The sequence below is a fragment of the Panicum virgatum genome, chromosome 7N (assembly GCF_016808335.1).
Source record: "Panicum virgatum strain AP13 chromosome 7N, P.virgatum_v5, whole genome shotgun sequence".
Lineage (NCBI taxonomy): Eukaryota > Viridiplantae > Streptophyta > Magnoliopsida > Poales > Poaceae > Panicum > Panicum virgatum.
The window spans coordinates 48,665,168-48,768,765 of NC_053151.1; the positions used below are offsets into that span (position 1 = coordinate 48,665,168).

A 103,598-nucleotide genomic window follows, 5' to 3' on the forward strand; every position below is an offset into this window, starting at 1 on the left:
CGGAGTATTTAGATGGGTACAGTGGTTACGAATCTTTCCCCGATACGCTCCCACGCCCTGCTAGCGCTACAGTGGTCTTCTCTTGTCCCGTCACCAAGGTGTCCGTTGGGGGAGCGTAGCTTGCGGCGTAGCCTGTAGAGGCTATTATGTAGGCGTCATAATGGGTGAAGCCGAGCCGTCGTGTCCATCTGTTATGGCAGACTGGCAGGCGCGGTGTGGGCGGCGCCAGCAGCTCCACTATCTTGGTAATACGCGATCAATAGTGTCCCCTGGTCAAAGTATCGCCTCGGCTTCTGCTACATCAATGCGGACGTTCCCCTGTTGTAATGAATGCAGTGGTGGGTGAGGCTTAGTATGGAGACCAAGCGGCCTTGTACATGTGTCCGTGCTTGTAGACACGTGTCGGCTCCGGACCACCCCGAGGCATGGCGTCGACTTCTTCTCTTAGCGAGGGGTCCGGTTACCATACTGGGGGTCCGGGACCCATGAGGGGTTCGGGACTTCTGCGGAGTCCGGACCCCTCGGGAGGTCCGGAGCCCCGGCTGTTCGCCTCTTCCGGGACACGCGTCGTTCCCGGATCTTTCCCAGCGTGAGGCAGGTCCGGAACCGTTGCCGAGAGACCAGGACTCCGGACCACAGGGGTCCGGCTGTTTGGTCGTAGTCATGGATAACTACAAGGCCCTTGCCTAGATACAGCAAGAAGGGGTACCCCAGTCCTGGGGTACCGACAGTGGCCCCCGGGCCCACCTCGGGAGAGGTACGAACCCGCGGGTGGGGCCACTATCGTGATGTGTTTTTACGTAACTTGATTACGTTGGTGTGCTCATACAAAGAGCGGGTGCTCTAGACCCATGAGGCCGGTACACCGGTTGCCAGGTTCAAGCTCTAGAGTGCTCTCCACAGGGCGACGAAGGTGTAGGCTTAGGGTGCGGAACCAAGCTAAGCGGCTACACAGACCTCGGATCGCTCAGGGAGCAAGCACCACTTCCTGGACCTGGCTCTAGGCGACCGTGGCGAGCGGTCTCCGCCGGAGCGGGCCACCGGAGTGGACTTGAGTCGACCGTGGCGGGCGGTCTCCGCCGGAGCGGGCCACCGGAGCGGACTTGAGTCGACCGTGGCGGGCGGTCTCCGCCGGAGCGGGCCACCGGAGCGGACTTGAGGCGACCGTGGCGGGCGGTCTCCGCCGGAGCGGGCCACCGGAGTGGACTTGAGGCATTGCTGACGATCCGATGAAATATACCACCGGATCTGAGTAGTAAGGTGCAAGAAACCAAGCCTTATACTAGAAGGAAGCTCGGGACCTTTAAAGACAGCAGTTCTCGGATACTAGAGTACTTGTAACAGGGTAGTGAAATACGTAAACTTAGGGTACATTACCAGACTAAGCTACGCGGAGCTTCTCTACCCCAGGATACGGGTACTACTTCTCCGGACCAGGTCCTTAGGGGTCCGAGCTGCCTTCCAGCCTGAAGGGGTGTCCCCACCTGGCCACAAGCCAGCAACTTATCTTGAATTGTTAGCAATAATAGGAAGATTCCTTTTCAGTGGAAAGAATAGCTAAACCAAGGCGAATAAATGTAATCAATGGTGGTGCCTAGATAAAACTGAGAAAGAAAATCTCCTTTATTATTGTGGTTGTCACGGTATACATCAGAGGTCGGGATTACGAGGTCGGACCTCTACCGCTCCGGACCGTAGCTTGCCTGTTTGTGCGATAGGGCCAGAGGTCGGGTTTACAAGGTCGGACCTTGAGCACTCTGGACTCACACATAGGCGCCACTCTATTACAAGGGAGGAATTTTCTTCCCCTTAGGAGCAACCTACGGCTGCATGCTACACAGCGTGTTCTTCTCCGGTTGGAAGTGGCACGGCCACTCCTAAATTCTTCATAGTCGTCGGAGGCGAAGGCCTTCTAGATGTGCCTGAACTGCATCATCCAGCATCACCTCGGGAGCCCGGGGGGCCACTCCTTGCCTAAGAGCTGTCACATGCTTAGGTAGCATGAAACAGATTCTTTGGCTTTGAATGGGAGAGGCCCCCCAGCCGCCGCCGTCATCTGCCGATGGAAGCCAGACGCCCTTGCGCAGCAGAAGGACCGGTGCGAAGCACGGAGAGGTGCGGTCGTTCGCCGGCTTGTCCTTGGTGCTAGCGCCAGGGGCCCCCGCGCCTGGCGGCGGGGCCTTGTCTGCAGCAGCACCGAGCTACGCTGAGGCGGATCTCCGGTGCTGGCGACGGCAGGACGACACGGCCAACTTCCTCCGGGATGGCCGTCGGCTCTAGGCTCCATGTTGAGAGAAAGCCTTGAGCCGACGTCATGCCGCCGAAGAGGAAGCATGACCGTTGCTTGAGAGAAAACCTTGAGCCGACACTGGGATGGCGCGGGGCGGCACGCAACAGGCGTCGCCCCCTCGCACCACCGTGCCGGCTCTGAGGCGTCGCAGTGGCGACGCACAGCAGGCGCCGCTGCCGTGCACCGTCGCACCGAGGGCGCTGGTGCCACAGCGTAGTAACATGCGGCGTAGGTGCCACCATGCCTCTCTTCATCTTCTCGTTCATCGTTGCAGAGGATGAACACGGCCCCAGAAGCCTGAAGATCCAGCCAGCGCCTGATCCTCCCCACGGACGGCGCCAAAATGTCGTGGGTTTTCTAGGGTACCCACAGCCGGGTGGCGGAACGCACCCGCCTATTCCCAGAGAGGGAGTGCTCGGGGAGGTACTAGGCGATTGGGCTGATCTATCTCTGAGATAAGGACACAAGAACACACGATCTAGAGTGGTTCGGGCCGCCGGAGCGTAATACCCTACGTCTACTGGGAGAAGTTTTGATCTCTGTTGTGTATGAGTCTATCCTCTGCCGGGCCTTGGCTCTCACCCAGCCTAAGTTTCCTTCTAGCGGGCGCCCCCTTTTATAGACCAAGGGGGCGGATACATAGGACGTTGGGGCCCCGACAAGTGGGCCCAACGTGACTGCGTAGCATACTACGCGGAGTATTTAGATGGGTACAGTGGTTACGAATCTTTCCCCGATACGCTCCCACGCCCTGCTAGCGCTACAGTGGTCTTCTCTTGTCCCGTCACCAAGGTGTCCGTTGGGGGAGCGTAGCTTGCGGCGTAGCCTGTAGAGGCTATTATGTAGGCGTCATAATGGGCGAAGCCGAGCCGTCGTGTCCATCTGTTATGGCAGACTGGCAGGCGCGGCGTGGGCGGCTCTAGCAGCTCCACTATCTTGGTAATACGCGATCAATAGTGTCCCCTGGTCAAAGTATCGCCTCGGCTTCTGCTACATCAATGCGGACGTTCCCCTGTTGTAATGAATGCAGTGGTGGGTGAGGCTTAGAATGGAGACCAAGCGGCCTTGTACATGTGTCCGTGCTTGTAGACATGTGGCGGCTCCGGACCACCCCGAGGCATGGTGTCGACTTCTTCTCTTAGCGAGGGGTCCGGTTACCATACTGGGGGTCCGGGACCCATGAGGGGTCCGGGACTTCTGCGGGGTCCGGACCCCTCGGGAGGTCCGGAGCCCCGGCTGTTCGCCTCTTCCGGGACACGCGTCGTTCCCGGATCTTTCCCAGCGTGAGGCAGGTCCGGAACCGTTGCCGAGAGACCAGGACTCCGGACCACAGGGGTCCGGCTGTTTGGTCGTAGTCATGGATAACTACAAGGCCCTTGCCTAGATACAGCAAGAAGGGGTACCCCAGTCCTGGAGTACCGACAAAATTCAATTAAGGAAAAATCTTGTTGGAGAAGTTCATTTAAGTATGAAAGTCGAAAATGTAATGGAGAAGCCCATAGTTTAGATAAGGGTGTGTGTTCTTTTGCCCCTGGGAGGTATATTTGGTTCATCCGTCCACCAGAGTTCCTCCATGTACCTATGAACATCTGTTCAAATGAATGAATGTTTCATGTTTTCTTCCTAAAAAAAAACTGCTCATGCTGCATGATTGGTGAACTTCCAATTCGAATCTTCTTTTGCTGATATTACACAGCACAATTTTATGCAACAAATACTCATGTCATTGCACCTGATGACTCTCAAAACACATCCTTGCTCATCCGATTCGCTCGCCAAAAAATAGGGGGCATTTGGAACAGAGTTTCTGCTTGCTAAGGTGTAATGGAATTATTCATGCTGATCCCATCCATATACGGAAGAAACGCCACACCTCAGAAGAAATAACAATTGTCAGTGGCTTTCTCTAGCATCTCGTTCCCACATCATCATCCGTCGAGCGCGGCTCACGCTCGCGGTCGCAGCGCGGAGAGCAGGAGGCCCGCCAGGCCGTCGAGACGCCGATCCTAACCAACCCCCTCGAGGTCCGCCGGAATCGGACACTCCGCGTCGGCGAGCCACCAGAGCTCAGCCTCAGTGCAGCGCTTCGTCGCCGCCGGGGAACGGCGGTCCGTCGAGCGCAGTCGGGCAACCGCTCCACCCTGGACTGCAAAGCTCGCTGCCGAAGCCTCCGCGAACGTCAAAGGCGCTCGCGTTCGCGTGCACTAAAGAAGGGTCTCGACGTCCAGCAAGGGAAGCCGCTGCACTGGACGTCGTCGTGCATGAAGATGAAGATCGCGGCAGCCACGGGCGCCTAGCATTCAGCGCCGCCACGGGCCACCGGAGCTCAGCTGCAGCGCAGCGCTTCGTCGCCACCGGGGAACGGCAGAGTCCATCGAGTGCTCAAGGAAGGAGAAGGACCTCGTGGCCTGGCAATTACCCAAGTCGATCCTGGCCGTGCAAGCCCGATCCAACGGCAACGAGAGACCTAGGGGGGACGGTATTTCATTTGCCCCCATCCATCCCGGACCGCATTTCAAATACCGTCCACCCCTTGCCCCCTCGTTGCCTCGCGCCGCCGTCCAGCTGACCGCCATCGTCCACAGCAACCGCTCCGCTCTAGACTCCAAAGCGTGCTCCCGAAGCCTCGGCGAACGTCAAAGGCGCTCGCGCGTACTCATCAGCCAAAGGACGCCGGCCGGCGGCCGGCTGTTCCCTCTGTCGTCGCAGACGCCGAGACACATCGACTCGATCGCCCCCCAGTTCACGGCTGTGCTCCGGGCACCTGTCCAGGCGCCGAAATCCAGCCGTCGTACCCGCGGCATAGGCCACCGTGTCCGCCGCCCGCCGGTCGGAGCCCGTCGTCCACGACTACTAGTCTAGTACAGGCCCAGGCGTCCGCCGAGCTGCACGCGCCGCCGCGACGGCGTCGGCGTCAACCGCGCGCGTCGGTTCGTTGGAGGTGGTTGATGGCACCTTCTTCCTGGTAAGCTGGAACACGTTACGGGCTATTCTGGAGCTGGTAGGTTGGGCGGTGGAGACCTCGACAGGGCGGCGTGCCGGGCAACACGCCAACAGCGTCGGCCGGGTCGGACCCCAGGGGTGGACGGTAACTCGTCTACCGTCCGGGGGTGGACGGTAAATGAAATACCGTCCACCCCTAGGCCTCTCCCGAGCGTTGGATCGGGCATGAGCGGCCGAGATTGGCGTCGAACCGCAGCACCCGGCTTCCGCGATGAGAGGCGGCAACCAGCAGCACGCCGGCACCGGAACCTGCGCAGCGCCGCCGGTGACTTCGTTCGCTTCCATGCCGTGCGCAGGTTGCTGGCGCCAGTCGCGGCCGTCCCCTCAGGCGCGCGCCGAGCGGCCGAGCAGAAGCTTCCTCCCCGTGCCTCGCCGTGAACGTCCGCCTCCATGCCCGCTCGGATGCCGTCGTGGAAGCACACTACCGTGGTGATCAGGCGGTTGCGCTGATCTTTGATTTCGTGCCATCGATGAACCCATCGACCTGGGTGATTAGCTCGACCAGCAGGCGCTCACGGACAATTGCTCGGCCGCGGCTTTTACGGAGTGCGATCGAGAGCAGGTTAAGCTCCGCGCCGGCGAGACGTTCTGGCTGCGCCGCCAACGTCCGCGGCGGCGACCTCCTCCGTGGATGGAGAGGAAGCACCGAGCTTGCTCCTCGGCAGACAGCACTCCGTGCTCTGGTTTCGCCACAGATCTCTGGAGTTCAATGTCACGGAGGTAACCGTAGGCTGCGCGTTCATGCTAGCATACTGCATACTACGGCGTCCGTCGTCCTCGCGACGTGAGGTACCCCTTCTCGAAGCCCTCGCGTGCGGGTCAGAAAGCCGGACGCATGCCTCGCGCCTCGAAGCACGGCCGCGACGCGGTGTTCTACATGGCGCTTGCTGCCGTGCCGTGCCGCCGCCCTCTCAAGATCCACCGCACGCCACTGTGCCGCGCGCCGCCGCGACGGTGTCCACGGCATCGATACGAGGAAGGCACCTCGTCCCTGGCAAGCTGGAACTCGTCGCGAACTATTCTAGAGCCGGGAAACCGGACGGCGGAGACCTGGACGGCGGGGCATGGCGGCCATATTGCCAGCGGCACTGATCCGGAGGTGGACGGTACTTCATCTACCGTCCGGGGCTGGACGGTAAATGAAATACCGTCCACCCCTAGGCCTCTTCGTTGGATCGGACATGGGCGGTCGTGATTGACTCGGATCGGGGACCCGAGTGAGACCCTCTCCACTTTCCGCGCGCACGCACGCTCGCAATCCGCGCCGACCTGCTGCCTGCCGTCGTCCCCTTCGACGAAGCGCTGCTAGAGTGCCAGCGACATCGGCAAGCATCACGCCGGCACCGGCAGCTGCGCGGCGCCGCCAGTGACTTCGTTCGCTTCAACGCCGTGCGCAGGCCGGTGGCACCAGGCGCGGCCGCCCCCCTCGCGCGTGCCGCCGAGCAGTACCTTCCTCCCATGCCTCGTCCTGAACGCGCCTTCCACTGGGTGCTCGAATGATGTCGAGGAAGCGCGCCGTGGTAATCCAGCGGCGGACGATTGGCCGATTGGTGAGCAAAAGGGCACACACGGAACTGTTGGGCCGGCTCGAGCAGCGCGCGCGCGGCCAGGCACGCGAAGCGGCGAGGGAGCTCGTTCTTGCACGAACGACGAGAGCGCAGCCGCGGCCGCCCGTCGTGTTGGGTGATCACGCGCGGGGCGAGTGCCAACAATCGCACGGAGCAGGAGAGGGCCGCAAGGGTCGGAGGCTCGGAGCCACGGCCACCCCGCCTGGTGCTCTCCGGCCTCCCAGGCACCTGCACGAGTGCTCGACGAATTCTCCCATGCATGCAAGTGAACCCAGAGCTGTGCCATCGGCCATTCGGCGGACGACAAGCCAGGGATCCGAGCGTGGACGGAGCCCGGAGGAGCCGCCGGCCAAACGCCAGGGAATTAAAGCGGCAGCGCGTGGCCACGCGGCTCCCGGCAGGAGTGGAGGGCGCCCGGCGTCGCTGTCGGACCGGCCATGGGCGAGCCTGTGGCCACAAAGGTCGCCCAGCAAGGAAGGAGCCCCATCTGGTAGGGGCAGCGGGAGCGGAGTATTAACGTGTACCAACCACCACGTGAACGGTGAACCTGACGCTTCGTAGATTCGGGAGCGGACGCAGCAAGATCTATCCACCTCTGCTCTGCCGACATATTTCGGCCGGGCATACGTCGCGGAGCAACCTCGCTCTTTCGGCAGCCATCGACGCACGCGCGCGGCGAGAAACTTGCAGCACTACGGCAGCGAGGCAGCGACACGCCGCGGAACCACTTCGTGGCGCCGGTGGGCTCCGGGGAGGACGACGGCGGTGTCATAGTTCTGAATCGCGAGGCCAAACCTAACTTTATTATTGCTTTTAACATTGGAATAGGATAGCTCACAAAGAAAAAACGGGAGGATTACCCAAAAAAAAACGGGAGGAGGAGGTGATGGGGGGAGAAAGGAACAGGGCGGTTTGGGAAGGTCATTCATACCTAGCATCTGTCTTGTAGCCCGTTTAGTTTCCAAATTTTTTCACTCACTACAGTAACTTATAATGTTTGACCACTAATTTGGAGTATTAAATGTGAATAATTCGCAAAACCCATTGCACAACCCACGGGCAAAATCGTAAGACGAATCTAATGAACATAATTATACAATGATTAGACAAGGTTGTGCTACAGTAATCAATCTCTAATGACAGATTAATTAAGCTTAATAGATTCGTCTCGCGATTTCCCGTCCATCCATGTAATTAGTTTTATAATTAAATCACGTTTAGTCCTCCTAATCTTTGATTGAAAAAAGTGCTACAGTAACTTTCCCAAAAAAATTGGGAACTAAACGCGCCTAATTTCATGAACCTTTCCTTATTGTTTCATACTAGCACACGCACCATTATATAAACATGAACCACGCACACGCACCAATATATAATCGTAGATAAATAGGTCGGTCAATTGACTTAGGCAAGAATCTCGTCGAGAGACCCGGGCTTGGGCACGGCGAACTCCTTGTTGGCGCTCTGCTGCTGCTGCTGCTGCTGTTTGTCGGCCTTGGCCTGCTTCTTGAGCTTGGCGAGCTCGATGTCGCGCGCCATCTTGCGCCGGTACATCTCGGCGAAGGTGATGGGCTCGTCCAGGATGGGCGCCTCCCCCTCCCGCACGGCCAGCGGGTACACCGTCGCGTCCAGCGCCGGGTTCTGGAACGTCGCGATCGACAGCCGGCTGCACTCCGAGTTCACCACCGCCTGGTGGTCGGCGTTCTTGAACCTGCCGTTGCTCAGGAACTGCACGGGCACACGCACGCGTTCGTCGTAAGCACTAAATCGATGGGTCCGTACGTGCTGCAGCTGCAAGTTTACCAAGGAGCAAGGATTCACGTACGTGGCCGTGGTCGCCGAGGTTGACGACGAAGGCGCCCTCGACGGGCTGCACGGTGATCCAGGTCCGGCCGCCGTCGCGGGTGGCCTGGAGTCCCCCGACGAGGTCCTGCAGCAGCAGCGTGATGGTGCCGGGGTCGGTGTGGCGCTTGAGGCCCAGCGTGAGGTCCGGCTGCGGGCACTTGGGGTAGAAGTTGACCACCACCTTCTGGTCCATGTCCACGCAGGCCTTGGCCAGCGCGTCCGTCTCCAGGCCCATCGCCTCGGACAGCACGCCCAGGAGCTTGCAGGCCAGGCCCATGAGCTGCTCGCTGTACTGCTCCACCACCGCGCGCCACGCCGCCGGCTTGTCGGGCCACCGCGAGTCGTCGCGGGCCTTCACCGGGTACGCGAAGTAGGTCACGATCTCACGCCAGTCTTGCACTGCCTCCCCCTGCACTTGTCAATTTTCTTGTTTAGCAGTTTGTTCTCTGGTTTGCGTGTTCGTCTCTTTTAAGTGGGCACACGCATCTGCTGGCCACGCTTAATGCGTGAAGGCGGTGTATCACGCCTGCACGTACTTGACACGTTTTGTTAGTTTTTGCGCAATCTAGCTAACAACGAGCCCGCCATATGGAAATGATGGCTGGTCCGATCAAGCTAGGTACCTGGAGGTGGCTGGAGACGATGAAGCCGCCCTTCTTGCCGCCGGACATGTCGAAGCGGAGCTTCTCCTGGGGCGGCAGCGCGAAGAATTCGCGCGCCAGCCGCGTCATCTCGGCCACCAGCGCGGCGTCCACGCCGTGGTCCACCACCTGGAAGATGCCCCAGCCCTCGCACGCCGCGGCCACCTGCGCGCGGATCTCGCCCCGCCGCTCGCCGCCGCCGTCGATGCCCTCGAGGGATATCACCGGCACCTCGTCGCTGAAGCTGTTGTGCGGCACCTTGGGCCGCTCGTCCTCCTCGCGCACGAACGACGGGCGCAGCGTCGCCTCCAACGACGCCGTCGGCAGGAACGGCGCCGCCGCGCTGCTCACCCGGGCCATCTGCGGCGTCGCCGTCTTCGTACGACGCGCCGCCCCTCTCGCTTGCTACTCTGAACCGTACGTGCTCGGCTGCGCTGCTGCTGCTGGGTGGTGCTTGGGCACAGCCGCGTTATATAGCAGCATAGCGTGTGGAAGGTACAGTGTACAGGCACACGTAAGCTACTACTCCTAGCTAACATCCACCGCCGCTCACAGACATGTGCTGTAGTAGCATTACTATATTTAATTTGTAGTATGGCCACCGGTGAATAATGAACCGGCCGGGCCAAACTGATCTCATGCTCAACTGCCGACTCGTGACGGGCGGTGCAACTACCATTCGTCGACTCGTCGTCCAATCCACATCGCATCCACGACCGCGCCGAGGGCGACCGACACACCGCGGAGCTCCCGTCCGCACGTCGCGTGCAAATTGTCCGGTTAGGTTAGCGCGCGGGTGTTTGGACTTTGGAGGGTAGCTGCAATGGAAGGCTGGAGCTTGCCTGCGTGTCCCCGTCCGTGTCTTCGAAGACGTGGAGCAACCAGGCCGGATTAGTTTAAAGTATCTCCAATCTAACAGATTGCTCATCCCTCTCTCTCATACTAAACAAATTAATATTTTGATGATGAAGGTGACCAGCAGATTACCAATTCAATCTCCATTACCTATAAATTTTTTGTAATTACCAAACATACATCCCTCTCCTTATGTAGGGATTCTTGCTCTACTCTATTTTTGATAATTGCATTTTGGCAGTCTGTTGCAGCAACTATTACCTAAAACACAAAAGTAGTTATTGGTAATTGAAACGAGTAATTTGTTGAAGATGTTCTTAGAGCAAAGAAGGAAAAAATAATTGCGATGTGTGTGGGATATGTGTGATTAGGGTTGCAAATTAGTAATCCTTATGTGCATCTCTATCTTCTTTAATTCAAAATTTTGTACTTTCTAAAATGAGATATAATTTCGGAATAGTACAACACCCCTATGCTACGCGTGGTACAGAGTTCGCGAGGGCCGCCGCCCGTCAGGTACAGTGCGCGCACTGCTCTGGTAGTGACTCTGACTCTGGTAGTAGCTTTGGCCGGCTCCCAAAGCTCGTGGAGCTGGACCTTCAGATCCAGAATCAAGTTCAACACTACAAGGAACACTGGAAAGACCTCGCCAAAAACAACACAGCAAACATATGAGAAGTCAAACGTCCACGGACATATACCCGAGCAAATATTACCTTGCTCAACAAACACAGCAGCCAAATCAACTTGCAACAGAAGGTGGAATGATCTCAACAGGATTGTAAGAACGTATGGACAACCTGTCAGCCATCGGAAGGCAAATTCAACACTACAACAAGAGCTTGAACAATCTTCCACCAAAATTTCATGAACAAATGGTAAGTTTGAAAATAATCTAAACAAATCTGAGTAACTACATATCTTTCTTGGCACAGTCGTAACTATTACTATTTATTTAAAGTGCCGTACAAGTAACATGGTACAACATGAGAGAGAACCAAACCCCCTTTGGTGCTTTCTTCTGATACCCTCGGTACAATCAATCTTCCGGGCAACAATTTGCACCCATCAAGCAACGGACATTTTCTATGGTAAATTGGTAATGACACCAGACTCGTAGATTGGCAAGCATTGCCATCATTAGGTAGTGACTCCCAACCATATATATTTTTCTTCGCTAGGTCATACGACTCAAACCGCAGGACCAGCTGTATCTAAAACATTCTGTAAGAAGTGTGCCTTGGCAGAAGGGTCGGTCAAGAACTGGCCCAACACTGCAATTGTTGCAGTGTTGCTCCTTATTTTCTCTACCCCTCTTGAGATCATGCAAATGTGGTTGGCCTCAACAACCACCATGACCCCATTGTGTGAAATGGAATAAACTGCTTCAGCTATCTGCCTTGTCATCCTTTCCTGAACCTGAAGCTTGCACCCATAGAAATGAACCAATGCCTGAAAATGTGACCGATCAATGCCTTCTCCGCTTCCATTGTCAAAGTACCCAATGTGCACTACTCCATAGAAAGGCAGAAGATGGTGCTCACATTGAGCACAAAATGGAAAATGCAGCTCAGACCGGATCGCTCCATGATCTACCATGCCTCCACCTGGCCTCTCATATATGCTGACATTACCAAGTGTAAAGCCATTCAGCTTCACATCCAGATTACATGCTCTGAATTTCATCAGCCACTGCACATAGCGCTGAGGAGTGCCTAAAAGTTCTTTCCTGAGGGGGTCCTCTCCAAGTGATAAGATCATCGAGGTAACTGCTGAAACCATGCCATTAGTTGAGCTTTTCTTGCAGTGCCCGTTAGAGAGTGGGACCTCATGAGACCTTAAGGGGCACCAAGGAATATAGGCAGAATGGTTATCCACCTCCATGTCTATGCCCCTAAGCTTAAGAAGAGCCAAGAAGTCACTCCAGAAAGTGCTGTTTTCACCTTCAAAAACTCCGGAGCGAGATGAATGTGAAGTTCTAATCCAACCTTGCAAAGTCTTGCATTCCAAGTTTTCTGGCAAAGGGATGTGCCAGCACTGCAGAGCAACAGCCACACCAGCAGGTTGAATGCTAGCATGCAGTGCGCCACAGACTTCGTTAGCTAATCTTTGAGGGTTTTGCAATCTCTTGGCAAAGACATCTGATACTCTAGAAAGCTTGCTTAACCCAACAACCCTTCCACCTGAGGGCACATACCCAACATGGCATTGTATGCTGAATGGAAGCAAGCATGACTCACAGTATGAGAAAAGCTCAATATCTCGAACAACAACTTGCCCTCCAGTTCCACCAGCAGACCCGGTCCTTTTGTCAACACCAACCTCTGGAAACAGAGCACCCTGCACAATGTCCTTTACTTTTAGCCTGTAACCTGCAGTTTTAGATATAGGTCAAATACAAACCAGGAAGAAGCTACATTACAGATAAAAAAAGGAAATACGAAAGAGTCCTCAAATATTTTAATTGAAACAAGAGATCATGCAAAATAAAGGAACACACACCCCCACATAGTCTCTAGTCGCTCTCTTTCCTTTAAGAAGAATACCATGACAACCTCTTCTACAAATGACTTGCATGAGGAGATTATACATATTTCACATGACTTATTTTTTAGTAGAATAAACATAACGTGGGTCATGCAGTCATGTTGTGGAATTTAATATAAGATAACCTTCATTTTCAGATTGAATTAGCATAATAGAAAACTGACATGTCAATTGCTCCCATGTGAAGAATGGTAAAACACAAAATAAAGATTTATTGCCCCAACAAAGGCAGGATCTATCAGCTCCATAGTAAGATTTGGGCATTGCTAGTCAATCAGATTGTTCAAATCCATTCAATCTAATGTTTTAGAGCACCAGAGAGATACTGCGTCCTAGCAGCTAAAACCTATAGCAAAAATGTAAATTAAAGAACTTGAATATGTTGCATTTCCATCTGTGTACAGCTTTGGAGAAGAGGCAGCGGCTCACTAGTCCTAACCTTGACTTGTTTGTTCAGTGTCACAAACTCATAATTTGTTACTGGGGAATGAGATCAGCCTTTTTTTAGGTCCATATTTTTATAATTGAATACAGAAGGCAGTGCTTCTTACTAAAGAAACAAACAGTAGTCAAAATAACAAAGCCAAATGTTACATAGATGGCAATGGTCAAATGCTCAGTAGAGAATATAGGACTAGAAAAGAACACCAGGAGTTCCCTTTGCAAGTTTCATGTTTCATATGACTACAAAATAATAGATTAAAAAAAGGTTTCACCATGGTCTAAGGGAAGATGTCATAGAACAAAAATTAAAAATGATTTTTCTTTCAAATACTTCTAGAGGTAACTCTTGCTCTTTCAATTGTAGCAAAAATGAAACTCCGAGGAACAACACAGAAGATCATTCTTAAATAGGCTAGACCTATATCTAGATTAAAGACCATTCAATGACTGAATTTATCAATCTTCTAGCTGATTCTCAGGTAATCATCAATTACAAAATCTTTCAGGGTTAAGGAAATATATAATACCATAAACAACTATATATCTAGGCTCATTTTAAATATAGAAATACTATTAAAAATAGTAGCAAAAATAGTATAAGGGGTGGTTGATAAACAATATGCCTGAAGAAAAGGTAGTGGCCTTAAATAAAATACTATGCAAACTAGGAAATAATTTAATTGACAAAAATCTCTAATAATCAGTAGCTGGTTAAGGTAGTGCACCCAACGAGCAAGCGAGGGATAATATCAAGTCATGGTAAAACTTAACATTGCAGAAATGAATAAATGCATGTACGCGTACAATTCAATCACAATAGTAATGTGTCAGATGAGCTGCTGTTCTGAAGAAAAATGGACATGAAAGTGGACGATTTAGAGGCTGATGTTGAGATTTAGCATATATGGAGAAGCCTGAGAAGAACCAATAAATAGTCAACGACCATTTAGTGGCAACTGAAGTCCCACACATCACTATCCTAAATCTTAATTACAAAAGTTCTCCCACAAATAGGCCAAAGAGGCAAAGACATAGTAACAGTTAGCTACAAAAATTTCCTAGTGTTGTAGCCTGAGACAAAGTGGACTGGAAGCCAGAATAAGATCACTTTATGGGCCCATTTTAGATTTGCAATAAGATTGACAGTCCCTCAGACTGCCAAGTACAAGCATGCTCATTGTATTGTACTAGTAATAGTGCAACAGCCACCAACTCAAGTCCTCAATGTACTAACGTCAGAAGGGTGTTTGGTGGTCGATAGCTAAATGTTCAAAACGTGGCCTGTCAATTGTCAAAATACCAGAACTGAATGCGCAAGCAATCTAGCAGCCGACTAGTAAAGTCTTACCAGCACGACGATTACGACGGATGCGAACGACCACTCGCACCAAACTGCCCTCAGTTTAGGTGTGGACTCTGCTACCTCCCGCGATGGAATTTCCCAGGGAATAATCCCAGGTCCATCGCAAGGCTTATGAGATCCAAACCAAACCATAAGTATTCAAATGCGAGACGGCGTTGTTCTTCCCTACAACATGGCTCTCGGCTCTAGCATGGGAGCTGCTGAATCGTCCGCGACGGCGAGCATAACAACAAGCGTTAAACTAGACCGGACAGGACGCCATTTTTTACACAATACACAGGCACGGTTGCGAACGGATCCACGGAGACGGAGCCAGGGGAGCGGGCGAACTCGAGAGGAAGGGGGAGGCGGCCGTACCTCGGGTGCCGTCGCGGAAGGCCTTGGCGACGCGCTTGGGCGTCCGGCGCAGCCCCTCGCGGCGCTCGTCCTCACCGAGCCCCGCCAGCAGCGCGCGGACCGCCGGCTCCATGGCGTCGGCCGCGGCCGCCGCGGGCGACGCCTCCCCGCCAAGCAGCTCGAGGTCATCGTCCTCCTCCTCGCACGCGCACGCGGCGGCCACGGCGGCGGCGAGGTGTGCCTCCTCGAGCGCTCCCATGGCGGTGGTATCCACTGCCCGCGGCGACTATTATTAGGAGGCGGCCGCGAAATATGGCGACGAGAAACAAAAAAAAAAGTATGCAAAGCGAAAAAAGAAAAGTGGGGGCTGCGGCTGCGGGTGAGGAGGAAGGGAATCGATAGGTGGACCGAACTGCGTAGCGACGAAGCGATGGGGTGTGGAGCGGGTGGAGGACGTCGGCCACCTTCCGGGCCTCGAGATGGGTGGAGTGCGGCGGGTCGGGTGGATCGCCTCGCCGCGCCTCCTCCTTGTTGACCTTTTGGACTTTCGGCCTCCACCGGATCGTGGAATGGGCCGAACCGAAGATTTTCTGCCCAATCCGGGGGAGCGCGGCGCATTATATAACGGGATGTTGGTGGGCCCTCCAGGTGAGGAAAATGGGCCCGTCGTGGAGCGCGGGGCCCAGAGGCAGTGCGAGATTGCCGCCGGTTGGGGAAGAGTGCGGCAATTGGCGTAGCTGTCACGGATCACGTGGCGACTCGTGGCCGAAAGTGGGCCCGCTCGGGGGACGTGGGGCCCAGAGGCAGTGAGAGACCGCCGCCGGTTGTCCAAGACTGCGGCAAAGCGGTCGCTGCGGCATCGTAGCTGTCTCGCGGATCACGTGGCGACTGGCGACTCATGGCCGGGTTTTGCTCTCCGGCGACGCGCCGCGGGTTCGGCATGGCGCTCGTAATCGGGGTGATCGCGACGGCGGGCCGGCGGCGGTTGGTGGCTCGCTCCGTCGCTCGGAGATTGATCGATCACCGCGCGAGACGCATGCCTGTTTAGCGAAAAGGAATACTGTGAAAATGATAGCTTAGATGTACAGATCCTGCAAAATGTGTTTTCATTTGAGAGAATTCTACAGTTTTGCGTGATTCGCTCACCTGAAATCTTGGGAGCCCTGTAGGTGTTAGGTGTCAGCAAGGCCAAGGCGGCTCAAACTTGTCATCGTCCTTTAGAAGATCACAATATAAAATGCTGGCAACTCGATCAATAACTACATGCAGATGCAGAAGAAAGTTCAATTATTTTAGAGGTGCTCTATTCGATATGCAGAAGAAAATTGGCAACTGGATCAATAATATATACATGCAAATATATAGTTCTACCTAATGAACGTGGGCGATACTCGATTGGGCATGGGAGTGGGTAGGTAAGAACCATCTTTGCTTGTTTCTTTCATGGAGCAAAGAAATAGAGAATATGTAGGCCTTTTGAAAAATCAAAATATTTTTTCCTTTAGTAGTAAAAGTGGAATTCCTATTTTTTTTCAATTCATGATAATTAATAGCTGTGTGCACACAGCACACGTCATTCTCGGAACCAGAGGATGTAAAACAGAAAGGACAAAGAGCATGTTAATTTGGATGGCACCTAACCTTGCAGCAAGCCAGCAACTAGTAAAGTTAAAGAAAGCATAGCGGGCATAAAAAAGAACACAGTGTCAAATCGGCTTCCAAACATGTTATGTGAACTCATAGCACGCCTAAAAAAAATCACGGGATGACCTGTTTAAAAAAAATCACGGCATGATTAAGTTGTGACGCGGCAAAGTTTGACAACAACCAAACATGCATAGCTACTGCAGGCCCGTGCCCAGGGGGCGTGCGGCTGCACAGGGCCCTATTTTTTTAGCCCCAGAATTTATAGCAGCCCATTAACTCTTTGCATCATTTCTACTTAGTCGGCCCTAATGCAAATGGTGAAACGGACGCATGCCATGCTCTTGCCCTGCACAAAACAAAAAGACCCGCAACACTGAGGAGTCCTGACGCCTGCCGCCCGCCAGCTTAGTTGCAGTGCCATCTTCCTCTAATCATGTGCCATCTTCAGTTCTTATTTTTCACGAGTCACGACACCAAGGGCCGAGCTGTCGAGGCAGATGCCAGACGGAAGGGCAGGCAACACCGTGTCACCGCCGAGGCCATGATCGCGAGTTTGCGACGGCGACGCGGTGCAGCAGCCGGCCGGCGGCCCCAGGGCAGGCGGAGAATTCAGCAACGACAGGTCGGCAATTTCAACTCTTCACGCAATTGACTGGCTTAAGGAGAAGGTAAATAGATATTTCTTTTAATTTCCCAACTGTATTGATATACATGTATCCTTTGAGTTTTTAATGGATTAATTATAATTTTGTTCTTTCATCTTTTATGTTAGAAAACGATCGATTGAAGCCATATTTTTTGCAAATTGATATAGAAAATATAATTCTGACAGCCAAAAACATAAAGATAATTAGTCTAGTAGGCATCACTTCAGAATTTCGCACAGAGCCCCGATTTATGCCGGCACGGCCCTGAGCTACTGCCTTGACTAATAAAGCGGAACTTGCAATGAAGACTGAGCATGCCAGTATGGCCATGTTATTGCCACTGGCACAAGCATATGCACGCACGCACGCATCGATCGTCCGATCTGCTGCCTGGACATGTCACCTGTGTGAACCTAACGCCGCACGTGATAGCACAGTAGTTGTTTGCCATCCTCGTAATCGCAGCAAAGTTACACCGAACGATGGAACGAGCAAAGTTAAACCGCTGCCTTGCTTAGGGTAAGCATGCATGGCTGTCACTGAAAATTTGAGACTGAGGGGAAGCATCCTGTTGTCAAGTGGATGGAATTAAAAAAAAAAACACCAGAGTAGCTGCACACTGCTGCTGTCTCCCTTGCCTGTACCTGCGAGCACACATTTATTATTAGGAGGAAGGTACGAGCCAGCAAATTAATCAATTCCAATTATTCACCCAATAGGAAGCAGGATTGAACAACCGGCCTATAACTAACAGAAGAACAAATAGGAGCATAGCCATGTCCGCAACTTTAGCTACAAATTGAGCACATTGACAAAGAACCGTATCTGGCGATTATAGCATACCAACCAGCAGGACTAATGTAGGAGGAAATTAGCTAAACAACGAGTTAATTACTGCATTACACAGTCACTAAGTTCGCAGTGTGCTAATATTAATATGATAGTATCCTTATCCATACATCCCGAGGAGGATATAAATAGAAGGTATGATATTTTTGCAGCGGAATATGACACAGAGAGAAGGTTCCATCGCTATCTTGCATCACCATATGGAGTCCTCGGCACTGATAAACCTGAAATCCCACATGTCAGATATTGCGAAATAATTCCATGCCAGTCTTTTAATATAAATAAATTACAACCATCAAAATCCCAACAACATAGAACATGGATGCACATAGTGCACCTCAGGAGCCTTGGCCTCACTTTGCCCCAGCATGCTTCTAGCCATGCAATACCAAGAACAGTATCAAGCATAAAGCTATACTATTTGCTTATGACACGACTAAGTGATTGAGGACAAAATGTGCACAAGAAAATGATAGAAAAAAGTTCAGAAAGCACTTACAGTATGTTGGTTTCGTATTTTTCTCATTCTGAAGCATCACATATTTCAACGGGCAAGGTGATGCTTCTTGTACCACGTTCGAGGAGATCATAAACTTCAAGCTACAAGAACCAAAGGAACACAAATTAATACTTCTTCTTAGTTTCCATTAATATGAACAGTCAACATTTTTACACTGCATATTTTCAAACATACCTTGAGATGAGATCTACGGTGGAACTTGAATCAGTGCTTCCCTGCAAGAAATCCCAACCAAGAGAGAGAAGATAATCTTCCAACTACGGACAAAATTTGAACATATTAGCCACAGTTATATCTTCTAGATGCAAAGGGTCCACAAATATTAGATGCAATTTTCACCTGAGGTAGAGTTTGAACACACAGCCCATCAAGAGAAACAATCACATCTCCATTTCTAATGCCAAGCTTCTCAGCAGTAGAACCAATTGATACCTAAATAGGTTAAAAAGAATTATAGTGTTAACCTGTATATATAAAGTCTAAATAGAGCTCCATACACACTGAACAGAAGAGTCATACCTCATCTACAATGTAGCCATTGTTGATGTTGTGATCAAGAGATATCACCTCCTGGAGCGACGCCTCCAGCAGCTCCACTGTCCTTAAACTCAAACCATGTACGGGGCGAGCAATACGACTGAAATAAGTTGGACTCGATCAATCAGCTCCAAAAATTAACCACAAAGAAGCCAAAGGCAGCAGTTCCATAAGACCATGTCATTGTCACTTAAACGATATATTAGCTCAAGAATCATTCGGTCTGTCTGAAAATACTACTGTTTTCAAGTGATATTTCCCCTACTAAATTAAGGGCACACCACTAATTCTAGTTCAATATCATACAGGGCAACAATGTTGTGCATAAAAAATGATTATTTAGTATAATACTTCAGCCTCATGATTCTAAAAACATATTTTCTTTCTCCCATGGCTTACACTAACCAAGTTTTAACCAGGCACCATTCAAAACAAGGTAGATCGTCCATATGAACCAATTGAAAGTGATTTTCTCCCCAGATAGTCCCCTACTTATGTTGACTAAATATGAGTGGCCCATTTTTAAGCAACGTGATACCCATTCGAGCTCCTCATGTAAGATTTGACTTCAGAAGGCATTAGCTCTTTAGACTTAAGACAAATTCAGTAAGCTCCAGGAACCAGACCACATTTGTTGAAGTGAATCCAGCTAATAGCAGGTTTGCACTTAACACCAGGTAATGCAGATAAAATTGGTACTTGTTCAAAGTCTGAGCATATGGCATTATACTTGATGATTCTGATAGATGGATTTTAACAGATCCAATCTAGTACATGTATTACGGCAATGCCACTAGCCAATTTCCGTGTCTACCTAGCATGCTAGCAGCAATGTGTCATGCAGCCTTTTCAACCTTTGGTAGTATGCAAGCTCCCACTTTCAGATTTATTAAACATGACAGCATATATTTCTACATGGGGCAAGGGGCAAGTTGCACAGCTAAGTGAAGTAAATCATTAAACATGATAACATATATTTATACATGGAGCAAGGTTCAAGTTGCTCAGATAAGTGAGTAAAGTGTTAAAATGCAACCTCTATAAACATCAAACAAATTGCTGCATCACTGCTTATAACTCAAAAAAGTATGTTGAATTTTAAAACCAACTAGATGTTATAGATAGTAGCCAAGTTATAACATCAGTGCAAAAATGAAAAAAAGGTTAGCAAACCTGAACTTCATCCACATTTCAATGCATGTGAGGATGGTGGAGATGGCAAGAATATTAGCATGCTCACCACTATTATCCAATGTCATCCCAACGACACTGCCCTCATGATCAATCACTGGTCCTCCAGTGATATACTGCATAGAAAAAAAAATACTACTAAGTAAGCTGCGTGATGAAACAAGAATACAATGCTGGGAAATAATAATACACAATTATTACCTCAGGAGGTCCACAGCTAAGAAGCATGAGGTGGTTGTGATTTAAATATTCTGGATCTTCAGACCACAAGATCCTACCATGCCTGGCCATCAGATTAGACTCTTCGCCCCTAGCCAAAATGAAAACATCCTGACCATAGTTTGGGTTACATCCAAAAGTGGGGAGTTGCAAAGGTAAGTCTGAATCTGACGAGATCTCCAATAAAGCAATGTCATAATGCTTATTGAAGAACAAAAGTTGCCCCTCGAAGATGCTCCTATTTGGCAAGCAAATGTGTAGCTGAAAGGGTAAAAAGAGCTTTGATTAGAATACAGTGCTACAGCTCAAGAAAATGGCCAATCAGATAAGCACCATGCAAAAAATAATTATAAAAATAAAAAAAACACATAGCTTTAATATACGCGCAATAAGCAGATGATTCCATAATGTGGGGCACATGAAGTGTGTTGAATCCAGTAGTAGTGTGTCCATGTAATGGAAAGAGAGCACGAAAGGACAATAGGAGGTAAGCATAATGAAAACTGTGGTGTAAACTGTACCTAACATGTCAGAAGAATGAAAAAGTAAACAAGACATAGGCATGCAAGTATATTTACATGGACATCATAGCATCTGAACCGCAATACATCAGAAAACAAAAATTAGAATGAACAAGTAGGATTGAGATATAAAACGAAAATGAACAGATGCTACAATTGTGGGCGTCTTTACTGTATTCAAACACCAGGAAAACATGAACATAATCGGTACTTCAAGCCATCAAGGCGGGACACATACAGGCGAGGTGCTAAATTAGTTTACAGCACAAAACTTCTGAATTGTACAAGGCAAGCTGAGGCTTGTGATGGGGATGTACATCTTAAACACAAGAGAATTGAGCATTGGTTGGATTACACTAGTATGTATTTTGCAAGAGATGTTAAAGATTGGAGAAAGAACATGACAGATGTGATAACTCAGTATAAATATATTATGTGCATTGTGCCACAACCAGTTAAAGACGACACTAATCTGTAAAGTTTAAGGCAAGCTCCACAAATTGAACATAGAAAGCTTTGCCAGTACCTTATTATTGGGATTAAGTCCATGTACAATTTCAGAACTAGTCAATACTCTAGCGCACTTCTTGGTCTCCTTCCAACCAATGAAGATGCCAGTCCCTCCGTAAGTGACCTTCCCATCTGCAAACAGATGCGGACGTTATCATAAAGTTATGAGGTAATCAGGTACATGTTCAGCACCTAATTTTACCGAGCGCAATGGAGGAGATGCTGACAGTTGAGCGTGCCACATTCCGAACCAGCGCCTTGTCTCGAGTTGGAGACACTCTCAGCAGTATCCGGGTCCTTGGGGTTCACCAGAGTAGGAAGGTTTCCACGAGGATCTAGGTGCAACAAAAGATGCAGCAAGAGTTAGTTGTGCAGTAGGAACGCTTCCAGGTTTTGAGTTGAGAAGAAGTGACCTTTTACAGGACGCTGGAACATCCTCCGTTTGCCAGACATGTGGATTGTCTGGCAGCGAGGAGGAAGAGACGTGGTGTTGGTAATGGGTGCAGCACGTAAGGCACTGGAGCCGTCTGCTGCTGCCGCTGCCGCCACCGTCCTCCCCTGCTGCTTCGCCTCGGAGCCAGTAGTGGTGCTACCGCCCACCAACTCCGCCGCCGCCGCCTCAATCTTCGTCCTCTTATTAGGAACCGGCCCTTGGTCTCCCGATTCTTTTGTTTCTAATGCGTCCGCCAGCGAGCCCGGACTACCTCTCCTCGCCGCCATTAGCGGCGGTCAGCCTCGACGGCCTCCCCCTCTCCTCACCGCTCGAGCCGCCGTGGGTTGGATCAGAACAGGTGTTTCGGTAGCGGGCTCTCCTTTACTTTTCCGTCTGTAGATGGAAGCGAGAGCCGAGAAGCATACCTGGTTGAAGTATGCGGATAGCTAGAGCACAAACCGGACCTGAATCCGACACCGACACGAAATCCCATGGAAAGCGCCTCGGCCGGCGGGAAGGCGGCGAAAGCCCCGGGGGAGGGTGGGGGGGGGAGGGGGCGATGCCTGCGCTCTGTGATCTGTGCTCTGCCCCGTCCGCTCGATGGCTCACCCACGCGGCCACGCTCTTCCGCCGACCGGCTGCTGCGAGGTCGGGTCGCCCCGAGCTTCCCCTCCTGACATTTGGGAACATCGCGGGCACGCTCGAGCTCCTCTCGAGCGGCCGGGGGCGGTAATCCGCGGCCGAAGTGCCAGGCTGCGCGGTGGAAGCCCACAGCAGCACAGGGCAGCCGCACGGGCGGCCGTGCCGGCTAGGATGGCGAGCGGCGCTAGATCGCGCCCATCGGCCTCGCCTCGTCCGCATCCACCGTGGGGCCGTTCAGTTCTCGCCAGCCCGAGCGACAGCTTATTCTCTTTCCTCAAGCTTGTACCACGATTTTCACCTTCATTTCATCGACGAAGGAGCACCACTCCCTCGGTCCTAAAATTTTAATCATTTTAACTTTTAAAATATATAATTTTTTGCTATATATCTATATTTTATATAAATGTATATAAAATTATGAATCTAGAAAAATTAAAATAACAGATAACTTTATATGAAAGGAGTACTATTTTCTTTTCTTCTTTAGCATTGCTCGTTTCTCCTCTTTCCGTCATCTATGACTCCACGACCCCAATGCTAATTTTGCAGTTGGCCGCGACTTCCTATCCTTCCGGTCAATTTCCACCGTGTTTTTACTCTCAACAGCACATGGGCAGGGCCAGCATCTCCTATCTATCAATCTACGTCAGCGGGGGGATCTGATGGGAACACCCCCAGACGCAGCAGCAAGCAGCCCCCGACGGCGCGGGGTTCTCTTCGGTGGTCCGGCAAGAAAGTTTTCTTTCTCTTTTTTCTTTTTTTAGATTTCTAGGAAAAACTTGTAGAAACCTATCAATGCAAAATTTTTCTTCAAACGTTTCTTTAACATTTTTTTTTGCAGAATTTTTTTCTAAAGTTTTTTCCTAAGTTTTCTTAAAAACTTGTGTTCGAATTTTTGTTTTCAATATTTTTTGCAAAAATTTGAAAACCTTTGCTCTGCAGATCTTCGATGTTCTAATAAATTTTTATTCCTATTTTTTTGCTTTAAAAAATTTCCCTGAATTTGTTTGGATTTTGGTTGAAAAATTGTTTGCGAATGTCAAAACTCTGTATCTAATTTAAGTTTCCTGATTCATTTTCTTTAAAAAATTTTGTTCCTGAATGTTGTTTTTTCCTTGTTTGTTCCTGTGTGATTTTTCGGTTTGTTTGGATTGGGACCCTCGTACACGGGCACGTGGTGGACTAGGTATGCGATAGAAATCAGAAAGTGAGGATTTCTACTATGGTCGGAAATCAACTGTGAGAAAGCTCCCGTACGGACGATGTAAATCAGCGTGCCCGCTTCACGACCCTCATCTCTCACACGCTTGCTACATCTAAGATTATCCTCTCGCCATTGGACTTGGCGAGGACTTGTATTGTGTCTTCTAATCGCCGCTACGTTAACGTATCGTCTCTCGCATTCCTTTATCAGCATCATCCATTACCAATCATCCATTCATCTTGTCTTTATGCCGACTACCATAGTTAGAAATGGATACACTTTTATCCGAAAGAGGTGCATATAAACCCGAAAAACTCTTGAACCTTCAATTTTAACTTATTGCCAATTTCGTTTTCATTGTCCATGGAATGAACAAAATGCTACTACCTCTATTCCGCATGTCATAGTTTGTAAAAGTCCTTCGAGTTATGCTTTGATCAAATTTGTCTTATAATATATCGGTAATTTCTCCAAGATCAATGTGAATTAAAATGTAGTTTGAAATGTGAATATGTTCACATAATTTTTATAGACTAAGCAATGCATATAATTGATGATAGAAAAAATTATGGTATTTGACTTTCTAGAGCCCTAAGATAAGATGCTTACTAAAAACGAACGAAGCAAATATCTGAAAGAATTATGCTCCTCTTGTGTTCGTACAGGGGAAACAATCTGGGATAAACCCCGAGAAAGGAAAAAGGAAAAAAAAAAGTTCAACCATAGCCATGTGAAAGAATCAACCATAGATGCAGGAGAACAGAACCAAATCGGTGACAAGTGGGCCACCAACTAGTATTGGCCCACAAGTCATGCTCGCCGATGGCATCGTTGAAATATCTCCAGGTCTTCTTTAATTAGCCGGCTCCACTGGCCAAACCGAGTGTACTATATATCCACACTGCACCCACCTGCTCGAAGAAAGTTTCAATCTGAGTGTCGCTTGTTTCAAATCCATCCCTTGCTTCCCCTCCCCGCTTCCTCGTACCAAATCTAGGGTTTCCGATCGAAATCTTCCGCCTCCGCCGCCACCGCCGGTGATAATGTCGGCCAGCGCCGAGCTCGAGAAGGACGCCGCGGCCGCGGCCGCCGACGGCGACGAGGACGCGGAGGTGAAGGGCAGCGCCTCCGGCTGGGAGCTGCTGTACTGCGGCGGGACGAGCTTCGACAATATGGGCCGGAAGGTGGTGGGCGGGGGGCAGGGCAACCTGGTGTCCCCGACGCGATTGCGGCCGCTGATGGGCGTCGACATCCGCTTCGTCGGCTCTGGCTGCAGTGAGTTCCCGGCGTCCTAGCCCGCGTTTGAGATGATGTGTGCGCTAGTTTTTTTTTTCTTGGCGGGATGGGAGGAGCTAGAAGCAGTTGATGCTTAGAAATGTTTAGATTAGTTTGTGATCATAAATGCAATCAAACGTAGGCAGGTCGAGTTGGTCTGTGGCCCTTGTTTGGAGTTGGTGGTTGCTTTCAGTGGTTGGATCGTTGGATGAGTTCACGCTGAAAAGTTAGCCTTCTGGTTTTAGCAAGTCTGTATAGGAAATGGCGGCAAAAATACGATACTGCCAGTGGCGGAGCTGGTGAAACCGCACGCCTAGGGCCACTCGTTATAGCATTGATCCTATACAGCCACTACAAGTTTAGTTCTAATATAATTTTCTTTGCTCTTGAAGTCTAATCTGATATGGTTGTCTATGAAATTTGATACTTCGATCAGTTTTGAGCTCTAATCTGAGGTTCGGTTGATAGATTTGCACGAAATAATTTTGCACAGTTGTTCTTTCCCCTTGGCAAACATTAGTTTTTAGGGGAGGCAACCACTGACCTGCTGCAGCTGCATAGATACAAAGAGCCAAACTCTGTAGTATAGCACTACTGGCTGCTCTCCAACACAGCTGTATTGCCTTAACTGCAGGAAGCAGTGTGCAATTGTGCAAACGCAGCAACGCTAGGCGTCTGGGCACAAGGCATGGGGCATGATATCACGCACGCAAGGGCAGGACGCACGAACACCGCATGTGGCTGGTCCCTGAATGAAGCAGTGCGATTCAATTGAGATGGGCAGATGATGAGAGTTGCGCTCGCTGGCTCGAGCAGATGCACACGGCGTACGTAAGTACGTGCAAGGCGAGACGGAAGATGCAGTTGGGCTGCGAACGTGGACCTCTGCTGATGAAGTGACGGGCCATTGGTAGGGCCACTCCATAGGAATAACAGCTGGGCCATGAAATTTCAAGAGGGGTATAAGGGGGGGATTTGGTCCACGCCTAGGGCTGTGGCCCTAGGCCCAAATCCGCCCCTGGATACTGTGGTCCCATGATAGGTGATAGGTCGAACTTTTCAGTACAGCCTTAGTGGCACCAACGTCGCAGTGTAAGAAAACTTGTTAGTTGGTGTTTTGTAATTTAGGTCTTTAGGCACGTATTGAATCGAATAATGCAGTGAACATAGATACAACCCCTTGATGAATTTCGATCATCAATTCTTGCTAACCCGGTGGTATGCGGAAAATGTTGGAAAATTCTAGTCAGTTACTTCATACTTGAACAATCGGGTGATATGCACAACTGCTTGGAATTAGAAAAATAATATGCCAATAGAGTATTGCCTTCTTAGGGAATAATTATGAACAGTTGAGAAGATTAGTTTAGGGAACAAGTGCAAATGCAAAAGGAATAAGGAGCTGAAGCCTTTAACATTGTAATTTCATCAAAAGCTGTAATTGAGATAGCGCCAAATTAGTTTGATTATGACCAAGGATTTGAGAACTAACCCGGAAGTGACTTGTGCTTGTATTTCCCATGATGAGCCGGCGTGCACACTGACTTTTTTTGGGGGGGGGTGCGCAAATACATTTGGGTTGGTCTACTTGGACCAATAACAGCAGCTGAACTGATGGAAAGCCTAAAAGCTGTGCACCCAGAAAAACAAGGCGCACACGGGTTGAGGAGGTGAACGGATACATATGGGTCGGTCTACTTGGATCAGAAACAAGAGGTGAAGTGATGGAAGCCCAAACAGTCAGGGCCCTGTGCCCCAGTTCTTTCCCAACACCTTTTTGCCTCTACAGCCAACCTGCCATTCTTCTCCCCTATCCCTCTGTGCACTTGGAGGGATGAACCAGAGGTGGCATGGAGGCCAGTTGGCCAGGAGTGCTTGTTGGTGGCGCAAGAGGTCTTGACACTACTTGCGGCATGGGATATGAGGGGTTGGGGTGTAGTTATAACAGCGCAGTGTGGAAATTTTCTTAAGATGGAAAACCCCAATTTACTGTTCCTTTCTAAAAGTAACCTCATGCACGATTTGATTGTTGAATTATTAAGGCACTGTGAATTGTGACATTATATTTCTTCTTCAACATTCTGTGTATTTTGCTTAGCAACTTGATAGACTTTTCAGTCTTTGCTAACAACTTGTTTTAACATTTTCCCAGCTGCTTGCCACTGTGTTGCTTTGGATGCTGAAGGCAGATGTTATACATGGGGTCGCAATGAGGTATAAATCTGAATAGTTAGCTGCACTTGTGCCACGTATTACTTAACACTATTGCTTTCTAGCAGAAGGGACAGCTAGGGCATGGGGATACTCTTCTGCATAACCTTCCTACTGTTGTTTCACAACTATCAAAGTAAGATAATTGAGTACAACAGCGAACTCTGTACCTGCAGTTTTCTTGCTAACAGCTGTGTATAGTACTGGTAGACTCATGGCCTGATTAGGAAATAGATTGATATGAGTGGCTTGAAGCTGTGAAACATAGTCTTTATGTGTTCCAAGACGTTAACATACACTTGTGGTACCTGCAGATACAAAATCATCAAAGCAAGCGTTGGAAGAAATCATACAGTGGTTGTAACTGATGATGGGAAATCATTCTCTTTTGGCCACAATAAGCATGGGCAGTTAGGGACAGGCTCCTTGCGGAATGGTTGGTACCCTTCACTTCTTACTGTCTCTGATTAGTCACAGAAGTGCCTGTACATATCTTTTCTCGAACATTGCAGGAGAACTGCGGGTCATTTCATTTAAGATAGGGAAAAGGAAAGAGTACAGGGATTAGACCACCCCTGTACTCATTACAACTCACACCACTTTTGTCCCTGTACATATCATTTTGGTGCTGAAGGATTGTATGTGTTTTAAGTTTAAGCTATCATGGATATAAATACTCTGCTCACATGTAAATATATTAGTCAAAATTCGTTTTTCCTATTCTGTTTGATGAGCTGCTAGTAATTTGATGTAGCGTCTCATGTGAACTCAAATTTATCTTGGAACATGTTTGGAATAACATTTCATACATTCCTTTTACCCCTAATTATTAGCAGTTAATTTTTTTAATAACCTGTTTGTGGGACAATTGATAAACTTAACTTTGTCAGATCCTTCAGCATAATGGTATTATCATTGTCCAAGGCCATTAATTAGTCTTTAGAATCTTGTGAACATTTCTTTCTCTGGAATTGATTTGACATATTGCTGTTTTTCTGCGGGGTCCTACAATCGCTGCAGAAATTGAGTCATCGCCAGTGCCCTGTATCGTTGCCGAAGCAACCAATGCTGTATGTGGAGCTGATTTTACAGTCTGGTTGTCATCAGTGGAAGGCTCTTCTATACTGTATGTCTTACTGGAAATCCAGAACCAGAAATATTGAACCTCATTTGATTTATATCTGCTTTGGCTGTAGTTAGTGGGTGTTGTTCGTCAGTTTTTTTGAGGCATTATTTTATTCTTCTATGCTATATTGCTATTCAGTACAGCAGGCCTTCCCCAATATGGTCAACTCGGGCATGGAACTGATAATGAGGTTAGCTGTTACTCCCTTTTTTTGCACTGGTTGGCTATTCTTTGAATTTATTATTTACACTACGATTTGATTTATGTTATTTCAGTACAATGCTAAAGATTCGTCTGTCAAGCTGACGTATGATCCTCAGCCCCGGCCGCGAGCAATAGCTACATTTTCTGGGAAAACTGTAGTCAAAGTTGCATGCGGAACTAATCATACAGGTTTTCCTCTTCTTTCTTTCTTTCGAGTCATCATGATTAACACTGATATCAACCCTATTTCTTTACTTCTATGTTGCAGTTGCAGTTGATTCCAGTGGCTTTGTTTACACGTATGTGTTTTATTCACCATTTATTTACACATTTTCAAAACTGAAGTAGTTAATAAGCATGAGTTCCTCTATATATGCTGTAGTCCACATATGTGCAGGACATATCAATTTTTCCAGTTCTAAGGTTTTCTATTTTCTCTTACTGTGTTTTTTTTGGGTGTTTTGGCAGCTGGGGTTTTGGTGGATATGGAAGGTATGATATTATGGGCATGCATCCTACTGTAGCATTGTCCAAGCCCAACTGGTTCATATAACATCTTGCCTTTTTATTTAGGTTGGGCCACAGAGAACAGAAGGATGAATGGCAACCTCGTCTTGTAGAAATCTTCCAGAAGCACAATGTTCTGCCTCCTAATGCTATTGTCTCAGCTGGTTCCTCAAGTTCTGCATGCACAGCTGGTATGGCACAGCTAGCTCTGATGCACAAACTGTTCTTGTCATTTTAGTATATGCTATTTGAACCGTTGGGATAATAGGTTTATGCGGCTCCTTGGTTGTTTGCATGGTGAACTATCATAAATGATAAGTGCTGGTAATATTGGCATTTTTCATGTACCATCTTTTGGTATTTTCTGTGTGTCTATAACTTTCCATGCGGGTGCCTTTAAACCTGAGTTTTTCGACGAACATACATGTAAGTGCTCATCTCATGGAAATCTGTAGAACAGTTGTCCTCAGTACTTGGTTACTTCATGAATATTGACACTATCTCGCACATTACAAATTTACACATTAGTTCAGTTAGGGCTAGTTTGGATAAATCATTTCCGTTGTCGATTGGAGGGGATTGAGGGGGGAAATGAACTATAAGGGTTTATACGAACAAGCCTACCATTCAATGTCTTCTCGTACAGTTACTTTGATGGTTCACACTTAATTTTGTAGACGATGAGAATCTAGATGTGGTCGAAGAGTTAGGCTCTGTTTGGCATTGTGATGGATCCTGCTGATCCCATGTGGTGGAACTGCTTTTGTTTGGTCCTCTGCTTCTAAACTGTGTTGCAACTAGATATTGTTGTTTTCTTAAAAAAAAAGATATTGTTGCTAGACAGAAACAAAGAAAAAGGCTCTAGCTAGATATCCCCGTACCTGAAGTCCTGAACCATGAACAGTCTTTGGATCCACAATACATAGTTTTTCCCCTTTTGGTGGTGGTTCATGTTATTGTGTTTCAGGGACTAAAAAGGTTTTGAAGGGCGGGTCTGGTGCAGCGGTAGAGCCTACCGTCTGTAACCGGAAGGTCCCGGGTTCGAGCCCCAGCCTCTGCACATTTGTGTGGGTAAGGCTTGGGGCTTAAAAAACAACCCTTCCCCAGACCCCGCACAGTGCGGGAAGCCTACGGCACTGGGTACGCCCTTTTTATTAAATATTAAAATTCAATTGCGATAAAATAGGGAAATAAAAATCTTGTTAATTACATCAGCTGCAAACTATACAACCGATTGTTCCATTTATTTAGGAGTGCAAATAAAATGCTTATCAGGTTGCTTGCCATCAAGCTATTTATTGCAAGCTTATTGAATCTGGTGACACTATGTGACTTGTGAGCCTTGGGTCAACTGTCTTGTTTGTAGTCTAATGAATTTTATGCTATATCATGTCATATGGTGAATATTTTTTGAACTATGCAGGGATATGTATATGTTTTTCTTATTCAGTCATAATGTTTCTACCTGTGCTTGGTTCTAGTGTCAATTGCACCATGAAGCATCTGACATTACCCTTGAAGTAATCTGGTCTATACTTAACTTAAACCATGTTGGATTTTAATATTTTATGTTTGTCTGATGAAAAAAAATATTTCACATGCGGTTGCTATTCATTGCTTGTGAAAAGCATTATCTGTATAGTTTGAACTCTGCTTTGTTATTAATTTCTGGTTATTTGGTTTGATTGCTAGGTGGTGGACAATTGTACATGTGGGGAAAGATGAAGAATACAGGCGATGATTGGATGTATCCAAAGCCTGTAATGGATTTAAGGTTCCTTACACACTTGTCACCATAATGCAGAATTCCAAAACCTACTACTTTATGTTATTGCTTGTCCTTTTTTTAGAGGCTGTTTGGTTATTTATTTATCACAGTTAGCTGCCTGATGTAACATTGTTATCCTGAGTTATCTGCTCAATTGATGATTTGTTTGCTTCAGTGGTTGGAATATTCGCTGCATGGCTTCTGGTAACATGCACCATGTTGTTGGTGCTGATGATTCATGCATAAGCTGGGGTGTTGCCCAGAATGGAGAGCTTGGTTATGGGCCTAATGGGCAGAAGTATGTCTATATAAAATTATTAGAATATGTTGATTGTACAAAACCATCACTTATTACACTGGTCTAATTGGCCATTCTTGACATATATTTGTGCTGCAGGTCCTCTGCTAATCCCAAAAAGGTTGACATTCTTGAGGGAATGCATGTTACAAGGTAATTACACTAAATGAATGTGTCAGTTTTCATTCCCTGTTGACATTGCAGTCTATATTAATTTGAGACTACTTTCTCCAGTGTTGGTTGTGGATACGGACTGTCTCTAATTGTTGTGGACAGGGCAAATATTGGTGATCGACTTGATAAGGTAACTTAATAACACTTTGTTTCATGTACTTTTCAGTTGCTTAATGTTAGGTTAAACATTCAATAGAATGGATCATGAGGTCACAGCAAGAAATGGGTCTGATTAATCACCAGCTGTCCTTTCCATAGTGATATACCCAGATGATCGATCAAATGACAATTTAGACATATAGCTTGTAGATCACAATTAAATGAATGGGTCTTGCAAATATTGTCTATTTAGCATGGTTATTTCCTAATGAGAAATTTGTAGTCATATATTTCCTAATGACCTATATCCTTTAGCAATGGATGAAGCATACGGGATGAGATTGCAAGTTTATACCTGGATTTATAGTAACATGTTTCAACATTGAGCACTCTTTTATTACTTGCAATGTAGATGTCATGTTAGCCTTTTGCATCCTTCAGTGCTTGGTGTATGTGGTTTTAATTTGTTATATTTTAATATATATTTTAATACCATCTTTTTTTATGCTCAGCTGGAGATTTATGATGGTGATACAACTGAAGGTTTGTATTCCCTCGTTTGTTTTGAAATAACACAGTTAGGTGTAACTCTGCAAGCTTGAAACATTATATTGCTGGTTAAAATACATTGTAGAAGGGTATTGCTGTAAACATTGTAAATCATTAATGTTTTTTCTGCATGTAAGTGAATTTAATTTTGAATTTAGTTGCCCTGAACCTAAACATTATCCCGTGGGGCATCTATGTAAAGGGCACACTGGGTTCAGGCCAACCTGTTTACCATGAAGACCTACCCCACTACAATAGATCACAATTGTACTGATACCATGTAAGTGAGGATAATAGATTGATTGATTAGAGGAGAGATATACAAGCTCATATCTACCTATTGGGCTATTTTTGGGTCCAAATAGTCACTTGGACCTGAGTTATCATTAGTCGAAAACAATTAAATGAAAGATACCAAGTTTACGATTGTTTCATGTTTCTTTCATGTCTAGGATGATGGAATACTAGTAACCGTATGTTCTCAAGAGCAAATTATACAATACTCCCCCCATTTTAGTAGGCGCATTATAGAATTTTAAAAAGCCAAACTTCATCAATTTGACCATGACTATTCAAATTATATGCATGTTTAGCGTGTAAATGTTATATGAATATATTCTTATTTCCAATATCTTTAAATACAACTTTAATTTTCTTGTAAGAGAAATTGGTGGTCAAAGTATACCTCATAATAAAATTTCAGATTCTAATATGCCTACTAAAAATGAACGGAGGGAGTACCATACACCTATTTACCTACTCAAAACTTGGTTACCCCTGGTATCATTTGTTGTTTTCCTTATCTTGCTTATGGATGGTTTTGAATTCACCACTGCAGTAGAGGAGAAGGTGGAGGTGCAAGCAACCAAGAAGGCGTCTGCCAGCTCCAATTCACGTGCCAACAAGCGCAAGAAAACCAAGGATGATTCTGAATCAGAAGAGGAAGATGATGAGGATGAAAGTGGAGATGATGAGAACGGAGAAATAGAAGAGGCCAAGGGTAGGCGTGGCCGCAAACCCTCTAATAGGGGGAGAGGCAGGGGAGCCAAAAAGGCAGCTCCTGAGGCAAAGCCATCTGGAAGAGGCAGAGGCCGCCCTAAGAAAACTGAGAGCCCTGCTCAGAAAGCTGGAAGATCGGGTGGCCGTGGTGGAAAGAGAGGAAGACCCCGGAAGTGATCATAAGGTGGTGTTGAAGTCAGATCAAGTGATCTCTAACACCTGATGTGATCCAACCATTGAAGATTTAATTTTTGGTAGCAAAGCCTCCGGCCGTACCTCAATTTCGCCAATTGCAGCTATTCAAAAACTCCATCTCTTTTTTGCCCCCCTTTTCCAAATTGAGCCTTCCATCTGATTGCAAGTCTAGAAATGTTCTAACCTGTACATCTGTGTTCTTTGTTGATGTTAATCTCACATTTGGTTTTAGGCTATTATGGATCCATCATTAGAGTGATTTATCCTGTTCAATCATACTGTCCGTCCCTTCAGTTAACCATCAGTACCTTGTGTCCTTGTGGCTGTGGTCTTGTGGAGGAGTTGATCGCAGGCCATTGTGGCAGCGAAGCATGAAGAATCCCAGCAAGAGTCCAAGGATTGAATTTACTTGATGCTGCTGGGTATGTCATCCCGTCCCCGTCACATGATCCTGCTCTATTTGGTCATTGTGTGGATTTGACAGTAGGTTCTAGTGTCTGCTTGATCTGAAGAGGGTTTGCTTTTAGTTACCCTAGCTTTTGTAGTGCCCCAATCTGGGCTTAGATGAGCCTGTTGACGAAGTTGGCTTGCCCCTCACCTGCTTTATTATTCTCTAACGACCAAATCATTTGTTCTTTCGTAGGACGGGTACTAGGCCTCTAATTTGGTTAGCCGGCTGTACTTACGCACTCTGCTGAATCGCTGTTTATTTCCTAGTATTCATTTCTCTGCGCTACTACTGGACGATTTGAGTGCACTAGAACGCATAGCCCTGTTCAAATAAATAGCCCTATTCATTTCTTTAAATCTACTACTCATGGTGTACGTAGATCCACGAGTATTTTTTTGGCGCCGAATTCGATCAACAACGCGATGCTCTACCAGCCGAGCTACGCTATGCTCAAGTAGGTGCAGGTCTGTAGGCGAGGTAGCTCGTGTCCATGAACAGCCTCCTCTTCTCCGCGAGCATTCATCCATCCGCGAATCGATCAGTACTGTTGTGGTGTCAACACGCTGACTTGCGGGCTGCCCGATACCAATCCAACCGCAGCCCTTCACCGACTCCCCTAGTTTAGTAGTAATTGAGAGTACGTAGCTGCTAGGACCAGCAGGGCAGCAGGCAGCAGCTGCTGCTGGACGGACACCTCCCCTCCCCTGCCATACGACACGGGGAACATGCGGCCCTTGGGCATGCCCACGACGATAAATTCAACTCCTACATGACATGGCATGCGAGGACGGCGACGAGACGGTATGGACGAGGAGAGGACGACAGCTGAAAGTGATCGGGTGCTCAGCCTAAGGGGGGGCTAAATTAGGCACTCTAAAAACTTAGACCTATGGCTCCAACTAATTTGCACAAAACTTAAACTAAAACAAACTATCTAGATGTGCAACTATGGTTGTTCTAGTGTGAAACCCCTATTCCAAAAGAGTTTAGCAACCTATAGTCTTTACTATTCAAGAAACTACTCTATGAAAGTAAAGGCATACAAATTGCTAGTATGAAATGCGGAAGCTTAATTGAGCGGGATAGGAGATATCAAACTCTTGACGCGGGTGTTTATCCCGTGGTTCGGTTAGTCATAAAGCACACCTACATCCACGTTGTTGTAGCACTCACTAAGAGTATTGCTACTCGGCCACCAAGTCTCTTCCGTGAACACAATCACGGTCACCTTGGCCCCGGGTTCCACTAAGGAGCTTCTCCACAAAGGATGAGGGTCTCCACGTCCCCCGCACAAAGATGTCGTCGCCGCTCCACACCAAGTCGGAGGATCGATGACGTTATCGGCGAGCTTCAAAGCTCCAAGGTGCCGGCGCACCAAACTCTTGTTTTGGTTCACTAGAGAACCACAGCACAAAGGCTCAAGGCCTTGCAATCACACTCACTAAGAGCTAACCTTTACACAACACTCTCAAAGTGTGCTAAGGCCTAAGGATATGATCACTATGCTCTTGTATGGCTTGGAGGTGTTCTTGAGTATGTGTGGGAAGTCTAGCAACTCCAGCAATCTTCAAATGGCCGGGGTGAGGCGTATATATAGGCCACCAAGTCTTGTAGCTGTTGTTCCAACGGTCAGCAGAAAATCTGCGTATCATCGGATGAACCGATGCCTCTGTCTGGGGTAGCGTCGGTTCATCCGGTCACTCTAATACCCGAAGTAGCTGTTGAACTCCTGACGGCTGACACAGTGACCACCGGTTGAACCGATGCTTTCCCGTCGGTTAAACCGGTCACTCATAGTATTCTCCTCTTCTGCTGACGTCATTACACCGATGGTAAGCACCGATGCTTCACCGGTTCAACCGGTGCTGAAGACTTGGATCTTGCGCGACTTGCATCGTCTCTGGAACACAGTACACCCAATGCACCGATGGCCCTTTTTTAACCATCGGTTCATCCAGTGCCTATAAGCTGACTTGACTTCGATTTCCTTCTGCACCAAAATACCATGGCGTCGGTTCTTCCGACAACCATCGGATGCACCGATGCTCATGCGTCGGTGCTTCCGGTGCTACTGACCGAAAAACTTTCATGGTGCTGCCCTGAGACCCGCGAGGGGCGGCACCCCCTCGACCCCCGTTCGCCAACCGGGTAGCGGAACCCCCGTAGGGGCGGCCCTTCGATCCTTGCTACGCCTATCTTCTTTTTTTCTTTGTCATCATTTAAACCTAAAAACCTGAGAATGGTCATCTTAACAATCATATTAGTTCAAGTGTTGTATTGTCATTCGATCACCAAAATCACTCAAAATATCATAAATGGTATCATGTTCGTTTAACACCCCGGCTCCCCGGCGGCGACGTCGCATGTGCTTGCCCCCCAGTCCACGATGCAGCACCAGCAGCCAGCAGATGTCCCGGGACATGATGCAGTGTGGCGTGTGGGCCGGATACCCGGATGAGCCTGCTGACTGACACGGGCAGCTGCTGCGTACGATGAGTCCATTCCGAAATCCGAACTGAACGCCCATGCATGCGTCAGTGGGATCTAGATCTAGTCGCGGCTTTTATTTCAGGAGCAGATTTCTCATTCCTTCAGTGGTGAGTGGTGATCGGCGTACAAAACAGTCTCACGCACCTGTCTCTTCTTGATAGCACACTTCCTTGTAGATCGATCCAATCCATAGGCTCTCCTCCAGTGGCCTTTGGGTAGCCAAGAGCATCGATCATACATGCCAGGACAAAAGATGCAAGGCGTTATCGTCCTTCGATCCCGGCATTCTAACCTGCACGAGCAGCTTCTGAGGGGGCAGTTAATCTGACATGACTCCGTTGTCAAAGAGATTAGGTGGCGCACGGATATGGGAAGCACTGCATGATGGCGCTCTTTTAGCTAACCCAAAAAAGAAAACAAGAAAAAAAAAGAGGAAAGGATCATACCATCAGGAGTACTACACAAACTGGAATTTCATCTAGACGTATACCATTAGGTGAGCTCTCCTTGTCCTGGTGCCCAGCCCAGTTTATCAAGCCAAAAGCTGGGATTAGAGCCACTCAGCTAACCCCTATCGTTTTCAGCATCCCCCTCTCTTGAAGGTTTCGAGCTGCTGCTAATGAGGTGCCCTGTCCTTGTTCGGCTTCCTCTTCCGAGCCCATGATTCCCCTTTCCCTTGCCGTATGACGATGGAGCGAAAAAGAGATTGGTGTTAGTTGAGGTAGATCTGCATGCGGTATCTTTGTCCTTTCATGAAGTCAGTGAAAGATGTACCGCCAGATTTGCATGGAACGGAAAATTCAGATAACATGCATCACCGGAAATGTTCCATTTCTTCAGTAAAATATCATAGCGAATGATTTGTCTCGTGTTTTCATTGTCCTCCCTCCCAGCTGCATAAGATTCTCTGGTATTTCCCAAACCAATTAGTCAGCATTCATAGACAACCATATTCTTTCCCCACTCTTTCCTCAACTAGAAGATTCAACATCCCACCTAAAGCTGTTGGTACTAGTAGCAGGTTTTGCTGTCAAACACGCAAATCTGATTTGAAATTGAAGTCCCACCTCTTCTAACTATTTTAAAGCCTTGATTTCTAATTTCTGTTATCGTTTCACTTCACTTCATTTCAGGAAAAAAAGGTTCTGCTTGGAAATTTTGAAAAGCTTTTTTTTTTGTATAAAAGCTGTTAAGACTGATGAAAATTTGATGGCACAACTTGATATAACATGTATGATTCCCTCATAGCATGATATAACAAGTTGACATGCTGCCCCAACTGCAGGGAAAGGCTTTGGTAGGTAGATAGATGCCCCCAATATGCATGCCTGTCTAACAAATGACAAGGCATCAGCCCACATCTATCATTGCAATTGCCTATGCATAGGATAACACAGCTATCCCATCATTGCCAACAAGGATCCAGGTTAATGCATTGGTATTACGTACAGATCGACTGATTAGGACGGGGATTAGCCCCGCCCCCATAACGAATCAGAAAACCTTTCGGGCACGAGCATTGTTGATTACAGTCGTAATCGCAATTATTTTGGTATGGAAATGTTGTGCCTGTTCATGTCATTGCAGTTCCAGCTTCAGAGCTGTTCTAATAACCTACTGATGATTCTTAAGCAAGACAAATTAGCACTGTCTTTATGACGTCTCTCCACTTGTTAAGCATATAACTGCAAATCAGGAGATGCTAGATTGTTAGAATCATTCCAGCATTTCAATGTATTTTATGGAAGAATTGAAAATCAGAAAAAAAAATTAAGTGAAAAGAAATTTAGAAGATTGGAGGAACATATGTACGACTTCTTCAGAAAAAAAATTAAATGCATCTAGTCCTTGAATTAGTCATGAACAATTAATTCGTTCTCCGCAACAACTATTTTTGAAGAGCGTTGAAAAGAGTTATGAGAGGCTGCAGTGCTGCTCTATAGCAATAATTCAGTATATGTTATCTATAATGAATGGGTGGAAGCAACCCACTAGATCTCATTCTCAGATGCCAGTTTCCAGTCCCCTGTCTGATGGCCTGTGGCCTCAGACCTGCTCTGCCCTTTTTCCTCCACAAGCAACATGGAGTAGCCTGTCACTGCCTTCCAACTCTCAGACAGTGACCTCTCATTTTGGCACTAGTTAATCACACTGAAGCTAAAATAACCGGAGGATCCCAACAAACCCTAACCTAATACTCTCCATTCTGAAGTTATTTGAGCTAGCTGGCATTCATGGCATGCTGTCTCTGTGACTCCAATCAGTGTTTTTTTTTGAAAGCACCCAGGAGCGTGTAAGATTTCGAGCGCCCACGTTGACCGGACTCAACGCAGACGAGACTGCCCGAGTAGTCTCGGAACGCGCCATACTGCAGCACTCACACCACCACATACGCGCACACACACCCACGCACGCTACAGTACCGGTGGAAAATCCTGAGTCGAGCGACGCTCGAACTCAGGACCGGTGGCCTCCACACCTGGAGTGCCCACCGCCCGAGCTAACGCTCGGTTCCAGACTCCGATCACTGTTGTCCGCTCCTTTTGTTTTGGGGGTGAGAGATTACTGTTATGTGCTTCTGAAACAAGCAACCCATTGCAGTGAGCAAAGGGAAAAAAAAAGACGAGGGAAGAACAAAAAGTGGTGTGGTGTGGTGTGCCCCTTTGCAGGCCATGACTTTTGTTATCCACTGAAGATATGCTTGGTGCTTTCCTTGCTTTCTTGTGCTTAAGAAATGTTAAAAGATATCACAGAATCATGACCATTTATTCGCTAATTTCCTGCATTAGCTGACCAAAACCAACCTTTCAGATCTCAATCAACTTCAACACCTGACAAAAATTTACACCAAGTCAGTAGATATCTACGGATTGTTCCTGACAGACACTCTGCAGTACAGCATTGTTACTTGACCCAAAAACGGTTATGGTCATTTTTGGGCAATGCTAGTGGGGTAGCTGCTTTCTGATGGAGAATTGTTAGCAGCATGGTCAAGACCAAATGTTGACCCTGTAGGATCAGGTAACATTAGGGGCCAAATAATCATGGACCCTTTTGGCCTCTGCCGTGTTCATTATCCTGGCTCTCTGCCGCTGGTCATTCTTTTCCTGGATCCAGGATTCCAGGCCTTTAGGCGGAGCATCATTGCTGCCCTGCCGAAAGAGCAGCTTCGTGCTTGGACGCATGCTCTGCGATTCCAAGCATCCCAGGAGCATTTTCACATACGCCTGCCTGGTTACTGCCAGGTCCAGACGCTTTGACCGCTGTTAGCGAGGTGATTAGAAGAGGATGATGATGACAATAATAACAAACTCTTCTTCTAGGAGCACGATGCTTAGTAGTTTATCACATAGTAATCAGGGTTTGGGAAGAGAGGTCGGTAGTAGTAGCAGTACAGCTACAGCCGGCGTGGAGAGGCGAGGATAGTGTTGACGGCTTTGAGTGAGGGTACCACTGCACGTGGCGGTAACGTGCGTCGCCGCGGCGAGCAGGTGGTGGTGGCCAGCGACGTGTCCATGTGCGAAAGGCTGGCGCGTGCCTGGTGGCGTCTCGGGCCCACCCGCAGCCCCTCGTCGCGTACGTGGCCCACTTTGTCTCGCACGGGGTACGTGCTCATATCGTATGCGTACTCCACCTCAAAGCCGTTGGTGTGGTGACACTCACATGTACATGTACCCTACTCATCTCTGCTGGCACTGGCAGTAGTAACCCAGCATCTCCTCCGCGGCTCTGCCTCTACGGCTGCACACACACTGTCCAAGTCCGAAGAAAACATTCTCTAGGGTACAGTTCACGCTTGGAGTCTTGAAGCCACGTTGAGTGAAAAAGGAGCACAGTCAAAAGATGGGAGTAAGTTTTTTGCATCCGAGGGTGTGTTTAGTTCGCGAATTTTTTTAAATTTGGGTATTGTAGCACTTTCGTTGTTATTTGACAATTAATATTCAATTATGAGCTAATTAGATTTAAAATATTCGTCTCGTCATTTACAGTTGAACTGTGTAATTAGTTATTTCTTTCAACTATATTTAATGTTTCATGCATGTGTCCGAAGATTCGATGGGACGGTTACTGTAAGAAAAATATTGAGAACTAAACAGGGCAGGAGCGGAGCTGTCTTGGTCCGTCGGGGTTCGTCGACCCCGACGAAATTTGCAAAATACAGTGTAAAATACTGTTTGCCTTGTATTTGACCCCGTCGAGCTAGTACAGCCGACCCCGGTGGCTCGATCGTCTAGCTTCGCCCCTGAAACAGGGCCCGAAAGTCTGAAGCTTCATCGTGACGCTTTCACCCTGCTCCATTTCCGTAGAAAGATCCAACCAACCAACTAACCAAACAGAAGAGGAAACAGACCGTGGCAGCGTTCAGCGAGTGCCGCGCGTGCTTTGCTCGCGGCGTCGCCCCCGCAGCGTGAGGGGGCGCCGGCCAGGGCCAGCACCCGGCATGGCATGGTGCCCGCGACGGCGGGGGCTGCGGGTTCCTCTCTTTTCCGGGCGTTTTCCCCGGCGGATCAGCGGCAGGTCACGTGAACTCGCCAACCAACCCCAAGCCTACCGCCTACCGCCCCGGCGCATGCGCTCCGGGAGGGCATCTCACCCCCTTCCGAGGCCGTCGGCGGCGACGCTTTCTCGTGCTCCTCGACCGGCCGAGCCGGCCCCTGTGCTGTTGCTCCCACCGCTCGTGGCTCGTGCTACTATTTTGCTCGTGACGGGCACAGGAGCCTCTCGCGCACTGTTCGAGGGCTCGAGCCGTCAAGCGTCCTGGGCCGGCCGTACACCGATCTCCATGGTTTTGAAGAAGGGAGAACCCGGCCCGGCCGTTGAGCAGCGAGGACCGACCAGTGGCGACCTCTGCGAGTGACGAGCAAGGGAGCAAGTCTCGAGCCAGCAGTTCGTCGCCAAGTACAGTCGCCATGCTAGTGACGGCCGCGGTCATTAATGCCTCTGTTTATTGGCGTCTTGAAGCCGAGCAACCGTAACCTTCAAATCACAACAAACGGGGAACCAGAATTGCATTGCAGCAGCGGGACGCTACCGTGCCGTGAAGACAAGAGCTATGCTATGATGCATTTGGATAAGGACGCTCCTAGAGCATAACTCTATTAAACTCTAAAATTTCATTTCCACGATAAATCGAACCAAGGATGTGAGGTGCTATCAAGACTTTTGTAATTATTAGACTACATATTCAATCACGCTTCTGTACTTGGTTAATGGCATCAAAGTGTCTTCTATGAACAATGTAAAGCAAACAATTTAAATTCTAAATTTACACAAAATAATTTATTTACGAAAAATCACATGATTTTTTATAAGAAAAAAACACAGGGAAGTAAAAGTGGTACAGTACACTAGATAGACAGCGGAGGGCCCGAGGAGGCGTCCAAAATAAAAACGCCGTGCAGTGCAGAGGTGCTCAGGTGCCCAGCCGCAACCGCAAGCAAACAAGCAGAGCCGCACCCAAACGCGCAGCGTAGAAGGAGCAGAGCGGCCATCCACTGCCGTCCTGTCCCGCTCCAGACTCCAGAAACGCACGCGCGCCGCAGAGCTGAGCACTCGACTGACCGACTGAGGCCGCGGTCGCCGCCGCGCGGCAGGAGCGAGCGATCCGGCCCCCTATGGCGCGGTCCAAGAACGGCTGCCTCAAGATCCTCGTCTGCGCAGGCTCCGGATCCGACCCCTCCGCCGGCTCCGACGCCGACGCCGACGACCACCCCGACGAGGTACCGTGTTGCGTGCCCCCCCCCCCCCCCAAGTCCTGAGCTTCCGTGCCGCCGAATGCGGCGTCTTTCTCTCTGCGCGGCGTGTCGTGCCTTGTCGAAAGTTGTTTCCTTTTCGAGCTTGTGTGCTTGTTTCGGTAGATCTCTGCGGAATGCGTGGGGTTCAGGGGGCAGGGTTTGCGACATTCTTGCTAGATCTGGGTTTAATTCGAATCCGGAAGCTGGAATCAAGCGGCGAATTGGGAGATTCCTCAGTGATTCTCCAGCTCCGCTCTCTTACTTCGTGGGCATAAATTTTTATTTCGAAATTTTTATGCAAAGCTGGTAGGTGGACAATTGCTCATCATTTCATGAGCACTATATGTTGCCTGGCGGCATGGACATGGCTCTTCACCTGAAAATTTCGTTTGGTTCATTCTGAATGAAACTAAACAACAACAAAAAAAAATGTTCCTTTTCTCTTTTTTTTTTTGCTGCATGGCCCTAGCTGCAAGCAGTGCCATGTCAGGTCTGGCTAAGGGTGCTGTTTTGCGTCGTTATGATCCCATGCAGCACAGCAAGAAGGGATCTGATTCTGCAGTCTTTGTTTGCTCCATGTTGTGCTATGCAAGTGCTTTCACTGTGTCTCCATCGGCTTGTTGCGTCTGTCTTTCTCCTCTGCAGGGTTGATTGCTTCCAGCTTTGTTCCCTCTTAATTTGACAATTTTGTTTTAACGATGGGCTACTCGTGACTTTATTCCCTACTAAGACTTCAATACAGGGATGTGTTACCTGAAGTCTTCTTGCACAGATAACGTAAAGATCTGGGGGTAAAACCACCATTTAGATTGGTGAATTGTTGTATACGAAACATGTGTTAGTATAGGGTCTTGATTTTTTTGGCAGGTCAGCCTGAAGAGCTGTATGCTGTACCTGTTGAATTAGGAGAGCTAGTAGCTCATTTAAATTTATAAAAGTACACAAAGTTTATTACACGTTAATGGAACATCAGTAGCAATAATAAATCATGGATATTTGCTTGAGGTTTAGTCTTCACCTACTGTCAGTACATGCACACTTTTAAGTGGTGCACTTTGTCGTCAAGTATTACATAAACCAGATCAATCCACTTTCCTCACATAGCAATGCACCATTGTTTTTGGAAATAAATTGACTCAGATACCTCCACTGCGTAACTTTGGATGGATTTTTTAAGGAACAATACATGAATTAATAAAAGAAAACATAATCGTCCAATGTGTGTGTTCAACTTATTGATGGTGAATGGCAATTTATGAAGAATGTCTATTTGAAATTTAAATTTATATCCATATGTTTGCAGAGGCTGAATGAGAGCAGTATTTTATGTTGCGGGTATGCTTGGATAGACATTACTACCTTTCACTTTTATAGTCTATTCTCTTGTTTTCGTATCTATGACAAAGTAACAAGATTTCTTACTTTCTGTTCCTTGCACTGGAACATCATTCTAATGGGTACATGTCGGCTGTTTTAAGAACAAGGCCATATCAGATAAAAGCAGGTGGAGCTTTCGTAGGAGGTCTACAAGGCATCGAGTTTTGAAGAACTCTGATATCTCAGAACCTGAAACTCTTAGTTCGAGCAAAGCAAAGGCTGACATTACACCAAGCAACAATGTTTATACTTCAACATATTCTTATGCCTCGGAGAAGCCTCTCCAGCAAGACAAGCCAGATGAGAAGATCCTACATGAAGAGAAGCCAGAGGAGAAGCCTCTGCATCAAGAGATGTCTGATGAAAAGCTGATGGAGAAGCCAGAGGACAAGCCTCTGCATCAAGAGATGTCTGATGAAAAGCTGATGGAGAAGCCAATTGAAGAGCCTACTGACAAACTTATGGAAGAACCAGTTGACCAGATAATTGAAAAGTCGATTGAACAGCCAGCTGAGAAGACAACTGAAACAGCAACTGAAGAGCCAGCCCCAAAAATTACTGATGCACCAACTGAAGTGCCAGCTGAAAAAACAAGTGAGGCAGCATCTGAAGATCCAACTGAACGGATAATGGAAAATCCAATTGAAGAGATAATTGAGAGGGAAGTTGAGGAACTGATTGAAAAGCCAACTGAAAATATTTCTGTCTCATCAACTGGGCCAGAGCAGGAGGAAACAGCCTCACTTGTTGAAGGAAGCATTGCAGACTGTGAGGAGGATCACTTGGAGTCTGCAGCTACTGATCTTCAGCCTGACAGTGGGACATCCATTGTATGTTGCAATTCTTTGCCTTGTAGTGTTATACTTAGTTGTTTATCTTTCAGTTTTTTTAATTATTAAGAGATTATCAGCTACAAAAATTAAGATGTTATCTGTTTGCATGACTCCAGGCAAGGCAAGAACTACTGAATCAGAAGGATCTGGTGAAACTGCAAGCTATTGTACGGGGACGTCTAGTTAGAAAGCAGGCTTCAGAATCTTTGCATTTCTTGCTTGCAATAGTTAAAATTCAAGGATTAATCAGGGCTCGTCAAGCACAGCAATCAGGAGAGAAGGTTCAGGTGAGTGAAGGCTTTCTGTTTAAGGCACAATCGCGTATAAAAAAATTTGGCATCAACTTCATTAAATGTGGATTGTAACAAGTACACAATGTGATCAGTGTTAGCGAATAGAATGACAAAACATAGTCCAATCAGACCATATACCATTTCTCCCTATGACTTATATCTTGCGATGAGTTCAGATGGTGCAAAACTGATTTGCTGAGTCAGCTGAGTGGGGCTTAGCAGCGTCATCATTTACTAAGATGTTATGTGCCGGTCGTGTGCAGTTTTCTGAGATTGTTATAGCTAGCATCCTGAAAGCTGTCACTCTATTACTGGTTTTAGGAATTTTTGTTTCCATCCAATTTCTAATGGTTGCTATTTCTGTTTCTTGTTTGTTATCTTGTTGGCTTTTGTGAACTTCAATACCATTACATAAGCAATCCTTTTCTTCTGCACAAAATGTGTGGAAGGATCACGAATTGTTCATGTTAACAGTGCCGAGTGTAATCCCTCTGAGCATTCTTGAGAGTCACAGCAAGTTCTGTTTCTTAATTCTGTGTATTAACATTAACATGTTGTACCCAAGGTTAACCTAACCGGTCAAACCGGTCCGGTCCGGTTCCGGTTTCGGCCGGTACCCAACCGGCCAAAATTCAAATTTTAAATTTGAATTCAAAAAATGAAAAATTCCCAAAAAATTCCTAAAAATACTTCAAGGTGTGATGAATCTAATGGTGTCAAATTTTCTCAAAAATTCATTCATTTAGTATAGTTTGTGGGAATTTAAAGTTAAATCAAAAAAGAAAAAGAAAAAAATGGGCCGGCCCATGAAGGCCCACCGATCAAACCGGTCAAACCGGTCGGTAAACCGGTCAAACCGGCCGGTAAACCGGTTGCACGGGAGCTTTTGAATTTCAAACCGGTCAAACCGACCGGTAAACCGGTAAAACCGGCCGGTAAACCGGTCAAACCGGCCGGTAAACCGGTCAAACCGGCCGGTAAACCGGTCGGAACCGGTTGCATGGGAGTTTTTGAATTTATTTGAATTTGGATTTGAATTCAACCGGTTTCCACCGGTTACCGGCCTAACCGGTCCGGTAAACCGGTACCGGAGGGCGGCGGTTAGGCCGGTCCGGTCGGATTTTAAAACCCTGGTTGTACCCCCTTCTGCAGGAGACTATTGTGCATTCTTCAGGTGAGAAATTGCTTCGCAATGGATTTGCTCTCAAGGTAGGACATGTTATCCATATACTAAAATGTTCCATTTTCTCTCTATTTAAGGTTTCTCATATTCATGCTGCACATCTTATTTCAGCTCATGGACAGCATGCCAACTCCAAGATCCATTCACATAAAATGTGATCCTTCAGAATCTGATATCACATGGAAATGGATGGAGAGGTGGACATCCTTAATTCCACCAATCACTGGGGAGCAGTTGCCAGAGCACAGAGAAAATGGCAAGTTGATGGGTGAAAATGTGAAAGAAGATGGTCAGCATGATGATGAGATTGTTCCTCTGGGCTCAGATCTATCTTCCCCCAAGTTGGTACCTGAAGATGTGAAAGAGTCACTAGGGACATCTGATTCTGTTGCCTTGGAGGCTCCTGCAAGTATCCCAGATGAAACCCCTGAGGTGGAAATCAGACGTGACCCTGAATCAGAGTTGATTGAAAATATTGATATATATGCTGAGCATGTGACTGACCAAAAGACTGAAAATGCTGTGGACGAGTTTTTGATGTCCTCAGATCAACAATCTACCCAAGCTGATGCATTAAGTGAACCCAGCCCTCTTCCTGAAAAACATGAATCATCCATTGAGGACAGTGGTGATGCATATAGTTCTGAGCAGACACTGGAGATGGAAGGTAAAAGGTCTGTGGTGAGAAAGTCATGCAATCCAGTGTTTGCTGCTGCACAGTTGAAATTTGAAGAGCTGAGTACAAATTCGACAGTCAGCAGGTCCAGCAGCTTGTCTTATCTGGATGGGGCAAGCAAGTCAAGGGCGCATACTCCTCGTTCACAAGAAGATTACTTGTCAAAGCAAGATAATGACACGGGCCTACCAGAAAGCTCGATTGGTCATGATGCTAAAATGGTAATTGCTGCTTCAGAATGTGGGACTGAGATTTCAATTTCCTCTACCCTGGACTCACCAGATAGATCAGAAGGTGATGGTGGAGAGATTGTATTGGAGATTGGAGCTCTGGAAAATAGAAACTATGTTTCCCACAAAGCTAATAAGGACGCCAGTATTGTGCATTCTGAAGTGAAAAATGCTCCTGAAGTAGAAGCCAAGCTGCAAAAGGAGGAACAACAGAATGGTCATGTTGCTGACCCTGAAGTAGAAGCTCAGCCACAAGAGGAGCTTGTTCAGGAACATGTTGAACCAGAAAAATCAGATTTGCATAACCATGCTGAAAAACCTGTAGAATCTTATGCCACACCTGAAGGAACTCCAATGAGCCGAGCCACCGTTCCAGAATCTCATGGAACACCATCAAGTGAGGTCTCTGTTGATACCAAAAAAAGCAGGAGCAAAAAACCCAAGTCCCATGCAAGCAAGAGGTCACTGGCTAGTCCCAACAGTGATTCAGTGGGACGGAGCAGCACCGAAAATTTCTCAAAGGAATCCAGGCGTGCAAAGAGAGAGAACTCAAGCAAGACTGCTAAATCCGACCACACCGACCAAGAACCTCGTATAAGCAACAGCAACCCGGTGCCAAGCTACATGCAGTTTACAGAATCTGCAAGGGCAAAGGCGTCTGCTAGCTCATCCCCAAAGATGAGCCCAGATGTGCAGGACAGCAACCCTAGGAAAAGGCATTCGTTGCCCATGACAAATGGCAAGCACGATTCATCTCCCCGGATGCAACGGTCATCGTCCCAGGCTCAGCAAAACGTGAAAAGCAACGGTGCTGTTCCTCACAACTCGTCTGGTAAGTGCTTTGTTGTCTGATACACTTTTGCGTGTTATCTGGTCGCATTAGTTGCCGATCCTTATATCTGCTATCCAGTTGCGTTTTGAAGGTTGTTTCATCATACTTAATTTATGTTTACGTGCAGACAAGAGGTGGCATATCTGATGAGTTTTCCGAGCAGCATTCCCGTGCGCTGCCATCGAATATCCAGATGGGTTTCTCGTGATGACTCTTGCCTTCTCCGCGTGTTCCATCTAATTCGTTAGTTCTTTTTCTTTTTCTTGATTCCTTGTTGGAATACAGAGTATGGTTGGAAGGGCAGCAGCTGCCGCTTGATATGTGTACATTTGTTGGTTGTTATTGGTTGTGTTATTTGACTGATGATAGTGGTTTCTGTGTGTAATATATATCCTTGACATGTAACGCAACAGCAGCCTGAAGAGTGTGGATTGGTCTGTTACATTTGGTAATATTGAACTTTCTGTTGGTGTTGATAGAGTGCTGTTCTGATTTATCTTCAAATCAGTATACTCCGGTTGGTGGCGTGCCACGATGCGATATCTAAATGCAAATTTTTGTACTGGTCAAACGCACTCGGAAATTAAATTTGTGATGAAAACGGTGCAGAGGCAAGTGTTAGTTGCAGAGGCAAATGTTAGGAGTTACACGTATGACGCACCAAGTGTTAGGTGCAGAGGCAAATGTTAGGAGTTACACGTATGACTGATAGTAAATCATCACTCAAGGTGGAATAATTTTTTTGTTTCGATTTTTTTTGTTACTGGAATAATTAAAAAATTATTTTGAATAAAAAATATTGTTTCAGCAACAAATTTGTTGGATCAGTTTTAGATTGAAAACATGAAATTCTGAAGAGTGGGCTGCTTATAACAGGTCCAGATCACGCGCGTGATCCCAAGCAGCACCCCCCACGCTGCATGAAGTTCGCTGTCGCAGCACAAAACTTTTGTCTCGGCTGAATGGGCCGTCAGTCGTGGCGTGTCTCGGCCCTCACGTGTGGCAAGGAGGGCCGTGCAGATAGATAACGTGGGCCTGTGCATGCTCGTGTGGCAAGGAGGAACCGTGGGCCTGGGAGGGGAAGATGGTGAAAGAGCACGGCTGGAGTGTATGCCTAGATTTTGACAGAATGATTGATGATTATATAAAAAGCAGAACAAATGATTATATACTAATACTTAAAATTCGAAATTATGAATCAAAAATAGTGAAATATGCTGCTCAGATCTGAAGGTTTCAGATATGAAGTTTGTTCCTTTTTTCTTTTTTTGTCACTAATCAGTTTTTCATTCTTTCGATTCGTGTGTATATTTTCAATCGTTTTTTTGTTTAGTGGCTTGGGAAAATCTGGTTGATTCTTCTTTGTTTTCATTCGGATTTTTGTGATGCTTATTTGATTAAAAATTCTGCAATGATTCAATAAGATTTGTAATTAGGAAACATATCAGGTGCAAACAACCTCTCCACGTAATCTGTATGCATGTAAGTGTACGACTCGTATTTCCCGTGTATGCCACTCCGGTGGCTGAGAACAACGTTCATACCTTGATAACGCATGCCTCCTTTGAAATATCTGAAACCAATCAGGACTTTTGAGAACTAATTGTATGCCACTCCTGTTTCGATGGCACCAATCAGGACTTTGAGGAGTTGAGAAATTCAAAGCATGACTCCTTTGAAAGAAAAATATATTTTTTTTCAACTCAGTCGACTATTCCCCTTCTGTTTCGCATTTTATTTTGGACGCGTTGCTCAGATTGGAAAAAAAAAGAATGTAAAACGACGCGCACAATGAACCTAGCACAAATTCGCCATAAATCACAATGACACAGTTGACACCGATTAACAAATTTTTTTCCACTGATTCAGTAGTGGCTGAGCTCCAATGATTCATGGAATATTTTTCTTTCATTTAAAAGATTCCTTTTCGTCAACAAAGGACACTGTAATGAGAAAGAAACAAGGAGCTGAGGCGCAATATTTACCTAACCATTCGAAAAAAGGATATTAAACCAACGAACAATAAAATAATCAAACAGCAGCAACTGCGGCTCAATACCGCCCTGTTATTCTGCTATCTAGCTTTATCCTTTTCGATCCCTTTGGCTGCTCTTTCCTTGCGGCCGACACATCATGCAGAAACGTACAGTTGGCACCATTGCGACACCCCCGGGCACTGTTGAAGTAAGCACAGGGCTTCGTAGGCCTTTGCTTAGTCTCCCTACCCGGCATAGTACCATTGCTAACAACATCAATGGTGCTAGTCTGCGAAGGAACAGAATGGTGATGCATTCCAAACTGCATCCCATGCTGCTGAAGCGGTTCCTGCCTCTCCCCTCCATGCTGATGGATCAGAGTCTTGTAGTAGTCGATACCCCTACCTGGAACATTTGGAAAGTTAACTGATTGTGAACTTGCTGGAGGATTCATGGCAACTGAAGGAACAGCTGGAGGCAGCCGATTCATCACAGGTGGTGGAGGCGGCAGCGCAGGGTTTATGTTGTGAAATGTTGTCACATGATCTGGGAAAGATACTGGAGCACTAGCTGTCATTTGAGGTGGCGGGCCCGGCAGCATCTGGGCAGGAGCAGAACTGTTGATTGGTTGTTCATGTTTAAGTGTGCCATATTCTTTCATTAGTCTCTCAAGTTGGGCAGGGTCACTTAGTATTTTGATGAGTAGATCTTGGTCAATCATATTTCCCATTTGATTGCTTTGCATTATTGCAGTGTATGCAGCAGATGCAGCAGCCACCGCATCAGGTTCGCTGGAGATACCAGCAGCACTTGCTGTGTTGATGGAACCATTGGGCTGCTGCTGTGCAGTGGTAAATGGAGCATCTGAGGCTTGCGGGACCCTGACTGTTGCAGAGTCATACTTATGTGACTGATGGTAACTGTTTGGTGGACCAACAGATTGTTCTTCCAACTGATCAGAAGCATCGTCCTCTTCAACAGGGATCAATGGAACCGATTGGGTCCGGGAATCATCAAAATAGGAGTCTTTCACATCAGGAGAAACAAATGGGCTGGATCGGCACAAGGAGTTCACATATAAGAATTGGCGCAGGAAGAGTCAAATCTGACAAATTGTAAATTGAAATATAGCTTGCTTACTTTGGAGGAATATTTGATGGCCGTGGATATATAGCTTCAAGTGCTCCAAACATTCTCTCATTTTGTAAGCCAACCTCCACACTTTCTTCTCCAGCAACAAGAAGCCAATCAGGATTATACAATATCTGCACCCAGCACAAGGTTTGAGAATGATCTTAAAGTTATATTGGCATTAGTAGAGTGCAGAGTTCAAACTCATGAATCCTAATTACCTGTGGTGGGCATCTCCACCTAACAAGAGGGATTTGAGATATGTCAATTTTGTGATTGTTGGTTGGCTGCAACGATTCAAAGCCTGGAGGCAGGGAATCATCTGAGCTTGGGCCAGCTGCATGCATTAACCATGAGCCTTTTGCTTGCAGATTGTCCTGCGGTCTTAAGCCAGCTTGAGAAGGGGAATCCTCTGAGAGAAAAAGCCTTACCTGACAGATTCACAAGATCATGATGGATTAGCATTTAGTTATTCACATGTTATATTTTTTAGTGATTAGGAAACCGCGAATCTACATTAGAAACAAACATCAGCAAGAATGCATAAGCAATAAGTTAATTGCAACTTTGATTTTTTTTTTGAAAGATTGCAGGAATCTATGATTCTTTGAATGTAAATATCAGAAGTAGTTTGATTCAGGAAGGACACATAAGAATGCCACATGATACAGGATGAAAAGGTCAGCCGATGAGCTCAGTTACTAGACTATTCTATTGGAGAATAGGCCAGCCAGTCCAGTGTACATACAACTAAAAAAATCCAGAAAACTGCCATAGTTTGAATAAAAATCACAAATCATTACGTAGCTGTCATGAAGAGCAACTCCGGCAAATTTCAGTTTGAGACATATTAACACAGACAACAGTTTGTAATCTAACTCTAAAAAATATATGTCCAACCTTTTTTCCAAAAAAAAGAAAATTCTATGTCCATTAGCAGAGTTGATCATTAATTGAATTACCAATAGAAATATCAACATAGTTGATTATTTAAACAATAGTGTTCTAAAGGCGACCCCAAGGCGAGCTGGGTACGCTTGGATGCCTAGGCGACGGCGTGACTGTTGCCCAAGGCGAGTCAGGTCCGCTCAGACACCTAGACGATGTCTTTAATACACTGTTAAACAATCAAATAATGGTAGCTCTAAAGAAATATAGACCATCATCCATAAAGCCATAAGTAAAAATGATTGTATTGGACATGAGAGAACACGGATGCACCAACAACCATTCTTTCTTCATCACTGATGGATATACTGGAAGGATATAAAAAAACAAGAGGCACTGGAATCCATGAAAAACTTATCATCAATGAAACACTGCACAAACATTTAGAGAGAGATGCTTCAAAGCATAAAAATGAAGTACTAGTGCATACAGATCTTGGGATAAAAAAGCATGAATGCCATATGATATAGATGCGCAACTGTATCACAAGAATTCAAGCACATTCATAGTAACCAATATATTGCTTATACTTGGGTTCAGCAAACCCCTGTTCGGCTGGCCAACCAGCGGCTGGCAGGTTGCTGCTGCTGGTGGCTCACATTTCACTGTAGATTCAGCCAACCAGCGGCTGCCCTGGCATCCAGCTCAACAGGGGGTAAGCTGATGAGGCCTTTGGCCTTTCATCATGAATTCATGATGCTTTAAAACCTCTTTCAGAATGACAAAATAAATGCAGTTCGTCTAAAGTGCCTAAAAATGGTATACAAAGGCTCTGCTCAGCCATATTACAAAAACGATTTTGGAACGCATAAATTGCCAAAAAAATTAATAATAAGAAAATCGTAGAAACAAACAGGTGAAATGATTTAAGAAAAAAAAAGAAAATTCAACCTTGTCCTTTAAGAAAATCACGAGATTCTCTAATGGACTTAATGAAGCCATGTAGACTTTACTGCACTCATTAATGACAGGAAGTATGCTATAGTGACATGTCCTTCCAGATTTTTTGTGTTGCAATCTACTCGTTCACTACGTGTAGATATGACCATTTAAAAACATGCAGTTCAGACTGAATATACTTGAGGTTAACAGTTAACTATCTGGAAATCATAAGTTTGTTAGCTTAATTTGTTTCAGATTGCACAGGTCTGCATCCATTAACCTATGATATTTTGTGTATATACCAGACATGTAGACAGTGTCAGTTATAAGATATCAGATAGCTAACATGCATGAGACGAAGCATGCAATATAATTGTTGTCATGGACCAATGGAAGTAAAAAGGAGTTCCGTTCAATGCCAAACTTTAGCACGAGTTTGACCTTTTTAAATGTTCAATTCGTTCACTGTCGTGCCTTACCACTTCATGACCCATACACACTCTGTTTCAAAAGGCGGTGCCTAGGCACTAGGTGGAGAAGCACTATCTTGCCTAACACCTAGGCGTTTTTTCACCTATTTGAAGTTTAGGACTTGATTTGAAAATAAAATTGGGGCAAATTAGGGGTGGAGATTGATGAACTATAGTCACAGAAATCATGGACGCATGAAAATGTCAAAATTTGATGATATGCCACAATTCCTCTATTTAACATGCCATTACTCTACCTCCCTGCAAAAGTACACACACCTAGGCGCTAGCCGGTAGGTGGAGCCTCACCACCTGCCTAGTGCTTCATGCGTTTTGAAACATTGCGTAAACCCAAACTATCAAAGTTTGTAAGGCTAAAACACACTGTTTGGGAACAAAACTGTGGTAGCATGGTGAGCAAGAAAACAATTCCAAAGGATACTGTAGTAATGACCCAGCACGGCTTTGTCTCTTGTGCAGACTAACTCTGCTGCCCTATACATAATAATTCTATTTCACAATCTATGTCCAGTCCAATACTTAGGAGGCATAGTATTTTGTTAAGATTAAAAGGATTTTTTGTCAAACCTGTAATCATTGGGTAGATCAATAGTTCAACTGTTCATTTTTTCTCTCTCGAACATGCAGGAGAGCTGCGTATCAATATATTAAGAAGAAATAGTTCATCTATTCATCTATCCAATAAGATTGAAAATATCAATTTTATGAATATTTCCTTAGCCAATATACAAATCTACAAGACATTATGATCAGAGACTAGATGGTCTCTCAACTTAGCATTCCCATTTGATAGTGATTCCTTCATGCCATGATGATAGTAAGTCAAATCTGGATATGGATGGCAAAGTGCCTACATAAGAAGAGGATATTCTGTACATGAAATACCAAGACTTCATTAAGAAGACTTGTTTATTTTAAAATAATAAGCATGACAATAGGATTATTCTAAGTTGCATTGGCCAATTACTTCACTGAAATCAATGAATAGGAATAGGACATTACATGATGAGCTCACCAATTAAGAACACAAGACAGAAGGTGACATTTGGCACAATGCACCTCAACTGCACACACTATGTGAAATGTCTATCGCTACATTTAAAATGAATAAATAACGTTATGCTTTTGCAGAGTTTTTCTATATATTTGTCCTGGCGTTTAATATGAAGATGCTTCTGGAAAAAATGTTTTCTCCAAGTATTTCACATTCAAGGTATGCATATTTTTCTTAATCCTTTCTCATCATTGTGTCATGGATACTTTGCTAATCTTTTCAAGAAAAAAGGTAAAAAACTATTTTTCACATGAAACAATATATAACAGAATGTATAATGTGTATACAATTTAAAAAAACAATCATGATCACCCTCATTATATTCTTTTCTCTATCTCTATTAATAAAATGAACAGTGAGTTTTTAAATCAAAAGTTAGTCGCGCACATACAAATGTTGTGGAAATAGTTATCTTTATTGACATTTAGCGGCTACAGATTTTCTGTCTTAAGTAGGCCTTGTAGCAAAATTCAGCATGCAACAGGGGAAAAATGTAGGGACGAATTGGAACATGAACACAACATCATAAAATCAGATCAATCCCGTTTAATTAAATTTCCACCAAATTTAAATTTATACTCGCAACCTGCAGTCCTGCACTGCATATCCTTCTCTGGAGAATGCATAAAACTATTTGATGTATAATTTCCCATAGGACATCATGCAGTAGTTATCAATTAGTATCATGGAATCTTAGAAAGTAATTTGTCATTGCTTGTTTTATTAAGCTGTCAGGCATCATTTTATTCACTATTTTCTCCCCAAATCCATGTTTGCTTGGTTATTTCATAGATTCCAGTCACTTGCATCTGCATGTTGTTTAACTGGTATATGAGAAGATCGTTCATTCATTTCTGCAATTGTTTGGGTGTAAGAAACACCAGCAATCATGTTTCATTTGCAGAAGTCAGGATCGAACCATCTCAGTCGCTTCTTTTGCCCATAGAAGCTTTTTAAAAACTTTTTCCAAAAAAAAAGGCGTTGGAAACTTAAAGTTGCAATGTTTGTTTTAGACAAGTCGAACACATTGCGCAATCAAAACATAACAAATAGATCGTGCCTCCTCGTTGCATCGCGGAGTTGGGCAGCAACGGATTAAATCAGCACGACCAACACGAGAAGCAAAACAAATAAATCTTCAAACCGCCGCGAAGGATTGGATTGGGAAGGGGGGAAACGCGAATCGTTCTCCTCGCCGTGGCGGCGGACGAACTTCACCATCATTACGGCGAGGATTTTATCACAATACCTTGCAGAGATTGGCCCCGGTGGCCCATGAAACGCGCCTGGACTGCCTCGACCCCATCATTACTTGGCACTCCCCCAAACCGATCTATAGGCGCGGCAACCCTACGCGGCGAGGCGAGGTTGCGATCCAAGGCGCAATCCGGAGGCTCTCTGTTCCCGAACCCGGGATCGGGTCATCTAGGGTTTCCGCTTCGCTCCCGCGCCTCCTCCCCGTCCTCGTCGGACCGCGAGGGGGGTTGGTGACCTCACGGAAGGATGGCGATAGCGGCGGCGGCGGCGGAAGGGTGTGGATTTGGAAGGGACGATACGGGAGATGGTGGTGGGGAGCAGGAGGATGTGCTGGCGTCGGCCGCCCGCGCCCCCTTTTGTATTGTTGCTCTCTCTCTTCGTCGCGTCGATTTTATTTAATTTTTATTATTGAGTTGGGTTAACAAAATTTCAGCGGTTTCGGCGGCTTTTCTCACAGAGAAAATAGATCAGGGCTTGCTTCTTTTCTGATCATGGTTTCCGTGTAATTTTTTAAGCTGCTAGACTAGATTAGCGTCTCCTTCGAGGAGACGTATCGGATGCCAACTCTTCTTTACTTCTCTTAACAGATTTTCATTCCGTTCGCTGGGATGGAGCTGGTGACTGGAGTGATGTGAGAGAAAAATATTATTGATTGGCTGGAGCTGATGGCTAGAGTGGTGTGAGAGGAAAATACTGTTGGGCTGGAGCTGGCTGCTGAACGGAGTGTTTGGTGATTTTCCGCTTGGATTTTTGTATTTGTATCGCTGCTATCTGTTCAATCTGACTCACGTAGATGTGCGCAGGATGACACATTGACAGGCACTCAAACGCACAGACCATCATCACAATGACCAGGCAACTACCGTGCAGTTGAACTAACCCCAAGCACATCTGATGGCTCAAGGATTACCTCTTGAGTGGCAGTGACAATGGCATGACATGCCGTGCGATTATCACGCAATGCGACAATATCCACATCGCTTCAAATTGCACGAGGAAGAAATAAAAAAGGGCAAAGTAGACATTTCTTCCAGAGTGACATGCCGTGCGACAATACCCACATTGCTTCAAATTGCATGAGGAAGAAATAAAAAAAGGGCAAAACAAACATTCCTTCCAGAGTTCCAGTGACGTGATAGACTTTTCTTGGACAAATTCTGGCCCCGCATACAAAAGCTATCGTGTTTCCAGCTGATTTTCAGGAAAGCAAATCATGCACACTCAGCTACAATTCATATACCAATAACCAATATAGTAGGAGTATTCCTCTTCAGACGATGCACATAAACAGGTCGTTAGAGCACCCCAAACGGTCATGCGAGAATTTCAATTTTCAAGTCTATCCATGGATGTAACCATCAAGCACAAGTTGCATACTATGCATTAAGCAGTCTTTGTAGTCTTAACCATACAGTTGAACTAGTTATTACAAAGCATATCAGGGGTGTATACTAACATCAATATCAAATAATAATATGGATACAACGCTGCTGCCTCAGCAGCCTACTCTCAGTATCAGTGCGACAGAACACATGGGGCCAATAGAACCCAGCAACTCCCTCCTCTCAATCATCTCTTCTTAAACCCATATTTCTTCCGCTCGTAGAAGAGATCAGTCTTGGCGCTACCAAGATTGACAATCTTGGGACAACCATCCCTGTCCTTCTCCTGCTGGGTACACTCCTTGCAGTAGTAGGCGTCTGAGATGCCGACTCCTCCGCAGATCACACACCTTCCCTGAAATGAGCCGTAGTTGCACTCATCGCAGACCCGAACAAGCGTGCATGGGCGCACGTATGAGTCGCAGATGACGCACTTGCCATCACATTTCTCACACAGGCGACCGATCGCAATGCCGGGCTGCTTCCGGCACATGATGAGATCAGGATGATGCTTCGCCATTGCTGTCGGATGCTAATCTGCAAAACCATAGTAGAACAGAATACAGGTGAGAAACATGCAATGCCATAGTTTGTCAGCAGCAGGTCGAACATGCACAGGAGTAAACTCTCGGTGAAATAATAGCAATTCATCAATTCAATCAATTATTCATATAGCTGTCCATGACACTAGGAGCTTTGATGCAGCATATCCTAGAGGAGCAAACTTCAGCCAACTTTAGTGTGGCAACCTCAAGAGAAGAAAACAACAGCTCAAATAATCATCACTAAGACAACTAACACTAAAGCTGTTTTAGAACTACATCAAGCAACCACAATGTTTGTCAATTTAAATAACCGACTTACAAAAGATGAAGACTACTGAATACAGGTAACTTATAGGGCAAATTGATATAAATATAGCAAGTCCAAATCCAAATCCCACTGAAAATTATTATGCAATCTCACTGTGTCTGATGTTCTTGCGATACCGTAAAAATAACATTGGACATGGCATATAGGTCAATAGGTGTGTGTACTCCCTGACACAGCACAATCTCACTGCACAGAACTACTGAGTGCCACTGCAAGATACAGTTTGAATACTACAGTTCATTCCTACGGTAATTCCAAAGTTGGAGGCCGCCTGCAGGCTACAGGCTTAGCATTTCAAATTGACCTGATAACCTAGTTAAGCAATCAGCTGTTGCTGGAATCACATCAAAACACCCAAACAATAAAACAACACTCCAATGAATATATCCTTTATGCTTGCCACCGTTGTTGTGCAACATCAAACATTGATGCTAATGATTAAACCCCACCATCGTCAAGCATCACAATCAGAAGCTAAAGGAACTCCACATATCAGTATACCACGTTTCCCCCCTTCCATCGCTCCCCATCTGCCAAGGCTCACCGGCAAGAGGCCACACCACCAAGTTGGAGCCAACTGCAGAGCAGAACAGCCGAGAGAGGAACGAGTTCAACTACGGGGAGTGGAATAGCGTAAGCCCCAAATCCCTCAGCCGCCGGAGGCAAGGTCAGGCGGCCCTGCTCCAGTCGTCGGCTAATCCACGAAGTGCCCACTCAAGCCACCTCCATTCTAGTCCATAGCTCACGTACCTCCTAGGGGTAGGGGATGTGCCCTGTGCGATGGCGCTCTTCGTTCCTCGAACGCAACGCGCCGAAGTTCCGAGAAGACGGCGACGAAGAAGGCGGCGGACGGCGGCTAGGGCTTTTGGGCCGCGGCGAGATATATTTGGGCCGTCCGCGGCGGCGGCCGATGCTGCGAGAAGCTTATAGATGCCACCACAGGGATCTCCGTTCAAACCGCTCCTCTTTCCAATCGGACGGCTGAGCGCTACCGCGCGTTTTTGGACCTGGCACGGGACCCACATGTCGGCCTCACGGATCTCAGCATACGCCGCCGTTTTGCCCCTTCTAGCTCCGGCCGAGCTCGCCGTCGCGGCCGTAGTGGGGGCGAATCCAGCCGCGGAGCTCCGCTGTAGCGCCCGAGGAAATCGTTCCCTGCGGCTGCTGGGGCTATGGATTCGGGCTCTGGGAAGCCCGAGGAGGTGGCCGCCTACCAGAGCAGCGAGGCCAAGCAGGCGAGGCTGCAATCCATGCGCGCCGCGCTCCTCGATGACCCCATACTCGCGGACGTCCCCAGGAAGCCCGCCCTCGCCGACGTCGACACGCTGATAAACCTCGAACTCGGCAGCGCCATGAGGGTGACCGTTGTCAAATTGGACAACACCTCCTTCGGTACACCTGATCCCCTTCAGGCTTCAGACCTCACATTCTGCACCTTCTCTCATCATTCAGCAGATCCTGTAGTCTTTATATCCTGCCTTTTTAGTTGAACTCGAGTACTTATCTGCTTAATTTACCCCCTGTGTGAAAGATGTTGCGGTGTCGAATGCTGCCACGGTCAAGGATTTGAAGCTGGCTATCAGGAAGAAGATCAATGAGATAGAACAACAGAAGATGGGGCATCGTCATATCTCATGGTAAGGAAAATCTTTCCTGTGGACCATTGCGTGCTTCTATGTGGTTTATGATGTGCATTGCTCCTAATTTCTGATTGTTCTTGAAATGCTACCAATGGATCTTTACTATGTGCAGTACCTCATACAATGGACATTTGAGCAATTAGGTACTACTCCAACTGGAATTACTTGACATTTTGGCTATATCTGGCTGTCAGAAATGTCAAGTGATTCTGGCTGGAGGGAGGACTATGCTTCATAGTGTATATACTACATTAAGAGACAAAACCTGAAGTTTATTTTGATTTTCAGTTTGATTTGCACTGAGGTTCACCTGGTTAGTTCTTTTTCTTAATTTAACAGGGGAGGCATGGTCTTCTTTTGTATATTACCCGTTCTGTAAGTACATACTCTTTTTGTACATGTGACTGCAAAAAGGCTGTATACGGCTTTTTTCAGTTTGAACTTAGGAAAACACTCTTTAGAAGGGAAATACTCTTGCAGGAGCGCGTGCAGTATGGAAATGGAGAACACCTGTATGGGCTTGAATAGTTGAATGCATTTACATATAGCTAGTAAGCCCAAGATTGTCTTGTTCCTTTGAGCTAAGTCTGCTGTGTGCATAAAGAAGTTGCTGACCAAAGTTTTGGCTCTTAATTATTCAGAAGCACACAAGCCAGTATTTTCTACTAGATAAACACGTGAAATCCTTAGTTCCAAGACTCCTGAAGCCTTCCTTCAAGAATTTTCAGGGGCCTTCCAAAGTTGCAAAATATGACCCATTTCCAATTTTTCATGGTTTTCCAATTTTTCATGGTTTCCATGAACCTTTGTATCTGATAACATTTTTACCTAACAATTTGGGCAGCAGTTATCACTTGAAGGAGGTCCTGAAATTAGTATTTACTGCTGCTAAATTAACGGAAAGTGTGGTCCCTGGTTGTTGGGCTATGAGGATTGCATTGCTTTTATGGAAACTATAGTTTCTGATCGGGGGGTTTCTCGACCTGCGTGACAAGGAGGTCTTCTTCTTAGCAAAATGCCTGGGTGCTGTTTTACCTCCCGCAGGTTGATTTTTTTTTTTGTATATATTTCTGGATGGGACAAGTATTTTGTTTATGTACAAATTCAGGGAGGAGTAATGATCCCATACTTTGTGCTTTCGTGACTTAGCCCATGTATATGTTCTGTTAAAAGGAATACATAGATGTTGAGTTTTATTCTATGCTTTTGATAATAATTATGCTCAGCGTTCGTGACAATGATAGCAGCAGCTGTTAATGTAGCATAATGATATTGTGGTCTGTTTGATCCAGGAAGCATGTATGGGATAACTACTGCTTGACACATCATAATGAGAAGCTGATAGATGACAGTTCTGCACTTTCTTCCCATGGCGTCCGTACTAACTCTAAGGTAGCTCTTTTGTTTAAGAAATACAAGTTTTTTCTGGTGATATTTTATGGGAACTATCCATATTCATTTCTGGAATACTAAATAAGATAGCTTCTCTCAGGTAGTAACCATGCATCAACTGAGAACTATTGCTGTTTTGAATTTGACATGATCTCCTGTTTTTTGTTCCCCTTTTTTGGTGGGCATCTGTTTCTGTAATGTTTTATCCTTAGCTCTATGAGTTTGTCTGGGCCATTGTGGTCATTTAGCGTCCCACTTGCAACATTTTCAGTATACCTTTGGTAATTATATAATCTTTTTGTCCTTCCAAAAGAAAAATTGACCATATCTGCCCTATGTGTAGGTCTGCTTCTCACCACATATCATGTCCAGAGTGCACCAGAAACACTCTAGAAGAAGAAAACACCGGTTCTTCCATGGTCTTAGCAAGAAACTGTGATCACACCTCGTGAATTTAAAGCTGGAGAAGCAAGCTGGTGCCAAGGCATGATGAGCATCATCGTTTTCTCATAGAATGTAGTGTGGTCACTTCAGAACGGATAGTGTTGGAAAAGTTCTAATTGTGTCAGTAAACAGGAAGCATTTTTTTTTAGTGCCTCTCATCTGGGTACAGTTGTAGTATTTGTTCATACACACGCACGCCTACTCCACACACACCACACGTGTACAAACAGCCCTACAACTACACACAAATCAAACACCGCGTCCTTCTTGAGATCACAAGAATCCTCCGATTCTGTAGGCGATGGACGCATCGCATTCTCTTTGTGGCTCCACGCGCAAGAGGCAGATACCTGAAATTATTACACAGGAAACATATTTGATGGAACGTTTGGGATGCAAGACGTGCACATGTACTTGTGTAGTTGTGTTTCGGAGCTGATAAACCTAAAGCAAGTAATATTACAGCCTTTATGCCGATCTAGCTAAAGTATGACATTCTGAACTGGAAGTGCGGTCACTTCAGAACTGATTGTGTTTGAAAAGGTTCTAGGTATGTTTGCGACGCACGTCATGCACGTATTCTTGTTTAAGAGCTGTTCTGGTCGTGTAAGTCTATCTATATATACTATAAAGAGCGAGAGAATTGAAACAATTCTCATCCAGATTAGACCCACCGTACCCCTTGTTGAGGATCCACCTATCAGAATTGGGGGTGTGAACAAAACCCCTCTTGACCCAAAAACGATAGAAGGAAAATGATTCTCCCAAAATCATGTTGTTGATTGATTACTACTTCCCTTGTGTACTTGTGTATATATATGGACAGGGCTGGTGTTTTTTTTTCATCCGCCGCTAGGTTTTCTACAGGCGTCCCCGTCGCCCTCGCAGGACCTCCGTTCACCCTTGGTAAACACTGATCCTTTGTTGCCACTCCATTCGTTTCGTTTCAACCTCCATTCTTATCTCTGCATTTCCTGTGATGACGACGACCGCTCGGCGCGCGGCGATGGCGGCGGCCAGTGCATGGTGGCAAGCATGTGGGAGGTTGCACGATGTTGCCTGCGCGTTCTCGCTGTCACAACTCACAACGCAAGATTGATCCAGCAGGGGCACGACGACTACGGCCAGGAGCAGCGCATGCATTTGGTGCAGTCGGAGCCATCCTTCTCCGTGCATGCATTGGATCGTTGTACCTTTGCACGGGGCGGCGTACGGTGAACCACACTCTCCTTCTCGGTCTCCTCTTCTTGGTCCACGCTGCAGCCATCGGCCCATCGTTTCCTGCCTCACCACCACCACCAATATAGTCCATCACCTCCGGGCCTGGTGTTCCAGCTTCCACTCGACTTCTCCATCTCCCGTCCTGTCCACACAAGCGTCATTGCGTCGTATTTACATGTGAAGGGATTCATTGCTAATGTACATCACATTTGGCATCGTCAAACATAGGTAACCTCCAGCTGCTATCCTCGGTATGATTTAGAGAACACAGGCAATGCAGATGTGGGTCTGCATATGCAGATGGATTTTGTTTTACTTTGGTCTTTTCACAGGAATTTATTATATTTTTTATTGCATGAAATATCTACAAAGGTCCATCTATATAAAGTCTTCCTCTATATCTTTTTTTCAACATGTGCCTTCATGTTTATGTTTTGCTTTCTTGCCTGTTACCACCGTAATGGAGTTCAGTAATTTGATATCTCTTTTCATCGATGCAGCATGCTTCACATCTCAACTGCAATCCTCAGCTAGCCTTCCTGACGGTCACCTGTTAGCCAGGGTACATCCCTACATGGCCTCCATTGTATTCGACGGAGCTAGAGAATTTTTTTGAAAGGAAGACGGTGAAAGAGAATTAGAAGGGCAAAATCCTGTGGTGGCCTCTCCGAATTATAGTCATGTACTCATAATTGCATTTCTTCTCCTTTCATTTTCATGTTTCTTCTGATTTAACTATCGGCTCAATTGAATTGTTTATATGAGCACCTTCAAACAAATAATACTAATATAAAATTATACTTCGGAATGTGGCATCTCAAAGAAGACTACCGATTATAAACTCTCCTTCCAGTAGTCATCAATAGCTGAAGTAGTATATGGATTGGTACTACATTTTATTTTGAGATTATTGTTGGTATTATTTTTAGAGGCCATCTCTGACCTGATATTGCCTTTGCTGATATATTTTTTTTTACTTTGATGGTTCAGTTTTAATCCGTTCACTTTTAACATATCATTTGCTGCTATCACGTTGGGGGCAGCGAGCGTTTTCGCGTCATTCATAGACAACACTTATTGTTTCCGCGTGAGGAATCAGTGAGCGTCTATATTTGGAAGTAAATAATTAGGTATGCTAATTGTTTACTTCCAAATATAGACAACACTTATTTTCCTACCATGTATAAATGGCCGCAGAATTAGATCTTGTACCTTATTTTGCTCACTTATTGATGGATGATACAATTTTTTTTGCGATTGTGTCTGAGCACGTTTTTCATTTAGAAGAAAACAGTTACAAATACAAACTTGTTGCGGCCAAATATGACTTGGCCAACACAAAAACATAAAGGACTAAGGATAAAAAAAATACTAAAGTACAGACAAACACACAAACGGTCGTAGCCACTAACATAACAGATACGTTGTGGCATGATTATATTGTCCGAAACACATGGAAACTTATTTTATTATCAATTATAAACTTTATAATGGGTTTTATATATATATATATATATATATATATATATATATATATATATATATATATATATATATATATATATATATATATATATATATATATATGCGAGCCCGATCGATGCTAGCTCAATCATACGCATCCGGTTTTTTTAGTGCCGAAGCATCGAAAGTTGTGCCGTTCCTTCATTGCCGCTCTCACGCGAGAATCCTTGATGGTGAGAGGCGCTGCGTGCGTCAACTCAATTGTTCAGTTTAGTTTTTATATGTTTTTAAATTATACATATATATTATAGAGGTAGAAGCTTTTTTTCGTGGACCTGTGATTTTTATATTATTTAACATATTATTTCAGTTGTTGTTTTCCCGTTGCTCTGGATGCCTTATCTTCTCAATAGATTACATGTTATTTGGAATTTCTATAATATATAATAAACATTTATTATTACATGGTTTTGTATGCAATCCTTTTTATATCACGGGCGCGCCGCACATGCACTTCCACTAGTTGTTGGAAAGTGCTCTAGTAATTTCCACTTTGGCCCTGTTTGGATACCAGGGTTAGAGCTAAAGTATCCAAACAGTAGGGTTAGATGCATCTAACCCACCCAAAAAACTATCCCCTCCAAGAGGTGATTATTGGGGTTAGATTGGGATGTGCCCCACCTTCCCTCCCCCTCTCTCCCCTTCCAAATGATTGGAAAAAGTGTCTTTATTGTCCACTCACCCTTCCATCCAAATATCTCTTTGGTTAGAGTTAGTTTATGGTTAGTCATGAGTTGGATACTAACTCTAACTTCTAACTTAGTTAGAGTATCCAAACAGGGTCTTTAATTGTCTAGGCTAGGAGATTGTTTGTCCCATATTTGTCCTAGAGACGTCAGTGAAACACCACTAAAAAAGTCAGTGAAACACATAATCACTGGGTATGACATCCTGCAATACTTACCTGGGTACAAACACAAGCTTTGAGAGACAAAAACAAAGAAACCAAATCAAACATATGAACCTACATATAACTAAGAGCATTCAAAATATACCATGAGCAAATGTCTTCACTGGAACTAGGACACAACTTTTTTTTTTATGCAACACTAGCCAACAAGTTCAACAAAAGTGGTCCCAGGCTTCATCCCTGAAAAACTGAACTGATAAAGAGACTAGAGAGACATCACTCCTGGAACTACAAGACACAAACAAGGCTGAGAGACTGAGAGAGTCTCTAGCCTCAACAGACAACAGGTGAGGACTGAGCAAGAAACAAGGAAAGCAGAGACAGGCAGGACCTCATTCCTTTTTCTGGAAGTCACAAAAGGAAGGGACAAGCTTGACACAAGTGTCCCCAAACACATTGCAACCACCACCAGTCCACTACAACTCACTGCACCACACCACACTGTTGTACTGGAGCACTGCATGGTGCATGCAGATGCAGTTGCATTCCTTTTTTCCTTCAGACATGCTTCTATATATTAAAATATTCAGACAGCTAGCTACTACCTTAGGACAAGGACAGAGTACTAGCATGGCTTCTACTTTCACCATAATTCAGAGACATAAAACTCTCACCGCCACAGGCAGAAGGCACATTGCTCCCAGAGAGCAGCAATGGCAGCTGAAGCTCTCACATGGTCCCTGCAGTGTAAGGGGAGCACCAGGAGCTGAGGCTGAGCTCCAGGGATGCAGTAGCCGCTGATACATCCTGGCTGGGCGGCTGGTTGGTGGTGGTGTAAAAGCTGTACTGCTCCTGCAGCTGCTGCAGCTGGTGGTGTTGCTGCTGGATCGTAACGGAAGTGGTAGTGGTGGCAGTGGCAGCCGTGGCAGCGGCACCCCAGAACGGCAGGGTGGGCAGGTAGCCGCTGCTGCCGCCTCCGCGGATGGCGTCGCCTGCTGGTGCTGGGGCTCCGTGCCGCGGCCGCGGAGGGTGGCTGCTGTCGCCGGTCGGGAAGAGAGGGAGCGTCTCGGGCGCCCGCGTCGTCGTCGGTGCCGCCGCCGCCCACGAGTCCGACGACGAGAGGCATGCCCACGGCGAGACCGCGGCGCCGGCGCTGCTGCCGTGGTGGCCGCCCGTGCTCCTCATCACGCCCATGTAGTCCTGCGCGCGCACCAGACCCAAGAATTAACAATGCAGCGACGACACGGATTGGGAGAAAACGTGCCGATCTAAGTGTCGAAAGCGTGTACAAGTGCAATTACTTACCTGCAGGACGCATGTCTCGATGGCCATGGCGGTGGTGCTGCGCCAATCGGAGCTCGTGTCCAGCTGCAACGCGGAGCCGCCGCCATTGCCGGGGTACAAGCCCAAGGGGGAGGAGGGAGGCGCCGCGCCTGATGATGATTTGATGCCGACATGCAACCAAGAACGCGCGCGACCATCACACGTTTCGATCGAGCACACCAAATTGAAGGTTAAGAACGAACGATCAAGCGCAGACATACCTGAAGGCGACGAGAGCGAGAGGGCGCCGAGGTGGCTGGCGTCGGCCGCGGCGGCGGGGACGTTGACGTCGAGGTTGGTGAGGCGCCGCTTCTGCCGCTCGCGGGCCTTGTGGTTCTGGAACCAGTAGAAGACGTTCTTGCCCTCGATCTTGCCGTGCTGGCGCAGCATGGCGGTGATGCGCTGGATCTGCTCCGAGTTGGGCGACCGGATGCCGCAGCCGTAGTAGAGCTCCTTGAGTATCCTGATCTGCTCCGGCGTCGGCGTCCACCGCGAGCCGCTGGCGCGGCACGGCGCCACGGCACCGCCGGTGCCTCCCGCTCCAGCACCACCGCCAACGCTCCTGCCGCCCACATTGGCCGCCATGCCCTCGATCTCCTCCCCCACCTGCTGCTGCACTGGTCTTGTGCTTGCCTCGGTTGCTGTGGTGATCTCTATGGCAAGGAGGAGGAAAGGGTTTGCCTTGGCCTTGAAGGAGTGGAGGCATGAGAAGAGGGTTTATAAGGAGGAGGAGCAGAGACCAGAGAGCTAAGCGGGGTCTAGCTAGGAGCTAGCATGCAGTGCTAGTGTGGTTGCTAGGTGCATGGCGATGATATAGGCTGGGGCTGGGAGCCTGGGAGGATCGTGGGGATTCGATATCTTTTGGAGAGGGACAAGTGAAGATGACACACGAGGGGGAGGGGTCTTCGCTTGAGCTCACCCGGCCGCTTCAGTTCAGTTGGAAGAGAGAGGGGAGACAGACAGAGAGGGGAGGGAGGAGCATGTGGGGAGATGCAGAGCGCGTAGAAGGCCAGACTCCTCTTGTGGCAACTGCTTCTTCCTCAGCCTAGCATGGGTAGACAGAGGCCTCTCTTGCAGCAGCTGCTGGTGCAAAGGCTACCCATGCAATGCCATAGCTCTGCTGCTGCATACTAGCTAGTGCATCATTGTTCTTGCTGTTCCATTGCTCTCTCTCTCTCTCTCTCTCTCTCTCTCTCTCTCTCTCTCTCTCCTGCCTGTGATAGAAAAGGAACAAGCCGAGACGTGTTCATACATGGATCGAGCTGGGTTTGGGGCAACCATGTGTGAGTGATGTGGCAGGGTCTTGTTGAATTGTCTGCTTCCTCTGAACAGTATATCCTCAGATTGACCGGATGGATTTTTTTTCTCTCCCTTCTGCCATGGAAATTCTCAAGGACATTCATCCTAATCTTCCTTTCCTTAATCTAAAAAATGGAAACTCTCAGGCACCACACCATTATTTGAAATTCTTGTGTTTTGCTTTTGCAGCACTGAAATAGACTACGCAAAGAACTGGATATTACCTCTTGCTTGCTTCAGCTTTTCGTTTCAAAGAAGATCAGTGAGTCACGTATTTGCGCGGCTAGTATTAATATTCTAAAAATATCTTACAGTTTTATCTAACTATTATTCATAAACTTAAATTTTTCTCATCACATGCTACTTGATTTAGTAATCAATAATGTTTCTCTGCATCTAGTGCAGTGGTGCCTCCTTTTGCTTAGATCTTTCTTTGTCAGTGATGTGGCCGCATAGCAAGCGCATAGTCCTAATCCTATCACAACTGCCTATCTCCTCGATCTTAGCTACTACCATTCGCTAGTGGTAGTAGTAACATATTTTTTATCTGCCAGATCTTGCAGTAATGCTGCCAACTGCTCAGTTCAACTGACTCAGTTGTTCTTTTGCTAGCTTCCCTACTACTAGGCGGACCGCGCGCTACGCCGCGCCAGCTAGGATTGAGGACGAAGAGCTCCGCCCCGCGAGTCCGAGGAGACCAGGGGCGCCTCCGCCCCGTAGGCCTGCCCCGCGTCTGCCGCGCCTCCACCCGCCGGCCCGCCGCACGTTCGCCGCGGCCAGCTCCGCGCGTTCGTCTCCGCCCCGCCACGCGGCCGTGGCGGGAGGTGGCGGCGCCGCCGCCGCCGCCGCCGTGGTCGACAGTCTCCTCGCCCATGGGGATGACGCCTTGAGCCGCAAAGAGGAGAGGTGTGCGGGGGCGAAGCTAGGCGCGGCCGAGCTCCGCTCACGGAAGCCACGGCCGAGCTCCGCCTGCCGCGCTGGAGGAGGAGGCGCGCCGGAGGAGGGAGGAGCTCGCGACGTCCCCGCTCCGGCCCGCCATGGCCATGCCGCCGCTCCGGTTGAGGCCTCCTGCGCAGGTGGCCGGGGCAGGGTGGGAACGGGCGGCCTCCCGTGGAGACTGGGCGGCGGGACCCAGGCGCAGGCGAGGCGCTGTGGCAGCGACGGGCCAGGGGAGGCGGTGTGGCAGACCTGCGCGGTCCACTCGCAGCGAGAGCGGCGCGGGGAAAGGACTAAACCGCCAATCCATGGCTCGTGTCGGATGTCCTTTCTCCGCTATGTGTCGCTACGAGAGGCTCCGGGCGCCCTCAGCTCTCCCTCCCCTTGGTGGATAGTAGTAAGAGTATATGATCCTCTTGATCGTTTGTTGCTATTATGTTTACTTTTGTTATCCGTTGCATAGTGTCATGCCTCCATGATCTAGTTTCTATTGCGAAACAATCAATCCAAGTTTCTTGCTTTTGAAAGCCAACAAATCTCCATAGTGCAGAGTACGAGATTCCATTCAGAATTTCAGCAACCTATATTCATGTTCAAGCCTAATGAGTTTACTATATCAATCATTGCATGATCGATATTGTCCTGGTTCCTGATCTGTTTGTGCTGTTAAATTTTTTTTGAGCTTGAGGTGTTAATTGTGAGGTGAGATAGTGTTTTGTAGCAATGTCAGCAACAAACATTTGGAGTAATGTTAAGGACCCTCCCTAGATAAGGACAGGGATGTAAGAGAATTGCGAAAAAGGGTTAGGTTGGACGTGCAGTGACCTTGTACTTGCATTGGGCCTACGGACATGCACGTTCAGACTTCACCAGTACGCAGAAAAGGGTTAGGTTGGACGTGCAGTGACCTTGTACTTGCATTGGGCCTACGGACATGCACGTTCAGACTTCACTAGTACGCAGTAGGTGATGGACACTCTGCAAACTCCACGGAGGATGAAGAAGCTTCCGGCGCGGCGCTTACCCTTGCTATTAGCCTCCAACTCTGTGATCCTCATTGCTGGCCCAACTTTGCCCAACCTCTCATCATGATCACTGCAGGCCAGGTGGTAATCTAATATACTGCAAAGTCTAGAATTATCTTATTTATTTTAATTAACAATAATATAATCGTGAAGGTGCATTTGGAATTTTGGTAATATAATAAGATATAAGTGTGGTAAAACATGTTAATTATTTGTGTAGCTAGTATCCTATAGGTGTGCACGATATGTAGCTTGATATACAAAATGATGGGATATTTATATTTATAAATAGAAATATATTTTAATAGCACTGGCGGGTAATTTATAAACATGTATATGGGCATTTTAGGCTAATTTTTTTGTAATGGCAGTGGTGAGTAATTTTAATTTTTCTTTTTTTCCTCCGATTAATGTGGGAATTTCTAAGTCTTGAGAGTGAACGTGAAATAATAATATAATCATAAGGTGCATTTGGAATTTTGATAATATAATAAGATATACGTACGCGTGGTAAAACATGTCAATTGTTTGTGTAGCTAATATCCTATAGGTATACACGATATGTAGCTTGATATGCAAAACGATAGATATATTTATATTTATAAATAAAAATATATTTTAATGGTACTAGATGGTAATTTATAAATATGTATATGGGTATTTTAGGCTAATTTTTTGTAATGGCTGTGATGGGTAATTTTAATTTTTTTCTCCGATTAACGTGAGAATTTCTAGATTTCGAGAGCGAACGTGGAAGCTATGTTTGTTGGCCAAATAATAAGATAATAGATTTTCTTCAGCAATCTACTAGTATCTTGGTTGATGAACAAAATTCAATTCCTTGGGCCTGCAATTATCTAAACTTTCAAAATGCATGCATGTCTTTTGGAGGTCGGATGAGATCAGGGAGCTTTTCTCACATGTTTTTCTTCATCTCTAGGAGTAGTCTACTGGCTACACCTTGTTTAGTTGCCTTCAAAATTCCAAAATTTTACAAGATTCTTCGTCACATCAAATCTTTGGATGCATGTATGAAGTATTAAATATAGTTAAATAAAATAACTAATTACACAGTTTGTCTATAATTTGCGAGACGAATCTTTTGAGCCTAGTTAATCCATGATCGAATAATAATTATCGAATACAACAAAAATACTACAGTAGTTTACACCAAAAAATTTATGCATCTACACAAGGGTCTAGTATCCCTTGGAACACGAGGATATTCTGTCATGATTGCACCATGGACTGATGAAGTCGTAGGTGCGCGCAGTAGCCTGCATCCAGCATAATATTCCGGGCGCATTGAACTAAACGCACACTTTTTTCAGTACCAATGCGTGCGTACGGTGGTGAACTATATGGCAAACGATCAAGAGTTTCTGTGCAAACCGTGGGGAAATTTATGCATATGGATGATCGATCGCTTCGTGCAATTTGTTCTTCAGCCGTTTAATTATTGCATGATCATTCTTATGCAATGGATTATATTTCTCAACAACAATCAGAGCAAAGCTAATAATATAGCCGGCTCCTGGCTGCAAAGATTTTTTAGGGCACCTTTTAGCCCACTCGTATAATAGTTAAGTCTTTGTAATTAATATATGGCCCATTTGTTCCTCTCATAAAAATTTTTAGTTCTTATATCGAAGCCGACTGTAAGTTTACAAGCCTCTCTCTCCTCACCTCTCTCCACCTCAGCATTCAGTCAGCTTACAGTCTCTTATAATACTTGCTCTCAGTTGGTTAAGAGCTTAAGGTTGTGGATGTACAATTGTACACTCATAAATATAATTCTAGTCCTCTTTGAGAATGTTTAGTGCTCCAGTATCCAAAGGATGAGAGGAATGTCTTGCATCGTCACTTCCCTTTTCTTCATAATTAATCATCGTCTATATGTTTCAAAAGAAAAATTTTATCCACCCTTTCTTTTGTTTGGGACAAGATTTCCCAGCATCCAAATGAACTTGGACGAGTTTTAACTTTTACTCCCTCCTTCCCCGTTTATAAGGCATGGTGGAACATGACACGGTCTTCTAAACAACACTTTGACCATTTATTTATCATATATTATATCACTTTTGATTATAAACTTATAATCATTGTAAAATATATTTGATTATGAATCCAATCATATGAAATTTGCATTATAAAAATAAAAATTTAATAGTCAAATTATTGGTCAAAAATGACAAGGTTTGAATCTTGATATACGTGTATGCCTTATAAACAGGGAAGGAGGGAGTAAGAGATAACGTCGAGTCTCCGATACTGCACAGAATAAGCCTTTTGCCCTTTTCCGGTCTAGCCAAGTAGCCAGCATATGAGCCGCCTCTGCACAGTGATAACATTCATTTCACACAGTGCTCCTACAGTATCGCGAAGTGCCCTAGCAAACAGTGATAATTATCGCTTGCTACTAGGTTGAACCTTGAGCAGATCACGAGATCGCCACATCACTGAAGGCATGGAGAACGCCTGTAGAATGGGAAACGTCTCGTCAGAAAGCAAGCCAACATACTAGTATATACCAATAGATAGATACTATTCATTCCAAATTTCTCATGATCTTTCAAGTAAATGGTAAAATTAATATGTGAAAAGTTATTTCATTTTGTAACAAATTAAAGCACACATAATGTCTGGCAGATAGCTTTTTTTTTATTGCGGATAGTAGTTTGTATGAGAGACAAAGGCATTGCAGGTGACTGTACTTGAGAGAGGAGACAGAACACATGCAGTGCAGGCGGCCTTGTGATATTCTCAGTGATGCAGGTTTGATCCCATAGCTAGCTCTCCCTCTGACCCCACCCTCTCCAAAGGATCGGAGCTGAAAAGAGGAGCATGATTGCTCTGTAGAAACTTGTCTCTCTCTTTTCCTCTTCCTTCCCTGACCCTACCTCTCCCTAAAGAACTTAGGTCCTTCCTATCAAGGGCCTGTTCCTTAAGGTCTGCCAAGCAGCAGCAGCTCCTTAACTCAGAGAGAGAGAGAGAGCAAAATTCACTGCATATTTGTGATCCCTGCAGCAAGGTAGTAGCATGTGTAAACTTCAGTTCGGCCATCAAGTGTTTCTTGTTTTGTACTGATGATAGCGAGAGCAGAGTGGAGAACATCTCCCTGTGGGCCTTGTCAGCCGGAATCTATCCGGCCAAGAGCAGACGGCTCTCAAGAACACACGGAACACTCTGGGTGGAACTCAACGCGAGAGTGATTTGGCGCTGCGAACAACTTTCAGCCTTTTTCTGGTTTTTCATTCTCTTATTTATAGCGATTACAACTGACAAAAGAAAGAAAGACAGGGCTTGGTCTTCAGCTCCTGCATGCGCGTGCCATGATCCGCTAAATGCGTGCGCCATCCCGCACGCCAGATCGTGCCGCGCGCCATGGCCGCGACGTGAACGGGCACGTCTCCAGCCGGACGCGCTCAGCTATGGATAAGCCACCAGCTGAGCTCACGCTAAAACAAGTAACGTGATAAAACGATAAATGAGCAGAACACAAGTTTATATATCTAACAGGCCTGTGGCCACACCACACATAGAGTGCTGGAATGCTGCTACCTGCAACAGCAACACTGGGGTGGGAGAGCAGTTAACTGAAGTTGAAGGGTACCACCACCGCTACCATGAGTGAGAGACAAAAGCAAACAACATCAAAATCTGATGGCTGAGGAGAGAGAGAGAGAGAGCAGGTAGCACAAGCAAGAAGCGAAGAGCGCTGGAGAGCCATAATTAAGAGAAGTTTCTATTCCTGGGATGCTTGGGTTTAGAGCTGCAGGTTTTCTGTTGGGGAAACTAATGATGCCTTCCCAGCAACCCCAAGCACCCAACTTGAAAGAAAGAACTCCTTCTAGTAGATACTACTAGCTCCGAGAATTAATGGAACAAGGCATTTTATATATTCTGGTACACTAGTAGCGAGTGTAAACTCTAGCTACCAAGACATAAATGGTGTAATGGATTAGTTTGACAAGTTTGTTACTCGCAGAAAATATATATACGTGCATTATGATAAAAATAGCTTAAGAATATATGAAATTAAAGTTGTAGCTTGAGAGCCAAATTACATTTCAACTCTAAAGCAATGGAACCACCATTTACCTTCTGTGCCTTCCTTGCATTTTATAGTTGGTTTTTTCCAATAACGTAGCGCATGCTGATGGTTACAACCTAGTCCCTCCCTTTTAAACATTATGGTGTTAGGACTTAGGACGTGCTAATTAGTTCAAAACTAAACTAATTAATTTGCCATGTACTTCAATTCATCCGTTTCAAATTATAGATTGTTTTGGCAAATCTAGATGCATAATTATTACTATGTATCCATAATGTTTATCTAGGTGCATAACAAAAATTATGCATCTAGATTTGCAAAAAAAAATGCATCTAGATTTGCCAAAACGACCAATAATTGGACCAGAATGAGTATGTTATATCTTTAAGAATGGAGTGCTTAGAAAATTATTTATATACTAGTGCATGCTGATGCAAACCTAAATTCGTCGTCAAAAAATAAGATGTTCCAAAGTTGTTATACAAGAACTTATTAGTATCAAAACAACGACCTGCAAAAAAAAGGCAAAACAACAAACTAATTTTCGAGATCAACAAAACAACTCAATGCCTCGGAGGCCAAGATAATTATTCAGAAGCAATTTTTTGTGTTATTATTAGTTTGTTACGGAACAAATTATGCATCTCCGATAGACTCTCCATTTTCGACTCTTTATTTGAATCTCTATTTGCCTTTCCATGAAGATTACACTCCATATTGAGCATCTCACCCCAACAAACTCTCTATTTTCCACACTCCAAGCCTCAACAGCTACATTTAACTTTCCAACTACGTGTGGGGTCCATACTTGGCCAGCCAATTTAGCTAGCTGGACTTCCTAGCCAAGTTTGGCTAGCGGCCAATTTGGAGAGCCGGATAGTTTGGAGAGTTGGACAACTAGTTTGTTGAAAAATTAATTTGGTATTAAGTAGCTAAAAATTTGGCTAGTTTAATTATTTGGGTAGTCTCTTGAAGATACTCTCCCCGTAAAATTTAGGAAAGTATGTAGGACAAATAGTATAAATAGTATAGAATTATTAAGAAACACAAATACGAGCATCCGCGACTACAAGAGACAAAACTGAAACTACTTTACAACAGACAGCAGTAACATTACACAGCGTAACCTACAACCTTTTTTTTTTAAAAAACTACACCTGCAATGGATGCCATTTTCCACACATCACAGAGGACCTGTCTTTCACGAGTTGAGCAGCAAAGGGCCGGAAAATCTCCTGCAACAACCCATTCTTTCCGGGCGGACCCTTGTGCACGGAGTATCAAGGCCCTGTTCTCACCCATAAATCCTGTAAACACAAAAAAAACATCACATTAAATGTTTTGCAATATACATGGAGTACTAAATAAAGTCTATTTACAAAAAATTTTGCATAGATAGACTGTAAATCGCGAGACGAATCTAATGAGCCTATTTAATCTATGATTTGCAACAGTGATGCTACAGTAACTATCCGCTAATTATTAATTAATCATGAATTAATTAGCATCATTAGATTCCTCTCGCGATTTACAACCCATCTGTGCAATTTTTTTATAAATATACTTCATTTAGTACTTCAAATTAGTAAGATTCTATCGTAAATATTTTTTGCAAAATATCTAAACACGGCCCAAGGCGTGTGGCGATTGAATGGTAACAGCAGCGGGACAGGCAGAGAAAAGCACCTATCAAATCGAGTTATGGTAACCCTAGCCCTGGTAGCCGCGCTAGCAGAGCTGCTAGTAGGATTTTGTGTTTTGTTCAGAGCGCCAATCATGGCGAGAGGGAAGAAGACGGGGCCGGGCGTCTGCGTATACGTACCTTTGAGAGGTTCCTGCTGTGTTTAGATCCGTAAAATAGTGGTAAAAAAAGTTATATCGGACACTGTAGCACACTGTAGTATTTTTCGTTTGTTTATGGTAATTGTTGTTGAGATGCCCGTGGGGCTAGGACCTTGTGATGAGTGATTGAACAACACAGTGTGCGTGTGACGTTTCTCTTGGTTGGTGTCGATGCAGGTGATAGGTGGAGACTGAACATGCGGCGACGTGTGAAGAATGAAGATATGATGCCACGCCGATGGACTGAGAGCGGTGAAGGGTGGATCAAGACTTGCGTTCGAGGGATTTGAGATCGTGCGGTGTATGTCTACTGTACCTGACGACACAGCGAGAGAACGTTGGTGGACGGTTTCTTGGTTAAGCCACAAAACCAAGATCCCGGACGTTCGTTGCGGCGGACGTGGCTGAAGACGGGGACAATTGTCGATCGCGAGAAGATTCCGGATCGTCGTGCGGCGAGATCACGGGACGCCATGGTGCTAGATGGAAGGATCGCGGACATCGAGATTGTTTGCCGTGGAGGATGATATTGAGTGATACGCGCCGATTACGTTAATTTGATTTACGTAATGGCAAATTTGTAATTTAGGTAGTGCCACCCTATGGGTTATAAATATGTGGCACCTAGGATTGAGGGGTGAGCGTTTTTAGGGTTTTTGGGCGTTTGCTACAGTAGCCGCCGTGAACAGTTCCGCGCTACAGTAGCCGCCGTGAACAGTTCCGCGCTACAGTAGCCGCCTCCCTGAAGCTCTTCTTGCGTGCACTCCTCTCTCCAGTCTAGCCTAGGGTTTAATTCCTAGTGAGGGATTTTTGTTGATCTCTCTAATCAAGAGAGGGAGGACGATCGGGCGGAGGCTAGATGCAATTTTGTAAGAACAAGTACTTGGTTTAATACTTTATCATTAAGTATTGTTCTTCGTTTCATTGCATCGTGCTTATTTGTTCTTCGTCAGGTTTATCGTCGGTTTCAATCTAGGTTTTCTTGATCCGCATTTTATACTTAATTTCCTTGCATAATATTTTGAGAATAGATTTCTAGTGATCTTGTGAACCTATGTTTCGAGTTTCCTCGCGTTTGGATCTAATTTGCTAAAGTTCTTGAAATTTGGGAGTTTGATCTGTTTGCTTCCGTGCGAAATTATTTTGAGTTGCTCCCATTCACCCCCCCTCTGGTCGCATTTTCCGGTCCTACAATTGGTACCAGAGCCGGTTAAGGTTTTCTCATACCTAATCTGTTGTGAAATCCACTTGTGGCGATCATGACTTCGTCTTCACATCCACCTGCTTTTGATGGAACCGATTACCCGTACTGGAAGGCTCGCATGAGTGCCTTTCTCAAGGGGAAAGGGATTGCGATTTGGAATATTACAATTGATACGACTTATGTGATTCCAGCTGATCCCTCAAATGCAGCTCACGCTACAAAATATGAAAACAATAACAAAGCTGTAGATTTTCTCTTTGCTGCTCTGAGCAAATCTGAATTTGATCGTGTTTCTGACAAACAAGTTGCTCATGAGATTTGGTCTACTCTACAAAATTTTCATGAGGGCACCAACGCAGTGAAGATCCGGTTATTTGAAACTTACAGGCGCGAATATGATAATTTTATGCAATCGCCTGGTGAGTCTATCGAAAATCTTTTCGCTCGATTTTTGAGTCTTGTCAACAAAATGAAAGCCAACATAACGGTTATGCCGTATGATGATCATGCAAGGGCTCTCAAATTGTTGCATGCACTCGACTTGGATGTTTGGGGTACAAAAGTGGAAGCGATTGTTGAGTCTACTAATTATGAGACTCTTACAACTGATGAGCTTTTCAGTAAGCTTAAATCCAAAGAGATCGACATCCAATTTCGAAAAAAGCTTAACAATCCCACAGCTGGTTCTTCTTCAAATATTCCAATGGCGTTGGTTTCTGGGAGTACTAACACTAATGCTAATCTTTCATCTACTCCTAGTTTTGCTTTGTCCTCCTTGTGTCATATTGCAGATGATGAGTTGGAGGTATTTGATGATGATCAGCTTGTTTTGCTCACCAACAAGTTCAAGCGGGTATATGAAAACAGGCGAAATAGAAGGCGTTCAGAAGGATGCTTCAACTGTGGTGAGCGTGGACACTTCATTGCTGATTGTCCAAGCAAGGTGAAGGCACCGGAGCATGGCAACAGCTACAGGCGCCAGGAACAATCAAGGGACAGGAAGAACAAGAGTGATAGGCGTGGGAGAAAGAAGGGACAACAGAAGTTTACTGACAAGCAAATCAAGAAGGCTGCACATGTTCTCTTTTCTTCGCTGGGTAGCTTTGATTCAGATGCCTCCTACAACTCTAGTGATTCAGAGTCCGAAGATGAGAAGCCCAAAAAGACCAATGATGGAGGACTCTATTTTCTTGCTGACATCAAGGGAGGCATGTGCACTATGGCTTTAAATGAGGGTGATGCATATGACTGCAGCAACGACTCTTCTGATAATGAGGTACAAAATTCTGCTGAAGAAGAAATTGAAGAGTTGACTAAACTTGTTGATAAACAAAATAAAATTCTAGCAAGACTTAAGGCTGATCATGATAGAATATCTGCTGAATTAAAAACACTAAAAGATGCTTCACCTGCTGCTGTAGAATGTGAGGAATGTTCTATTCATATGGTTTCTATTTCTGAATTGCAATCTAAGCATGCTGTTTTAGTTGATAAATTTGATTGTGCTAAGATTGAATTGGAAGAACTTCGCTCTCGTTCTGTTTTACTTGGTGCTTGTGCTACTTGTCCAATTTTGCAAACTGAGTTGAATGTTGCTAAATGCCATATTGTTCAGTTGGAGAAACACACTTGTCCTATTTTACCTGAGTGTTTGACTTGTCCTACTTTTGTTGCTGAAATTTCCATCTTAAAGAAGGACAATGCTGCTTTAGAAGAAGAAAACACTCATTTGAGAACAATCCTTGGTTGGTGTTCTGTGCGTGAGCCCCAGATTGGTATGACTATTGCACAAATTAAAAGGGGTGAACATTTTTGTGTTGGTTATGATTTGAAGCGTACTTTTGGTAAAAAGAATGCATATGGTGAGAACAATGGGCCTACTCCCAGTGAGAAGAGTCCACCGGTCTCATCTGAAGGTTTTGTGGTAGAACCTCCCAAGTCTGTTCCTAAAAAGCAGGTTTGGAGGGTTAAACCCAAACACTTCAAAAGCCTGAATAACACATGGCCACCAACTTGTGAACATTTGGATAACCTTAAGCCTGATTTTTCTGGTTCCACTTCTAAGGCTAAGGTTGTCGTTGCTCCTACTCAAAATATTTACCATTGCGATTTTTGTGATCGTGATGGTCATTTGGCAGAATTTTGCTTCCGTAGGAAGCGTGCTGAACGACGTGATCGGTACCCTGCACATGGTGCCTATGATCGTAGTGACTCTAGACGAGCGCCAGTTGTTCGCTTTTCTGGTTTTCGCTCATGTAATAGTGCCCCTGCGTCATATAGGAATGACATGCCACGTTTTCCCCCTCGTGGGCATCGTCGTTCTTTCGAGAGATTTGATTTTGCTAATGCTTCTTTTGAGCAAATGGCCCAGCACTGGTTTTCATTGCATTATCCTAACCCCAGTGTTGAGTCATTAGCTCACTCTCGTGTTCGCTATTGATTGCAGGATGGAGGCGAGGAGAACATATGGATAATGGACTCTGGTTGTTCGCGTCACATGACCGGAGATGATAGATGGTTCTCCAGCCTCACCCCCGCGAGCGGTAAAGAATACATTACATTCGGGGACAATAGTAAAGGAAAAGTGATGGCACATGGCTGTATCAAGGTAACCAATAAATTCATGCTAAAGGACGTCGCGAAGGTACGGAACTTACATTATAACTTGCTTTCTGTCTCACAACTTCTTGATGATGGTTTTGAAGTGCGTTTTAAGAAAGGCAATTCGCGAGTTTTAGATTCTATCGGTAACCTTGTTTGTCAAATCTCCCCCTTTGGACGAATTTTCATGGTTGATTTCTCTAAATCTTTTGGACAAGCTCGTTGTTTGGTTGCTCATGGTTCTCTCCCTATTTGGAAGTGGCATCGTCGTTTGGGTCACTTGAGCTTTGATTTACTATGCCGTTTGAGTTCGATGGGTTTGATAGATGGTTTACCGAAACTCAAGTTTGAGAAAGATTTGGTTTGTGCTCCTTGCAAACATGGCAAAATGATTGCGGCTTCTCATGCACCTGTGACTCAGGTGATGACAGAACGACCGGGTGAGTTGTTACATATGGACACTGTAGGTCCAGCCCGTGTTCGTTCTGCTGGTGGGAAGTGGTATGTGCTCGTCATTGTGGATGATTTTTCTCGTTATTCATGGGTGTTCTTTTTGGAATCCAAGTATGAGGCTTTTCAATTTATTCATGATCTTGTTCTAAAGCTGAAAAATGAGTTATCCAATAATGTCGTTAGAGCAATTCGCAGTGATAATGGCACAGAATTCAAGAATGCTCGAATGAAATCTTTTTGTTCAGAACAGGGTCTTGATCATCAGTTTTCCTCACCGTATGTCCCCCCTCAGAATGGTGTTGTTGAAAGGAAAAATCGAACGCTTGTTGAGATGGCTAGGACAATGCTTGATGAACATAAAACCCCTAGACGTTTTTGGGCTGAGGCGATCAATACCGCTTGCTATGTTGCTAATCGTATTTTTCTGAGAGCTTTTCTGGGGAAAACATCTTATGAGTTGAGATATGGTCGTTGTCCAAAAGTTTCTCATTTTCGCGTATTTGGTTGTAAATGCTTTATTCTGAAAAAAGGAAATTTGGACAAATTTGAATCACGTTCTTCAGATGGGTTGTTCTTGGGGTATGCTTTGCAAGGGCGAGCTTACCGGGTTCTTAATCTTGATACTAATCGCATCGAGGAGACATGTGAGGTCACCTTCGACGAGACGATGCCTTGTTTCTCTTCTGCTTTTGAGTGTGCAGGTGATGATGAGATTGGACAAAACATTTTTGAAGATGAGGTTGATGGACTTGACGATGATGATGATGCAACAGAGGATCCAGCTGTGCTCGAGGCAACTCCCATTCAGACGCCTAGCAGCACGATAGACGATGGGCCTTCAGAGCTTTTCACATCCACAGCAGATCCTGCAGCTATACCTATTGTTGATCATGAACCAGCTACAATTGAGGGGGAGGCAACTTCTGTTAGAACAGCACCTCGACATATTCAGCGTCGCCATCCACCTCAACAAATGATAGGTAACTTGAATGAGCGCACGACAAGGTATAAATCTAGAAATCAATGTGTCCTTGCGCATTCTGCATTTGTTGCCTCTTTTGAACCCCGTGATGTTGGACATGCGCTGTCTGATTCTAATTGGGTCAATGCCATGCATGAGGAGTTAGAAAATTTTGAACGAAATCAGGTTTGGGTTTTGGTTGATCCACCTTTTTCTTGCAAACCAATTGGTACTAAATGGGTTTTTAAGAACAAACAAGGGGAAGATGGTCTTGTTGTCAGAAACAAAGCCAGATTGGTGGCTCAGGGTTTCTGTCAAAAGGAGGGTATTGATTATGGTGAAACTTTTGCTCCTGTTGCTCGTTTAGAAGCTATTCGCATTTTGCTTGCTTTTGCTGCCTCACGTGGTTTTAAGCTTTATCAAATGGACGTGAAGAGTGCCTTTTTGAATGGGTATATAGAAGAGGAAGTTTATGTTAAACAACCCCCTGGTTTTGAACATCCTAAATTTCCTAATCATGTTTTCAAGTTACAAAAGGCTTTATATGGGTTGAAGCAAGCACCTCGTGCTTGGTATGCTAGACTGAAAACTTTTCTACTTGAAAATGGGTTCAAAATGGGTTCTGTTGATAAAACTTTATTTCTCCTCAGACAAGGCAATGATTCTCTAATAGTTCAGATATACGTGGATGATATCATTTTTGGTGGTTCGTCTCATTTTCTTGTTGCAAAGTTTGCAGAATCGATGAGTAAGGAGTTTGAGATGTCTATGATGGGTGAGTTGACCTTTTTCCTAGGATTGCAAATTAAACAAACACAGGAAGGGACATTTGTGCATCAGGGAAAATATACAATGGATGTCCTGAAGAAGTTCGACATGGCTGATGCTAAGCCAATTTCAACGCCCATTCCGACTAGCGCAGCTTTGGATGCTGATGAAGATGGAGAATCCGTGGATCAGAAGGAATTTAGAAGCATGATTGGGTCACTTTTGTACTTGACTGCGACGAGACCGGATATACACTTTGCTGTGTGTCTGTGCGCTCGTTTTCAGGCATCTCCCAGGACCTCTCACCGTCAGGCGGTGAAGCGCATAATGAGGTACCTTCGTTTCACTCCTGAATTTGGCCTTTGGTACTCTGCTTCTTCGACGCTCAGTTTGTGTGGTTATTCGGATGCTGATTTTGCTGGGTGTCGTTTGGATAGAAAATCTACATCAGGTACTTGCCAGTTTTTGGGTTCTTCTCTTGTTTCTTGGTCCTCTAGAAAACAATCCAATGTTGCTCAATCTACTACAGAGGCCGAGTATGTTGCTGCTGCTAGTTGTTGTTCTCAGCTTTTATGGATGATAGCAACCCTTCGTGATTTTGGTTTGTCGTTTTCTCATGTTCCTCTCTTGTGTGATAGCACCAGTGCCATCAGTGTTGCTAAGAATCCTGTGCTGCATTCTAAAACGAAACATATTGATGTTCGTTATCATTTTCTAAGAGATCATGTTGAAAAGGGTGATATTGAGCTTAAGCATGTTGATACTAGTCAGCAGTTGGCTGATATTTTAACTAAACCACTCGATCAAGCCACGTTTGCACGTTTGCGTGGTGAGTTTGGTGTGTGTTATCCTTTCTAGTATCAATGTTTTTGTCGCTTCGGTTACATATGCCTTATACTTGTTTCAGCGAATTTGTGATAAATGCCTTTGGAGAGGTTGTGATGCTTTGGGTGACCATATTTTGTTTTGAAAACAGCACACAGATACTTCATGATTTTATCAGGCTTGTTTACATGTTCTTGTTCTAGTATCTGGTTGAATACTCGACATATATCTTGCTCACGGTTCGGTTTTGGCTCCTTTCAATGGGTCAAAGACCGGTTCGTCACTGTGAATGTAGCTTCTTTTGGGCCTATGAAAGAACAAATGTTCTTTGTGTCGCAAAGACACACATGAACCGGGCACTCTATAGTCCAGGGGCTGTCAAAAGATCCCAGATCAGCAGGGACAACAAAAGAAAAATGGGTTCAGTATTCAGCATATAACATTGGGAACAATATATATGATGCTGAGATTTGGGTTTGTATATACAGACTTGTGCTTTAGGCATGGCAGCCTAAGTTGGTTACTCACAGCTTGCCCCAGTCGCAGGTGTTGTGTGTGCCACGGGTTTGTCTTTCATGGCATAGACCTGATTCAAGCATTTGCAGTGAACTTTGATTGGAAGCTTTGTTACCCGTCGTGTGAGCTTGCTATATGTCTTGTCTTCAGCTTGATACTGGCTTTGAATTTGTTTGCATGGTCTGACTAATTGGTTTTCAAAAGGTTCTAATTTAAATTTCTATGGTCATTGCATTGTGTTGCTGCTTTTCTGAACAGCTGGTTTTGCTGGTTCGCTGGTATAAGTATTTGATATATGTCTCTGAAGCTTCTATCTGTGCCGTCCCCTCATGTATCTTTTACTTGATGGAGTGCTTTGTCAACAAGGGGGAGAATGAGTGACACAAATTCATTGCTGAGTCTCAGGGGGAGGTTGAGTTTGAGCATTTTGACAGGGGGAGTTTGTCAGCTTTGGAGCTTTTCAGTTACTCTTGTATTTGTCTTGATTGTGTCGAGCCTAGCTTTTGTTGCTAGCCCATGTCTTTGGGGATCAAGTTTGTTAGATTGTTTTCTTTTCTTTCTTCTTTTACTCTATTTTTGTTTGAATAAATTTGTGTGGTGTGGTGTTGTCAATGCACTCATCAAGGGGGAGATTGAGATGCCCGTGGGGCTAGGACCTTGTGATGAGTGATTGAACAACACAGTGTGCGTGTGACGTTTCTCTTGGTTGGTGTCGATGCAGGTGATAGGTGGAGACTGAACATGCGGCGACGTGTGAAGAATGAAGATATGATGCCACGCCGATGGACTGAGAGCGGTGAAGGGTGGATCAAGACTTGCGTTCGAGGGATTTGAGATCGTGCGGTGTATGTCTACTGTACCTGACGACACAGCGAGAGAACGTTGGTGGACGGTTTCTTGGTTAAGCCACAAAACCAAGATCCCGGACGTTCGTTGCGGCAGACGTGGCTGAAGACGGGGACAATTGTCGATCGCGAGAAGATTCCGGATCGTCGTGCGGCGAGATCACGGGACGCCATGGTGCTAGATGGAAGGATCGCGGACATCGAGATTGTTTGCCGTGGAGGATGATATTGAGTGATACGCGCCGATTACGTTAATTTGATTTACGTAATGGCAAATTTGTAATTTAGGTAGTGCCACCCTATGGGTTATAAATATGTGGCACCTAGGATTGAGGGGTGAGCGTTTTTAGGGTTTTTGGGCGTTTGCTACAGTAGCCGCCGTGAACAGTTCCGCGCTACAGTAGCCGCCGTGAACAGTTCCGCGCTACAGTAGCCGCCTCCCTGAAGCTCTTCTTGCGTGCACTCCTCTCTCCAGTCTAGCCTAGGGTTTAATTCCTAGTGAGGGATTTTTGTTGATCTCTCTAATCAAGAGAGGGAGGACGATCGGGCGGAGGCTAGATGCAATTTTGTAAGAACAAGTACTTGGTTTAATACTTTATCATTAAGTATTGTTCTTCGTTTCATTGCATCGTGCTTATTTGTTCTTCGTCAGGTTTATCGTCGGTTTCAATCTAGGTTTTCTTGATCCGCATTTTATACTTAATTTCCTTGCATAATATTTTGAGAATAGATTTCTAGTGATCTTGTGAACCTATGTTTCGAGTTTCCTCGCGTTTGGATCTAATTTGCTAAAGTTCTTGAAATTTGGGAGTTTGATCTGTTTGCTTCCGTGCGAAATTATTTTGAGTTGCTCCCATTCACCCCCCCTCTGGTCGCATTTTCCGGTCCTACAGTTGTACTACCATGATCTAACTAGGCTCAAAAGATTCGTCTCGTCGTATACATCAAAACTATGCAATTAGTTTTTTTATTTACCTACATTTAATACTCCATGCATAAAGTGAAAGATTTGATGTGATAGATGAATAGGTGATAGATGAATAGTGAAGTTTAGATTGAGAAATTTTAGAACTAAACACAGCCTGCACTTAAAACTCTAAACTTAAGCCAGCCATGTCGTATCGTTTCTTGTCCTGCCGGCGTCTGCTTTTTTAGCTGCTGCCGGTAGCCATTCTTCAGGCAGGGCCTCTCTCCTCATCGGCTTGCAGCGTAATCTGAAGAAAGATTCACTAGAAGCTGTACTGTACAATCAGGTCCGATCCGTGTATCTCGACCAGCTGCTGCTAGCATGTGTAGATCAAGAGAAACACCAGCGTAGACCTGTTGCTTCATCAAGCTAGCAAGATCAGGAGAAATAAGCGAGCCCTTTCAGATGGGACGATGGACGCAGCTGAAAAAGAGGGCATGCGTTTCCTGCAGGAATATGCTGCTGAAATCAAGCTGCCGATGAAGAAATCAGCAATCAAGGAAGAACTGCAAGTCTGCAATACAGATCACTGCTGTGGTGTTCGTCTTCGACTCTGGGCCGGGGAAATCTTTGGTGCCCGGACCCGGACAGCGCTGCAGAGAATTTTGGAGCGGCAGGTGATGGACGGATGATCGATCGATGGATGGATGAGCGGAAACCGGACAGAAATTCTTCTTGATCCGATCATATCCCTGCGGTTACGATTGCGCCGAAGTTTGCGAAATGAACAGCTCCCCCGGCCTGCAGGCTGCAGACTTTTGCTAGCGAGAGGGCAGGCAAGCAAGCTACATGCATTTGTGGGATCGTACTGTCTCGTCACCTCGTAGCCGTGTCATGTGTGTATCTGCGTCTGCGTCTGCGTCTGGCGCCCTACTACTAATCATGGCCATGGGCTGGCCGGATTCGTCGTCGGACTCCAGGCGATCCGAATCCTTGTCGTGCACGCGTACCAAGTAACGTAGACACGCATGAGAATCAGTAGAGATTAAACAAAGGTGACAAGAGCAGAAAAACGGCCGGCCTTGATCCATTCAACGACGGCTCTGCGCTTTTGCTTGGGTACATCTACCGAAAAACTTCCATCCAAATTGTACATATTTTTTGTTTTTTGAAAGGTCAAATTGAACATCTTCCTCTCTGTAAAGTTTCAAATCAAGACTTGGATAGTACATGTAAGCGGTCATCTACCAGCATGGCAGCATACAAAATTTAAGCTTGAAGAAGTACTTCTGCAGATAGAAATAAACAGGATAAATCAGACCATAAATAGCAGCAGGTTCCGAATGCAATGTGAACAGAGCTCGTGAGTTTTTGTTCAGTTTCAAAATTTGCATGCATGCATGGTAGATGATTGCACGCACTATATATCCAATTTTGATTTTGATATAAAAAACTTGCATGTGATGCTTTTGTTAGTTGATAAGTTGATACATGGTAACATCGCAAGGCAAGATGCTTTTGTTAGTTGATAAGTTTTTTTTAATCCGTTAGTTGATAAGTTGGTAACGCTAGGTTCGTTCTCTTGATTGAAGATGTTCATAAGATACACACACTGTCGGCCGACTGGCCGTGGTCGCTGAGTTGGCCTTGGGCTTGTTTACCGAGACGGGCTTGCTTATGACATAGTGAGACGACAGAATGGCGGCCCAACAGTCTAGGTAGTGTGCTACACTGCTACTGCACGAATAAAACACGAGCACTTCCATTAGGTACTGCTTCAATCAGCTCAAAATATAGTACGAGCCATACAGCTTACAGCAACATGAATCTGTCAAAACAAAACGAAAACCGCTAGGCATGTTGGCAAAGCACTAAGATTTGATTAACATGTATAACCACCCAAGACGCATGAGAACAAAATCATGATGTATTTCTCTCGCTTCCCATAAAACGAAATTACTTTTACGGGAACAGAGGGAACTTAGACTTTTATTTATGGAAATGATGTTCTGTACAAGCCTCTTTCTACTACACAACCTCAATGACGTGTCACGTGTGGCCCACAAATGGGCAAGCAAATATGCGCACCGACTTCTCTACATTTCCACAGGGCAACCAATATTCTCCGTTCTCATGTCCGTATCTGTACGGGCAGCCACTGAACATTAACAGACGATATTTTTGCCGCAATATCAAATTCAACGATCTTCCCGGCGAACCCTGTTTGGATCAGAGATCATATCCATCATCATTTTCTCTGGAGAGTCTTCCCAGTTGCCAAAGGTTTTGAGATCAACCTGAAACAGAAAAATGGGAAATATCATGGGCATTGCTGCACACTTAGGAAGCGACATACAACGTGAATGGTTCAATTTTGCTCGAGGTAGCACCTTTCTTCGCTGCTCTGAGAAAATATTCTCCCTTTTCTTGTACACATCCTGTTGCCGTCTTGTTGCTTCTCCACCAAGTCCCCATACCTCAACATCAAGGATTGAAGCCTCAACAGGTAAGTAACCCTGCAATCACATAAAAAAAAAGAATGAGTAAAATCATAATCTAGCTTTGCAAATATAATATAGAAACAATGAGAACCTATATAAACACATAATGTGGTAACCAGTAGGTTATCGTTTATAATTTGTGAATCCTTCTTTAAATGAATGCAGTCGAAGTTGTCGTTTCTGGGTTTACCTATCCTATGGCCTGGTACGGCAGTGATGTTTCAAAGCATATCTGGTTTTCTATATTTTGACAAATAAAAACCTATATTGTGAAGCCAAAACAGAAGTCAAGACTCCCTAGCTAACAAGATTTTGCAGACAAGCAACAACAAACTAGCACCAGGACTCGTTTTCTGAAATTACAAATAAGGCGAAAGAAAATAACGTGGAGCAGTATATACTATATAGAGCAAGCAATCCAATTGATATCTCCAATGAGGAGCAGTAAGTCTGAATTTAACCTGATTGGGGATGAGCGAACCATGTTGGTAAGTTTTGTCAACAGCATGATGGCGAACTACAACTTTAGAGAAGTCTTCATCTAGAAAGATCCTCTCGTTTCCAACTGTTCCACCAAATGCTAAGCCAACAGGCTTTGGATTTGCCTCATAAACCCTTATCTGAGGATGTAGATGGCTGTACACAAAGTTCTTCTCCTTACCTGCTAGGTTAGAGACACAGTAAGCAACTATCAGGTGTGACAAAGGCATGATCAGCAAGGGTCATACCAGATGGCGGAAGCATGCGGAATATTGGATGTGCAGCACAAAGGAACCCAGAGCTACCGTAAAACGTGTCTTTGCTCTCAAACCCCTCCTCGGTTAATACACCAATCACCCATCTTCGATCAGAATCAACATTCTGGACACCACCTTTAGAGAATGCTGATAGTAGAATCAGCATTGGTCCATTGTAGCCCTCAACACCAGACCAAAACCGGCTTAGTCCTTTTCCATGAACTGATGACCTACAAACAAATATTGTATCAGGGTTAATACTTACTAGATCAGTGTGATAAGTCAGAATGAGACAGTATACTTGAATTCATCATTAGACTTGGAAAAACATTGGACTTGCATCAATTAAAAAATTCAGTGTTGTACGAAAACAAGCTTAAACAGATAGCCACAAGAATAATATCATCAGGGCACCTAGTTACCTATAAAGAAGGTCTTCTGCGTCCATTCCAATTACAGAACCTGACAAGAACTTTTCGCTCAATTTGTTTCTTAGGCTGAGAGCGATTGCCCATGCCCTTCCACGTGTTAGTAGATACACATCAGAAGTGTCAAATGTCGTGTTATCAGTTGAAACAGAGTTATCCTGCTTGTGAAAGAGTATAAACTCCAGTTAGTTCGGTGAAATAAAAAGGCTCAGTTGAAGTTTCATCATTAATGAGTCACAGACATACAGTAGTTCCTTAAGGGGCAAAAGCAATAAAGCTCCTAGTATAAGCAATGGTTTTGGAGCAGAAAACATAAGCGTGTAAGAGTGAAATGTGAACCCCAGCCCTCACAGTTGCGGATTATTTATCTGGGCACGAACAACTTCTACCAGAATTTTTATAGCTAATGATGAACCATCCAATGCAAAAAATATAAATGTCCAACTTTCCTAGCAGCTGCTTAGATTCTAACATTACAGAATTTGCTGATAATTGGCAGATTGGGACCATCTGGAGACAATTATCCTCGCAAACTATAACAGGTCATGAACAACTATGGATCTTAGCTTCCAGGTCTTGCACAGTATATCCAAATAAGAACAAGTACAAGTATAACAATGAAACACTCTTTACTATACTTAAGCAAGTATGATCAAACTAACAAAACAATAGCAACATTGCTTAACCTCTAACTTTTGGATAATAGCTACTAATAATTCTGCAATATTATTTGCTCACCTCCGTCGAATCAGCCGCCAAAGACCGCAACCTCTCCTGCACATACCGCGAGAGGCAGTTCCCAAGCCCTGAAGCCGTGGACAGCACCCATGACGTGAACTCCTGGACCTTCACCCCCTTGCCGCCACTGGAAATCTCCCATCCCCAAACACTCTCGTCATCAGCGACGGCGCCCGCGGAGACGAGAGCCGACACCACCAAGTGCGTGACGTCGGGGAGGAGCAAAGCGACGGGCTCCGACTTCTCCCCTCCGTCACCCGCCGCAGCCTTCGGCGCCGAACCGCTCCACGTCATGACCCAGCACATCCAGAGGAACACCGCGATCTCCCCCGCGACCTTCCCCTCCTCGCCGCCGCCCTCGTCCGGCTGGAAATGCACGCTGCAGGGTGCCCCCGCGGCGGTGCAGGCGGCGGCGTACACCCGGAGGAGCAGCGCGAGGGAGCGGGAGGCCGACACGCGCGCGCAGCAGCGGTTGAACCCCTTGAGGAACGGGACCCACCCGGCGCCCCCCTCCGCCCCCGCTGCGGCTCCGCCGGCGAAGAAGAGGGAGGCGACGGCGGGGCCGAGCGCCGCGAGGAGGTCGTGGAAGTGCGGCGGCAGGGATCCGGGCAGGCGGAAGGAGGCACGCGGCGGGGCGAGCGCGTCCGGCAGCGCGCCGGCGGCGGAGCGGGAGAAGGCGGCGCGGAGGAGCGGGAGGGCGAGCGCGGCGGAGGCGAGGGTCTCCTGCTCCCGCCGCTCGTGCGCCTCTGGGGAGGTGTCGGCAGTGGAGGAGGACGCGCCCATGGCCGGCGCCCGGCGAGATGTCGCTGCCGCGGCGAATCGGCGATGCTGGGGCGGGGCGTGAGCAGAATGGTGGCGTGGAAAGGTGGGAAGCCGCCAACCCGTCCCCGTCCCCGTCCCGTCCCCTGGGAATTCGAGGGGGCGGAGAGAGGGGAGAGAGGGGAGGGAGCGAGGAGGGGAGCGGCGCGTGGCGGCAGCCGGCAAGGGCGGGACGGCGCGGGTCCAGCCTCCAACTCAAGTGCCCCGCCGTGTTGGTTCTCCACTCCGTTTGCTGAGATTTCCGGGTGTGTGATTGGGGCCCTGGATCCACGTGGAGACGGACGCCGGGTTGGGTTCGGGTTTCTTTTCGCCTCCCGTCGTCGCGGGCCGAGGCCCCGTTGGCTTCCGTAATGGGCTTCGTTCGAAGATGAGTTGTTCAATTCAAGGAGTCGCTCAGATTGTCGGCTTCTGCCGAGCCCCGTGCACCTGAACTCCTCAGCACCTAGAAATAGAATTAGCAGAGCTCCGCGTTCCTGATGTGTGGGACACTCGTACACATACACCGTGTTCGGCTGGTGCACCAGCCTCCAGCCCTACGATATTTCTCTCTCACATCGCTTCAGCACTAACCTCCGACCACCAGCCAGATAATAGTGTTTTTCTCTCACACCACTTCAGCTCCAGCCTCCAGCTCCAGCCTGCCGAACGCAGTGATAAATATTTTTTTTGGAAGAAATACTGTTGATTGTTGGAACAAGGCTCTGGCTCCTGATGTTGATTTTAACATGTTCTCATTCCATGGCTCCTGGTTGTTTTCCTGAGGCGTGCCAAGGTTACGCGCACATTTCATCCGAGAATTGCGTCTGCTTGTTTCCTCGAGCTGTCAACGATGCGTGGCCTTCTCTGTTCATGGAGAGGGCTACTCTTGTAAACGGTTAGAATCAGTGTCTCAACTCTGAACTCGATCTTGTAAATGGCAACAGGCGAACAAGCAGCAAGATATTCCAGAAACACTGCAAAATTGCAGAACTTTTAGTTCACGCAGAAAATCAATCTTTGTGATTTAATCTTCACTCTTCAGATGAAAGCAAATGAGGCAACTAATGCTGTAACTCATTCCATGTTGGCTAGCATGCTTCATCACCATGGCTTGTTCTAGCAAATACTCCATGTACAATATGCCAAACATAAGCCTCCAATCCATACGTAACCAACAAAACAAGGGAGGCAGTTAAAGGGAAGCAGAATATAGCCTTATTTGGGGCTGATTAGAGATGGATTATTAGAAGCAGAATATAGCCTACACAGGTAAGGAATGTGGTGGGTGGGGGTGGACCGGGACTTTTCAGTAATCCTGCGAAATTTCCAGCCATTGAGCGATTGGGGCTGATTAGAAATGGATTCTTAGAACAGAGTGGTACACAAATCGCTGTACCAATCAACACTGCCCCTCCCTTTTTTTCACGGGATTTAACCGGAAGCACTAAAAAAAACTAATCATGAAAATCGTTTTTTAGAAGAAAAAAAAGCTTTCAAATTGGGACGCAACTTTCAAGACCCAAATGAAATTCTCATTTGGAATTTTCAGATTTTGTTTCGGATAAATTTAGTTAGGACGTCAAACTTCTAAAATCAGCATTAGAAACTTGCAATGCCAGATGTCAACTTCAATGAACAGATTCAGAAAGGAAGGCTTCTAAAGGAAAAGGATTGACACATGATGACAGGAACAATCAACATAGGGAGCGTAATCTTTGTCACATTCAAGACAATCTGATTCCGTCTTGCCTTGCCGTGATAACCGTTTAAAACTACATGTCTGTCACGGAAGCATAAAAAAATCAATTATCAAGCTCATAAGAGAATACACACAAGGTCTTCAATGAAGCAAGAAACCATCGAGCTTCTTCAGGGCATTTTCCAGCTATATGGACTGACACCGGAGGACACTGTCGCAATTAGCCAGTCCTCTTGATGATGTGCACCCCGCTCTCTGTATCAATCACGTCACTTATCTCCCCCACCTTCAGAGCAAACGCAGCCTTCTCAAAAGCCTTTTGCATCTTACCCCTCCCAAATGAACCTGCAACAATAACTATGAATTTAAATCACCATTGATCAAAGCATTTTCATTATCTGGACGATAACCCAAATAGCGTCGGTTAAGTATAACGTTTGCAATATTTATAGCAGAACAATATATTCCACATCACATGCCTTTTTTTTCATCCCATTCACTGGTACCTTGCATGCCAACAGATCTCTTATATTAGAATTGTTTGGCCAGTCTGGCATCCTGCTGACTACTTTGTCAAACAAGAGCAAGGCATCATGGGATTCATTTGTAAAATGTCAACAGTACTGCTTTAATGCATAACTGATATGGATTCAATTAACCATTTGGCAAATCATGTCTAACCACACCGCATAAAGATCAGCAAAAGCGCCATTTATAGATAATAACATATTCTAGATTTTCCCACAGGTATGTGGGAATTCTAAAATTCCTGCTACATCTAATTCTTAGATTGTAGCCTCTCAACCAAGTCACTAGTCTGACCACCAGACTGCTACTAGCCTACTACTCACTGGGAATGACAATTACTTAATAAACAGAAGAAATGCAGCAATGGCAAAAACACAAAAGCTGCGACACAAATAAAAGCATCTTGCATCTCCTTCCCTTTACTGCTTTACTCCTATGCAGCATTCAGAAACCCTCAGCCACTGCCTCCCTGTCCCAGATATCCCTAACACTCTTCACCCTTTCATATAGCCTATAATTAGTACATAAGCCAAACCAGTATAACCAACCATGTCAAATCCCATGTTGAATGACAAGCCAACATGTGTTGGGTTTCCAAATAAATTGTTCCATTTTCAGCACCAGTGACAGGCCTGAGGCACCACCCAAGCAAAAACAGGACCACTTCCATATGAAGCCACAATTGATACGTTTGTTGCCAAACTTTTAGTTCAGGCAGGCATCAACCTTCACCCTTCAGATGGAGCAAATGAGGCAACTAATGCGGTAACTCATTCCATGTTGGCTAGCATGCTTCAGCACCATGCAGTAACTAATGAGGTAACTGTTTTTCCAGTTTTCTGTGTGAGAAAGTTGGATAGGACTATCAAAACATTTAAACCATGTATCCAATCCATATTTAGCCAATCAAACAAGGGAGACAGTTAAAGGGAAGCACAATATAGCCTTACTTGGCACAAGCAAAAACAATGATATTAAAGTTTGCATCAACTGCCTGAGTTAGAAATGGGATGTTTCTCGTATGAATTACAGTATAATAACTGCAACACGAACTCGCCATTATTGTGCACAATTATACATGAAAATCAGATTCAAATACACCAACCGTTCTAATCTAGTACAAGCCAACCACACCTGCTGCATCTAGATCAGAGTGAAAGTTCATCCACCACCACCAGAGACAAACGTTACCATATTTTGTACTACAGAAGTTGGTAGTAATCAGGATCCAGAACAACAAGATCGATCCACGCACCCAATTAACTGCTCGCTCTAACGCAAACCCTGCACATGCACCCAATTAACTGCTCACCAAAACGCAAACCCTACACAAAGCGCATACACACCAACGAGTTGGCGAGGAGGAATTAGCAGTACGGGGCAGGCACTGACCGAGGTCACCGCCGCGCTTGGCCGAATTGCAGTCGGAGTTCTCGGCGGCGATGTCCTCGAACTTGCGCTCCCCGGAGACGATCTGGTCGCGGAGCGCGCGCGCGAGGTCGGCGGCGTCGTCGCGGGTCGTGGCGGAGATGGCGACGCCCTCAGGGTCCCTCCACGAGGCCTTGCGGCGGGAGCCCTCGTGCTTGATCAGGATGTGGGAGGCGCGCACCTTCTCCTCGGCCAGGGGCGGGCGGCGGGCCTGGTGGTGGCGGTCGCGGGAGCCGGAGGACGACGGGGGCTCCGGGCGGCGGCGCTTGTCGGCGGGCGCCGGGGCGGGGGCATCGCCGCCGCCGGGCCGCTTGCGGGCGGCGCCGTCGGCGGCGGGGCTCTCCGACCCTATCTTGGCGTGCTGGGTCGCGACGCGCAGGAGCAGAAAAGCTTTTGGGTGGGTTTGGGTTTTGGGCTGCAGCTGGGCCTGTCAGACGGACCTTGGAATGAATGGTGGTGTCATGGTGTGTATAAATAGCAGCAGGTGGTTGGCATGGGTGATCGGCCCGGGCAAACTCAGTCGGATTTGGAGTCAACTCCCTCTCCGATAGCCAACAAACCCCATGGGGCAAAGCTCGCTTACGTCGGGCGTGTTCTCTTCCCCTCTCTCGAACCCTCTCGTCTAGTTACTGTTGGGGGAGGAGAGAAAGGGCGGCGACCGAGGCGGCGCGGTCGCCTCCGGCGGGGCCTTCGGTCCCTTCCGCCTCCGATGGCCTGTGGGCCGTCTGGAGGTGGTGGGGACCGCGGTGGCTTTGCCCGTCAGCGTAGGTGTTAGTGGTCCTAGTAGATCTAGGGATTCGTGTCCTTGTGCTGCCGGTGCGGCGGCGGCGGCACTGCTATGTAATAAGTCATCTCGGTCTCTCCCTCGCCCCGTTGGTGTTCCACTCCGACGCCACCGGCGAGCCCGTGGAGGAGGCGCTCCCCACGTGGAGCGCCTGTACAGGAGTTCGGCCTCGTTTCTTCTTTGTCTCCGGTGGGCGGCGGAGGTACGAGGCTTTTGTTCTTGGGCTACAGAGCAGGCTGGGGTTTTGGTGGGCGTTTGGAGGCCGGATTTGGCTCGGTCTTTCCTCGGCGGCGGCGGTCGACGACGGCGACGGCAGATCCATGGGCTGCAGGGGTTGGGGCGACGCTCCGATCGACGGACGACAGGTGACGGCTTTTTCTACTGCGACTCCAACCGAAGCCATGGCGCGAAGGGGCCGCTGCAGCTCGCGGTGGAGCTCGTCTTCCTCGGCGGCGGTGATGGTGGCAGCCGGCGTGGGAATCGACTCCTGGTGGATCGCGAAGGTTCTAGGGACCTGTGTGTAATTTTTTTCTTTCTTAGGGTCCTTCGCGTAGTTTGGTTGACACAGCTGCCTCTGTATCCTTTGGGTATGTGTCTGTATTCGTATGTCGTCATGTACGTTGCCCTTAACTAGTAATACAGATACGTACTTTCAAAAAAAAAACTCCCTCTCCGATGTCTGTCCCGGAGGATGAAGGTTACCTCCTCCCGCCGCCGGAGATGACGACGACCCTGTCCGTTGAGGTATTGAGGATCGTCAACAAAGATACGAGGAATTGAGGGGGAACCTCCAGTTTTTGCCGGGTCCTTGCTCCTCGTCCCCTGCCTGCCTGTCCCAAGGCACCCAGATATATCTCTGGCAGCCTGCGGCCTTGGTGTTCGTCGGCACGGCGATCGCAATCCGGATGCATGCGAAGAAATTCGGCTGATCGGATCCGTCCCGCTGATCGAGAAGGGAGCGACCCAGCGTCAGCTGTCGTACGTAAAATGACTAATGAGCGCGAAGAAGAACATGCTGGCCATTTGTTTCTGTTGGAACAGAATTCAGGTTATCGTTGCGATTGAATTCGCGCATACCATATTATGTATAGTTTTGTGCGTGTAAAGTTTTTGAAATGAAATATTTGTACATTTGAAATATTAAATATAGACTAACCACAAAACTAATTACAACTAATTGCGTCTGTAAATTACAAGACAAATTTATTAAAACTAATTAATCCATCATTAGCATATGCATACTATAGCAGTTACTGTAGTAATTTAATGTCTAATCATCACCTAATTAGACTCATTAGATTCGTCTCGTAATTTACAATCAAACTATACAATTCGTTTTTTATTTCGTCTAGATTTAATACTATATGCATATAAGATTCTCTTTCGATGTGATGGTTTTGAAATTTTGAATTTTGCAATTAAACAGCATTAGTATATATACCCGTACGTTGCCATGGTTCAAAATCTATAGAAGTAGGATTTGCTCTTTGTCAATTGATTGAAATCCCGCTAAACTGTCAATCAAAGTGTTGACCTAAAGAAAAAAGTTTCCTTCTATAGCTGCTAACTCGCCACTTTTTCAGCTCATTCTCTATCTATGGTCAAGCATTTCGTTCATGAGTTATTATCGCTTTTGTTGTAATAACTAGAACTTCTGCTATCTTAAGCAAGTTCAAATTGCTTTCTTTAAGGACGAGCTTTTAAGGTAAAGTAGAAAGAGCTTATTTATTCATCGATAAGAAGCCTTTACAAAAAGGAACTTTTTCCTATAATGAGTTTTCTTCAACATTCTTGTTACATTTGAATATGTTTATATTATAATTGATATTGTTGTTCGGTTCTTAATATACTCACTCCGTCCTAAAATATAGGGCATTATAGGACTCAAAATTTGTCCTTAAATATAAGAGCAGTCCCAACCCTCCAACTCAATTAGTTTTCATAGCATTAAATATGTTGCCATGTAAGCAAAAAACTGAGGTGGCAGCAAAGTTAATGAGGAAAGAAGATAAAATAAGAAGAAACCAGGTCTCATGCAAGGAACTATGACTACACGAAAATCAAGACAAAAAGAGAGAAGATTGGAGAGGAATAGGAGAGAGAAGAGATATGATTGGATAGCAATTTATTTTGAAGAAACTATCTCTTGGAGATATAGTTTCTATGAGTAGTGTTTATATGACATGTCAATTATAGAAACTACTAGTGGTTTTTTGGGTTGGGACTGGCCTAAGACATTATAGGTTGAAAGTAGACCCAACTATCTTAATTGTGCATCGTTTTCAGGTCTTTCTCAATAGAAAGATGTGCATGCAACCATGTAGAAAAGGTGCATGTGGGGGAGGTGCATTGGGGAAATGGCATGCTATTTTAATTAGCATATATTTAATGATTCAAATAGAGTTCTAATGCATAATAATTAGGAGTAGGAGAGTCTTTTCTACATGACCATAATCTGTCCTAAAAACTCTAGAATGTCCTACATTTTAGGACAGAGAGAGTACGTGTTATTTGACAAAGATTTTCTATTAAAATGTTAATTTGTTATAATTATTAAAAGTGGAATTAAATTAAAGTGAAACACTATTGGTACAAATACTATGTCAAAGGGTTCACGCTTATGAAGACGAAGCGAATAGATAACTATTTTATATTAAAGTTGATACAAAGAAGATATGAAGATTAGAATATTTGAAAGAGTTAATAATAGCATGCTGAGCGTACATCTAGATCATCGACCGAGTCTTTTCTCTATCATTATCACGTGCATGCGTACCCAGCCTTTTATCAGAGTTAGCGACATATATGTAAGTTAACGACAATTGCTAACTTACATCCCTGACGAACTTTTTCTTGAAAAATACTGACGAACTGGCAATGTGGCAAGTTCTATACAACGGCCACACAGCAAGGGGAGGCCGGCCGGACTTTGTTGGTGCATCGTGCATGTGACAACGATGTACGCATGGCCATGGGTAGTGCGGTGCAGACCTTTGTGCATGTGCAGGCAGTAAAAGAAGGAAGTGTGTACCGGACATGCTGTTGGTTCGCACAAGGGGTCAGCACAACCATACGACACGCTCCAGCTCAATAGTGCTGGCACCCCCAAGCGGATGCGGAAGGAAAGAACTCTGAGTTGCTGGATGGGCTCGACACGAATGCGGAATAAGAGACGGACTCGAATCGTTGGACATCTGAATCAGGCCCGTCTACAATTGACTTAAATGGACTAAACTAAAAAAAATCAGAGAGAAATCTTACTCATTTTAAAAATAAGTATACAGACTATTGAGCAGAGTGACAGCATTGCAACGTGAGGTGAGTTACTCTATAATTAGCTCCACTACAAGAGTTGCTCTAAAAGTAGAAGTCTTGGGTAAAACTCCAATAATTACGGCGCCCTGCACAGAGCTGCTGCGGAGCTTAGAAAATTGGAGCACTCCTCCTCAAGACGCGGGCAATGATGCCTCTCCGCTAGAGCCAAAAGAGACGCCACGGAGTCCGCATCAATGTGGTTGCGCAGCGTGTCCTGGGCCTCCTGGCACATGAGCTTCAGCCTCCGCAGGCCGTACCTGTCCGCCGCAACAAGCAGGTGCTGGCTCATTGCAGACTCATCCTCCCCTTCCATCTCCGGCCATGTGTCCGTGTACATGAAAACAAGCAGAGCCTCGAACACCCGCGCCTCCATCTCGTCAATCCGTATGGCATCCGTGGTGGTGCCCTCTCTCATCGGGCCGTAGAGCTCCGCTCTCAGGACAGGCGACCGCGCCGCGAGCACCAGCCGATGCGCGGCAAACGTCTCCCCGCCAACTCGAAACGCGACGTCGGCGCCCTCGCCGCTCGACAGGAGGTCGCCCAAGTGCCGGCGCATGTCGTCGTCAGAGTCCGGTACAGCAGCTTTGGAGGATGGCGTCCCCCTGACGACATGCACATTGACCGCGACGGCGAAGCAATCGTCCTTGAGATACTCTGAGGCCTCCAGGGCTTCCCTTCCGATGAACCTCTCGTATCCAAAGGCCCTGTCCCTAGACTTGGAAAAGTTGTTCGTCCTGGTTGTCCGGCTGTGCTTGTGCACCGGCTTCTCCTCCTGGTCGAGGAGACTGAACGTAGCTTGCGCGTTCAACGGCCTCATCGACGACGTCATCCAGAACAAGATAGAAGGAGATGGAATCAGTGTTCTCCGGGTGATGCGGGCTACCCATGGGCCGGTAGCTGATGTGCCACGTACGGCCTCCCGCAGGGAACGGGCGCGAATTGAAGGATGGTCGTGGGCCGTTGTGCACGTTCAGAGTGTTTGCGTAGCCGTTGATCTTGAGCACGTGGTAGAATCTCATTGAGGAGACGATGGTGGTGGTGGAGCGGGACGGCTCGCCGGCTCTGGACGCCATGGTTGCCAGCTCGTGGGATGGCGTAGCTAGGTCCGGCGAAGCCGCGAAGGGGACGACACAACAGATCACAAAGAAGATCGGTGGTTCTTGACTAGTATTTATATTGACGCCAGTACGATGACAATTGCTTCGTGCAGAGCCCAAACGCCAAAATCTTTGTTGCTTTCCTTTTGTTTTAGACGATTGATTGATGAACAGATCGGACCCGATCAGAGGTCTATCTGTTTGGCTATCTGTCTATGTATCAAAAAAGGAACCCGATACAAAAAGTAGGAATTTCTTTCTTCTCGACCCTACCTACTTATTATAGCGAAATTGCGCATTTGGAGTTGGAAACGCACATGTACAGGCACATACTTATTTGCCTTTTTCTTGCCATCCCTGACCGTACCTCGGCCTAATAAATAAAAACAAAGAGCCATCCCCGGCCTCTTAATCTAGCTACTCTGTTCTCTTCGCCGACGTTAGCCAGGGCACCAGGCACCATATGGCCGTCTCTCACGTTCTGAAGATTGATGGGTACTCGATAACCTCGAACCCCCCCTGTGCGGTGCCCCGCTTCTTATCATGCCCGTTTCGTGCTGGGGGGCGTACATGGCACATCATCTACTGCCCCAAGGGTTCCCGACGAACAAACACTGATTTCCTCTCTCTTTTTCTTGTTCTTGCCGATGCTGATGCTGGTGAGCCCGTGAAAGCGCAGGCTACATTCAGTTTGCTGGATCAAGATCAGAAGCCAGTGCCATCCTATAGCCATACCACCGTCATGGTCAGCTTATCGGCATCTAGGTCGTCTTTTGGGTACGAGAGGTTCGTGAGAAGGAAAGACTTGGAGCAGTCAGGGCATCTGATCGATGACTGCTTCGCCCTGAGGGTGGATGTATATGCTGTCATCATGGAAGCAGCGCCGCCCTCCATCGTGGTTCCACCATCTGACATGCACCGGCATATCGGCGATCTCCTGTCGAGCGAGGCGCCGGGTGCTGATCTTGAATTCCGGGTCGGTAGGGACACGTTTCCAGCGCACCGGCTGGTGCTCAGCGCCCGCTCGCCGGTCTTCAAAGCGGAGCTCTTTCATCCGCCGGCGAAAGATGGCACCAACGTCATCCATATAGAGGACATGGAGGCACCAGTGTTCAGGGCTTTGCTTACGTTCATATACACGGATGCATTGCCGCCAGAGATGGCTCTAAAAGATGATGACGATGATGATGATGATGATGATTACTATTCGATAACTCGACATCTGCTTGTCGCAGCGGACAAGTACAGGCTTGAAAAGCTAAAGCTGATCTGTGAAGGCAGGCTGCGCAACCACATCAATACGAGCTCCGTGGCAACCATCTTGCTGTTAGCAGACAGGTACCACTGCCCTTGTCTCAAGGAGGCTTGCTTCGAGTTTCTCAGCTCTTCAAAGGTTCTGCTTGACGTCATCGAGACGGAAGAGTTCGTGTATTTAGCCCAAAGCGTCCCTGCTGTCACCAAGGAGCTGATTGCCAATTTTCTTACTCGATGTTTGGAAAAGGCAAGCATTTGTAGCTGGGATCAGGACTACAGTCAAATTGGCGTCATTACGCCAGGACAATCGAGCGACCGATTGGTGATCGGTCAGCAATCACCACCGGTGGAGGAGCTCTTTGATGCAAAGGAAGATATGGAAGCACTGGCGGTATGCCAGGATTTCCTTACTCTGATATACACGGATGCGCTGCGTAAGGTGGTGGATCTGAAAGATGAGTATGCAATAGCTCAACATTTGCTGGTCGAAGCGGACAAGCACGGCCTTGAAAGGTTGAGGTTGATCTGTGAAGATGTATTGTGCCATCACATCAGCACAAGCTCTGCCGCGAGTATCTTGTCACTAGCAGTGGAGTATCACTGCCCTTGCCTAAAGGAGGCATGCTTTGAATTCCTTACTAGCTGCTCCAAAGTTCTGTTTGGCGTCATGGAAACACAAGATTTTGAGTATGTAGCCCAAAGGTTCCCTCGTATGACAAAGGAGCTCATTGCCATTGTTGTTGCTCGCGGTTTGGAGAAGGCGAGTACTTGTAGGTGGGAATATAAGGATAGCCAAGTTAGTGTTATCAAGGTCATGTGAACTGAACAGAAACCGGAGTGGCATACAATTACTTGTACTCCGTACACGGCAAATACGAGTCGTGCGCCTTTTATGTGTGTGAGAGAGTACACATCCAGTAGTTTGCAATATAATGCTACACTTTATTTTGGCGAGATGTGTATCCAATATACGGCAATATATACGTCTACTGATCTCTCTCCTGTCGCCTTCTCTTTTCTCCTTAATTTTTATACTTATACTTTTTCTCAAACGGATACGGCCGTGAAATTTTATTAGAAGAGATCGAGGGGAAAAAACGAGAGAGAGAGAGAGAGAGAGATACAACGACGAAAACACCAACCAAAAGATATGACTATATAACAACTACAACTAACACACTACAAACGATGGCCATGCTAAAAGGAGATAGAACGCAAGCAAGAAAAACTAGAAAAGAAGAGAAGAAAGCTAAGCCAACTAAGACGATCTTCTTGAAGCCAAGTGATCAAGAGTGACACTATAAAAAAGAAAATATAGAAAGATGAGTTTATCACCAATAAAAACACACACGATCGACTGACTGGCTACGCAAATTAACTTTTTTTTAGGGTCGCAAATTAACTATTACAGGCCTTTATTTTACGGTCTAAAAAAACTATTACAGTCCTTTTGGGCCAGGTCAGTATTTGGAGCCCCGAAGAAGCTTCTCCGTCCTGGGCTCCTGGCCCAAGAGCGGCCTTTGTTTTGTGTTCCGGCCTTTGGCCTTTATCTAGCATCTCAAGTGCGAAAGGCTTTCTCTCAAAAAAAAAAGTGCGAAAGGTTTGGATTCGTAGGCTAGTGGTTACAACTTACAAGAATCCAGTAGTACTTCAATTCTGTATTGGACTCCTCGTGGGAGCGGATTTTTTTTTTCGGATTTAATCGTTGTGTTCGCTTGGCTATGGCTGATGGTTGGTGCTCATTTGTTATGAGAGACTGATTTGTTATGAGAGAACTGGCTGTTGGCTGGTGCTAATTTAGTAAACAATACTGCTGGCTGGTTGGCTGACAAGCCAAACGAACAGAGCGAATGGTGTTGGGCTTCAAAAGCAAGTATTATGGTAGACTAAATGCAGGCTGAATACTGAGGTGGAGGAGAGAAAAGAGGAGAGAGAGGAGAAGTGGGCTGTTAGCTAACAGCCAGCTTCGACACAAGAATCAAGAAATTATATGAGATAGACAAGTGGGCTATATATTTATGGTGGAGAGCTTAATCATTATATAAGTGGGTTTAAAAGTGAGCTGCAAAGGTCCTTGCAATAAACAGTAGGCTAAATCATTAGCTTTGCTCTAGGTGGTATGCGACGTTGCCAATAGCAATAGCAAGACGCTTGTTATCTGTCCACTCTTCTAAAATGCTCATATATATATATATATGCTGTGAGTGTACTGTATAATCTTAAAAAATTAACATCTCAGGCTCTGCTTAGTTTTCAAAAAAATTTGTACAGTATCTGTCACATCGAATCTTTGGACACATGCATGGAGTATTAAATGCAGTTGAAAGAAATAACTAATTAACACGAGCTGAATTTTTTAAGTCTAATTAATTCATAATTTGACATTATTTATCAAATAACAACGAAATGTGTTATAGTATCAAAACTCAAATTTTTTCACCGACTATACATACCCTCGAGTGCCGTGCCATCGCCTGGCTTTAGTTCCTGCTCCGTGGGCAGCGAGCGAGCGAGGAGCCGACGCACACGCCGGCAAAGGACCTGCCTGCCCTCCTACGTAGCTAGCTACTCGTAGTAGAATCATCATGTCGCATCATGGTGGGCCCGGAGGCATATATATCCGTAGTATGCTTGCATGGTCTATATACGGAGCATTTTGGAAGAAATTAAACCTGCGGACGCGCGTGTATACGTGTCAAATACAGGACATAGTAGGCAGTCGTCGTCTCCACTGATCATTTAATTATTAGCGATGATTGTTCGCGCTGGAGCTGTACACATGTGGCAATCGTGTATGTTGAAGGAAGCAAGTCAAACTTCTACATTTTTCTCCACAATTCAAGGATAAAATATTTTCCATGGAGTCCTCTAGAATATCTAAATAAAATAAATCAAAGATATTTCTAGAACTAGATATTTTCATGGAAGAGTGTACAATTTAGATCAAGGGCTATGATTTTGCCACATGTCAATAATTTAATGGCCTTGTAACCCTATAAATAGAGAGCTCCTCCTTGCCATGACATCCATCCATGAGCAAGTTAGATGAGTTGTGGTAGGGCTAGAAGGGTGAGTGCTAGGCTAGCCACTTCAAGGTGTGTGTTCCTTTCTAACTTTGTTGCTCCAATAAATTAAGTGTCTTTATAAGTGCTAGTCTCCCGGTTAAGCCTAAGTACTTAGTGTATAACTTGTGATCCGTCGAAGGTAGGCTCTGTCACCCGGGATCACAAAAAGGTCTGGGCTTCATCGAATGTTGGCTCTGTCACCCGGAAGCCAGCTTCATCTGTTGGCAGGCTCTGCCTCCCGGAAGCAAAAGGCGGCTCTGCCGTCAAAAGGACCCGGTACACTAAGTAACTAGAAGCTGACCGACTCTGGAGTGAGTTGGTGTGTCATAGGGGTAGATCCTCAACTTAGTGGGTATTAGGGCCACCTCAATTTCCAACAATTGGTATCAGAGCGGTGCGGTCCGGGACCGTCCAAAGGAGGCTTCAGTGAGCACAGGGGTGCTTGCTGTGTTCGGTGCTACATCAAGACGCTAAGGGGAGACTCTGCCGGAGCACAGTCAGGGACTGTGAAGCTAATTGGTCTGGGACCAAGAAACTTACTTGACGCTGGGCGTCATTCACCATGGCAGATCTTGCTGGCGCAAGCAGTGGGATCAAGAAGCTCAATAGTCATAACTATGACTATTGGAAGACCTGCATGGAGTCCTACCTACAAGGTCAGGACCTATGGGAGGTTGTTGCAGGAACCGAAACTGTGCCTCCACCAAAGGAGAGTGGTGATAGTTCTGGAAAGAAGGATGGAGCCGAAGCTTTGCGGAAATGGCGCATCAAGGATTGAAAAGGCTATGTTTGTGCTAAAAATAACTATTGAAGAGGATCTACTAGAGCACATACGGGATGCGGAGACCAAGCTTAGGAGACTCTGAAAAAATTATTCTCCAAGAAGAATGAAGCACGCCTCCAACTCTTAGAGAAGGAGTTATCAGGTATCTCTTAAGACACTCTGACTATTGGTTAGTATTTCACAAAAGTAAAATCTATCTGTCGAGAGATATCCGAGCTTGCACCAGATGAGAAGGTTGGTGAGACTCGTATGAGGAGAATTATCATCAATGGCCTTAGACCGGAATATCATGGGTTTATAGCCGCAATAAGAGGGTGGCCTACTCAACCTTCATTGGTGGAGCTAGAAAATTTATTGGCTAATCAGGAGGAGTTAGCCAAGAAGATGGACACCATTACTATAAATGAGCAAGAGGAGGTGCTCTTCACAAGTAAGAAGAAGGGTCCACCTCGGAGTCAATGGAAGCCGAAACCAAGGTGGTCAGATGGTGGCAAGCATCAC

General features: G+C 46.0%; 12 protein-coding genes and 1 pseudogene across 21 annotated transcripts; 4 read left to right on the top strand and 9 right to left on the bottom strand.

The window, feature by feature from the left end:
• Positions 1 to 8,046: 8,046 nt before the first annotated feature.
• LOC120683857 (flavanone 3-dioxygenase 1-like) lies at positions 8,047 to 9,851 on the bottom strand. The gene is made up of 3 exons (XM_039965958.1): positions 9,330 to 9,851; positions 8,687 to 9,115; positions 8,047 to 8,589 (listed from the first exon to the last, which is right to left on the bottom strand). The coding sequence occupies exons 1-3, from the start codon at positions 9,705 to 9,707 to the stop codon at positions 8,266 to 8,268; spliced, it is 1,131 nt and encodes a 376-aa protein (XP_039821892.1). The 5' UTR covers positions 9,708 to 9,851; the 3' UTR covers positions 8,047 to 8,265.
• Positions 9,852 to 10,967: 1,116 nt separating this feature from the next.
• On the bottom strand, positions 10,968 to 15,461 carry LOC120681988 (GTP cyclohydrolase 1-like). Of its 2 annotated transcripts, XM_039963694.1 has the most exons (3): positions 15,306 to 15,461; positions 14,914 to 15,165; positions 10,968 to 12,574 (listed from the first exon to the last, which is right to left on the bottom strand). In XM_039963694.1, coding segments are annotated over exons 1-3 (1,434 nt in total). In that variant the 5' UTR covers positions 15,307 to 15,461; the 3' UTR covers positions 10,968 to 11,393. The 2 variants fall into 2 exon arrangements, with proteins under 2 accessions (XP_039819628.1, XP_039819629.1); XM_039963695.1 differs by having other exon boundaries at positions 14,914 to 15,313.
• A 2,415-nt stretch (positions 15,462 to 17,876) lies between these two features.
• LOC120683099 (serine protease HtrA-like) lies at positions 17,877 to 22,851 on the bottom strand. Of its 3 annotated transcripts, none has more exons than XM_039965118.1 (10): positions 21,947 to 22,848; positions 21,736 to 21,868; positions 21,550 to 21,665; positions 20,485 to 20,763; positions 20,266 to 20,399; positions 19,075 to 19,192; positions 18,895 to 18,987; positions 18,737 to 18,812; positions 18,535 to 18,637; positions 17,877 to 18,259 (listed from the first exon to the last, which is right to left on the bottom strand). In XM_039965118.1, the coding sequence occupies exons 4-9, from the start codon at positions 20,572 to 20,574 to the stop codon at positions 18,558 to 18,560; spliced, it is 591 nt and encodes a 196-aa protein (XP_039821052.1). In that variant the 5' UTR covers positions 20,575 to 20,763; positions 21,550 to 21,665; positions 21,736 to 21,868; positions 21,947 to 22,848; the 3' UTR covers positions 17,877 to 18,259; positions 18,535 to 18,557. The 3 variants fall into 3 exon arrangements, with proteins under 3 accessions (XP_039821052.1, XP_039821051.1, XP_039821053.1); XM_039965117.1 differs by having other exon boundaries at positions 18,535 to 18,635; positions 18,730 to 18,812; positions 21,947 to 22,751; XM_039965119.1 differs by lacking the exon at positions 17,877 to 18,259 and adding an exon at positions 18,280 to 18,406 and having other exon boundaries at positions 21,947 to 22,851.
• Positions 22,852 to 24,724: 1,873 nt separating this feature from the next.
• Positions 24,725 to 33,495, top strand: LOC120681812 (protein RCC2-like). Of its 2 annotated transcripts, XM_039963429.1 has the most exons (17): positions 24,725 to 25,087; positions 27,240 to 27,301; positions 27,367 to 27,434; positions 27,613 to 27,734; positions 27,811 to 27,840; positions 28,319 to 28,424; positions 28,563 to 28,614; positions 28,700 to 28,817; positions 28,897 to 28,927; positions 29,097 to 29,120; positions 29,202 to 29,326; positions 30,828 to 30,909; positions 31,079 to 31,201; positions 31,301 to 31,354; positions 31,436 to 31,505; positions 31,987 to 32,017; positions 32,862 to 33,495. In XM_039963429.1, the coding sequence occupies exons 1-17, from the start codon at positions 24,856 to 24,858 to the stop codon at positions 33,197 to 33,199; spliced, it is 1,668 nt and encodes a 555-aa protein (XP_039819363.1). In that variant the 5' UTR covers positions 24,725 to 24,855; the 3' UTR covers positions 33,200 to 33,495. The 2 variants fall into 2 exon arrangements, with proteins under 2 accessions (XP_039819363.1, XP_039819364.1); XM_039963430.1 differs by lacking the exon at positions 27,811 to 27,840 and having other exon boundaries at positions 24,739 to 25,087; positions 32,862 to 33,493.
• An 8,050-nt stretch (positions 33,496 to 41,545) lies between these two features.
• On the top strand, positions 41,546 to 47,795 carry LOC120682747 (protein IQ-DOMAIN 32-like). 3 transcript variants are annotated; one of them, XM_039964747.1, is made up of 6 exons: positions 41,546 to 41,878; positions 43,372 to 44,100; positions 44,220 to 44,390; positions 45,549 to 45,605; positions 45,691 to 47,317; positions 47,445 to 47,795. In XM_039964747.1, the coding sequence occupies exons 1-6, from the start codon at positions 41,774 to 41,776 to the stop codon at positions 47,462 to 47,464; spliced, it is 2,709 nt and encodes a 902-aa protein (XP_039820681.1). In that variant the 5' UTR covers positions 41,546 to 41,773; the 3' UTR covers positions 47,465 to 47,795. The 3 variants fall into 3 exon arrangements, with proteins under 3 accessions (XP_039820681.1, XP_039820683.1, XP_039820684.1); XM_039964749.1 differs by having other exon boundaries at positions 41,564 to 41,878; positions 44,244 to 44,390; XM_039964750.1 differs by having other exon boundaries at positions 41,564 to 41,878; positions 44,247 to 44,390.
• A 1,408-nt stretch (positions 47,796 to 49,203) lies between these two features.
• LOC120683531 (zinc finger CCCH domain-containing protein 30-like) lies at positions 49,204 to 55,413 on the bottom strand. 2 transcript variants are annotated; one of them, XM_039965609.1, is made up of 4 exons: positions 55,049 to 55,413; positions 50,646 to 50,855; positions 50,434 to 50,558; positions 49,204 to 50,345 (listed from the first exon to the last, which is right to left on the bottom strand). In XM_039965609.1, exons 1-4 carry the CDS (start codon positions 55,106 to 55,108, stop codon positions 49,370 to 49,372), a joined length of 1,371 nt encoding a protein of 456 aa, XP_039821543.1. In that variant the 5' UTR covers positions 55,109 to 55,413; the 3' UTR covers positions 49,204 to 49,369. The 2 variants fall into 2 exon arrangements, with proteins under 2 accessions (XP_039821543.1, XP_039821544.1); XM_039965610.1 differs by having other exon boundaries at positions 50,646 to 50,761; positions 55,049 to 55,184.
• A 995-nt stretch (positions 55,414 to 56,408) lies between these two features.
• Positions 56,409 to 58,207, bottom strand: LOC120683533 (PHD finger-like domain-containing protein 5A). Of its 2 annotated transcripts, XM_039965612.1 has the most exons (3): positions 58,062 to 58,207; positions 57,813 to 57,888; positions 56,409 to 56,975 (listed from the first exon to the last, which is right to left on the bottom strand). In XM_039965612.1, the coding sequence occupies exon 3, from the start codon at positions 56,956 to 56,958 to the stop codon at positions 56,626 to 56,628; it is 333 nt and encodes a 110-aa protein (XP_039821546.1). In that variant the 5' UTR covers positions 56,959 to 56,975; positions 57,813 to 57,888; positions 58,062 to 58,207; the 3' UTR covers positions 56,409 to 56,625. The 2 variants fall into 2 exon arrangements, with proteins under 2 accessions (XP_039821546.1, XP_039821547.1); XM_039965613.1 differs by lacking the exon at positions 57,813 to 57,888 and having other exon boundaries at positions 58,062 to 58,205.
• Positions 58,208 to 58,283: 76 nt separating this feature from the next.
• On the top strand, positions 58,284 to 60,976 carry LOC120683532 (U11/U12 small nuclear ribonucleoprotein 25 kDa protein-like). The gene is made up of 4 exons (XM_039965611.1): positions 58,284 to 58,703; positions 58,843 to 58,948; positions 60,244 to 60,343; positions 60,687 to 60,976. Exons 1-4 carry the CDS (start codon positions 58,484 to 58,486, stop codon positions 60,780 to 60,782), a joined length of 522 nt encoding a protein of 173 aa, XP_039821545.1. The 5' UTR covers positions 58,284 to 58,483; the 3' UTR covers positions 60,783 to 60,976.
• A 3,908-nt stretch (positions 60,977 to 64,884) lies between these two features.
• LOC120680687 (WUSCHEL-related homeobox 1-like) lies at positions 64,885 to 66,290 on the bottom strand. The gene is made up of 3 exons (XM_039962199.1): positions 65,927 to 66,290; positions 65,688 to 65,815; positions 64,885 to 65,582 (listed from the first exon to the last, which is right to left on the bottom strand). Exons 1-3 carry the CDS (start codon positions 66,288 to 66,290, stop codon positions 65,112 to 65,114), a joined length of 963 nt encoding a protein of 320 aa, XP_039818133.1. The 3' UTR covers positions 64,885 to 65,111.
• Positions 66,291 to 76,555: 10,265 nt separating this feature from the next.
• Positions 76,556 to 80,096, top strand: LOC120681375. Its single transcript, XM_039962868.1, has 4 exons — positions 76,556 to 78,022; positions 78,512 to 78,608; positions 79,650 to 79,912; positions 80,019 to 80,096. The coding sequence occupies exons 1-4, from the start codon at positions 76,556 to 76,558 to the stop codon at positions 80,094 to 80,096; spliced, it is 1,905 nt and encodes a 634-aa protein (XP_039818802.1).
• Positions 80,097 to 85,864: 5,768 nt separating this feature from the next.
• On the bottom strand, positions 85,865 to 89,373 carry LOC120682526. Of its 2 annotated transcripts, none has more exons than XM_039964482.1 (6): positions 88,346 to 89,373; positions 87,602 to 87,765; positions 87,171 to 87,409; positions 86,904 to 87,103; positions 86,332 to 86,457; positions 85,865 to 86,238 (listed from the first exon to the last, which is right to left on the bottom strand). In XM_039964482.1, exons 1-6 carry the CDS (start codon positions 89,126 to 89,128, stop codon positions 86,140 to 86,142), a joined length of 1,611 nt encoding a protein of 536 aa, XP_039820416.1. In that variant the 5' UTR covers positions 89,129 to 89,373; the 3' UTR covers positions 85,865 to 86,139. The 2 variants fall into 2 exon arrangements, with proteins under 2 accessions (XP_039820416.1, XP_039820415.1); XM_039964481.1 differs by having other exon boundaries at positions 87,602 to 87,768; positions 88,346 to 89,251.
• Positions 89,374 to 90,801: 1,428 nt separating this feature from the next.
• Positions 90,802 to 93,904, bottom strand: LOC120681376 (peptidyl-prolyl cis-trans isomerase ESS1-like). Its single transcript, XM_039962869.1, has 3 exons — positions 93,668 to 93,904; positions 92,763 to 93,225; positions 90,802 to 91,187 (listed from the first exon to the last, which is right to left on the bottom strand). Exons 1-3 carry the CDS (start codon positions 93,902 to 93,904, stop codon positions 91,063 to 91,065), a joined length of 825 nt encoding a protein of 274 aa, XP_039818803.1. The 3' UTR covers positions 90,802 to 91,062.
• Positions 93,905 to 96,973: 3,069 nt separating this feature from the next.
• On the bottom strand, positions 96,974 to 97,970 carry LOC120681377 (annotated as a pseudogene).
• Positions 97,971 to 103,598: the final 5,628 nt, after the last annotated feature.

Coding starts and splice junctions, on each gene's coding strand:
- LOC120681375 (XM_039962868.1), top strand. CDS start 76,556: ATGCCGTATGATGATCATGCAAGGGCTCTCAAATTGTTGCATGCACTC. Junction 78,023..78,511: donor AGTCTGTTCCTAAAAAGCAG/GTTTGGAGGGTT, acceptor TATTGATTGCAG/GATGGAGGCGAGGAGAACAT. Junction 79,913..80,018: donor AGGATCCAGCTGTGCTCGAG/GCAACTCCCATT, acceptor ATCATGAACCAG/CTACAATTGAGGGGGAGGCA.
- LOC120682747 (XM_039964747.1), top strand. CDS start 41,774: ATGGCGCGGTCCAAGAACGGCTGCCTCAAGATCCTCGTCTGCGCAGGC. Junction 45,606..45,690: donor GCAATGGATTTGCTCTCAAG/GTAGGACATGTT, acceptor ATCTTATTTCAG/CTCATGGACAGCATGCCAAC. Junction 47,318..47,444: donor TGTTCCTCACAACTCGTCTG/GTAAGTGCTTTG, acceptor GTTTACGTGCAG/ACAAGAGGTGGCATATCTGA.
- LOC120682526 (XM_039964481.1), bottom strand. CDS start 89,128: ATGGGCGCGTCCTCCTCCACTGCCGACACCTCCCCAGAGGCGCACGAG. Junction 87,769..88,345: donor TGGCGGCTGATTCGACGGAG/GTGAGCAAATAA, acceptor CTCTTTCACAAG/CAGGATAACTCTGTTTCAAC. Junction 86,458..86,903: donor GTTCGCTCATCCCCAATCAG/GTTAAATTCAGA, acceptor ATGTGATTGCAG/GGTTACTTACCTGTTGAGGC.
- LOC120680687 (XM_039962199.1), bottom strand. CDS start 66,290: ATGGCGGCCAATGTGGGCGGCAGGAGCGTTGGCGGTGGTGCTGGAGCG. Junction 65,816..65,926: donor CTCGCTCTCGTCGCCTTCAG/GTATGTCTGCGC, acceptor AATCATCATCAG/GCGCGGCGCCTCCCTCCTCC. Junction 65,583..65,687: donor TCGAGACATGCGTCCTGCAG/GTAAGTAATTGC, acceptor GTGCGCGCGCAG/GACTACATGGGCGTGATGAG.
- LOC120683099 (XM_039965117.1), bottom strand. CDS start 20,574: ATGGCCAGGCATGGTAGGATCTTGTGGTCTGAAGATCCAGAATATTTA. Junction 19,193..20,265: donor GAAATGTGGATGAAGTTCAG/GTTTGCTAACCT, acceptor AACTTATTTCAG/TCGTATTGCTCGCCCCGTAC. Junction 18,813..18,894: donor GTGTTCAAACTCTACCTCAG/GTGAAAATTGCA, acceptor TTTTGTCCGTAG/TTGGAAGATTATCTTCTCTC.
- LOC120681376 (XM_039962869.1), bottom strand. CDS start 93,904: ATGGATCTGCCGTCGCCGTCGTCGACCGCCGCCGCCGAGGAAAGACCG. Junction 93,226..93,667: donor CGGAGTGGAACACCAACGGG/GCGAGGGAGAGA, acceptor TCCGTCTGACAG/GCCCAGCTGCAGCCCAAAAC. Junction 91,188..92,762: donor CAAGCGCGGCGGTGACCTCG/GTCAGTGCCTGC, acceptor TTATTGTTGCAG/GTTCATTTGGGAGGGGTAAG.
- LOC120683533 (XM_039965612.1), bottom strand. CDS start 56,958: ATGGCGAAGCATCATCCTGATCTCATCATGTGCCGGAAGCAGCCCGGC.
- LOC120683532 (XM_039965611.1), top strand. CDS start 58,484: ATGGATTCGGGCTCTGGGAAGCCCGAGGAGGTGGCCGCCTACCAGAGC. Junction 58,704..58,842: donor ATTGGACAACACCTCCTTCG/GTACACCTGATC, acceptor CCTGTGTGAAAG/ATGTTGCGGTGTCGAATGCT. Junction 60,344..60,686: donor GCGTCCGTACTAACTCTAAG/GTAGCTCTTTTG, acceptor CCCTATGTGTAG/GTCTGCTTCTCACCACATAT.
- LOC120681988 (XM_039963694.1), bottom strand. Junction 12,575..14,913: donor CTTCCGCGACGGCACCCGAG/GTACGGCCGCCT, acceptor CTAAAACTGCAG/GTTACAGGCTAAAAGTAAAG.
- LOC120683857 (XM_039965958.1), bottom strand. CDS start 9,707: ATGGCCCGGGTGAGCAGCGCGGCGGCGCCGTTCCTGCCGACGGCGTCG. Junction 9,116..9,329: donor TCGTCTCCAGCCACCTCCAG/GTACCTAGCTTG, acceptor TGACAAGTGCAG/GGGGAGGCAGTGCAAGACTG. Junction 8,590..8,686: donor ACCTCGGCGACCACGGCCAC/GTACGTGAATCC, acceptor GTGCCCGTGCAG/TTCCTGAGCAACGGCAGGTT.
- LOC120681812 (XM_039963429.1), top strand. CDS start 24,856: ATGTCGGCCAGCGCCGAGCTCGAGAAGGACGCCGCGGCCGCGGCCGCC. Junction 28,425..28,562: donor GTGGAAGGCTCTTCTATACT/GTATGTCTTACT, acceptor ATTGCTATTCAG/TACAGCAGGCCTTCCCCAAT. Junction 32,018..32,861: donor TGATGGTGATACAACTGAAG/GTTTGTATTCCC, acceptor TCACCACTGCAG/TAGAGGAGAAGGTGGAGGTG.
- LOC120683531 (XM_039965609.1), bottom strand. CDS start 55,108: ATGATGGGGTCGAGGCAGTCCAGGCGCGTTTCATGGGCCACCGGGGCC. Junction 50,856..55,048: donor CCGGGGCCAATCTCTGCAAG/GTATTGTGATAA, acceptor TGAATCTGTCAG/GTAAGGCTTTTTCTCTCAGA. Junction 50,559..50,645: donor GGTGGAGATGCCCACCACAG/GTAATTAGGATT, acceptor TGCTGGGTGCAG/ATATTGTATAATCCTGATTG.